The 144,179-nt window shown below is 42.7% G+C and overlaps 4 protein-coding genes across 9 annotated transcripts; all 4 read right to left on the reverse strand.

Annotated features, from left to right (window-relative positions):
- Positions 1 to 1,608: 1,608 nt before the first annotated feature.
- si:dkey-46i9.6 (E3 ubiquitin-protein ligase TRIM39) lies at positions 1,609 to 5,775 on the reverse strand. The gene is made up of 7 exons (XM_066659868.1): positions 5,524 to 5,775; positions 5,143 to 5,433; positions 4,582 to 4,677; positions 4,214 to 4,447; positions 3,707 to 3,854; positions 3,576 to 3,602; positions 1,609 to 2,290 (listed from the first exon to the last, which is right to left on the reverse strand). Exons 1-7 carry the CDS (start codon positions 5,773 to 5,775, stop codon positions 1,737 to 1,739), a joined length of 1,602 nt encoding a protein of 533 aa, XP_066515965.1. The 3' UTR covers positions 1,609 to 1,736.
- Positions 5,776 to 6,912: 1,137 nt separating this feature from the next.
- Positions 6,913 to 19,287, reverse strand: btr12 (bloodthirsty-related gene family, member 12). Its single transcript, XM_066659864.1, has 7 exons — positions 19,228 to 19,287; positions 16,762 to 17,411; positions 16,520 to 16,615; positions 10,949 to 11,182; positions 10,397 to 10,544; positions 9,967 to 9,993; positions 6,913 to 8,877 (listed from the first exon to the last, which is right to left on the reverse strand). The coding sequence occupies exons 1-7, from the start codon at positions 19,232 to 19,234 to the stop codon at positions 8,333 to 8,335; spliced, it is 1,707 nt and encodes a 568-aa protein (XP_066515961.1). The 5' UTR covers positions 19,235 to 19,287; the 3' UTR covers positions 6,913 to 8,332.
- Positions 19,288 to 56,434: 37,147 nt separating this feature from the next.
- On the reverse strand, positions 56,435 to 75,833 carry znf219 (zinc finger protein 219). Of its 5 annotated transcripts, none has more exons than XM_066659860.1 (6): positions 72,474 to 72,533; positions 71,330 to 71,435; positions 65,896 to 65,986; positions 63,728 to 65,798; positions 62,212 to 62,358; positions 56,435 to 61,800 (listed from the first exon to the last, which is right to left on the reverse strand). In XM_066659860.1, the coding sequence occupies exons 4-6, from the start codon at positions 65,793 to 65,795 to the stop codon at positions 60,626 to 60,628; spliced, it is 3,390 nt and encodes a 1,129-aa protein (XP_066515957.1). In that variant the 5' UTR covers positions 65,796 to 65,798; positions 65,896 to 65,986; positions 71,330 to 71,435; positions 72,474 to 72,533; the 3' UTR covers positions 56,435 to 60,625. The 5 variants fall into 5 exon arrangements, with proteins under 5 accessions (XP_066515957.1, XP_066515956.1, XP_066515959.1 ...); XM_066659859.1 differs by lacking the exon at positions 72,474 to 72,533 and adding an exon at positions 72,024 to 72,114; XM_066659862.1 differs by lacking the exons at positions 71,330 to 71,435; positions 72,474 to 72,533 and adding an exon at positions 75,762 to 75,833.
- Positions 75,834 to 79,900: 4,067 nt separating this feature from the next.
- arhgef40 (Rho guanine nucleotide exchange factor (GEF) 40) lies at positions 79,901 to 115,495 on the reverse strand. 2 transcript variants are annotated; one of them, XR_010800294.1, is made up of 28 exons: positions 115,324 to 115,495; positions 107,388 to 107,477; positions 106,515 to 106,622; positions 103,532 to 103,817; positions 101,931 to 103,290; positions 99,935 to 100,179; positions 99,656 to 99,865; positions 99,461 to 99,575; positions 98,351 to 98,444; positions 97,624 to 97,710; positions 96,666 to 96,782; positions 95,727 to 95,825; positions 95,366 to 95,517; positions 95,012 to 95,150; positions 94,366 to 94,485; positions 94,069 to 94,260; positions 93,396 to 93,911; positions 92,775 to 93,196; positions 92,115 to 92,364; positions 91,702 to 91,791; positions 89,759 to 89,959; positions 89,024 to 89,209; positions 88,704 to 88,884; positions 85,242 to 85,352; positions 84,680 to 84,789; positions 84,088 to 84,131; positions 83,848 to 83,945; positions 79,901 to 83,674 (listed from the first exon to the last, which is right to left on the reverse strand). XR_010800294.1 is itself a non-coding variant. In XM_066659858.1 (27 exons), the coding sequence occupies exons 1-26, from the start codon at positions 115,324 to 115,326 to the stop codon at positions 84,108 to 84,110; spliced, it is 5,508 nt and encodes a 1,835-aa protein (XP_066515955.1). In that variant the 5' UTR covers positions 115,327 to 115,495; the 3' UTR covers positions 79,901 to 83,945; positions 84,088 to 84,107. The 2 variants fall into 2 exon arrangements, 1 of the variants encoding a protein (XP_066515955.1); XM_066659858.1 differs by having other exon boundaries at positions 79,901 to 83,945.
- Positions 115,496 to 144,179: the final 28,684 nt, after the last annotated feature.

Here is a 144,179-nt window from a genome sequence, read left to right on the forward strand (position 1 = left end):
GTCACCCACATAATCAAACCTGTAGACAATTTCACACACTCATCCAGTCACCCACACACTCACCATACAGTCACCCACATAATCACACCTCTGGACATTTTCACACACTCACCCAGTCACCACACACTCACACCTGTGGACAATTTCACACACTCACCCAGTCACCTACACACTCACACATGTGGACAGTTTCACACACTCACCCAGTCACCCACACACTCACACCTGTGAACAATTTCACACACTCACACAGTCACCACACACTCACTCTGTCACCCACATAATCACACCTGTGGACAATTTCACACACTCACCCAGTCACCACACACTCACACCTGTGGACAATTTCACACACTCACCCAGTCACCTACACACTCACACATGTGGACAATTTCACACACTCACACATGTGGACAGTTTCACACACTCACCCAGTCACCCACACACTCACACCTGTGAACAATTTCACACACTCACACAGTCACCACACACTCACTCTGTCACCCACATAATCACACCTGTGGACAATTTCACACACTCACCCAGTCACCACACACTCACACCTGTGGACAATTTCACACACTCACCCAGTCACCTACACACTCACACATGTGGACAATTTCACACACTCACACATGTGGACAGTTTCACACACTCACCCAGTCACCCACACACTCACACCTGTGAACAATTTCACACACTCACACAGTCACCACACACTCACTCTGTCACCCACATAATCACACCTGTGGACAATTTCACACACTCACCCAGTCACCACACACTCACACCTGTGGACAATTTCACACACTCACCCAGTCACCTACACACTCACACATGTGGACAATTTCACACACTCACACATGTGGACAGTTTCACACACTCACCCAGTCACCCACACACTCACACCTGTGAACAATTTCACACACTCACACAGTCACCACACACTCACTCTGTCACCCACATAATCACACCTCTGGACAATTCCACACACTCACACAGTCACCACACACTCACCCCATCACCCACATAATCACACCTCTGGACAATTTCACACACTCACCCAGTCACCACACACTCACCCCGTCACCCACATAATCACACCTATGGACAATTTCACACACTCACCCAGTCACCACACACTCACACCTGTGGACAATTTCACACACTCACCCAGTCACCTACACACTCACACATGTGGACAATTTCACACACTCACCCAGTCACCACACACTCACACATGTGGACAGTTTCACACACTCACCCAGTCACCCACACAGTCACACCTGTGAACAATTTCACACACTCACACAGTCACCACACACTCACTCTGTCACCCACACACTCACACCTGTGGACAATTTCACACACTCACCCAGTCACCACACACTCACCCCGTCACCCACATAATCACACCTCTGGACAATTTCACACACTCACCCAGTCACCACACACTTACCCCATCACCCATATAATCACACCTGTGGACAATTTCACACACTAACCCAGTCACTCACACACACCAGTCCCCAAGATCCTGGGTACTACCTGTATTTATAAATGATAACTCAGTATAACCTCACCTCACTACAATTACTGTCACTGAAGGCCATCAAATCCTCACAGCAAAGCTCCAACACGTATAAAATGTCCTCAGAGCAGAGACTGCAAAATATGAATCTTGGCCAAGACTGAGGTAAAATAAGTCTTCCTTATGTTAGCGTCCTCTTCTCTTCTCAGCACTGTTTGTTATATGTTGAGTCCACTAGGGGGCAGATGCTGAGTGTGTCCGAGGCCTTGTCGCAGCAGTAGAGGTAGAAGAAGGGGTAGATCTTCTCTCCGAAGGTGTCCATAAAGGTGAATATGTGGCTCCTGCTGTCCACGTCGTAAAACGACACCTGTCCCGCCTCCATGTCCACGTACACTCCCACTCTGCTCAGTTTGGCCTCCACAGACAGTTGTAGGGGTGGCGAGGTGGACACTCTGTACTGCTGCCCCCTCTTCATTGCCAGAGCCCAGTAGCCCTGAGCCGTGCTGACCGCGATGCGCCCCTTCCTGTTAACGGACCCTCGAGCCACGCCCAGGTACCAGTCATCCTTCTTGCCCACCTGCACCTCCCAGTAGTGCCGTCCAGATGTGAAGCCCTCCCGGCCCAGGGTGATGACCACTGTGTTGAAGCGCTCCGGCAGGTCTGGCAAGTCCTGCCATGCCCCCAGGTGCCGTACCTGCCGACAGTCCTCAGACAGCTGCAGCCAGGGGTTGGCCGTATTAGGGTCCAAGGTCACATCCACTTTGGGGGGAAAGATACAGACTCAGATGGGAACGGAAAATACACATCAACATGCTAGTCACTCCACTCTCAGTATGTGTGTGACCACTCACTCTCACATATATGCCATTCACACGGACATTGTGAGTGTGTGTGTCTGTGTATGTGTGTGTGTTTCAGCCTAGAATGCTTCAGAAATGAGGCACACTACTGGACAGCCAATCAGAAAAGAGCTATATAACAAATATGTTACTGCTATTACCTAAAACTAGCCACTAGATGGAAGTAAATTACACCACAATTCCTGTACAAACAAGAAATGGGCAGTTTAGGTTTATTTGATTTTTCATTGTATTAACTGATGTCAGTTGATATTTTTAATCGATAATCAATTAAAAATACCCCAACACCCCCCTTGTAAATTCAAATTTGCAATGGCAAGGCTGTTTTATGTATTTATAAAATTAACCATTTGAAAAGGTGCAGTATCTTAAACCTAAACAACACAAATAAGGTAAACGTAACACTCTGACAGGAAGATATCTGAAACTGTGTTTTGCTAACTGTAGTCTTTTCTGTTTGGAGTAAATAACACCCACCAGTTACAATGCTGTGTGTCTGTTAAGACGTGTTGTTGACATGCTCCTGGTCAAGGCAAGAACAAAGCAGGTGAGAAAGATGTTACTAGCTGTAACATGGCTAGCTAGCATTAGCCAGTTATCTGTTCTTTGTTTAACAGATTAGAGCCTTTGTCAGGTCTTAAATGTTACTGTGCCCTCTGGTGGAGCACAGACTTCAGACATGTTTTGTGTTTCAGTGTTGTATTGGTAACAAAGCTAAATGGCATATCAATAAAATGCTGATAGTCAGTACTTTATCCATGCAAGATAAGAATATGTGCTATTCTAAATGTCCAAAAGTATTTAGACACTTATATTAACTGGTGAATTCTGGTATTTAAGATGTTCCCATTGCAGACAGTGTTGTGTGTGCACCGCTGGTATAATCTCCATAGAAAAACATTGAAAAATATATGCTGTGGAGCAACTGCTATTCTAAGGTCTAATGCTAAGAGGTGGCTAGAGGGGTGTAAAGTCCCCAGCACTGGGCTGTTTGTGTTTGCATTTTTTAAAACAGATTTATTTCTGTGTTAACTCTAGTTTGAGTCGCTCTGTGCTTGAGTCCAGTTGTACCTGGGTTCAAAAGTTGACAGTGAGCTATCACTATCTCAGCTGGACTGAAACCACAAGATGCAGCCCCATTTAAGTGTTCAGTATGATTTGAAGTGGAGGTAAACAAATCTTACCTGAGTATTTCTGAACCCTCTTCAGTTCTATTAGAAAGAAAATAATTAAATCATTAAAATTCATCCATATATAACTCAGACTACATTGCTTCTAAAAACTCCACATGCCCAATGTAGGATGGATCACACACCAGTTTCTGCAAGTTTCTGTATCTCCTCTGTGAGGGTCTCCTCCAGTTTGGACACAGCTCTCCTGATGGTCCCCACACTCTGATCTGTGTGGACATGGGTCCCAGACCAGTCTTTAGTTTGTGGGTGGGTGATTAGTGATGGGAAGTTCTGTAAATGTAGATATCATGAAATATTGGCATTCTTAAATCATGCCACTAGATGGCAGTAGAGCGTAACGTAATTCATGTACACACAGCCTTCGAGGGAAGTTAATGAACCACCAGATACATCCAGAGCATCCTGACACTTCTTTTAAGGAGTGTACTCATCTGCTTTAAGGTTCACACTTTATTGATAGGTGAATAACTGAATAAAGTCCATAGAAATGCATTGACAATAGAATGAGACGCTGCAAGTGCTAATCATCCAAACTGACCAGGAAACATGTCGTTTGTCACAGGGTGCAACAAATGATGTGCCTACCCTAGAAGGATAAAAATACTTAGAAATAAAACACAGACTCCCACCTGGAGGAAGTGAATGTGGTCTTCGGTGTGAGAAAGATGATCTATCTCACTGTTCCTCATCTTCAGCGCAGTGATCTCCTGTTCTAGCTCCTTGATGAGACTCTGAGCCCAGAGCTCTGTTTCCCTCTGTTTCTCTTCAATGGCCAAAATGAGCTGAGCCTGGGCTTTCTGGACAGCTCGGACCAGGTCTGAGAATACTTGCATACTGTCCTCAATCTCCCTCTGGGCGCTGCTCTGAAGGCAGCAAGACGAGAACAAAGAATCCAAATGAGTTATATCTCTGATACCACTTGAGTGTAGGGGGACATTTCACTGCTATATAACACTGTAAAGTGATTAGCATGCTTAGCATGTGTGCAAATTCCTACTTTATTGAGTTCCACACAGTGTCTGATGTCCTCCACCTTCTTCATCCGTTCCTGGATCATCTGCTGAACGTCTGCCTCTGTTTTCCTCAGTTGGACCTGTCAGTGGCCAAAAGTTATACAGTGTACGCTCATTAAAATGTCTCTACAGTATCAAATAAATGCACAGGAATCTCAGGAAATGTACACTCAGTGGTACAGAAGTGGAACTTAGGGTCCAGTTCCGAACCTTAAAGGTTGCTCTAGAACCAGGTCGTGTGAAGTAAATGAAACTTAAACTGTTGAGTTACATTACTGAAGGTATTGAAGAATTACCCTTGTACATACACTAAGGATGGTCATGCTACTCAGACCTAAAATAAACTAGGGTCCAAAGGGGTCATTAGCGGGTCCTGGACGGAGGCAGTACCACACCAGAAAGGTAACAGTACCATCCCAGTTACTAGAGGAGTATCAGCATCTAAGGAGGTACTACCCCAGTGATGTGATGGTACGGTAATCTGTGTTTTTACTGACTTTCCACACCATGCAAGATCAGCTACAAGTGTTTCCTCTTTCTCTTACCTTCTTCTCGGTCCATTCTCGCTCAACAGGCACAGTGTAGTGCGCCCTGTGGTCCATCTCAGTGCACAGCACACACACCATGATTTGGTCTTTCTTACAGAAGAGCTCCAGCAGTCTCTCGTGCTTCTTGCACATGCGGTCTTCTAGATTCGAGACAGGTTCAATGAGTTTGTGCTTGGTGAATCGAGCCGTGTGGGTCTTAAGATGCTCCTCACAGTATGAAGTGAGACACACCAGGCAAGCCTTCACCGCCTTTTGCTGAGGCCCAGTGCAGACATCGCAGGACACTTCCTGCATCCACGGTCCACTCGATGGGATCAGTTCTGGTATTTCTGTAGGGAGGTCTTCTGGAAGTTCTTCTGTCTCAAGGGCCTGTTGGACAGGTTTGGCCCGCATTTCTTTGAATTGCTCTGCGATCTCACGCAGCACGGTGTTGATGCTGATGTCCGGCTGCTTGAAGAAGGTCTTCTTGCACATGGGGCACATGAAGAAGGCACTGGTCTTCCAGTAGTTGCCGATGCAGGCCATGCAGAAGTTATGTCCGCAGGGGATGGACACCGGGTTGGTGAACACATCCAGGCAGATGGAACAGTGGACCTGCTCCTCCACTAACATGTTTGTAGGGGAAGCCATTCCTGAGGAGAAGGGGAAGGTCGATATTTGTAGTGAAAGGACATGTGAAAAGGACTGGTGAAAGTCATCTCAAACTTGTCACAGCAAATTCCCAGCCACTACCTACGTCTAAAGACATCACGCAGCACAAACAAGCTGAGAGAACGAAGCTTAGCTAGTGCTCAGAAGCATGAAAACAAGCCACTTCAGCTTTACAAAATGTTGCTAACACAATGTCACTGAACAGCTCAAAACACTTGGAGGAGAATGCTAAGTTGCAGGTCAGTAACAGATCCTTAAAAACCACAAATAAATGACCCCTTGGCACATAAATAGCTTAATGTCTTTGTCCTAATGACATGTATTGCACATATGGTATTTCCATATACATAGCTCTAGCATCAAACTTACACTTATGCTCGTGCAGTGGGGTTTGATTGATAATCCTGCTGTTGGGACTTTTGGCAAATGCTTTTAGCAGCATGTCACAGCTTAAAACTGAAGTCAGAGCAAAGAGGACTTGCAGAAACATGGAAGGCCTGGCTATTCATAGACCTCCAAGATTAACATAGCCCCAAAATATACCAGCCAAGGCAATGTCCTGCTTCACCTCACTTTTAACATAGCAAGTACATTCCTGTTTATATATTCTGCTATGAAAACTGTTGTATTCTAACTGGAGCAGCCAGGTTTTGTACTTGGTAGACGTTTGAAAGCATGAAAGACTAAATACGGCAAACAAACCAAAGTCGAATTTTAGTGGTTCTTTACCTGAGAGAACCCTGCATTTCTAACATTCATAATTCAAGGTAATAACATGCGTTAGTTGGGATGTTCTTTTAAAAACTCACCAGTGACGTGTAGCTGCAGAAAGACCCTTCATACAGTGACCGCTCTGGTCTGGACAGCAATGACACACCACAGCTGACGACCTCGAGAAAATATCACCCCCTCCTCCACCTCTTCCCCCTAGCCTAGTTTCAAGTTTACTCTTCCAGATTGGGGGTCTCTCTCTCTCTCTCTTGCTATGATCTCTAGCCAGGATGGAAGGTTTTAACCCTTCACATGCCACTGTTTTTGAATTGTGTAAAGTGTCATCAGGACTATTTTAGAAAGAGAGATAGAAAGAAAGAAAGCAGTGATATTCTTAATGTAGTTTATTGAAAAGTTTAGAAACTGTAGAAAATAGATTACATTCAGCACCCTGAACATTATAACATGTCAACAAAGACTAGCATTATTGCCCATAATGACACCTAAACTAAAAACTTAACAGTGCAGAAAATATAAAATGGTTTTTCACTGTAAAGCAGTCCTTTAACAACTTCGTTCACTTCTAAAATAAAGCATATTTCAGTCCAAGCCAAATTTGGTCCACATTCTTCTTAAACTGGTGCTAGCCCCAGACAAAGCATCTGTCAGCCTCTGAGAGAGGGCACTGAGTGTCTAAGTTAGACCTGTCTTCACTATGACAGCTTAGCTGGGGATTAAATTGCAAATAAAAAATTGTGCTAAATAATTTTATTGTGGTTTTGTCTATTTTCTGTAACTATAAGAGCGCAAGCAGGGAGTGTAGAAGCTAACAAAAAGTATACTGCTCACTTTTGATATTTAGTAGCCTTAAACTGATGGCAGAAATGAATTACGCTCAAGTAAACAAACATTACTCACTGCTGCCCTCTAAAGGTGTTATTAACAGACATGAAATAAACAAACATTACTCACTGCTGCCCTCTAAAGGTGTTATTAACAGACATGAAATTAACAAACATTACTCACTGCTGCCCTCTAAAGGTGTTATTAACAGACATGAAATTAACAAACATTACTCACTGCTGCCCTCTAAAGGTGTTATTAACAGACATGAAATTAACAAACATTACTCACTGCTGCCCTCTAAAGGTGTTATTATCAGACATGAAATAAACAAACATTACTCACTGCTGCCCTCTAAAGGTGTTATTAACAGACATGAAATTAACAAACATTACTCACTGCTGCCCTCTAAAGGTGTTATTAACAGACATGAAATTAACAAACATTACTCACTGCTGCCCTCTAAAGGTGTTATTAACAGACATGAAATTAACAAACATTACTCACTGCTGCCCTCTAAAGGTGTTATTAACAGACATGAAATAAACAAACATTACTCACTGCTGCCCTCTAAAGGTGTTATTAACAGACATGAAATAAACAAACATTACTCACAGCTTTTATGGCCACAATCAGAAGTCATACATTTTGTCATATTAGTAAGACCCCTCACACAATTCACATTTTAATTTTTGTGACCTAAACATACAATTGTGATAAACCAATTAGAGACAATTATATATGAACATAAAATAATTACAATCAATTATTAGCTACAGACCTAGTTATAATTAATTATCTGTTTAGAAAAAAAAAGCACAATTATTTTACATAATTGATCACAGAATTAAATGTTTCCCTTCTACCAATGATTAATATCGATACCTATTTTTTACAATATTTGGTCAAATATCTTAAGTCAGAAGATTAATAAAATGTTCATTGACCAAGGGTCTTTAAAGATACTGAGCACTGTCCATTCTTAGCTGTGTTTCACTGGAGTGATGACCAGTGCCGTTGTGTTCTTCCCATCCTGATGAACACATGGGCTAAAGATGGGGTAAACACTCTCTCCGAATGTGTCCATGAAGGTGTAGAGGTGGGATTGTGCCTTCACGTCATAGAAGGACACTTGTCCTGCCTCGTGATCCAAGAAAATGCCCACCTTCTGGGGCAGTGTGGGCATCTGGAGGGGGATCCTGCTGGAAGCCAGGGCTTTGACCTCTCCATTCTTCAGCCACATGCACCAGTAACCACCTTCTGGACTGAGCTTGATATCTCCTTTGCGACGGGCAGAACCCCGGGCAACTCCGAGGGTCCAGGCCGTCTTGCGACTGACCTCCACCTCCCAGTAGTGCCTGCCGGATGACAGACCCTCTCGGCCGAGCACAAACAGAGCCGGGCTGAAGCGCCGTGGATTGTCCGACAAGGATGAGGTTTTACGGCTTTCTTCATAAAACACCTGCCGGCCGTCATCTGAGACCACTAGGCTGCGCTGTGCAGTTGCAGGATCCATGTGTACCTCACCTAGAGGAGGTAGCATTAGGGAAACAGAATGAAAACATTGTTTGTGGCTATTAGTCACTCATTATAGAAAATTGATTGAACATTTATAGTATATTCAGAGTCTGTTGGGGGTTTACTATCCATCTAGATTCAGTCCTTAGCTGAAATTGCATCCATCCATCCATCCATCCATCCAGACAGGGTTAGGAGCTCAGACATCGGGGAAGGACTCGGAGTGGAGCTGCTGCTCCTCCACGTCGAGAGGAGCCAGTTGAGGTGGTTCGGGCGTCTGGTTCGGATGCCTCCTGGACGTCTTCCTGGTGAGGTGATCCGGGCATGTCCAACGGGGAGGAGGCCCCGGGGCAGACCAAGAACACGCTGGAGAGACTACATGTCTCAACTGGCCTGGGAACGCCTCAGTATACTCCCGGAGGAGCTGGACGCAGTGGCTGTGGAGAGGGAGGTCTGGGTTTCTTTACTCTGACTGCTTCCCCTGCGACCCAGACTCGGATAAGCGGTGGAAAATGGATAGATGGATGGATGGATGGGTAATGTGGCAAAGGAAGCATTAGGGAACTTATAGAACCATAGATTTTTGCCTCTTGCTGGTTTGTCTTTGTTTGTACAACATATACAAGTTCAATTATTTGATTTATTATTAAAATTTTGAATGAAACACAGTCAAGTTCCTCATTTAACTCAAGAATAACTTACATGTAATCACTTGTAATACGTACATAAGGTGATTTTTGTATGAAAAGTACTTGATATTTCGGTCTGAATCCAGGAATGATGCCCTTAAAGAAGCACTACACAATATTTTACCTTGAAAAATAGGGAGAATAGAGCCGTTGTTGCTACCATGGGCCCAGCACTGCAGAAACTGCCCTATGTAACTTTTATAGGCAGATAGAAAACCAACCCCCCTTCCTCCACTTCCCCACTGATTTCAGTACAGTGCTGTAAAAATGATTTACACCAAAGGGAGCCCCAGCAGCACAAAAATAAAAACAAACAAACAAAAACAACCTAGTGTTGTTTTAACACCTTAAACCTTTAAGTTCCTGCAGTGCTTTAGATTTCTTAGACCTGAGAATAAGTGACACTTACTTGCATAGTTCTGCATCCTTCTTAGCTCTGGAAAAAATAAAATTAAATAAACGTTATTGCTATCACTCAAAACATCAGCAGCAGGAAAACAGACTACAGTGAGAGATAATAATAATAATACATTTCATTTATACAGTGCTTTTCATAAACCCAGATGATTAGAGACATGTATCTGTCAGTCAGCTGTGCCTGTTACTGCCACATATTTCATTATTCTGATACATATCTTGTATTTGGTAAAACAATAGAACTTTCCGACTGGAAAATGGCAATAATAGAAGTCAATGGGCAGGTACTTTGTGATATGAATCAGTGGATATTCATCTCAATTCCATTGAATCGACTGGACCTTGGGTGGAAAATACCACTGTATTCCTTTTTTTTTTTTTTTTTTGGTCTGCTTCATTTGTTTATGAATGGACACGCTTACCTTTTCCATACAGGCGCTTCACCTCTTCCTGGAACTTTTCCACAAGCGTGCTGACCGATTTCCTGATGGTGCCCATATACAGATCTGTGTTGACGGACACCGTTGACCAGTCTGTAGGCTCAGGGGTAGGTACCAGAGTGCTGAGATGCTATGAGAGAGAGTCATTGTTTTAGGTACACATTAACTTATCCACTGACACATGCAGTATACAGTGCAATTCAAAAATGGGAATTCCTGCCATATAAATATGGTAAACAACAACATAGTAATCAACTGGGATACCGTAGCAATCAAATGTACCTTAACAGTAAGCGGGAACTGCTGAAACTGCTATGATAACACATAAGCAACACACTAGTGCCACCATACTGACTATCTGGGAAACCATAACAACCATCATATCCTAGCAACCATGTGGGATACCTAGCAACATCATAGCAACCACCCGGGATACTACAGCAACCACCCAACATTTCTCTGTTAATACAAGGGAGGGGCTGAATCTGTGCAGTGTTTTGTTTCTGTTTCTACACTTTTGAATGACGCCCACACCTGGAGGAAAAGGACTTTGTCCTGAGTGTGTGCGAGGGCGTCCAGTTCGCTGTTCCTGTTCTTCAGCAGGTTGAGCTCGTGCTCCAGGCGACCGGTCAGTTCTCTGGCCTGCTGCTCAGCGTGCTTCTGCCGGACAGAGATCTGCTCCACCAGCTGAGCCTGACTCTGTTCCAGCTGCTTCTGCAGCTCCGCATAAACCGCCCAGCTCTCCTCAATCTCCCGCTGACTGTTTGACTGCAATACACACACACACAGAGTTAGTATACACTGACCTTGTGAAAAATGCTGTGCTAAGGACATGTGGACCCACACTTATCTCATAACCTCATAAATAATACACATTAATCAATACTCCTCTAAAGGCAGTGAAAGCATAGCAATAAACATTAAATCCTATTTTTTTGTATTTGCTTTGTCTAAAATAAACGAATAAACATCAAGCAGTCACATATCAGCACCGACAATTACAAAACAATTATCCCAGAATATATAAAGATAAAAGAAACTTTCATTTTCACAGATTTCAGTTTTTAATGCAATGCTGTCTGAGGGTTTGAAGGTCACAGACATTCAGTGGTGGATTTTGGGCCTTCCCATTTTACACTGAAGATACTCTCTTCACTTCACAATATTATGAGGTTATTAGGTCACAAAAAGAATGAAATACCACAAATGTATCATTGAAAAACCTTGTTCTTAAACAACATGAATATTCTTTTATAACTAAATATATTTTTATGCTTCATACCAAAGAATAACCGCATCATGTGAGATTTTTATTTTAATTTGTATTTCACACACAGTCTCACCATGGAATTGAGGCTTAAGAGCATGTCTTTTTCAGGAATGCCCACACACACACACACACACACACACACCTATCCAGACACAAACAACAGTGCCTTCTCAGGTTTCCTCTGATCAGAGCTAAAATGAACAGTGCAGCCAGGCAGGCAAATGCACACACACACACGCACACACACACACACGCACACACACACACACACACACACAAACACAGCTGTCAATTTCCAACATTACTAGAGCTGCCTGCACTCAAGCTGCACTGTTCTTAAAAACAAAAACAAGCATCTACATCTGTATCTACATCTAGTCACATACACCCCACTATCAACTTAAACCCAGTTCAGATACTGACTGTGTAACAACATGCCCTTTCAGGCTGAATACAGATGTGCTGCTTATCTATGTTCCTAAACAACGCTTCTGTTACAGTATTGACGTTTGTCTTATCAGATTGTCTATTGATTTGGAAGGGAAAAAAGCCATAAATGACACATATTAGATACTAATTTAACATGGTGGTAGAGTTTGGCCTGAACATATCTCTTGTTCACCTCAAATTACAGCTTAGTTCACTTTCAGAGACCATTCCATTAATGAATAATACAAGAAATGAGGACAACACTTCATCCCAAGGGGGAACAATCAAAACACTTCCAAAATCATCATCATCATCATCATCATCACTGTATATGGAGTGGACACATGAACACGGCTTACTGAGAGCAAGAATGCAGCCAAGAACAACATATAACATTATACAAATAACTACCAGCATTTCTCCAGCTTTGGGTGAAGGGCGCCGTCATAAATGCTACAATAACACAGAGAGATCTCAAGCGTAATAAGGTTAGACAGTATTCCCTCTGTGTGCACATTCCACTACTGAGGATCTGCAGCTCAGGTTCAGTTTGTTCCTGTGCTGGGGTTTAAGACGGGGCAGAGTGTAACCTTGTGGTTATGGTTACTACTCTGTTTTGATGTAGCCCACTTTGAGGGAGGGGAGTAAATATCAGAGTTAAGCCTACCCTTTAATCTGTCATCTGTCACACTTCAACACAGCCCTGATACTGCTGCACTCTTAGTGTCTGGCTGTTCCCTCCTGTTCCCTACCTTCTTCCGTGTTTGTTTTGTAAATGTAAATGTACTGTATAGACCAGAGGTAAACAAAGTCCAGGTTCCAGGCCAGGATTTTACAATGGCCAGCTGGATATTCAGGTTCAATTGAAGTCTTACCAGTCGGCCATTTTAAAATCCCAGCCTAAAACCTAGAAACAAGGTTCTGATTGGTTGAGCTCAGGTATAGTGTGTAACAGAAACTGTGGAAGCGTTAAACACAAGTCAAAATTATTCTGTGGACGCCACTTTGGTCATCCCCCTGGCAGAGCAGTTATCATCTTTATTATAAGATTATAGACTCTCTGTATGTAATGTTGAGCCTCTACATTGAGCTGCTAGTGAGCAATGAGGAGTGAAACACCAGCAATTATTTGGAAATCAATATATGTCAAAAATACTGAAACTTCTACTTTAAATTCACCCATGCACATTCATGAGCGTACACAGTCAAATGTGTACTCTACTTTCTGGCATCCTGTTTTGCAGCTGTTTGAAAGTGTTTCTGATGTGTGGTTTGTGCGGGAGTAGACGGACCGGACTGACTGGTCTGACAACACTCTGGAGCTGTCTTCAATAAACATCCCTCACATAATCCTCACCCATCCTCCTCCAGCCAGGTACTCAATCAACCCCACAACACTATTACTCGCCTCCACGTAATCAGCTCTCTGTAATTTGGTGATTTTCCGCTGCCTAACTTTATATTTCACAGCACGTGTGTTCACTAGCGTGGGCTCAGCCACTGGGAGCATAATCAGTTTAATGGCACTGAAATTAGAAAACCATTTTTCACCCTCCAGTGGAATTACATTTCCGTTCTGGGGGGTACAGAAACGAGCCGGTGGCTTTTACATGAGGATTTGGGCAGAAAAGCAGACTGCAGGTGGTGTGGTGTGCATACATAGGCCCTGAAAATAAAGCTCTCTGAAGGCTTCATTGCTTGAATGCAATGTTGCCTGCCTTTAAATTGGTTAATTCTATGTTCAGTCCTTTCTAGGCACTCGGTGCATGGGTTCACAGGTATTCAGCTGCCCATACACAACTTGTAGAATTGATTCTCTGTAGAATCAATAGAAGGGGCAGTTGCACGAGTCTCAGGTCTCTACATCCAATGCCAAATGTCGGCTAGACGGGTATAACACCCCCTTGCCTTAGGTTTTGGAGCTGTGAACTGGAATGCGCTCTCTGGAGTGTTGGAACTCCACCTGACTTTGCTAATGCTAACACTATTGGACACTTCCACCTCATACTCATCCCAGAGGTACTGAATGGGTTTCCAGTACTAACAGACACATAGCACTGAGCATGATGACCTCAAACTTGTGTAGCTGCTTAATACTCTCATTTTGATTCACGGGTTTCTGTGGAGATATTAAATAAGTTAACCTTTAAGTAATAAGTTAACCTTTAAGTAGCTAAGCTAACCAGGAAGGGGTGTGCATCTAAGTGAATAACGTATGTCTCATCTTCAAATTCAAGGCCACTCTTTGCTTCACCACCATTCTAATGTTCTTCTAGCAATAAACAGAGCTGGAATGGCTGAAAATGGCTGTGTATTTACCCGGCACTACCTAACAATTAAAACTGTGATAATGTCTCTGTCCCTGTCCCCTGCTTTTTCCCCAAAAGGAGCGAGACAAAGATCCACCGCCATGTGTAACTTCATCCTCATTGTATTTTTAAACACTGCTCCAGCTGGGCTCTATTTCCAGCACATGATTTGGCCATGCCACTGGCCTGCAGCTGCAACACTAACCTCACGCTCACTCAGCATGATACTGACACCAAACCACATTAAATGTTTCCTCTGGGGGAATAAAAAGCCTGTTACTGGCTGCTGCAGACCTGACCTGAAGAGATTTGTTCAGAAAGGAACCCATCTAAATTGTTTACCAATGTATGTGTTGCCATTTACCATTGTATTCCATTTAAATGAAGCCCATTCATGTCATATTTGGCTAATACTGACTTTTCAGTTTCTATCAAGCCATTTTTGTCATAGAAGTCACCAATGGTTCTAATACAGACACTGCCCCATGGACTCTGGTGAGGGGAACTGATCTAACAATTCAGCAGAGAATATGAGGGAATATGGAGGCTGTTCATATACAGCCTCCTACTAGTGACTGTCTGTAGAGACATTTGAGTTCTGCAGGCTGTGAGACATTCCCTCACTTAACGGCAAGGCCTCCTAGGTCCTCCTCACAGGTTCCCACCTTTTGAGTTTCAGCATGTCTTTGCTTCTGCAGGGTGTCCCGGGGGTAGGTTTATGGCAGACCAGTTGTACCATGTGACAGATTAGGCGTTCTCCTGGAGTTGGACGTATTTAAGTTCCCATGACGTTCTCTTAGAGCTGGGTGTGTTAAAGCAGCCGAATATTTGCAGCAGTTCTACAGGTTTGGTGAGTCAGTGAAAGAATGCAGTCGTCTAGAGTCCAATAAAGAGGTTGTGGATAAGGATCATGAGGGGTTTTGAACTACAAACCAAACTTTAAAAGAGATAATGTGTGTGAAATGGTAATAAAAAATAAAAACAAAAAACACTTACTGATATCATTAGTAAACAATGGGTACTTCTGTAACACTTGACACTGGCTTTTAAACTTTACACATATACAGTATGCATTGGTAACTGTGAGGACACCGTTCATAATCACAAGGGAGTCAGCTCTCAAGCTGTGTCCCTCCGTCCATGCCACACATGAATGGATCACAGGCAATTACAGCATTTACCATACAGATAAAGTAAACACTTAAATAGCTCTTCAGAATCGTCCATTCTTGTTACACGATTGAGGGGCTCTCTGCTGGATGGATGTGTTAGGGCGGTTAATACGGCTAGTAGCAGCAGTCAAACATCTTTTTTCTAATAATATTTCAATGCGAGGTGGGGTCTGTCTGGAAAATGACCGATTTTATACGAATTGGACTAAAATGATCCGATGAGGGCTGAGTCTGCTGTTTTTTCAAGGGAGGAGGGGGAAAACACCAACATGGCGGATCCAACTGGAAATTAAATAAAGATTGTGAAACTGAGTTTACCCTGAGACCCCATGGGCATTTAATCTTATTCATATAGAGCTATTGTTGATATAATACTTCATGCCTAAGCTGTATTAATATTTGTGAACACTGTTTCCAAGCCAACCTAAAAATATATTGATTCTTAATGCAGTGACGTCTGCAGGATAAAGGGTTATGACCATTCTGTTTTGCTTTCTGAACTTGTCCTTTTAGCACTTTCTGGAGCTTTCCCAGACTCCCTGGAGTGTTTGATGATGAGTCTAACTTTGTTTTAAATCCTTGTAACTGTTCATTGAGGAATGTTATTCTTAAACACTTTAATAATTTGTTGATACAACTTTAGATTTAGATTTTGCGTTATCTTTGCTGATAAAAGACTTTAACTTTCCTGGATGTTTACTTCTAGTCTTAAGCTGCACCCATTTAAACTTTTTGGAATGAGTTGCTGGCATCCATTTTAATGAGTAAACATGTACAAAACACTGAAGCAGTGAAACATATCAAGTCCTTGTAGTGTTTTGACTGAAAGTCCAGCCATGGATTTTAGCTTTTTCTGTTCCTATTAAAGCTAATGTGAGTTGTGAAGATGGACCTTAATTTAAAAGGTCCATCAAAGAAGACTCACCTTGATGACTCTGATGGACTGTTTGAGCTCCTCCAGTTTCTTACTCCTCTCCTTGATCAGGTGCTTCACTTCTGATCTCTTCTTCCCCAGCAGACTCTGTGGAATTTGGAGTTTGGGTCATATTTGGAATTCAAAAACCACCGGCCATGTTAAAAACCCTGTACCCCACCCATGAAAATCTAAAGGTGGTCTTTAATAAAGTTCCTTCCCTGGTGCCCATAGAACATCTGAACATCACTCACCATCCTCTTCTTGTATTCCTTGTCAGCTGAGATGATTTCGTGGGTCTTGTGTGCCGTGTTTGCGCACTCCCTGCAGATGCAAACATGATCGTTGCAGCAGTATGCATCCAGGAGGCGCTCATGTTTCTTACACAGCTTCTCCTCCAATCGGTGGACAGGATCCACCAGCCTGTGTTTTGCCATGGTCTTGACTTTCTTGTGGTGCCGGAGGTGGGCTTCACAGAAGGAGCCTGGGCAGCTCAGACAAGACTTGATGGCCTTCATTTTCCTCCCGATGCAGGCGTCACAGGGAATGTCTCCAGGCTTGGCAAAGTCACCGCCATCCTCTTCTCTTTGCAGGGCCCCTGGAGATAGCCCCAGTGCAGCTGTGGCTCCGCTGTCTGCGCTCCCTCCAGCTGCGGCCACGGAGAGACCCTGGAACTGCTCGGATATTTCGGCCAGCACTCGGTTCACGCACAGCTCAGGCTTTTTGGAGAAGATCTTCTTGCACATGGGGCAGACCACCTTCTTGCTGTGGTTCCAGTAGCCCTGCAGGCAGGCCTTGCAGAAGCTGTGGCCACATGGGGTAGAGACAGGCTCCACAAAGACCTCCAAGCAAATGGAGCAGGAGAACTGATCCTCGGAGAGGGTGCGACCCTGAGGTCCCGGGCCTGAGAGGGTGAGCAAGAGAGAGAATGAGTGCCAAGATAGAACCCTTTGAGTCTATAGTCTTAGGGGGCTTCAGTCCTGCAGCTGCCTGGACTTAGTGCTGTTGGGCCTCCTGAAAATATCGTACATTAACCCCTTGTCTCAACAGGTTGGCGTAAGGATAAGATTAGACATGCTATATGCGTTAAACTGGGGATAGCTGGAATCAAAATGGGCATGTGCTCTGGGTGGGTGCCATAGAGTTTTGTATTCGTTTGTAGAGCATCCAGGCATGGGGGCAGTATTTAACCCATTGACAAAACCTGCCTGAAAGTGTAGCAGAGCACTAGTGTAGATTTACACAGCAGTTAGCTGTAATGTTAGCACAGAGCTAACTAGAAGATCTAGAGCTTTTGCTTAATATTCCAAATTTCAAAAGTGATTCTTATGGGAAACATTCACTGTCAATAATTAAGACAAAATACGTTTGCATTCCTAATGACCAGAATACGCAGTTCCCACAAGTGTGTCACACACTGCCACAGTGCTCTTCAGACAAGGGTATGGAATTTATCAGAGTTGGCCTCTTCCAAAACTGTCCACCTCATTATTTTCTACACTCGGGCGCAGCAGGAAGACCCATTACACAATAAACAGATTCAGCAATGGTGAGTCACTGTAAACATCGCAGTGATGTGGCCTTCCAAGAACAACACTCGGTCTCCACACCACTGCTCTGTGTGCACAGGTAAAGACAGAATTGAAAGATATTTTTCTGCTTTTCTTGATTTTTGATGTGGCCCAATCGCTTTTAAAAAACAAGTTTGTAATAAAACTGGGCCAATTATATCAAACTTTACGACACACTGTGACTTATGGCTCTGACCGTGTGAGGTAAAAGAAGCTAGTATTTCCTGTTGCCCATCACGTCGTCTAAGGAATGCAGCAGCACTGGATCTTAACAATACCACTGTTCTTACTTCAAATCAAAACAGAACCTCTCTCTCATTGGCTATTGGAGTCTGTTCGCCATGTTTAATATCATGATAAAACAGTAGAGTCATTTAGCCTCAGTAAGCCAGACCTCTTTAGTGAAGAGTTTTCAACAATAACCACCAAATCTGCTGTGTTTTAGCTTTTTAAACAGTTGTTGTTTCAATACTTGGTCAAAAGTTTTCAGCTGAACATTTTAGATGCTGCCCAGTAAACATTTAGCCGTTGATTCAACGTTGAAATAACGTAATGACTGCCGTCTAATCAACGTTCTCTTAAGGTTGAAAATGAAAGTTGAAAAGACGTCCAAACACAGACATTGAAAAGACGACTATTAGACGTGTTTTGGACGTCCACTGACGTTATCGATTGGTCACCACTTAACTAACTTATTAAGATGGAATTTGGACGTCCATTGACGTTTAAAATATGTCCTTGACAGACAGACTACTTTTAGACCTATTTTGAACGTCCAGGGCGTTCCTTGTTTACTGGGTGACTTGTTTTTATGCGATATTCATATTCTTACATTTACGGCAATTAGCAGAAACACTCATCCAGACCCACTTACTATTGTAGTCAGATATACAGATATAGGCAGCTGTAGGGTTAGGAGTCTTGCCTAAGGACTCTTGTTGGCGTAGTATGATCTGCTATCACAGACAGGGAGTTAAACCCTGGTCTACCATGTGTTACCCACTACACTACACTTCAACAACCACTAATACATCAAGATATCTGAACTGAAACTAAACTCCTGTGAAGTGTGAGAGTAAATATTATCTGTCTGTCAGTTCTCAGTGATCAGAAATAAAGCAGGTAAAGAAGGAAGCCTCTGAGTCTTACTCTGCATGGTGCTGGGTGACTCTGCGCTGTCTCAGTGCCTCGGTCGTGTGTCCAGGTCAAATGTGAGTCTTTCGAATAAGGAGACAGGCTTTAAACCTGTTTCTCTTCTTTCTCTGCATCCTGATTGGCAAACGTCCAAAAACATTAACACCACAAGAGTCCACCTCCTTTTGTATTTTGGGTGTGGTCAGAGAGACTGGGACCAAACCTAGAAACAAATTAAGCAGTAGGTCGTAGGTGCAGCCACACGGAGATGTTTGGATCGCCTCTGGCACTATTTTATGTTGATTATTTCATGCTAATTATAGACTGCAATTTGTAGTTGTTTCCTGGTTAAACACACTGGGGGAAATGTGTGTGTGTGTGTGTGTGTGTGTGTGTGTAAATAAACAAAACATGGGTTTCCATCTGAGTGCCCAAACTTTTGCATGACTGTAAGTTCTGTTGGAATCTGTTTTGTGCTGCAAAGAAAGGTGTAAAAGATTAAAGTAAATACTGAATACTTGAGTGAACGGCCACTTGACAAACCCCCAACCTTGAGCACCACACACACACATACACACGCACACACACACATACACACGCACACACACACACTATTTAAAACAACTGGTTAGTCAGTAACAAATGTTCAAACACATTTATCTAAAGGAAGTGGCCTTGCAGAAAGCTCTGTATGAGTTTGGAATTAAATCCAAGGAGAGAAACTCCACCAACTTTCCAAGTTTGGAGGGAGTGGCCAGTGCTAACAAACGCAAGCATCCAGCAGGGCCATAGAAACATGGTGAGGTCAGAGGAGGCCCTAATATGTATGTAAAGACCTCTTTCTGTTTATATTACACACATTTAATTGGTCTTTTACCATTTCTGAATGAATGATTATGAAACACCCTGCTGGTGTTTGTGATTTAACTGTATTAAATGTTTAAACTTATTAAATATGTTCTGAAGGTGACAGGGTTAATGTCGACTGATGGAGAAGACAAAGTTAGGTCACTATTCGGCAAGATCTGAGGTTTAAGTGTAGATAGATGTTGGTTCACTGTTTGGCAAACAACAGGTTACCATTGCCCTTTCTATCAATGTGTTATAACTGATTTTTAATGACTATTGAGGTTTTAACAACATAACTATTAATAAAAAGATTTTTGACCATTTATGAACCTCCATGGGGCCTGGAGATTGTGGGTACGAGCCCCGCTCCGGGTGACTGTCTGTGAGGAGTGTGGTGTGTTCTCCCTGTGTCTGCGTGGGTTTCCTCCGGGTGACTGTCTGTGAGGAGTGTGGTGTGTTCTCCCTGTGTCTGCGTGGGTTTCCTCCGGGTGACTGTCTGTGAGGAGTGTGGTGTGTTCTCTCTGTGTCTGCGTGGGTTTCCTCCGGGTGACTGTCTGTGAGGAGTGTGGTGTGTTCTCTCTGTGTCTGTGTGGGTTTCCTCCGGGTGACTGTCTGTGAGGAGTGTGGTGTGTTCTCCCTGTTTCTGCGTGGGTTTCCTCCGGGTGACTGTCTGTGAGGAGTGTGGTGTGTTCTCTCTGTGTCTGTGTGGGTTTCCTCCGGGTGACTGTCTGTGAGGAGTGTGGTGTGTTCTCCCTGTGTCTGTGTGGGTTTCCTCCGGGTGACTGTCTGTGAGGAGTGTGGTGTGTTCTCCCTGTTTCTGCGTGGGTTTCCTCCGGGTGACTGTCTGTGAAGAGTGTGGTGTGTTCTTCCTGTGTCTGCATGGGTTTCCTCCGGTTGCTCCGGTTTCCTCCCACAGTCCAAAAACACACGTTAGTAAGTGAATTGGCGACTCAAATGTGTCCATAGGTGTGAGTGTGTGATTGAATGTGTGAGTATGTGTGTTGCTTTGTGAAGGACTGGTGCCCCCTCCAGGGTGTATTCCCACCTTGCGCCCAATGATTCCAGGTAGGCTCTGGACCCACCGCGACCCTGAACTGGATAAGGGTTACAGACAATGAATGAATGAATGAATGAACCTCAATAAGCATAGTCTTAATCTGAAGTTGTACCTACAACATTTTATATGTTTTATACAGACACTGGACCTGGCCACTGCTCTGAAAGTCTCTTACATTTGATTGAGAACCTTTTTTTGATTTGCTTTAGTGCACGGTCTGCCACCCACCAGTTTACACACAGTGACCTGTTGAGGAGCTGCAGCCCACGTGCAGAAATGACAACCGCTGTCAGTGGAAGTGCTGATGATGCAAGGAGCTGTGCTCACATGCACTCTCACCCTATGAACACTAAATAACAATCTTAACCAAATGAAGCATGCGCTCAGCCCTGAGGACAGGAACTCAGCCGCTGATGTACTTCATCTCATTGTACTCTGCTTCTCATTTTCATAATTACAGGGGTCCAGACCGTGATCCAAATAAAGTGAGCAGTGAATGGAAATGCAGGTGGATCGTGAGGAAACAAGAGACCTGTGATATTTATGGTTAAGTGGTCAGTCAGTGATTTACAAGGTCTGTGTGTTCACAGTCATCAGTGAAGGTGGGGACTTTGTACCAAAGCGGTCAATTAGTGGAAGGACAGCTTAGGGGTTTCTAATAAAGTGGCCACTCAGTGGAGTTGTTCTAATAGTGTGGACATTGTGAGGTAATAAAGGCAGGGGAATGGCACTCCTGTGCTGACACATTTCTGTCCACTAGGGGTCAGGCGTGGGCCTGTTGCTGCTGTGGCTCGGGCAGTGCCGCAATCCTGTAAATGATCCTCTGCACAGAGGCTCTTCCCAACTGTCAGTCAGCAGCTCTGCGTTTCTGGGAGAAACAAAGCGTGTTATTGGAAAGAGTGATAATGTGGGCGCCAGGCGCTGGGAGCCGCTGGCCTTTGTGCAGGTCTGTAATGGGCGTTTTGTCCCCCTGCTGGAGCTGTGATTATGTAAACACCAGGGGTGAATGACAGGGGTGTCCATTAGACTGAAGCCCAGCTACACTGTGTGCTAATGCGTGGGGGTAATTGGAGAGCAGAGTGGATAACAATGACCCTGGTCTCTAGACGTGTGGAGAAGACAAAGGCACAGAGAGTGGAGACTTCAAAATGGATGCTATTATAATCTCGTAGAAGGCGCTTGAATATTAATCAAGTTCTGTTTGTGCCCAAAAATATCTGGACACGTTTGTGCATCTAAGGCACCGAATGACGACGTGTCCTTTTATGTTCAGAGGCTGCTGCTGGGCTCGGTGCGTTCATCCCTCTTTTATCCCTCTCTTCTTCTTTCATTTTACACCACTTCCACCCCCCCCCCCTCCTCCAATATGCTGTACCTCAATCACTGTTCTCTCTCTCTCTCTCTCTGTCTCCGATTTATTATTAGAAACACAACCCTCCTCCTCTTCTCCCTTTCATTCTCTCTCTCTCACTCCATATCTCACTTTGTCTCTCTCTTTCTTTCCACCCCCGCATAACAACACTTTGCACTGCCGCTACAAGCACACACACACACACACACACACACACACACACACACACACACACACACACACACACAAGGTGTTCTCTTTCAGGCGCTGGGCTCTAAGCACAGCGCTTACATCATCAGTAGGGGATATTCCTGATTCATGAAACTCCTTTCAGTTTGGGTTTTTAACGCCTTCCCTGATTGGTCGATCCAGGGGAGGCCCGCCCCCATTACATCATACTCAGTAGAAATGCAAGGACCTTGCAGTTTAAGTACTGCTTTATCCTTCTGTTGTGAAGTTATTCCTTTGGAGATACAAGGACGGCCAGAATGTCTTCTTGAGTTCTTGGAGCAATGGAACTGTGTTCTCTGGAGTGATGGAGCACTATTCATTACCTATAGGATGAGTGGGAGTGGTCTTCAGAGGTAATGGCGCTTTTCCACCGCATGGTACCTACTCTACTCAGCTGTGCCTGGTTTGCCACTACGACACCTCCGCCCACCAAAATGTAGCCAGGCATTGGAAACCACAACAACAGCAGCACTAACATTAAGCGTTGTTGACTCATGTATTGGCGTGTTGTTGTTGTTCTTGTTGTTGTTGCTGTTTGGCACTGAACACAGCTCTGTCATCAATTCAGACTGATTCAAGGAGTGTTTGAACCTCTTCAAAAACCTCTTCATTTTACGATCTGCCGTTGTGATCTCTGCTGTAGCTGGAGATTTTACAGATGGAGAGTTTGTGCTGGATGTCTGCACTGTAGAGCGACGACTCTCTCTGACCAATCGACGCTCTGCAAGGTTTCCACGTCTCGGTTGAGGCTCGCTCAGAACCCCAAGAGAACAGGGACTCAATAAGAACCAAGTTCTAGGTACCAGGGATCACATTTACCTAACGGCAAAGCAAAACAGCCGAGAAGAGCCGAGCAGAGTCGAGTATGCAGTGGAAAAGCACTTAGAGATGTCCATCTCCATTAGCTTACCTGGCTAGACCTTTTCAAGCAGGCCACAAACACTACCCTCACTCTTCACCTTCACAAAGAACACCTCTTAGAACAGCGCAGATCTTCCGAGGTCTGGTTATCTGATTGAATTTTGTTTTCTAGATTAGATCCCCTCTCTGGACAAGGCAGTGTCCTCTGTGTCCTGAGCTCACTCCAGTCTGGAGGCCAAAACCTTGTTAAGGAGCTTTTAAAAACACAGCCGCAGACGACACTGCCACTGAAGCTGCAGCGGCTTGTTTCTGAGAAACATATTTCAGCCTCTTCCCAGCGTGGAAACCTGCTCAGCTGCATTAGAGAGAGAGACGTGCTCATCCAGTTGAAACTGAACACCTTCCTTCGGGGAGCCTTTCTGCTCAATCCCTATCCCCGACATCGGGAGGAGGAACACTAAGTGCTTTGTCACCTCATTGTTCCTCGGAAGTGAAGACGGCAATTGTGGGATACTGTGTAAAGCTGTGCAGTGAAGCATGGGACTACCTGCTGAGTGAAGTGTTTCTTTCTCAGGTATTAAACCCAGTCATTTTCACTTTAGATCACAAGCGCTGGACTGCTGCGGGACTTGGTCTTGTTTTGTTGTGTTTGGTCATTCATAAAAAGAGGAACCCAGCTGAATCGGCTTGGGTTAGCAGTGATGTAGGAGTATAATGGGGACAAACACTGTCAAACACTCTGTACCCAGATGTTTGGAGTGTATCCAGCATCTCTTCTGAAACCACTGGAATTAATAGGCAAACACCACCTTTATCCCAGGAATAGCTTCTGCTTTCTGGATCTACAATGAACGGGCAGCAGGGTGCACTCATCAGGCTGTGTACTGGTGACATAAGGGTCTAACATTCCTCATACCCCATCACCCACCACCACCTCCAGTACTTACCTCACGCTCTACCCTCCCCTCCTTTAAATCTCAGTCCTCCCACACACGGTCCAGACTTCTCACACACGTCTCTCTTTTTGATGCTAAAACAGATTTTGTTATGGAACCTCAGTTCCAAGTGAGCTCGTCTTCCAGCTCACAGCTCACATTTCACTCCTTACAAACACAGGCCAGATGGTCTGATTCCGCTGCTACTGCAGCTCTGCGTAGGACCCTCTCCAGTATTTACTCTGTACACAGATGACTGCTGGAGATCAGATCCAATTCTCCAATAAGTCCAGGGCATATTTATCAGAGCCGTATCCAGTGACTGTGTGGAGATACAATACCATTCTTTCTGTTTTAATGTCAATGAAAGGAATAAGATCTCAAAAACCTATGAGCTCCCCTCCACTGGTGGCACTGTTTTACTGAAGAGGGAGATTATGGTTAGGATTGTGGTTATGATTATAGTTGTGATAAGGTTTAAGGCCATGTCACATGGTACGGTTATTTTGGTCACATCCATTAAGGGCAAAATTTTTTTTTGTTCATGGTGTAACTATAATTAGTACACACTGAATGAATACTCTGGGCGGCTCACAGCTCCACGGTCCTGGAGGTTGTGGGTTCGAGTCCCGCTCTGGGTGACTGTCTGTGAGGAGTGTGGTGTGTTCTCTCCTTGTCTGTGTGGGTTTCCTCCGGGTGACTGTCTGTGAGGAGTGTGGTGTGTTCTCCCTGTGTCTGCGTGGGTTTCCTCCGGGTGACTGTCTGTGAGGAGTGTGGTGTGTTCTCCCTGTGTCTGCGTGGGTTTCCTCCGGGTGACTGTCTGTGAGAAGTGTGGTGTGTTCTCCCTGTGTCTGCGTGGGTTTCCTCCGGGTGACTGTCTGTGAGGAGTGTGGTGTGTTCTCCCTGTGTCTGCGTGGGTTTCCTGTGTTCTCCCTGTGTCTGTGTGGGTTTCCTCCGGGTGACTGTCTGTGAGGAGTTTGGTGTGTTCTCTCTGTGCCTGTGTGGGTTTCCTCCGGGTGATTGTCTGTGAGGAGTGTGGTGTGTTCTCCCTGTGTCTGTGTGGGTTTCCTCCGGGTGACTATCTGTGAGGAGTTTGGTGTGTTCTCTCTGTGTCTGTGTGGGTTTCCTCCGGGTGATTGTCTGTGAGGAGTGTGGTGTGTTCTCCCTGTGTCTGTGTGGGTTTCCTCCGGGTGACTGTCTGTGAGGAGTGTGGTGTGTTCTCCCTGTGTCTGCGTGGGTTTCCTCCGGGTGACTGTCTGTGAGGAGTGTGGTGTGTTCTCCCTGTGTCTGTGTGGGTTTCCTCCGGGTGACTGTCTGTGAGGAGTTTGGTGTGTTCTCCCTGTGTCTGTGTGGGTTTCCTCCGGGTGACTATCTGTGAGGAGTGTGGTGTGTTCTCCCTGTGTCCGCATGGGTTTCCTCTGGGTGCTCCGGTTTCCTCCCACGGTCCAAAAACACACGCTGGTAGGTGGATTGGTGACTCAAAATTGTCCGTAGGTGTGAGTGTGTGAGTGAATGTGTGAGTGTGTGTGTGTCACCCTGTGAAGGACTGGCACCCCTTCCAGGGTGTATTCCCAGCCAGTGAATCTGGGTAGGCTCCGGACCCACTGCGACCCTGAAGTGGATAAGGGTTACAGATAATGAATGAAAAAATGAATGAATACTGCACTGTAAAAAAAGAAATACACAAAATGTACAGTAAAAAAAAATGGCTGGTGTGGTTGCCAAAATTTCACTGTAAATTATATGGTCAAAATGTATATGACATTACAGTATTATTTTTTGCAATAGTAGAGTTTACATTCAGAAAGTATCTTTAAAAAAACAGATGTACACTGTAAAATCCCCATAGTATTTACATAAAAAAACAAATAAACATTGTTTTGCCATAAAATTAATATTAAGTTGTAAATAATGTGACAAATGAGAGAATGGAGACTGAGATATAGCCAAACTGCTTATATGTGCAGTATCTGTGTGCCACACTCCAGCACTCAGAACACAGGCTGATGATGAACTTTCCTGACCATCACAAACACACAAGATAATTGCCCCAATGCAATCCAAAAATAAAAACGTTTCAAAGACAGAGAAGAACAAAGAAACTCTGAAAATCGCAAAAAGTATGGAGCAGCGAGGCATACTGGGAGCTCCCTAATGAGTCTCAGCTCCTCTCAGTCCTTGGACACTTGTAATACCTCTAATGGTTTGTGCATTTAACAATGAAATAATGCATTTTTCACATTAAAGAGATGTTTTGGCTGATAAATACATGTAGGGTATTTCACTGTTACAGGAACTGTTTCAACCTTTTTAGAGTTTACAGTCATTTACTGTTTTTCAACGTACAATTAACAGACATTTTTTTTACAGTGTGTGAATGTGTCAGGGTCACAGTGGGTCCAGAGCCTACCTAGAATCACTGGGCACAAGGTGGGAACACAGCCGGGACGGGGTGCCAGTCCATTGCAGGGTGACACACACACACCTTTGGACACTTTTGAGTCGCCATCCACCTACCAACATGGGTTTTTTCAACTCATACTGGACGAGGTACGTCACTTCCAGCTGACTGGTCGCGTGCTCAATTTGAAATTGTTTGCTGTTTGTCTCTGTTTAATTAGTCCTTTAGATGTTTATTTACAATCACTATTACATATGTTTTTGTCCACATTACATTTAACTCATTGTTTACTCTTTCTCTTCATGGCGCCTGCCGAGGAACAAGCCCTTTCTGAGCTCGGCGCAGAGCTGGAGCAGCCGGGTCGCTGGATTCAGCATCTCCTGTAGAAGCAGACGAACCTCCAGTGGGAGAAGAAGAGACATGAGGCAGCCCGCGACGCCTACAACGTGGCTGTCACTGCCGTGGGGGTGCCCATCTACACGCCTGCACCGGAATGGGAGCACCAGCGTGAGGGTGGAAAGCAGAGGTCACCTCCCCCCCCCTCCACCGCAGCCAGTCTTCACTTCTGCCAAACGGTTTGAGGTGCTCAGCTCCTGGCCTTCACCTGCACCGGCTCCAGCACCGAAGACTTATTATTGGAGATTCAATAGTTAGACAGTTGATCTGTCCAAGGTTTTATGTTAGTAGCAGCTTAAAAGATGAGTTGGTTGTTATCACATGTCTCAGAATCCAAATCTGTAGTGAACCTCTCTGAGGATTATCGCGAATCTCAGATCTACTGGGAGTAATGGAATCTAAAGGGCGGCTTTAATGTCTAGTTTAAGAAGAGGTCCCTGGACCTTAGCTCCCTCAGCCCACTGCTGCATAATAAACCCATGACCATGGACTGTAAATTGAAGTCATACGATGATGAAGGCCCTTTCCTACTCCCCTTTGCTGCAGTGACAATGTAATATACTTGTTTATGTCCAAAACAAACCTCAGGAAAGCTTGATAATTATTAAATCCCTTGTGTCTCGGGAAAACGTTGCTGAGACCCTCCAGCTCAGAACTGCAGGTCAGCCCCTTTTCAGAGTCCAGACAGTCCAACACACAACCCCTAAATGCAATTTTCAGCCTGAGCGGTGAACGTCACTGGAGCAGACAGCTCTGGAGCTCTTGCGCTGCCTGTACGAGCCGCCAGAACAGTTCAGCGTTATGTTTTTAACAGTCAAGAGCACTTCTGCTGCGCTCGGTTTGCTCACAGATTCATTTTATTTATAACACAGTACTCTCCAAAGCTGCTTCACACTGTTCTCTGAGGTCAGTTTACCTGAGGACTGGACCTCAGTGACTGGATGGTGGCCAGCATTAAAGTAGTTATATTGTGATTTATGCAGCCAATGTCTTTAAAGATACTGTAGACTGCTGTATATTGGTTTATATTTTGTATGAAACCACCCTAATCAATAAACCACTTTCATCCTGTTCTTCAGTAGTCGGGACCCTCACAGAGCCTGGTGGTTCATTCTCAGCGCTGCAGTGACACTGACGTGGTGGTGGTGTGTTAGTGTGTGTTGTGCTGGTGTAGAGTGGATCAGACACAGCAGTGCTGCTGGAGTTTTTAAACCCATTACAGTCACAGCTGGACTGAGAATAGTCCACCAAGCAAAAATCAGTGGACAGTGTCCTGTAGCCAATGATGAAGGACTAAAGGACGACCAACACACTGAGAAACAGCAGATGAGCTTCTGTATCTGACTTTACAAGGTGGACCAGTTTTTACAAACTCCAGCATCACTGCTGTGTCTGATCCGCTTGTACCATCACAACACATACTACCACAGTATGGTTCTCACCTAAAGATACTGGTACTTTTGAAAGTACAACCTCATCAATGAGAGGGATACCACCCTGGAGTTGAAGAATGCCATCTTTCCTGGGTTTATCATTTAACTCTTTGCCCATAGTGAATATTTACAGATGTTAAATCCTAGTGAATCCTTCAATGAAAACTTTAGAGCTGTACCATTTTTCACAGCTCTTACGTGAGCTTTCTAAACTAAGCCTGCAGTCCATTACTGCCCCTCAGAGCCAGACCTCCCTCCTTTGTTTCCACCTCCTTTGTTTAATGGAAACATAGCGTTCCTGTGCGACCTCGACTCATCTGACGCGCCTTGTTTACAGGTGCTACAACCCCCTGCCTCCCAGTGTGACACAGAGGGTCCGTTTCCATTCACAGCTCTTTCTTGTCCTCTGATTATGCACATGGAGAGTTTTTAGAGTCAGTGTATGGATAGTGAGTGAACCATGGGCTCAGGAGAGTCCTCGTGCTAATGAACCCTCAGTCACGGCTCATCAGCCCAGCGGCTGAACGGAGCGAGGCCCGGGAGAGGAAAGAGAGTCAGGATGCCAAACCCTCTGGGAACCAACCCACACTCGCTGTTATAGCAGCTGGTCTAGAAGCAGCTTGATGTCCCCTGGTGCAATGTTAATTATAGTCAGAGAACTGGTCTGGGATCATTAGCGGAAAGGACAGCATTTGCCGATACCCCTGTGCATCCAGGGATGACGCAAATGAGTCAGCGACCCACAGAGAGAACCGTGTCAAGCCACGGATTAATGAGGTCAGGCCCTCGACAGTGTACAAAAATCCTGTCAGAGACGGCAAAATGTCTGGCAGCTGGAGTCTGAGGCAGATTACCGCTGAGTTATGGCAGATAGCCACATGAAGTATTCTGAATATCAGTGTTTCCAGAAGCATACAGCTGTGTGTATGAATTACTAGAATGTTAAATCATTGCAACAGTTAATAACAAGAATGGGGATTGTTTTCAATGGCAACCCGACTGAGTCAAGATTTAGTACATATTTTACTAAAAGGATTTCTCCAGATATTCCTAACATTTCAAATTCACAGGTATTTTATGTCCAGTAAATGTGCTCCCATCCACTGGTGGCGCTGTTTCGCTAAATCCACTCCAACTCTCCAAGTACCTAAAGAAGAGCTCCAAAATCTGTTAGCGCTAGCATTGCACAAGCGCAACACACTGTTGTTTCTAATCTTTTGGAGGTCACATTTAGGTTTAGGGTTGTGATGATGATAGTTTTATGTTTTGGGTTAGCTTTAGCTTTAGGTGTTAGCGATAACATTAAATAAGTGCAAAGTGCTGTCGTTTCCAACATTTTTGGAGTTTAGTTTTGGGTTTAGGGTTATGGATATGTTTAGGTTTAAGAGTAGTATTAAGGCTGACTTTTCACAATGGGTTGTCTAGGGTGATCAGATCTGAGATGGTGAAAAAGAGGACACGTCTCGGGGGGGGGGGGGGCTGCCGTTTTGTGCTTAGCTGGACCTATGTGTGCTTTTAGGTTCTTTACACCTTTATTTGCTACACATGGGAATTTGTTTGTTAATTCACCCGAGAACTTACCTTTACGTTTCGGCACAGCTGCTCGAGATGAGGGTGGGTACATGAGCTTTGTCTGACGTAAACAAGGACTACTGACGTGCAGACTGACCAATTAAATGTTTACAGAGAAGGTTATCAACCAATAACGGTAGCTCTACAGTCAGACCGTCCAATCAGAAGATTTTAAGCTACTTCACCACTTATTTAAGAGTGGGAGTTATATTTTGTACATATGGCAGGAATTCTGGGAAAGGGCTGGTAGTAAAATATGTATGAATTCACTCTGAGAGAGCCCTGACTGGCCTACATTTCACGTTAAAGCAGTACTTACCTTCAGATATTTCTACAGTGCTTTACCTTAAAAGGTAAATATATATGTTGTGATTATAAATGTATGACATCTTTTACAGTGCACAGACAGGCCCTAAAATGGCACAGTGGATGGATGAATGGATGGATGGAATGGATGGATGAAAAAAATTACAAGATTGCATTAGGAGATTAGCTTGGGGATGTGGAGCTAACCAACACACAGACTGTGAAACAAGACAACCTGCTTTGTTCTGATTTTGTGCTGCATCTTATGTAGATGGCAGGCACTTCAGATTCACCCCCTCCCCCATCTTCCGAGCACTGATTAAATATGGAGTAAACAAGAAAGGAAAAAGAAGAATAAAAAGTGAAATTGGCAATAAAACAGTGTTTCTGCTCCTCACACCAGAATCGTTGTCAAGAGCTGAAAGCGGTCGTACTGAACAGGGCTGATTAGACAGTGCCAGAGAAGGGCTGTTTGATCACTTTATTATGAGCCCAGAGAACTGTGTTAAACTGTGGAAAAAAAGGGGTATAAGGTGCCTTTTAATTATTTACCAATGTGGTGCATCAAAACACAAAGAAATTTTAAACTTTAAGTTGGGACCAGATGGGGACATTTTAATGATTTTACATTTGATGGAGTTTATTACTGTTTGTAAAATGGTAACAGTTTTTGACAAAATAATAACATTTTAATATTTTTTATAACATGTGTAATACATGCTCCTCATTTGTCTTTTCAGACCATTTTACAAGTTCTGAGCTACTCACATTCTATGCTGGTATAATAGAATCATTTCCAATCAATGAGCAGCAAACTAACAAAAGCAGCAGCGAAATGTACTTGTACAGTTTCCTGCAACCTCCTCCAGTATAACAAGAAACTATGAGGTGTATGAAATCCACATGAATAGGAGGCCAAAATAAGGTAACGGTAATGAATGCAGTGTTCTGAAACTCCTTCTTCAGGTTGTCAGGTTGTGTTTTTAAGGCACACTCAACAATCACTGTGTTTAGACTATGAGTCCAAAAATGACAGGAGGCACTCGGACAGTTTTCTTAAGCAATCTGCAGCAAATTTTATTTGTGTGGATTTCACTGAAAGCAACACAGCAGGAATGTAGGAGTGCATACTCTCTGGATCACAGCTGGAAATGTCAAACACAAAACAGTGGGATCTGTGACAAGAATTTCCTCATTCCCTCTTAAAATGTAGCATGGAAAAACTGGGTTAGCTTCTACATCAGCCCATATAGTGGACACGTCCCAATCCGGAGCAGGACCCTTATCCCCCTCCCTGAAGGGTTGTATAATTACAGACCAGCAGCTTTGATCAATACGGCAAATTCCAAGCCAAGTCCAAAGAGAACCAGCATGGGCTGCTTGATCTTACTGATATTTGCGTAGCCCAATCAGGTCTTCCGCAGTGTCTCAGCGGGAGGGAGGTACGGGTTCCAGCTCTTGATCAGGCTCACAGCGATACACAACAGACATTGGTGGAACTCAGATGGAACTCAGTTCATTTCAAAAGGTCACCTGAAGTTGTGGAGGGACTGGGGATTCAGTTAAGGGTGGGTTCTGGCGGTAGTTCCTGATTTCGATGAGATCCCTGAAGAGGGCCTTGAGGTCAGCCTTCGTCTATAGCACTTTAGCCCTTCCACTCTGCTAGCTGTCCACCCCCTTAGCATCACTGCTATTACTGCAGGCCTCTCGGAAATATTTACGCAACTATTTCCTACGCTCTCTTCCCCTCCTTTTTAGCCTTGACACTGATCTGAACTATTTTGAGACATAAAAGCAACATGGCGCTAATCCTAGCAAGCTAAACGCATTGTAGAGTTCCATTTCTGCTAAGCCCACACTACTTTAATGCCTCAAGTTAGAAGAGTCATCTGGATTAGTGATTAGGAAAGAGGCAAAGGAGGAGAGGAGGACTGTGAGAGTATCAGGACGAGGCCGATTTGGAACACGTATCAGCAGGGTGAGACTGCATTATGATTTTTGCTGGAAATCCACCATTTATTTGTATATTAATTCATATGAGAGGGCATTGTTAGCATAACATACGTGGTGTGTATACAGTGCCGTGCTACCGGTTCAGATATACAGTACTTTATAAATACGTTTTCTAGTCTATTTTTCTCTTCTCGTAGTTTCAGATGAATCGCTAAGAGATCAGTGCAGACCCAAAGCTACATTTCATACATTTTGATTCATCTCATAGAACTCTAAACAGGCTTACACATCTTGAGCGTAGCTGGCATGCCATGTATGAGAGATCCAGGATTGAGATGCCTGGAGGCTCAGTGAAAAGAGGTCATGCATAAAATGGGCCGTAAAAAAGAATAACGACAGGGAGAAATGGATGAAGTCTGGTGGGTATTCAGGGAAGGAGGAATGTAGCCAGACGAAGAGAGAGAGAAAGGAAGAGAGGGAGTGAAATGGGCTCAAGCTGAATGAGTGACTTACTGCCAGAGGAAGATGGCATTCAGATAATGGAGGGAAATGGCTAAAGACCACTCTCGCTCCTGGGCAGCCTTGTCAAACTTGATCTATTGAACTTCATGTAAGTGTGAAGGCCAGCTGAAGACAGTCAACCTCTTTTCGCCGAGGGGGTCCAGTTTGTGAATGCTGGGAAAGAAAACGTGCAGGAGCTGTTCTGACGAGGCTGATCCGATGACAGCGAGGGAACGCGAGCCGGAAACCTGCCCCCAAGGCTGGAGTGATGCCTTGTGGGTATCTCACCATCTTCCCCAGCAGGAGCCCAGTGTCTTGACGGGTAATGAGGGAGATATGGATGCTCTAATTGTGCCTTTGTCCTTTAAATAGAAAAGGAGGTTGCGTTCTGATAATAGAGTATTAATTAGCTCGAGGTCTGACTTTCCAGAGCGGGTCAGTGTGTTAAATGCTTCGGAGAAGGGGGAGGGAGGGTTGCCTAGAGCCGGCATAGAGCCAGCAGGGAAATTTGGGCCTAGGAAAATGTGCATGTAAGTATGGGCGTAACAACACACATTTTATTATATCACAGCAGTATTTTCTTACAAGGAGGTTGGGTCACAGCGTTTTTACCAGAGTTCCTCAGTGATTTTAATCCTGTCTGAATCCGCAACTTCAAATTTTTTGTTGATTTTTTGCTGACTTTAATGAATGATAGAGCAGTGGAATTAATCCACATTAAATATGTATATCATAACACCCTTAGTGTGTACGTATGTGTGCTTATAAGTGGCAAGATTGTCAAGAATGTGCTTTCCTAATTATTATTAAAATACTTATTGACCAACCCTTTCAAATTGTGCCTATTGTAAATTCATGGTACAAAGAGGGACATAAACAAAGCCCTGGTAAAGCTCTTGTTAAGCTTATGAAGTCAGTAGCTGAGAAATTAGCTGGATGTTCATTACTTCTTCATTAAGCAATGACTAGATTACGTATTTGTGAAATTAACTTTATAACATTTAGCCCAGCATCTGTCCATTATTTTGTGCTACATATCCTTATGAAATCAACAGCTGGTCACTAACTTATCCAGCCAACCTCCTAATGCACTGCCTGTTTATTACTACTTTATTAGCAGTAATCACAGTGGATTATGTCTTTGATTTTGTGTATTATGATTTATATGTGTGTTATATGTCAATCGTGTTTTAGTTTTAGACTCATTAGTAGTAAACTCATTAGTACATGAATAATATATAACTTTTTTTTAGGAAGTGTGCACAAAAATTGTCTGATAGCGTCTCTTCAGATTGTCTTAGCAAATGATTAAGACAGTCTTCACATCAATAAATGATGCGCAAATATGAGCACTTATTGAATGCTTCTACTACTATGCAATAAGGTAGTAATAAAGCTTACCAAGGGCATTATAAGGGCATTGTAATGTTCCTTGTCACTGAAATGTTTATTGGTTTTCTTCTGTTTCTCCTCTACTCCCATCCTCCTAAACCTGCCTTTGGATGTTGGAAAGCTATAGTGAGTTCTCAAATTATTTCCAGTGGTTTTACTTTACCAATGTGATGCCGCACGTAATCCACACTTCTCAACTGACCAACAGGAAGTGAGCAGTTATTTCATTTCAGTGTTTCTCCAGCTGAAACCCAACACAGCTCATCCACTTTTACCACACATTGTCAGTGCAGACCTATTGTTACATAGCTATGTAAGCATCAGATTTGTTGTAATATATATTTAATGGGTGAAAGTGGAGGAGCTCTGAAAGGTCCCTGAGACAAAGTCCTCGTTCTTTCATTAGTTCCAGTCTTCGATTTTGAAAGTGGTTTCATTTGTTCTGTTTTCTCCTGCCTCTTCAGCTCCCTCTGAAACCATTTTTGCTGCTTTCCTCTTTGTTCCTTAATCAGCTGGGTGACCAAACATGTATCAATAATTCAGGTTGGCATGGAAACAGCACACCTAGGCAGGGTGAGGCTACGGTGACCACCACTGAACGTCAACCTGTGACCGCACGATGATTGCTATGACGCTATTGGGGAAGTCAGATCTGGCAATGTGATACCTGCTTTCTGTCAAGATTCTGCTGCAGAACCAGGAACAGAAGAACCCAAAACCACGAGACTGTGATCCAGACTGTCATCCAAACCAAAGGCAGAGAGGAGGAGAAGAAATGGAGGGAGAGAAATGAAGCAGCAGTATGGAAGGCGGAAGGCAGGAAGGAAGTGGAGAAATATGCAGCAGAAAACATTAATGTGCTCTTTGAATGGGCCATGTGCTCTTTTGTATCGAGTGGGGAACTGTGCTTACATCTGTGGGTAGAGAATTATTTCTTTTCTCACTTGGTGTGACTTCCTCATCCCTGCACAAACCACAGTCTGTGGGAAAAGCAATATTCTAGGTGCTGCCTTTTGTGGGATAGGTGGCACTAAGGTGATTTTTCACACTTCACAATGTACTATGTCCTTGGACACCAGAAAACTGGAGCTCAGTGTAGAACCAAGAGGTCCAGTTTTGTGGGTTTTGGTACATGTTCAAGACTGGAATCATCAGAACCTAACAGTAATCTGTCTTTGCAAAGACGTCCAGCTGAAGCCAATGAAAGTTCAGTGAATCCTTAACGGTTCCAGGTCAAGATAATGTCACTAAACACAAGAACAAAACCCACCAGAGCATCGAAGTGTGCACTACAGAGTTGTGTTGATGTGTCGATTGACATTTATAAAACGTTGTAAACCGTTCAGTTATAGTTGGGACATTAGCATTGATGCTAATATAGAGTCTGGAGAGCTCTGTTTGTATATGCTTTATTAGAACTCACATCGTGTGTGTGGTCAAAATCTGTCTACTTTATCCTGACTCATGAAATAGAAGCTGATTAGCAAAGTTAGAAGCAGTAGAGAGATATTAAGTGACCAATAAGTTATTATAATCAATCAAGCAGGTTAAAAAAATGGACTAGCCCTGATCTGCTCTGTACTGAAGGTTCTGTCGGTTCTCTATTAGATCAGTTTTTCTTTTTTAACATGCAGTATGTGAAGTTTCTTTTTGTAGTGCAGTATCTCAGGTCGATTCTAGTGATATTTAGGTGTCAGGCTAGAACTATAAGGAATTTCTGCTCATTCTGGAGTACATTTTGAGGATTATGAGGACTCTTATTTTGGAGTATCTGAGGTATTGTGAAGCCTTTTTAAGGAGTTGGTTTTTGCTTGTGCGTTTGTTTTAAGGGAAAAGCAAATGGCTGACTTTCATGCTAGATTATAACATCTTTTACTTGCTTTCCTACCTCTCTCTCTCTCTTTCTCTCTCTCTAATTCTATCTACATCACTCTTGGCCCAAAACGTCTCCCCAGAACACAGAAGAGATTTTGGTTGGTGTTTCTTATAAAAACTTCTACTATCCCCTTACTTTCTATGTCTTTTGTTCCTTTTTTTAATTTAAATTATTTGATTATTTTTGGGTCATGTCTTCGCAGGTCTACTTCTTTTTCTTTTGAAAGCGCCTGAACTGGTTCTGGATGGCGAGAGCTGCTTTCTCCGTCTCGGGTGCCTCCAGGTCGATATCGATCTCCTCCTCTTGCTCCGGCTTCCCCGCGGTGCCAGATGATGCCTTCCCTATAATGCAATCAACCGATCGATCAATCAAACAATCACCACAGAACTTTCAATAACACAATCTGCTGAATACCAACACAAACCTAAACTGATGCAGAAATAAAGCCCAAAGCAAATCACCAGACGCAGCAGAGCAGTAAGAGTCCTAGAGCAGAAAAGTCGAAAGAATGTGGTCTCCAACATTTGTTCAGAAGGCCAGGGTATCAGTTGAGAGTCCTACTCTTCTGGAAAGGACTTACACTAGATGTTGAAACCTTGCAGTGAGGATTTGATACCATTTAGCTACAATAACTTTAGTAAGGTCAGATGCTGATGGTGGCAGATTAGTTCTGGATGAGAAACCCCACAGGTATTGGATGGTTCTTCATGGCTCCAGAGAATGTTTTGGCCTTTGGGTATGGTGACCATAGGTTCACCTTAGCTTCTCCAGACATGTCTGATTCTGTTGGTTAATGCTGTTATATGGAGACTGTTCTTTGTGGTAACCGAACATTTGATAGTAATAGTGGCCCCATAAAATGGACCGAAAGGGTGTTTAAAATACGTGGCACTTCACCTATGTTTTACAATGCAAAGTAGAGTCAAGTGCCACTGAAGTCAACAGTCAAACAAGCCGAGCCAATGTGCACAGATTTGGGTTTTAAACTCTCAGAGGTCTGAACTCAAACAAAACAAAATATACCCTTCTCAGCACAGCTGCCAATCATCACATGGTTCAGATCTCAGATTTAGACTGAATTAGCTTTAGCAATTTGATCCCAACAACTCACAAACCATGCAGTACATTCAGGTGCCCGATAGTGAAATTACACCATCATTTTCAATGTAAACATACAGTAATGTCTATACATTTCCTTAGTTTAGCAATTTAAAACTGAAAACAGAAATTGTGGAGTTTGTTTACATACAACACACTTACACCGATCAGATACAAGGAGGTGATTTGAATGTTTTGGCTGATCGGTGTACTCACATACAAACAACATCGAAGCATGCTCAAAGAAAATGGGGCTATGGCTCTAAGCCCAGCAAGTCCTCAGTGCTAATGGTCTTCTGAGAAAGTGTTTAATCCCTTAAACTTTACAGACAAGGATTTGTATGTCTCAGGATTTTTCTTTCCATCTGTTTAACCTTAGAGACAGCTCAGCTCTTTTAATGACAAGGGCTTCAGGAGCTGAACAGTAGGCCTTACGCTTCAAATCAACTACCAACCATTAATAAAAAGTCCTGCACAGTGGTCAGAGGGATTTGAAGCCATTCTTCTTGCAGGATAGTGGCCAGGTCTCTACGTGATGCTGGTGGAGGAAAACGTTTCCTGACTCGCTCCTCCAAAACACCCCAAAGTGGCTCAATAATATTTAGATCTGGTGACTGTGCAGGCCATGGGAGATGTTCAACTTCACTTTCATGTTCATCAAACCAGTCTTTCACCAGTCTTGCTGTGTGTATTGGTGCATTGTCGTCCTGATACACGGCACCGCCTTCAGGACACAGTGTTTGAACCATTGGATGCACATGGTCTCACTGGTGCAGTGTGGAGTTAATGAAGATTGTCCACCAGGCTGCTCCAATTTAGCCCTGAAACCTCCCACACTACAATGACAGGTGTGTTTCAGCTTCATTGTCTAAACCCTGTAGATTTCCAATGAGTGGGACTGTTTTTGATGAACCATTTCTACTGGATAACAATTGGTTTTCAGTGAGTTGTAGACATTATATCTTCGGATAAAACAGTAATCTATTGACTATGTCTATGTATAAAAGGTATAATAGCAATAACACATTTTTGCCATCTATAGCTCCACATGAATGCCTAACTCCAGCCCTTCTTCCTTCCATTAATAGCGCCACCATTTTGTTCTGGGTTTTAGATGTCTTACAGCCTGAGGATGTAGAGGTCTGTTAAGTTTTACAGGGTTAATGGCAATACTCCACACAGAAGCAAAGGGACGAGCAGGGAGACATGCAGGTAGACATGCTGGAGGCTGAGAGACAGACCTTTGTTGTCTGAGGCGGGCGTTTGGCTGCTGTCGGGGTTCCCTGTGGGTGTATGCTGGAAGAGAAACAAGAGCGAGGTCAAACACCCAGTCTCACAGCAGCTGCTGATACACTCCTGCTATCTAACGTTACTACAGCACAACACTGGAACATCCCACATGTCAAGCTATTGATTCCGCTTCTGAAATCCAGGTCTTCCACTGAGAATACAACTTAGATGAAGTTTAGGGACCTTAAGGGAACATACACAATGACCCCAGTGGAGGGAACTGGTTCCACGTCCAAATCTAAGGGTTTTCGTTGACTACAGCCCTTAAAGGAGGAGTAGAAACGATAAAGGAACAAGGAGATCTTGTGAAGAGATCGATCATGAAGACAAGCTCTAAAACAAGAACATCCACAGAAATTTTCCATTTTAAGGGTCTGTTTTATTTTGTGATTTGATACTACGGCCAAAGTTAAGGGTTTCCATTGACAATGGAATTCCAGCCTCCATTTTGGAAAATATCCCCGTCCTGGTGAATGTGAAAACAGTTTAAATATTATTCCAGTCCAGTAGGGGGCCATCACACCTCTTGAAGAGAGACATCAAAACACCAGGAAGCATGAAAGAAACGGGTTTAATCCCAGGTCACTCCATACACCCTGAGTAGTGCACTACAATACCAGGAAATTACTAGATCATAATAGTGCATTATATATTTCTAATACAACATCATTTATATTTATTCATTGGTGGGAATCTTAAATCTAGCGCTATCATAGTTTTATGACTTATATATTTCACTATAAATGGAAAGAGCAGCTATTTGATTTTCAGCTGGAGATAGTGAGTGATGTCAGCGTTTTTGAAAAGCTGTGTTTGGACGAACCTTGCTTGGACATTTAAAAAAAAAAAAAAAACAGATCTGTGTGGACAGGACTTTAGAGATCTTGTACACCCTGTAGAGTGACCTTAAGAGTTGGCGAGCCAGAAGAGAAGTGGACAAAGAGGCTAGTATGTTCTCCCCTGAAGCCAACCACTGCTTATTTTCAAACTGCAGCTCAACATGCTTGGAGGAGAACACTTACTGCCCAGTTATAGTTGTCCATGTCAGCTAGCATTATTGTGATGGATGGCGAGGACGGAGGGCAATCCTGTCCACCCAAAGACAGCGAGGCCACTTGGGAGCCCTCAAGCTGGGTGAGTCTGGTAAAGTGGATGAGTGTAGTCAAGTGTAATAGAAAAGCTGCACTAAGAAAGAACTAACGTGTACAACACCCAACATTCCCAACTCATTAGAACGTCCCTTCGTTTGAGTCCTAGCTGCGCTCATGCATCAGGAACATGCCACTGAGCTCGCTGCAAGCTTGTGCTGTTCCCGGCAAATGAAATTATATCCTTTCACGCTTCCCCTAGGCACAAACGCGAACAGAATGGGGACGAGGGAAGAGGGACGGGGCATTACACCCGAGTTGGAACGGTGCCATGTGGCGAGAAACATCACGGCTCAGCGTGGCGCGGATCCACGGCGATTTAGCTGCGTCTCCGTGCCAAAGTTACGCTGCCACCGAGTTTATCTCGCTTCCCAGCAGGAGATCATCTCCCATTAACAGTGCATTATAAATCCCCCCTGCAGATTCCCCCGCTAAGCCTCACTGCTGTTGACCCTATATGCTCCATGCTTTTATGGGTTGCAGCCTTTGAGCACTTATGAGGGATGCCGTAGGAATAAATGGGTTCCATAAAGAACCTTCCAGTGGATGGAACTCTCCATCCACTCTTGTCCTCCTTTGGTTTTTGGTCTTCTTAGCTATACGAGCGTAGGACAGGTATTATAAGGCATTATGTTGTAAGCTCAGGTGAACAAGTGTGTAGTACCAGCCTCAGCCACTAGAGTATAGTAGTGTGCTTTTTTATCTATTTTTACTGAGTAAAAGAGGGAGAGCAGTCAACTTCAAACCCAATTCCCAATGGATCCTAAGTCTATACTTAGGAGACTTCAACAACATGCAGACTTAAAAGGGCAAAAGAGCTCAAGGTTACTTGCTTCAGACGTGTGCATTTGAGACAGATGTGCACTTTTTGATTATTTACACAGTGCCGAGATTTAAAAACTACATTAATACCTTTCTCATTGCTATGGGGGGGTTCAGACTGTTATAAACGAAGCTGTGTATTCTGATTGTTCCTCGTTGGCATCTTGAATTCTTAGTAGCAAGCCTTTTCTGAACAGGTAAGGGCAGGTAGAGGGCGCTTGTGAGCAACATTTTGATCAGCAAAATGAGAAATGGGCCACTTTATAGCCTAACATGCTAACGTGGACTGCCAGACAATGAGTGCCATTTCTTGCGTGTCCCATGCTGCTCATATCAGAGTCTGGAGTTGGGAAACTCAATGGCTGTGAAGGAAATGGCTCCCCTATCCCTCATTAGTATTGTGCTATATAGTCAGGCACTATTTAGTTCACTAAGTAGAGCTGGAAACACAAGTGAATTCAGACACTTCCACTGTGTGTTGCTTAGTAACAAAGACACTCACAATGCATTTTGGTCCTCGCTCAGCTCATGTAGTGAGCTCTGTTTACTATAAATTATGAGTGCATTGTGGGAGATTGTAGTGCCTTAAAAATCATGCTCAAATTCAACCTTATAATGTGGACACTCAGAGAAATAGTTGACGTACTCAATAGCGTTCAAAATGTGAATAGGTAGCCATTTCTGTCACAGCCAATGTAGCAAACAATGTACATATTTACCAGATGTACGGACGTGGAGGGTTGTTTAAAGCCTGTATAAAAGTAAAATACTCATAAGAAGTAACTGCCAAATCATTTTTATAGTGCTGAAATTATAATCTAATATTCTTATGAATAACTACGCTGTATGTATGCCATAGAATATAAGGCAAAGGAGTCAACAGAGGCCTAGCATTGAATATTCAGGGGATGGACCATGTTACATCTGGTGCCCTGACCCTGTTTCCAGGCCCAGAATGTGTTTGTTAAAGTGTGGAGTGTAACACCATGGTCTCCCACACAGCAGCCTGGAAATGTATTCTCTGTTCAGTCAAGAACACCACACTATACCAATAAAAATACTTGGGCATGACTCCCAGGGCGACACTCGCCCACATCTGCAACATAATCAAAGTTGTAATCTGCTCTGGATAAGAGCATCTGCCATTAATATTTGTGTAAGAGCAAGTCAGAAGATCTTATTTTGAAGAGTGGGCTCATATGGGCTTCTATAAGGACCACGGTGTCTCCCAGAGTTATTATCCAAGTCGACTCCAGAGACCAAACCTAATGGGTACACAGACCCTTCTCACAAACACACACTCACTCTCACACACACACACAGTCACAGATCCATCCAGAACACACACACACACGCACACACACACGCCACAAGAGTTACAGTGGCCGGCCAATTCCTGTGTGACAGCTGACCCAATTTTATCATCTCTTTTCTGTTCTATCTCCCACTTTATCGCTCTCTGCCTGTCTGCATTCTTCTCGTTCATTCACTTGCTTCTCTCTGTTTCTGACTGGTCTCCACGTCTTCCTCGTCGCCTCGGTCCATGTCTTTTTCTGTCTGTAATGTGCAGCAAATTGCATTACGAAGCGCATCTTCTTATGTGTGTATAGGCAATCATCCCATGAAGCATACAGCATGTATGTGTGTGTGTGTGTGTGTGTGTGTTAATATGCTTGTTTTCATGCATTTTCATGGCAAAAGTAGATGTAATTTGTCTCGATTCATGGCTGGCTTTTTTTTCAGGAGCTATTTGAAAATATATATATTTTAGACTGAAAATGGTGTTGAATGGAGCGCCATCGCTTCAAAAAACCTGATTTAATCTGCTCCACAGCCCATACCTGGGGAGGCTTTACACCCCTCTAGCCAATGCTTGGCATTGGGCATGGTGACATTAATTGTGGCAACTCCAAAGCAGCTCATTTGAATTCAGTTTTATCTGTGATGGTGTACAAGCGGTGGGTGCACAACTGGACTTTTGTTTCCACAAACACGCATTTTGGACATGTGTAACATACTTTGTACAGACAGAAGAACTGGGACACATTAAACCCACATGAGCTTTTAACACGTCCCATTCCAAATAAATGAGAAGGGGGTTAGTCCAAATACAGTTACCCATACACTGTATAAATGACTGGCAGTCCTGACAAGGTCTAAAAACAAGTGTTCATGTGTGCCGGGGTGCCTTACTTAACCCCCATTCCCACTGCTCTGTCAGATCTGTGGCTGAAGCAGCCCAAGCCTAAATAAACCCTATTAAAGCATGGCACTAAAAAAAACATGAGCAAGCTGGACATTTCTGTGTCCTTCCGCTGGACAAAAGTACACTGCCAATAAAGCACCTTATTCCCCTCATTCTCAGCCACTCAACAAACAGCTCTGCAGTGAAAAAGGAGGGGGGGGGGGTGCAGCACAGAGATCTGTGTAATACCACCATCACAGCTGCAATATTTTGAGCATTACTGGTTGTCATATTATCCTCAGTGTAGACTGAGAAATCCTTAGACATTGCCTCCAGGCAAAGGGTTTATAAACAAATATTACAAAAGCTTCCAGAAATACTGTCCACATTCTGTGATTATTACAACAACTCCGAGCATCGTGCAGAAGGAAGTGTGGCTCAGGAGAAAAAGCAGCCAACACTGCTGAAAATCACGGGGAACTCGTCTACACCTGCTCATTCATACGATTTTCCAATCAGCCAATCAAGTCACAGATGCATAAAATTATGCAGGCATGTGTCAAGAGCGCCGGCTGAAGTTCAGATCAAGTGCCAGAATGGAGAAAAGCATGTAGCCGTCTCTAAAGTTTATTCGAAATGGTGAAAGAAACAAACAGCCCCCTGAGAGATGTCAGAGGAGAATGGCTTCAGTCTGACAGGAAGGCCACAGTCACAGTAATAGGTTTTTTTTTTTTAAGACAGCATTCATACAGTGGTACAATTGGCACTCGTTAAAAAATGAAATATGTTTGTGGAGTGCCATGTGAATTTCTGGCAACCCAGGGTTGTAAAAAATACATTCCAGCCTTAAACCCTCGACTGAACCAAACCAAAGGTTTCCAAAAGATTAGACACCATTGGATTTTGCTAAATGCAAATTGCTAACACCTACCCTCCTTCAGATTTATATAGTGCAGTCTCTGCAGTGCTGAGCCTGGAGCAGAATAATGGAAACACCTAATATTTTTGTTCTATTGCTCAGAACATATACTAAGAAATGTGTAGAATGGAAAAAACTCCCTCCTTTATTCCTCTTTTTCCATGTGTCCATCTCTGCCACACACACACACACACACACACACACACACAGAGAAAGAGAGAGAGAGAGAGAGAGAGAGAGAGAGAAATCCACAGCAAGCCTCTAACTCCTCTACTGTCTGCAGAATATTCTCTCCCTCTATCACACACACGTTCGGTCCCTCTCCCACTTTCTTTCCCTCTCTCCCTCTCTCTGCCTGCAGGCAAAGGGTTTTCTCTTTTTCTGCTTGCATTAAAGAAACAGCATCTACAGAGGGGTATGAGAGAGAGAGAGAGAGAGAGAGGAAAAGCAGACATCTGTGTTTGGAGAGAGAGCGAGAGAAAGAAAGAGCGAGAGAGAGAGAGAGAGAGGACTGAAAGACGAGATGAATGAAAGAAGGAAACTCGGGGGAGGGAAAGAGCAAGGTCATGTAGAGAAAGAAGAACAGGAATGGGAAAAAAAGAGAGAAAAAACAGCCCACGCAATTAGCGCATTCACACCCTCTCTTAGGCCTCCAGCTTTATTTCTCTCTCTCTCTCTCTTCTCCCCAATGCTTCCACATCCCTCCCTGCTCTATCTCTCTATTCACTCGTGCCACCTCTCTCACCCTTGCTCTCTCTACATCCAAAGCTTTCACATTCCTCCCCATTCCATCCCGCTTTCAGTCTTTCACTTGTCAAATCCTCCCTCCCTCCCTCCCTCTATCCCCTCTTCATGTTTTCCATCCCTCTGATGGTTTCATTATAAAGATCTGTCTTGTTTCATTTCTGGACGCGCAGCTGCAGATGAACAGGTGAAGAGAGGTGAGCAAGAGCAGATAGGGACAGGCAGACAGGGGAAAAGAGAGAGAGAGAGAGAGGGAGAGAGAGAGAGAGAGAGAGAGAAAGTGGAGAGATGCCAGGGGTGAATAAAGTGAGAGAAAGAGAGAGGGAGAGCTTGTGAGACAGAGACAGATTGCAGTATTTAAGTGCCTACCCTGGGGAGCTGCTGTAGGTGATGGTTGGGGGTGGGGGGGGGGGGAGAGAAAGAGAGACAGAGAGAGAGAGAGAGAGAGAGAGAAATAGATTGACTAAAAGATAAAAAGGATAAAAGCAGGAGAAAAAGGAAAAAGACAAAGGAAGAGTGAGAGAGAGCAGGAGAGTGAAAAAGAAACAAAGAACAGAAAGTGAGTGTAAGAGGAAAAAGTCAAACGAGGGAGAGATAGATAGAGAGATAGAGAGGAGTTTAAGAGCTCCAGGGGGAAGACAACTTAAGTTAAATTAGCCAATGATGCGGACTGTAATTGTCTAACAATAGTTTATGTACATGCTCCAGCACACCCCTAATGTCTTCATCTTTCTCTCTCTCTCTCTCTCTCTCTCTCTCTCTCTCACTCTTCCCCTCGTCTTCTGTGCATTCACACACCTGCGTCTGCGTTGTCCTGCAACAGACAGATCTCTGCTTCCTGTCATCCGTCTATCTCTCTGTATCCATCATGCTCTGCACTTCCCTGAAGGCTGACATTGCTCTTCACTGCCTGCAAGTCTCTCTGCGGGGATTCTTCTGCTGCACACACAGCTCCATTTAAAGGTGAACCCATTAATACCGTTTAAATGCACTTATCTCCATAGAAACACACTGCCAGTCAAGTGGGAGGCTTCAAGTAAGTCTAAGGTCACTATGCTCAATGCCAAGTGTCAGCAAGAGGGGTATAAAACCTCCCAGTGTTGGGCTGTGGAGCAGCCTTCCAACACCTTTAGGGTGGAATCCAGAACTAATCACCCATCATCGCTACAGACCTTACTCTATTCTCATCCTCAAAGCAGTTTTGAAAAGACCTGCTCTAAAGACATCCAAGTAGAGAAGAGGCTGACACTGCAGCATTAAATGAACAGTACGTTCATGAACAGCTGCCCATCCAGCGCTACTTCTACGTGGAGGGCATTAACCACCTCTACTGCAGGAACATTTCTGGGAGGATGATGGATTAGTGAGGTCAGGGACCGATATTGGACGGTTCTAGACAAATAACAGCACTTTAACTTAGAGAGCTCCCTAGAATGTCATGTTTGGGTGGACATTTTGATTATTTGAGTGGACGCCAACAAAAAGAGTGATTTGAGTATGTTATAAATGTAAAAAAAATGTGTTGTTTAATTCACTAAGAATGCAGTTTTAATGGGAGTTTTCACTGGATGTGTTGATGATTCAATGACAAAAAGACCAAAAGCAAAAAAAAAAAAAAATCCTATCCCATATAACCCCAACTCTAAACTCCAAAAAGTAGAGCTGATATAATATTGCCTTTAAAGAACATATAGAAGTTTATACATTCATTCATTATCTGTAACCTTTATCCAGTTCAGGGTCGCGGTGGGTCCGGAGCCTACCCGGAATCACAGGGCACAAGGCAGGAATACAAACTGGAGGGGGCGCCAGTCCTTCGCATGTTGACATACACTCACATCTATGGACACTTTTTGAGTCGTCAATTCACCTACCAATGTGTGTTTTTGGACCGTGGGAGGAAACTGGAGCAAACCTGGAGGAAACCCACACGGACACAGGGAGAACACACCACACTCCTCACAGACAGTCACCCGGAGGAAACCCACGCAGACACAGGGAGAACACACCACACTCCTCACAGACAGTCACCCGGAGGAAACCCACGCAGACACAGGGAGAACACACCACACTCCTCACAGACAGTCACCCGGAGGAAACCCACACGGACACAGGGAGAACACACCACACTCCTCACAGACAGTCACTCAGACCGGGACTTGAACCCACAACCTCCTGGAGCTGTTTGACAGCAACACTACCTGCTGCGCCACCGTGCCGCCCCCAACATACAGAAGTGTTAAAAAAAATATTAAAGAATTTAAACATCTGCAGTGCTCCATTTCCACAATAACTAATTTACAGAGATGTGGTTGCCAGAAAATGCAGTTCCACTGCCCCCTAGCACATTGCTGGTGAGCATTAAACCCCTCCAGCCTGCCCTTAGACATTATTTTCTTGACCCACATTCTGATGGCTTTGTGAGTTTAATAATAAATGTGTGTTAATTTATTCATATATTAAAATGTACCCAACATTACACGTTGAATTTTATAGTAATAAGATAATTATGATATCTCACCCACCCCCACTTGGCACAGCACAATCACTTGGCTGCATATTAATATCCACAAACACAAAAACATACTCTCCACGTTTATTGTGTGTGTTTTAATGCAGGTGTCACAAGACGCCTGGCTCACTCAGCATCCCAAATATCCAAGGGTGGGCACTAAGGAAACACCCAACTATATATTAATACTTGACATCAGACAAGGACGAGTCCTTACTGGAATGCTCTCATACAAATATTGACTGGAACGGTCATAGAAAGCATTTCTCCTCGTGTTCTTGAAATCCCTACTCAGCAGGATACATTATCTTGGAAGACGGGAACATGATGCAGGACATTTTGTACCGTAGGGTAAAAAGCCTCACATTCCTTGACCATTATGCCATCATGCAATGCAGCACTAATGACTGCCAAGAGATGGTTGTCCACAGTAGCCTTAGGCTGTTTTCCAATTTGAATACATCTGGATGTAAAACATGGTGAAAGATGACCATGTATTATTTTTGTCATGGCTCAAGGGTCCAGCTCCTGTCCATCTTATGCAAGTTTATGACCATATCGACAGCGGATGCAAGCACAGCAACCAAAACGATAACACAATGCCATAAACTTTGAGGAGATATAGCAGTAGTTTTGCTTTACAATTGGTGAGGAATTTCACCATCTATCTACCCATTTTCCAGGTCAGTTACCAACCCAAACTCGTGATAATTCATACTGATTTTTTTGTTTTCATGGGGTACCACTACTCTGCTTGCACGAACACAGGCTAGATGTGAATTTGGATATTACTAGAAGAAACTGCGATTTTTATTTGAAGAGTTTGACATCTTCGGAAATGTGAAAACTGACAGTCAAGTGCTGGCAACCAAAGCCCAGCTGACACAAACTATTAATTACTATTCAACCTAACATGACTCATGTTGTGTAGTTGGCTTTAAACTTCGATATTTGAGTTCATTTTCCATATGGCATTTCCACCCCCACATATGTAGCACCTGTGCTGTGTAGACCGAGTCACTCAGGTAATCTCATACAGTGTTGGGCAGAACTCTAATTTAAAATAAATTTCTAGCTTCATTTTCAGTAATTTGTAAAACTAACATTGTTTTATTGTATTGGGTGTTCTTTAACAATCGGCATGTTATGGGATTAGATCCATTACTGGTATAATTAGGTAGATCTGATTACACATCCATTTTACAAAACATAATGAATCCTGAAAGAATACCTAGAATGTTGAATGAACACTGACTGTGATTAACTAATGTTTACAAAAGTATTTTACAGTAGATTTTTTAAAAAGTGGTTTTGTGAAACACTTTCTTCTAAAACATTATTTTAAAATCATGTCAGAAAAGTAAAAAAGTGAAAACAGTGTTTTAGATAGCAAATAAAATGGGTTAATGGCATTGTAGACACTGACAGGAACCTCTGCCTCCTATCAGCACAAGTGTAAAAAGAATAGGTGTTACTCTCCACTGAACAATTTAACTTCAAACTAATCAGAGTGACGTTATTTAAGCCTGAAGGTCTGAATGAGACAGAAATGTCGGAAAAGCGGTGGAATTCCCCTTTAACGCTAAGGTTCGCGCTGTTGCCAAGGAGAAATTAGAGATGGCGGGAAGAGCTGAGGGCGTTCTGAAGAAAATAAACAACACTGCAGCGACTAAAGGCGCCAGAAAATAACAAGAAAAGATAGTTATCCCTTTAATTTACAACTTGAAAATGCTTTTAAAAGAACTTTTCTTCAATTCTCGACTTTTTCTTTTCAAGCTAGACGTGTTTTACCACACAACAGTTCTTGTCTCCTCAGGACATGGCTTTCAACTCAGAAGAGTTATTTTAGATACATATAAACGTAGCAAATAAAAACAAAATAGTTAATAACGTGTTACAGTACAGATAATACTCATTTTATCTTAATAACCAAGCTTTATAAAAATTAAATTATGTCTAATCTGTGGTTTACATTTAAGACCAGACTTGGTGGTAAAAATGGTCAAAAACACTAACTTATTAATGGTTTGTTAAAACTCACTAAATACAAAAACGCAGTTCACACAGGTGTTATTAGAAATAAATTGGTAGTTAGTAACAGTAGTAACTGCAGCTAAGGTGAACTAGCGTGTGTTTTAGTTTATAAATGTGTGCGTGAAGGTAAATGCAGTCAAAACTGTCACAGCTGCAGTGGATTGTATAAGACTGAGTGTAAGCATTTTTTTTTCGGTTTCCACCCGTTATCCGCCCCCTGACTGTGATTGGCTGGCAGCCTCTCATTTTCTGCGTTAGAGCGAGCTGATTGGCTGTGAGTGAAAACCAGTAGTCATAATAGTAAACCCATTTTAAGACAAAGACCAAGTTCACCTGACCTGAAGTTTTATGTCTATTCAAACTTGACTTCAGAATAAATGAATGAGCAGGTGTCTACAAACTTTTGGACATACACTGTCTTTGAAGTTGGTATTATGACTGTTACAATCAGTCTGAACTGTGTACAGTGTCCAAAAATGTGTGGACGTCTCTTCTTATGAGTTATTTTCACTCTTTTCAGACCCAGATGTGTCGAGTGGGCAGTGCTCTAGTGGCAGAATACAGTGAAATCCTCACAGCTGTTGCTGTCTTTATTCTTCAGCTTTAAAATAATAATAATAATAATAAATATTAAAGGAAATTACTGAAGGATTCAAGCATACACAAAGCTGGACAAAATAATGAAAACACTGACCACTAAAAAAAAACTATAGCAGCCAATCCTAGCGCAAAGGGGGCGGGACTTGTCGGAATACGGGTGGGAAATAAAGGCAGCGTGTGTCCAGCGGTTTTATTCCCCCTCCCTTTCTGGACGCGGTGATGTCCGCATGCTACGGGGCCAGAGCCAAGCGCAAGGAAGATGGAGAGGCTCGGGATCTGACAGCTAGACTCCCTTCCTCCACCTCCTCTGCTACTGCACCTTGAATAAAAGAGGTGGGGGATGGAGAGGCACTTGAGGACGCGAAGTGGCATGCAGTAACATTGCATTTATTCCGGTCACAAAGTGCTCTAAGTTGCAGGTTCACTTACTGACTGCGAAACAAGTAGCAGTCAGTGCTGAATTCTAAACTACATCAACAAAAACAACAACGTTAGCCTCCATGTAGATGTGTGTGTTTCTGTGTGTGTGTTTGTGTGTGTGTGTGTTTCTGTGAGCAGTGCGGGCCGGTAATTTGACTGCGATTGAGATGAAAGTCCAGGTTTGTTGTTTTGGTAAAAAAAGGCTTGAATAATGGACGTAGCCCGAGTAACAGATCAGTGTCAGTTAGTTACGTGTACCTGTTATTTTGTTGTTGTTTTTTAATCTATATTTCACCGTGGTACTGTTAACACACCACTACTGTACCCCCCCCCCCCCCCCCCACACACACACACACACACAACTTACTAAAACATTGTATATTTAACCCTGACTAGTTCTTTTTCTGATTGAGACTTCAATCCAGAAACACGCTCCACACTCAACTGCGCCAAGAAAGCGTCAGAAGACGCTGCAGCATTTTTTTAATGGGGGGTGGGGGTGGGGGGTTGCTGCACGTTGCTGTCCGTAAACCCCGTTTCCTACTGCCGTCAGCGGCCGGTGACAGCGCTGTACACTCACCTCGCTCATCCTGGAAACGTGCCGGTCGACTTCTGCGGACTTTCTCTTCTTTGTCTCCTTTTCTTTTCCCTCTCTTTCTCACTCCTCCCTTCCACTGAGCAGCTGTTTCCCCGAAGCAGGAGCTGTTCGCGCGCAGGAGCAGGCTGAGAGAGTCGTACGGCGGAAAATGTGGAGCCGGTGCAGTGCTCGGTTAGCAGTGCGATGCCTGAGTGAATGCAACACCCCCCCAACTCACCCCCGCCCCCCTCCCCAACCCCTCCCCCTCCACCACTTCAAGTCCGTGGCTTTTCGGCGTTGTGCGCGTGCGGCAGGAAGCAGTGCGGCTGCGTGCAACAGCGCGACAGAATACAGAACCCCCCCCCCACCTCCCGCACCCTCCTCCCCCATCCTTTTCTGCGCCCCTCTTATCCATCGCCCACTCATGCGCACGCGCGCTAACACGCGCCCAGAAACATGTTGGACCCTCATTGTATTCGGATGCAGTCAGCGACTGTTTTCAAGGGGGGAATCCACAGTCGATGGAGACCTCCTTCAAAAGGATGAAATGAAGGGGTGTCGCTTTGGAGCTCAGTGCCCCGCGTCGGCTAGAGACAGTCCTCCAGCTTTAGAGATGTGTTCTCTGCTGAGAGGGAGGTCTGTTCCGTAACTCTCAGACGAGCTGGAGCTAATCAGCCAACATCAGCACCTCATTTTACTGAGTGACATCAAATGCATTCATTCATTTTCCCTAACCGATTCATACTGTTCATAGTCACAGTGGGTCCAGAGCCCAGCCAAAATCATTGGGCACAAGGCAGGAACACACCCTGGACAATCCATCACAGTCACTCACAACTGAGGACAATTGCTTATGCTCATCCAGTCACTCACACCTGAAAACTGTCCACATGTGTGATTGTGTGAAACTGTCCGCAGGTGTGAGTGACAGGGTGAGTGTGTGCAACTGTCCACAGGTGTGAGTGTGTGAAACTGTCCACAGGTGTGAGTGACAGGGTGGGTGTGTGAAACTGTCCACAGGTGTGAGTGGCAGGGTGGGTGTGTGAAACTGTCCACAGGTGTGAGTGGCAGGGTGGGTGTGTGAAACTGTCTACAGATATGAGTGACATGGTGAGTGTGTGAACATTTAAGCAGGTGTGAGTGACAGGGTGAGTGTGTGAAACTGTCCACAGTTGTGAGTGACATGGTGAGTGTGTGAAACTGTCCACAGATATGAGTGACAGGGTGGGTGTGTGAACATTTAAGCAGGTGTGAGTGACAGGGTGAGTGTTTGAAACTGTCCACAGGTGTGAGTGAAAGGATGAGTGTCTGAAAATGCATACAGGTGTGAGTGACAGGGTGAGTATGTGAAAACATCCACCAGTGAGAGTGTGTCTGGAACTGTCCACATGTGTGAGTGACAGGGTGAGTATGTAAATATGTAAGCAGGTGTGAGTGACAGGGTGAGTGTGTAAACATGTCCACAGGTTTGAAGAGTAGGGTGAGTGTGTGAAAATGTCCACAGGTGTGAGTGACAGGGTGAGTGTGTGAAACTGTCCACAGGTGTGAGTGACATGGTGAGTGTGTGAAACTATCCGCAGGTGTGTGAGACAGGGTGAGTGTGTGAAACTGTCCACAGGTGTGAGTGACAGGGTGAGTGTGTGAAACTGTCCACAGCTGTGAGTAACAGGGTGAGTGTGTGAAACTGTCCACAGGTGTGAGTGAGTGTGTGTGAAACTGTCCACAGGTGTGTGAGACAGGGTGAGTGTGTGAAACTGTCCACAGGTGTGAGTGAGTGTGTGTGAAACTGTCCACAGGTGTGTGAGACAGGGTGAGTGTGTGAAACTGTCCACAGGTGTGAGTGAGTGTGTGTGAAACTGTCCACAGGTGTGAGTGACATGGTGAGTGTGTGAAACTATCCGCAGGTGTGTGAGACAGGGTGAGTGTGTGAAACTGTCCACAGGTGTGAGTGACAGGGTGAGTGTGTGAAACTGTCCACAGGTGTGAGTAACAGGGTGAGTGTGTGAAACTGTCCACAGGTGTGAGTGAGTGTGTGTGAAACTGTCCACAGGTGTGTGAGACAGGGTGAGTGTGTGTGAAACTGTCCACAGGTGTGAGTGACAGGGTGAGTGTGTGATGGCCTGGTGCTCTGTCCAGGGTGTGTTCCTGCCTTGCCCCCAGTGATGAGTTGGCTCTGGATCCACAGTGACTCTGCGCAGATGAAATGGTTACGGAAAATCAATGTATGTTTTTTTTTTCCAGTAAATTAAACTCTCTAAAAATGTTTGTTGCTGATGCTCTTAAGTTTCCAGAAGCAGTGAAATGTTTACGGTAGTGTAGGTTATGTTAACTTATCTTTACTTTATAAAACCACTAAAATATATCATTACATATGTCCTAATCCTTCCATGTTACTGTAGATACATAAGGTTTAGAAAAATCCTCGAGGAGAAAACCCTAGAGTGTCTCAGTCCGCTGGACCTAGCCCTTATCACAATTAAAAAAACACAACAGCTTTGATTATGTTTGGATTACAGCGACTGTACTGAGCACGTGGGTAATTTACACATTACATTAATGCTGCTCTTCTCACCACGAGCGCCATCTACTGGTGAATAAACACTTGAAATAAGAACAATGTAATGCCCATAAGCTCCGAATAAAAAGGGCAACTTTAACTTTATGTAGAAAAAAACCCAACATATAACATTACGCAATAATTCTGAGATTCCTACAGGTAGATGAACCCTTATCGTATATGATACTGCTGCACTGTAAACACAAACTGAGCCAGCATATATAAAAATAATAATAATAAAAATAAAATACCCCACTGTAAACATCAGATATTAGCTATTGAAAACTCTAATAAAAATGTGAATATTAACAGTGTAAATGTGTGTATTTTATATCATGATGTTAAGCCCGCATCACCTTTATATCCTTTTCATTTCAGAGCTCTGTCACAGTTCAGCGGTTTTTAACTTTATGCAAATGAGTGCAGCTGCCACATTATATTTAACCAATCACGTGAAAGCAAACTTGGTTTCATTATAAACAAAGCATAACGTTATCTGAAGGGAAAAGGGCGACACTCTTTCTGTCAGTGACAGTCTGGAAACGGAATACCTGCTGTTACACAGACTTGTTGAGGTGAACACTTTTGGAAAGATGTTGGTTTGAAAGTAGTTTTATAAACATTTGAGCCTGAAGGTAAAATTTAAACCCTTCCAAGTCCCCCTGCAGTCATCAATAACACCCTTAAGAACTCCTGTGTTCATCAGTATTAAAGATACAAAAGTTATTTCCAACAGAAATTATCGTCTAATGACTTAAACAAGTGCTGCCCTATTCACTACATAGTGCACTACTTTGGGGTTCGACCATTTTGTAGTAGGGTCCAAAAACAATCCCACAATGCACCACAGTAGTTTAAAAACCATGTAGACTAACAGAGTGGATACTAGTGTGACCAGACGTCCTGTTTTACCCGGACATGTCCTATTTTTTAGACTTAAAAAATGTCCGGGATTTTGTTTTTCTAGATCTTACATAGAATTTCGAGACGTTTCGTTCACAAACGAGTCCCGCCCTCCCCTACTCCGATTGGTTCGCTTGAGTAAGAAGGGGGCGTGGTGAAGTAGCCTAAAATCTTCTGATTGGACGGTCTGACTGTGGAGCTACCGTTATTGGTCGATAACCTTCTCTGTAAACATTTAATTGGTCAGTCTGCACGTCAGTAGTCCTTGTTTACGTCAGGCACAGCTCATGTACCTACCCTCATCTTGAGAAGTTATGCCGAAACGTAAATGTAAGTTCTCGGGTGAATTAAAAAAGAAATTCCCATGTTTTGTGTAGCAAATAAAGGTGTAAAGGACCTAAAAGCACACACAGATTCAGCTAAGCATACAACGAAAGCGAGGGGCGAGAGCTCATCACCCTCAACTATGGCAATATCTGAGATCACAGCAGCTCCAGATCAAGTGGGAAGAATGATCACATACATCCAATGAGTTGGGGCTGATACTGAGCCACTACTTCTTGTATTTGAGTCAAACCCTCCAGGGAGGAAGTACAGAGCCGCAGATACGACCACAAAGCTCACTAAACCACAGCGGAGAGAATCATCTGCACGCCATACATTCCTAAAAGGCCCCAGACTGGGGCAAGGCCATCTCCGGCCACTAGGGGGAGACACAGATGCACCACCCTCGTTAAGCAGTAATCGGCAGCACCTGTAGAGCTCCCTGATGAACTGAAGTTCACACTGGCTATCCAAGGAGGCAAAACAGGTCATAACAGTGGTCACTGGAAATGTCTGAATTTACCACCTTCTGAACCAAGGAGAACCAGAACCAGGGGCCGCTCCAGTTAGACAAGCCATGGATAAAGATGAAATTAACAATTAATATAGAACATTAATGCATTAAAACATGGGCACTGCCCTCAGAAATGTCAGAATAACACTGGGCATGTGTGTAGTGGTCAGATTACATTAGTACATCCTTTACAATAAATCAGTTTATGAGGAGGGGAACCTGAACCCCTTCCTGTAACCAGTAAATGCCCAGCTACAAGTGTCCCAATGATTTTAACACAACAAAATATATGGAAATGTCTGCACATCTTTTGGATGTGTATTACTGCTATTTACAATAGATGGATCCACACTAATGATATATTTTGTTGATAACAGTGTGGACATACCCAGGGTAGACAAGTGTTCAATGAAACCCAACGCTCACACCGAGGCCTGATTTCATTTAACAGCCAAATATAGATGTAGCAGGGGGAAAAAAAGAAAGCTGAATGAAGGCTACTGGGCTAATCTCCTCATTAACATTTACTGGTAAATCTCTTCACTTACTCATTCTGATCCTGTGCTCTTCTTCCATGTTCAGTTTAAGGGATGATTAGACAGTAGAGCAGTGGCTGGAGAGATCTACCACACTGTTATCTGGGTATTTAGAGGTAAACTAGGAGTGTACTACTCTATAAATATGTCCTGGTTTTACTGGTTGGCTGAGATTGGAAATACTGATATATATTTATATAATGATAAAAATGTGTCCTAACTTTTAAACAGCCAACGTCTGAATGTTCTACTTCGAGACTGTTCTATAAATATATCTCGGTATTTTCCACTAGAGGACGGTAGAGTGAACTTTTAGTCCACAACCGCCTTAAATCTGAGCAGTTTGTCTGAACTGTCATAGGCACTACTTTGGTTCCAAAACAAACGGACAGCGTCTGATTTTAATGTTAATTTACGTTTTAACTGTGGCCCACTTTCACTCAGGTTTGTTACATCAGACATTCTAAAAAAAAACCAAGAGGAATTTATATTATTAAAACTTCCAGGAAATGACAAGATTAGTCATCCTCTGATTCGTGTTTCGTAACGTTCAGCGATGTTGTGAATACTGGCGGTTAATTAGACCGTTACATAAATCATTTGTCCGTTATTTAACCGTCACACTGACCTTTAAGTGAGATGTGAATGTGAGGTTGTATCTGAGAAAGTTCTGTGTGTTTCTGGATGCTCAAGTCCAGGTTTCCTTAGGGTTAATATAGAAGTATTTTTAAAATTAAACTGTATTCCTTTTATAAAAATGGGAAAATAAGGGCAATATCTGAACAATATCCGTGAATCACTCCACATGAAATGCTTCTAATATAAAATAAGAATTATTTATAATTCTTCCATCACAGCACACACATGCAAGTCATCACAGGAGAGGATCAGCACATTTTTCTTATATTTTATTGAATCTTGGCTACTATTTTTTTTTCTCAGTCCACAGTTTCATATTAGTCACTACTATGTTAGATCAGTTTCCCCTTCACTGCAATAGCAGTCAACTACTTGAGAGCTCAAACCCAGACCTCCTCTCCAACTCTCAAATACTGTATACCCCAAGAACACTGCATCAACACTTGAGTGACACACACCTGTTTGAAAACAACACTGTTTCTGGATCAGTTTTGAAGCCCATGTCATCACAGCTTTAAAGTGTTGTTCATTGGTGATTAGTTTCTTTTTTCTAATTGGCTACTGTAGTGATTAACATGTAGTCGACTAGGATTCAGTTTCCTGCTTAAATAAGTGAACTACACCAACAAGAGTCATCGGGCAAGACTCTGTGATCCGAAGTGACTTTTCAGTTGCAATCATGTTACAGATGGAGGCAAGTGTGCTTTAGGGAATCCTGCTAGAGGACTCTGATTGGTGTAGCATTGTGTGAAGTCAGCGGTACGCTAACCCTTGGTAGGTCAAACAAACACAAGGTTAACCTGCCTCTGTAACATGATTCAAACTGGAAGTCACTCTGAATGAGAGCGTCTGCCATAAACGTAAACCTCTCATGAATATCATAACTGCAGCTGGTTGTTGTTATGTCACAGATAAACATCATCCAGTGTTTGCCTTCTCTCTTAGCTTATTTATTATTTACAGAGGGGGGCTTAATGTGCCAAGAAACAATGCTCTGACATTCACACTGCCCTGATCTTTACAAACAAACACTGTCCGTACAGGCATGTTCCTTAGCGGGAGAGCTGGAGAGTCGGTACTGCTGTTAGACTTCTCAATAGAAACACAACATTTCTAGCTCTATCTGTACAGCAAACAGACACGGGTTCTCTTTTTTTTTTTTGTTCTCTTTTTTCATAATACCAAAAACGGACAAACAGAAGACAACAAAATAAATCATAATTATAAGAAGAGCTTGATCCCATCTCATTGGCAAAAATGAACGTCACAGAAATGAAAACAGAAACGTCTAAAAAAAGAAAAGGCCTCGATACTAGATAGTACGTCACCTTCCAGTGGTGTTGGTGAAGGAGGAAAGGGGGGGGGGGGTCGGGGCGAGGGGCGGCGTGGGGTTAATGCACAGAATAAATACTGACTTAAACAGTCATGGAACCAAACTCAACTCCATGTCTGACAAATAGAGCGAGAAAGAGAGTATAGAGATTTGGAGAGAGAAAGAGTATGGTGTGTGTGTGTGTGTGTGTGTGGTGGTGAGGGGGGGGGGGGTGGTAAAACAGATACAGCATGGGCTACTGTAGGTGCTTAAGGTGAGATTCCAAAGTACTCGAGGAAGTGCGCAGAAGGACAGAAGGCACAGTGGCTTGGTGTTAAATCTTTTTAAGGACCACCACGTCAGGGGCTACCAAACTCATAAGGTGCTCTACACACAACAAAAAGAACACGATATAATGCACATTTAGAAAGTAAGGCCAGCAGTCACAATCACTGGTACCCATCTCCGTCAACGAGTGGCACTAAGAGGCAGGGCTGAGGTACAGCTCGTCTAATCCTGCTGCGCAGTAAGGACTACGCACTTTTCACTTTTCTCTGTTAGGAATGGGACAGATTAGTAGCCTACGGAAGTTTGTGACTCGTATCATCACTGTCCAAAAACGCCAGCTTCTTTTCCAATGTGTCCTACATGTCCAAACCTTTGTTGAAACTAAGCTTAATTAAAAAAAAGCTCCTATTTGCGACACAGAAATTGAACAATGCACACAATTTCTAAACCTCCATTGCAAGGTGCTGCCAGTCGAATGGAACCAATGCCCGAAGCCAAGTATTATTCAGAGGGGTATAAATCCCCCTTGTGTTGGAGTGATGGAGCTACAGCCTTAAGGGTGAGCTGAAACGACATTCAGAACTGAAACACGCAACATCAGCCCCTGACTTCAATAATGCTCTTATGACTGGATGCGATCAAATTCTCACAGCAGTGTCCCACATCTAGTGTAAAGTCTTCCTAGAATAGCAGAGGCTGTGACCTCAGCAAAACAGCACTAACCCTTTGCAAATGCTGAATAAACAGATGCCTACAAAGGTTTGGACGTATACTACACATGAACATCTGGAGCATTCCTATTGGTTCATTCATCAGGAAATTCTCACCCACTGTAAAATGTTGATATGATGCTGAAAAACGACGCTGTTTTTTTGGACAGCGACAATGTGCTGGGGAAATTGGGAATAAAGACATGACACAAGTGCACGATGGAAAACCACATCCTTACAAACGCAAGCCAGTCAAACTGACACTGTGTGTTTGACACACTTTCATTAATAATTAACAATTAATAAATAAGTTATCAAATGCATGACGCTGCCAAGCACTTTTTTTTTAATGCTAGATTTTCTTTTGATTGTGTGTCTGATTAGTTCATTGATTGGTTAGTTGATTTCATCAACAACTTACTGATTGGTCGACCAATTTACAGTATGATTAGGAGCAGAGATTTGAGTCTGCAGCATTACTTCAAACGAAAGTGACTCCAGATCAACAATAAGCCGTAAACAAAAACGTCAGAAGTTTGGTCTAGATTTAAAGGCAAACAAAATCTCTACTTTGGGAAAACAACAAACTTCGCACAGTGTTTATAAGACATTGCAAAAACCATTCCTCTATCACAACCATAAGAACTCATTATTATTACTGATACTCATCACTTTAAGCTTTAAGACTCTTCTTGAAATGAAAAGAACGTGGAAAAAAACGTTTTGTTTGTTTTTTTTTATCATTAAAAAAGCTACACGTTTTCTACTGGGATGTCTATGAAATTGTTAGTGTTTTTTTTTATTATTAATAACATTTCTTTTCATTGCTTTAAAAAACAGCAAAGAAAAAAAAAACCTACTGAGCTAGAAGACGGCCGACTCCAGGTTTTCTTTTTTTAATTTTTTTTGTTTGTTTTTGTTTCCTTGGAGTTGTCCTGTGGATTACGAGACTCGTTTCTCCTTTCCTGCTCTCAGGTGGTTTGCAGGTGAGAGAAGGAAAAGAAAAATAGGGCCAAGTTACTGACCGAGCTTCCAGTCTCTAGGAGTTGAACTCAAACGTCGACGTGTTTCATTTCAAAATTGGAAACAAGATCCCGATCCTTGGCGATTGGAAAAAGGGAAAAAAATTAAAGTGGTATTTCTGATGTAAACACTGCCATATGGCCTTTCTCGGCTGGCCAGATGTTCTCATGTGTCGATTTCAGAGTGCTCTGGAAGGCTCCTTTCTTCCATCCACATTGATCACTCAGACTGCCACCACACTGTCCAGAACTCTCCAGTCTATAGCTATTAAACATATATTGTAATATATTTACTGTATATATTTTCCTGCGTTGTATGACTCCCTTAAAAAAGAAGAAGAAAAATGTATACGTCACCAGGCACTGAGACAAATAGCGTATAGAAGTTAGAAGAATTTCTGTTTCATATAATATCTGTGTGGATATGTGGGGAAAATAATCTTTGTCCTGCATTGTTTAATCGTGGTCACTATCAGTACCATTCAGTCATCACAGCATACTCTTCACAGCCTGGTAAATGTGTGGTAAGAAGTGTGACCACCCCTTTGGTTAACGGAAGAAGTGTTGTCTACATGTAGAATTCAGTCAAGTGGAAGTAGTACAATACATCTGGCCTCTGTGTTAAATTAGCCATTCCTCTGGGTATGATATTCCGGTCGAAGGAAAAAAAAGAATAAAAGAAAATATCTCGTTGTGCAGTTTAGTGTTTCTCATTTCTTTTCTCTTCTTTTTTTTTTTGCTTGTCCTGCACTGAAGTTTGACATTCCTGGATGATTTTGTGACAAGAGAAAACTCACAGTAGCAAGAAACTCGTGTAGAAATGCGACTTGGCAATCCTATCTTCACCAACACAAAAAAGACACAAAGAGAATGACAGTAGTCAAGAAGGCCTCAGGACTCTTGCACAGGCAGGCTAAGACTAGCATACAATACTGGATATAATTCTGTGTGCACATCTGTGATTGCGAGACAAAAACCTGACGTGTTACCAATAAGGAGAACTTCAAGTTTGAGAAGCGTAACTACTGACTCATGACATGGACACAATGGTCTTGTTTTGGAGAGAACATGACCAGCCTCTTCAGTTCTCTGTCTCTCTCTGCCTATACATCCTCCCCCTCAGCTCCATGTCCTGCTGAAACCATTCAGTTTCCCACCAGCTGCTCCTGCTCTAAGGGACCATCATCCTGCCTCATGTCTGGAGAAGCAGGCACGTCCATTCCTGTGTCCTGTTGATGAGAGTAGGCTTCAGGGCTGCTGGCTGCTTCCAGGCCATCCTCCACATCTTCAGACTCTTCCTCGTCTGTGTTTTCCTGGTCTTCCAGTTTAAGCCCTTGTTTCGTGGACTGGGTGTTGCTCAGGACTGATGGCATCTCTCTGGCTTGTTTTGGATACCTCTCCAGGGCCCCATCTTCTAAGGCAACCCCGTTCCCAGCCTTCGACCTGTATTTGATCCAGTCTTCCATAGCCATGACCCCGTCTCCTTCACTGAGGAACTTCCACAGGGCCAAAGGATCGCGGTTCAGGTCAGGCAGGTTCAATCTGGGGGAGCTGTTGTCAATAGTCACAGATGCTCCCCTTTTACGGCGGGACTTGCTGGTGTGGTTGACCTGTAGATGCATGGCCATCAGCTCAACAGAAGAGGTACGGAACGGACAGAACACACACTGATTCAGTGTGTCATCCCTTTCTCGCGTTCCCACTGACGGCGGAGTTCCCGAGCTACCTACTCCTCCTAAATCTTGCTCCACTGCACCCATTCCAGGCATAGGGCGACGCGAGAGGTCCAAAGGCTCGAATCCACACTCCTGCGAAGCACCGGGTGTCGTGCTGCTCTGATATCCGTTAGCCGGCACCATACGACTTGTAACAAGAGGCTTGCGTCTGGATATTTTAGGCATTTTTGGAGGCGGTGTCTCTCTTGCCCAGCCTCCTTCTAATCCACCCGTGTAGAGCTCCCCCATCATTCCAGAGAGAAAACGGTACTGGCTCTCCAAATCTCGTTCCTTCTGAGAGGATCTGGGTCTCTGGGGACTATCTTTTTGATCTAGAGGTCCAGGGACCAAAGTCTGACTGTTCTTGGATGCAGGCATTTCCGCTAGACCTCTCCCAAACGATCCATGGTTTATCGAGGGGGTTCGACGCTGTTTTGGGGTTCCCTCCCTTGATCCAGTCAGTGACGATGGGAGACTCGGAGAAGAAGAGCTAGGAGATGTTGCCATAGCGTTCCTCTCGCGATGATGCCGTTGTAGATGGTATTTTAGAGAACCAGACTGGGTTCCCGCATAGTCGCAGTGGGGACATTTGTAAGGTCTCTCACCTAGAAAAGAGTACACAGTGTCCAGTAAATTTCAATTTACCAAAGTGTAACACATCTGTTACTAATAGAATAATGTTCTAAAGGGAATAGAGAACCTAGGGAACATCAGAGGAAATATTAATGTAGAAACTGAAATGAAAGTGTGGCTTATGAATAACTGCCAATTCGCAGTTATGCTCAATAACAGCAGATGGCAGTGTTTGTCATCATTTGACCTCAGTTTTTGCAGGCGTCTGTCAGATCAGGACACAGAGTCCTTTTTCTGCAGAGTCTGGATTCATTTGTAGATTTTATAATGAAAAGATGGTCATGCAAAATCTGTTTCATCTCCCTGCCATGTGCCTGAAATATAACTTGTGCCTTGTACACACATATTATGACGACAGCTCCTAGTTCACGTGGTGGTCTCACCTGTGTGCACACGTAGGTGTACTTTAAGATGATGGGAGGAGCGGAAAGCTTTTCCACAGTAGGGACAGTCCTTCATCCCTGTACCCCGCACTCGCTCCCTTGGAGCTGTTGAAGGTGCCGATGATGATACCCTCAGCCCATTCTCCCCTGAAAGGAGTGAAATTATTTATTAGACAACAGGTCCAAGGCAGTTAATGAGACAATGGGTAAGACATGATACCATATCTTTACAGGAACAAACCAACATGCAGAGACAGTTAGTTGCCTTTAAAATAAGTAAACAACCTGTTAAAATCAGTGTCAGTTAAAGCTTTAAAGTGGTGCTGGGCGATTACGATTAACGTATAATTAATCTATATGTTTTCTTCCCTCATAGTTCAAGGCTTATACTGTAAATATGCTCAAGTGTTAGAGCTGGGATATTTTATTCTTATGTTGCCGGCAGCTTGTGATTCTCTTCTTTTGAGCCGTGCACTGTTCATATCCGGGGATGTGATTGTACTTCAAGTGTTGAAACAGATTTGTGGGATTAACTTTGGATGCTGAACCTGTTTTTTTTTTTTTTTTTGTCGTTTGTTTTGGTCAGTGTTTACATTTGACTTCTTTATTGCCTCTTTTCCACTGCAGGGCTGTACGTTTTTTAAGAGCGTTGCGTGATGTTGCCAGACTATTGGCCAAGATTTTTTCCCATGACTTAATTGGGAGCAGGACGTGCAGAGTGTCTCTTTATAATTATGTGTGTTAGCATGCTTAATAAATGGAGACCTATGAAATTTTGGATTGATTTCCATACTATTTTTTGTGTGTGTGTGCTATGCAGCGCAAATGATGGCAGCAAAAAGAAGGGGCTTACCCTCAGACGCTTGCAGTATATGTGGCCAATAAGAACCAATGATCAAGGTATGATGAACCCACTACTAATACTTCATATTTCACACTTTTAAAAAGAATATATATATATATATATATATATAAATAGGGAGAGACGGTAAAAAACAGTAGTCTGAGCAGCAACATTCTTACATCATTTAAACCTTCCCAAAGAATGGTTCTTTGGTCCTGAGTATGGTTAGCTAACCGTACAGTTTGTGAATGTTGCGTGCTGAACTGTATCTGTGTGGAAAAGCCACCGGAACGGTTACCCCTTGTGCTCAGAACCATTTGGCCCTGCAGGGGAAAAGAGGCCATTGTTCAGTGTCATCTTTACTAAAGTCAAGCTCGGTTGGACTCTGTGTTTAGGTTCTCCTCCATGTGGCACATTGGATGGGGCAGAATCATATGACTACAACGGGCTCATATGGTTTTAAAGGGGACAGTGCTTTACCAAACAATGGGGGGGGGCATTAACAGAATTAACAAAGAATTTTAAAAAATTATTAAAAGAATAAAAAAAAATGTTATATTCGATACAGGCGATTAGACGTTCTGAATGTCCATTTTGATTAACTGCCCAGCCCTACTTTAAATGTCTCATACATTCAACAAGTAGATTTGCTTTCTATTATGTGATCCTTACTAGAAAGATGTGTTATGACAGAATGGAAACTTCCAGCTGTTCCCACTGCTGACTGGTGCTGTTTGGCCTCATGTCTGAATTCATTTCCACTTCCACTTCCACGTCCCCCTCCACCTCCTCCTCCTCTTCCTTCTCCTGTTGCACGAGGTCCTACAGTCTTATGTGTACTGTTTTCTTCTTTCCCTGCACCCCCTCTTGCACTGGAATACTTCTGCTGTTTCTGAGCATGCACTCGAGCATGAGCCACTACCTGCTGCAGATTCTGAAAAAGCTTCCCACAGTCGGGACACTCCCAGGGGGCCCCAGATGCTTCTAGGTCCTCTTTGAAACCAAGGCCACCCAAGTAGGCACGCACCTGCTCAGCTTCCCCAGCGACGGTGCCCTGAGAGGAAGGGCGCTGGTGCTGTGCTTGAGGTCTTTGCTGCTGGTGCTGCTGTTGCTGGCTTTGCTGCGCTGCTGCCAGGCTGCGAGCGACCAGCTGCCACATGGCCGCCTGCTCTCCTCCATCCAGGGTCTCTCCTCCTCTCTCTCCTCCGTTACCCATCTCTGCAACCTGAGCCACTGCCTGAAGGCGTTCCATACAGCTGGCACCACCGGTGTCGTTCGGCAAGCCCAGGTAACCCCACATTGAAGACTTGCTGGAGCCCGCGCTGATTTCTGACCTCTCTGTCCGATTCCCGTTCCCGCCCCCTCTGCCTGCCATGCTACGTGCCAGGAGCAGGTTAGAGTACAAAGCCCCTAATGCCTGGTTTCCAGGACCTTTGGAGTGTTCAGACCCTGATGGTCCTAGGTTCCCTAGGCCAGCCTTTAGGCCCAGCTTGTTGAGGTGCACTTTCATGTGGTTCTTGAGGAACCAGGGCTCCTTGAAGCCACGACCACAGACCTGGCACTTATGGTCAAGGGAGTCCTTGTGCTTGCGCATATGGCCCTTCAGGAACCACGACTGGGTAAAGCGCTGGCCACAGGTCTCACAACGGAAGGCTGGAAGAGCAGGCGCTTGTGGCAAAGGCATTTGTGGTGGAGCTGTGGTAGGACGGGAAGGGAAGACAGGTGGGGGCGCAGGCTCTTCGGGTGGGTGGCTCTCTTGCAGGTGGGCAGCTAGACGTTCCTCCAGGTTTGCTGAAAAGGGGCACAGCGTGCACTTGTAAGGGTTGTGGAGGATTCGAACATGACGAGCTAGTTCAGAGGCAGTGCGAAATTTGCCCTTACAGGCATGGCACCGGAATGCAGATGCTGCACCTGGTGGAGTGGGGTCTTCACTAAGTCCAGGGCCTAAAGGAGAGAAGGTAGAAGAAGCAGGTGCTTCTTCTGTTAGAGGTGGAGTCAGGGCTGTGGTTCCGTCCATTAGGAACTGAGGGCTGCTGGCAGTTTGAAGAGGCTCCTCTAGAACGGCCTCTTCCCTTCGATTCTGGTGTAGCGACCTGGATATTGAATTCAGGTGGATCTCCCTGTTGGTGTGGTTCCGAATATCACTCACATGGTTCTGCTGGGGTTTAACTTGTATAGTTTTGTAGAGGGCAGAGGCCCGACGGTCCCTGTCCAAACTGTGAGCACGAGCATGGAGGGAGAGAATGCTCTGGAAACGGAACCTCTTCCCGCAAACGTGGCAAGGAAACCTGAGGGCAGGACCACTGTTAGGCCCTCCGGGGACAGTCACACTGTCGTTGTTGAAAAGCTGCAGGTCCAGCTCGTCACTGCAGGTGGCGGTAGCCCCAGATGAGAGAGCCTGCTCCAGCACTCCAAATGTTGGCAGTGGTGCCGATGGAGTGGCTGGAGGACTGCTCTCTGAAGTGGGACTACACAGCTGCTCTTCCCCTGGAAACAGTGCCACAGCCGGAGTGGGAGATGAAGGGGTGGACAGCTCTTCATCCTCCTCTTCATCATGTTGGCTGGCATCAATAAGGGCAAAGGGTGACAGGGGTGCATACGGGGTACTCAGAGGGCTGGAGGGGGCAGAATGAGGGCTTTGCGGTAAAGAGTGAGGGCTGAGATCTACAGAGGGCATTGAAGGAGGGGACAGGGGTGCCTCAGAGGAGACCGCAAGCATACACTCTGGCGGGGAATCCATACTCTGTGTCAGACAGACAATGAGAGAGGTCATAAAAGTGAACAATGTGCAGTGCATGCATATTATGGTGCATCTCTTGCTCAATCGTAACAGTACTCACTAGTAGAGTGTGTGTTCCATGATCCACTATGTTGGCTGAGAGAGGATCCACTTGGAAAACGGTGACCAGTGAGACCACCTCCTAAAAATACCTGCAAAACACAACATAAAATGTGAGTATGCACATACATCTCTGCTCATAGGACCAAGGGACACTTGCAGCAAAAAGAGTGATTGTGAATGCTTTCATTGACACCATTAGCGCTTTTGTAAGAAGGGTCAGAGGGCAGCCTATGAGATAAGTCACAGCACTCAGTGGAAGTTCCTGTGATTCAACAGGACACTTTTTTTTCCTGACTTGAGATGTTTATAACTTCAGAACTGTACTGAGACAACTGTTGTGATTGTTGTTGAAAAAAGAAAAAAATGCATAACCCCATAATTATCAATGATGTCTTATGCAAATGAGGCCCAAACCATGAATTCGATGACCTTACTGTGTGCATGCATATGTGTACATTTATGCATGAGCATGTGTGCACAGCCTAAGGGCACAGCGGGACGCAAACTGTCCCAAACAGGATGGGCGCGTGATATTTTGACTTCCCCACACACCCTTCCTGCACACACACACACACACACACACACAGTAGCGGCTTAAATCAGAATAAAATCATAATTTGTCACACACCCCCACATTCCAAGCAGAGGTAAACACATCACGTCTCACTCACACATGCAAAAAAAAAAAAATACCACCCCCCCACACACTCATAAGTGCATAAGCTTGGTGTGAGGACATGCCCAGGCATAGCATAAAAAAAAAAGCTGGAAGAAAATTGAGCTCATTGATGATTGCGGTAAAAAAAATCTGCTGAATAGAGGAACATCTGCGTGTGTGTCTCTGGGCCTGTTTGCGTGAGTCACTGTTTGTGACACTTTGCGTTTTCACAGTGGGTGATTGTATGTTTCTCTTCTGTAACCGGGTAAAAATATTGGTGCGGGAGAGAATTAGTACAGGTATTTCATCACTGTCCAATGAAAAACATCATTTGAACACAGCAGCTTTCCCTCGCACTGGCGGTTAAGGTTTTTCCCTTCTGTAAAGTTACTACTTTGGAGATACATGCTTTTCTTTAGACAGCGATGAGTTGTAGCTGCACTGTGTGAATACCATGAGTTTTACACCTTACGTTAGCGTGATCAAGATTCAATTCTCAAGACAGGTAAACACACCACTCTACACATGCAACAGTCCACTGGCAAGACTCCTTACACCAGATTAGCCTGCATCTGTAACATGATCAGTAAGTTGTGTTAAAAAAGGGCCTCTGCTAAATGTCATACACATAAAAGCCCAGGTTGTGTCTGGATATACTTAGGCCATGTTCTATTTACACCATAGTGTGGCCAGGTGGGATATGATTGGACTTTCCCTATGCAAGAACCATATCAACACATTCCCTTTACTTCCGTTAACTTTTTCCCTTGTATATTTAGATTGGACAAGCTTGGCTTGGACTCTTGCTGGCCTCGAGTTCAAAACACCACAACTCCTGCCTTGGGTGTCCGCCATCTTGTGTTTCTTTGTTTATCCTGTCATCTACTAGTCAGCACTTGGCAAATGCATTACATATGTAAATGGAGGCGGATGCAGACTGCACTGATTTTAGACTTGTGCGAAGGTGGTCAGGGTCTTCGACTGTAGTCCAATCCCAGTGTTGTTTACGGCTGGTTTATCGAGTGAGGCGGGAGTGATCCGATCACCACAAACACACGTTAGATGAATGGTGTAAACAGCCTGTTTTTATGTCTGTAGGTTTTGTCTGTCACATTTGACCAAGAGAGAAGTGGGCAGTTGACATTTCAGCTCGACCCTGTATCAGTCTCTCTCTCTCTCTCTGTAATCCACCATTATTCTTTCCTCTGTCTTCTTCCATCTTTTCACCTCTGTAGACTCTTTCTCCTCCCATCCCCCTCTCTCTTTTTCTCTCACTCCTCCTCCCTCTATTATTCACTAATTTTCTTTCATTCTCTCTCACCCTCTCTCCCTCTCCTGCAGTGGTGCCAATTGGCACTGTGCCAGGGAATGCTGCTATCAGCTGGTAGATTGGGGCCTGCCAACATGGCGAGGGGAGAAGAGAAAGAAGGGAACGAGACAGACGGAGGAAGTGAGAGAGAGAGAGAAGATGGACGGTTGGTTGGGGAGGTTAGAGGGGAGAGATACATGTGAATGAGCCATATTTGATTGGTAATTTTCTTCTGAAAAAGGGGGAGCGGAGGATGCTGCGACTGTCTTGGTCTGATGGCATTATTATCATATGAATATCGTTCGTGGCGATGCATTGTTCCGCTGTGACAGACACGTTCGTGTCCGACCGGGCCTGTCACGCCAATAAAGCTTTTTTCCAAATTTGGATAGATGGAAGGAGTGATAAGGTGCTAGACAGAGGGGGGAGGGGAAGGATGAAGGCAAGAGAGCGATAAAGCAGCACACACAAATAATACACACACACACACACACACACACACTTGCAATATGGCAGCAAGTCACCAGATGATTCATGCATGCTAAACACCTTTGTCTGAATGGCCACATGGTACACTCCCTAAGAACATCACATACACACACACACACTTTTTACCCATTTACAGTGTTAAAAACTAATCCCTAAAAATGACTGCCATCTTTTTCAAACTAAAGCTGAGACATCATGTTATTTTAAGGCGGATAGTATAAGTACCAAAGAGCGGAAAAACAACAGATGTATCCACTCTGTAATTTGAGATCGCAGTGTGCATTTTTGTTTCTCCTAGTGGTATGAGAAGTCTGAAACATAGCATTATGCTGACCGTCTCATGGACTCCTTTCACTCACAGCTCAGGTGGACTTTATCTAAAAAAAGATCTCAACTTACTGGACGCTATCTGCACAAATTAACCCCAAAACCATCAACAACAAGAATTTAATACAGGAGACTCATCCCCTTCTCTTCAATCAGGACGACAGATCTGCCGATCTCTTAATTACCCAACGAGTGTAATGACAGTGTGATTAAACAATAGTTACACTGCAACCTTTGAACCCACGAGCAAGATGATTTTCTAAATTAAATTACATGCAATTTGACCACTGACGGCCCTCTCTGTGTTTATATATATATACATACACATATGTGTGTGTCGTTACAGCAGAAGTTGCATTGTAAAACAATGCTGAATCTACCTTCGGAAATCTTGTCAAAATTAGCTGCTCTTCTTACTGAAACACTATCTGCAACAAGAAACACTGCTCAGTTTTTAGTTTTAAGCAAACATCCTCTGCTTTCCAAAATATTTATACAATTGATTCTTTTGTATAAAATCTATTCTAGTTTTGTTGTTTTTACTTTTTTGGCATAAATCTGCTTTTTTCCACAGTTTAGAATTTCAGAAGGAACAGAACAATTAGAAATATTCAGAAAGAATTTGCAACTAGGGCGGCACGGTGGCACAGCAGGTAGTGTCGGAGTCACACAGCTCCAGGGGCCTGGAGGTTGTGGGTTCAATTCCCGCTCCGGGTGACTGTCTGTGAGGAGTGTGGTGTGTTCTCTCTGTGTCTGCATGGGTTTCCTCCGGGTGACTGTCTGTGAGGAGTGTGGTGTGTTCTCTCTGTGTCTGTGTGGGTTTCCTCCGGGTAACTGTCTGTGAGGAGTGTGGTGTGTTCTCCCTGTGTCTGCGTGGGTTTCCTCCGGGTGACTGTCTGTGAGGAGTGTGGTGTGTTCTCCCTGTGTTTGCGTGGGTTTCCTCCGGGTGACTGTCTGTGAGGAGTGTGGTGTGTTCTCCCTGTGTCTGCGTGGGTTTCCTCCGGGTGACTGTCTGTGAGGAGTGTGGTGTGTTCTCCCTGTGTCTGCATGGGTTTCCTCCGGGTGACTGTCTGTGAGGAGTGTGGTGTGTTCTCCCTGTGTCTGCGTGGGTTTCCTCCGGGTGACTGTCTGTGAGGAGTGTGTTGTGTTCTCTCTGTGTCTGCGTGGGTTTCCTCCGGGTGACTGTCTGTGAGGAGTGTGGTGTGTTCTCTCTGTGTCTGCATGGGTTTCCTCCGGGTGACTGTCTGTGAGGAGTGTGGTGTGTTCTCCCTGTGTCCGCATGGGCTTCCTCCGGGTGCTCCGGTTTCCTCCCACAGTCCAAAAACACACGTTGGTAGGTGGATTGGCGACTCAAAAGTGTCCGTAGGTGTGAGTGTGTGAGTGAATGTGTGTGTGTGTGTGTTGCCCTGTGAAGGACTGGCGCCCCCTCCAGGGTGTATTCCCGCCATGCGCCCAATGATTCCAGGTAGGTTCTGGACCCACCGCGACCCTGAACTGAATAAGGGTTACAGATAATGAATGAATGAATTTGCAACTATGTTTAACCTGTGATTCTTTTCTAAACTTTAAACTGTGGTTGCAGTATCAGAGAACATGGGGGTTTGGCGGCTCCTTATTGTTCTAACACATCTACAGGCAGCTGAAGCACAGTAATGTGTTGAGGTTACATTTCCCATTTAAATGTAATAAACATTGCAGCTCCCATGACTTGAGAACTGGACTCTTCCAAAATGCAACTAAGAATAAAAATGATGACTCTTTCAGCCCTAAGGCAGGTGTGTAAGCTCATGTCAGCCTCAGCTAGACTACGATACAGGTTTTTTTGGCAACAAATCTGCAAGAAATTATTGACATTCTGCTTGTGTTATTCCAAGCTGCTTGCGACTGGCAGTGGTCCCATTGTAAGGTTTTAGACCAAAATGTTGGAAACTGCCAGAATTTTATCATAGGGTTCGGTGGGTTTTAACATTCAACACCACTGATTAAAATTCATAACCAAATAATACTGTGACAATTACCGAACCCTCTATACCGACCTGAACACAACAACAGGAGATGTTTCAATTCAGAATGCTGTGAAATTTTTTCATTTGAGGGAAGAAAAAATGCATTTCCAGTTTTTTCTGAATTTGTACTTGTCATAAACAAAATCCTAGAATTATTTCTCTCTCTTTAAATCATATTGCATGACCCTATAACCACTGGAACAGCCTTTTGTGTGTGTGTGTGTGTAAGTGGGACAGGATCTCAATGCCTTGTCTGTAGCCATGTAATGTACAACGATGAACAGACTTCCATTCATGAGACATAACAGATGCCCTTGAGAAAATGTACATGAACAGGTTTATCTATGTGTGCTTGTGCATGATTTGTGTGTGCGCTTACATTAAAGTCTTAGATACAAATTGTACCAGAGACATTTATTTGTGTGTGTGAGATTTTGACTGGTGGTGGCTTTTCGCCTGTGGTCACACGGCAACCTTCTCCACAGACGCAATTCATTTCCTGTTCTTAACCTAGGCCTGAACTTTTCTCTGCTTTCCATTCACTCTCTCACATCCAAGCCTAGGGGTCTCTCTCTTACACACACACACACACACACACACACACACACACCTAAACACATGCTCAACTGTCTCTTCCACTCACTTTCTAGGCCTCAACTGCTCCACTCCTGCAGAATGTCCCAGGATGCCTGTGTGTTGATTTTTGTCTCTTACGCTTCTGCCTGTCACATCCATAGGCTCCATTTCATCTAACAACAAACACATTAAAGAGCTGCTTCAGTTTTTTTCAGGAACCAGTTTTTCACTGAAGTTCTAGGTCAAGGTCAGGTGCACAGAAGCTGATGCACTTAGGAATGTGTGGAAGCTAGATGACATAATATATTCATATTCCAACGAAGGATATTTTCAGAGAAAGCCTGGTTTGTGCACCCTTTCATGTTATAGTTCTATAGCTTCTCTGATATCTGATCCAATTATTTTTTATAACCTAATTTTAAAAAGAGCAGCCTGACATCTCATCTGAATCTAGACAGCCTTTTCTGCAGTGGACCTGGGTTTGATTCCTTGCCCAAGTAATCCCAACATGCCACGCCAATGAGACCTTGGGCAAGACTTCTAACACAGCTAGTCGCATGATTACACACATGCACTGCTCTGGATGAGAGCGTCTACCAAATGTAGATTAGCAAAGAGCTGTATAGATTAAACAAGCCTTTTCACAGAGACCTCATTTTACAATCGCTTTAATAGCAGTATCAGGGATGTCAGACTCTACAATACTGATAACGTATACTGGTTTTAACTATATACTGCTTGGTGCTGTAACATGGATGTACCTTTGGGATGTCACTTTTTGGCTGTTCCTAGCTATTTTGGTTCACCTTCTGCCTGTCTGACACTTTCCTGCTGGTATTTGACAGGCATTATCCACTCTGTATTTTGCAAGCTTCTCTGAAGTGTCACAGACACAGTATTAATAATATCATTATTCATGACGTTCATGCTACTGAATCTCACGTGTCATTGATAGCTGTGAGGTAAAGCAGTGGACACATCCTAAAGATGGGTCCAGGGCAGCCTACAGAGTCTGTTTTCCATACCTAACTAAACTACAGACCGTATCAATTAATATTTTTAAATGCTGGGTCAGGTTCTGAATCCAATGCAACTTTGAACAGGACAAAATGGTTACAGACAATGAATGAATGAGTTAATGAATAGATTTGTTTCTACTGCATTAGTTAGTGATGAAATTTCACTTAAGACATCCCCCTGTACCCACTGACCTGTGTTTATTCTATCGACCGGCAATGTGAGGTATCCCAGTCCTTGAGTAGCCCTCGGTGCAGTCGTGAAACATTCTGTACCCTCGGTTTAATGTTAGCTTTATGTTTGCCATCTGTTAATGTTTACTGCACGAAAACAAAGCATAAAGTGACGCCAAAGTTCTTAAACCGAACGAGCCTACTCTATTACGTTTACTGCTATCCCAAACAAACTTCTCTGCCTAGAATACCGAGCCTGTGGCATTTTTCGAAGCACACAGCTCCAAGGATGCAAGGAGGGGAAGAGATGTAAAAGAGGTGGTGCTTTCTCTATGGGGGAGTAAGAGCAGATCTACCTCCAGCTGAGTGTTAATTGCCCAATTAAACCAATCAGAAGTTTCATTAGTAAAGTCTTGACTTCACAGTACCCACAGATGCCAAAATCTTCTGCATCTGGTTGCTGTTTTAAAAAAGAAACGGCTAAGATGTTGAGGCATATCAAACCAGTAAAGGCTGCAAAAAGTTGCTTTTTTCTTATTTCCATCACTTTCTAGGAGTCTTTTCAGCGTTCCTCGTGCTTTCTAGGGATCCGAGTCATGGCCTTTCTGTCTATTACACTTTCCTACTCTCTCAATACAGCTAGATTTTACAAGAGGAGGGAAGACTAAACATCTCATTCCACCACCACGTTTGGCATGAGGGGCATGGAAAAAAAAGGTGCCAGTGGGGGGGAAATAATAGCATTATTCCCTTTGTGCCCCAACAAGCCTGGAAAGATCTAACATCATATGAAGGGTTTCATCAGAATGCTGTCATTCTGGGGGAGGGATGAAATACTTTAATGTGTGTGTCCAGCACTGGTCACATCACATGTTTAGATTCATTTTGGGGTCCAAATATCTCCACCTTAAACTCACACAAGAAAGAAAATCCAAACATAAAGTGTGGCCTATGCAAAAGTTACAGTGCCTTTTATGAAATGATGTCCCACCCTGTGTAGGCTAAAGAACTGCAGAAAATGGCATATTTACGTAGTCTATTTTCTTTAACACAAAGGTGTTTTAAAAGTCTTTAAACCAGGGCTGTCCATTATTGTGTGTGTGTGTGTATGATTCTACCTCTCTCTCGTGAGGAATTTCCTCCAGTGTCATGCGCGTCAACAACGTGCAACCATTTTCACTCCCCTTCCCTCCGCGGCCATCTCAATTAAAAAAAAGCCACATTAATGAAATAAATAATGCCACCCCGAGTAGCAAACAAACGAGCTAGCGTCCAAAAAAACAACACATTTTCAGGAAAAAGCGCCCTTTTTCACTCAAATCTCTGAACGACCCACTGTTCACGTTCACAGTGTTGAATAAATAAATGACATAAATCAAATGTAGGGGCTTTTTTTTGGGGGGGGAGCTGTTTTCGCGGGCGACTGACGGGATGTCGTTGTTGTCATCCGCCGTACGTCCCGCTCCATTTTCTTCCTGATTTTCTTTCAGTACAAAAGATGAAGGGAGGGAGGGGGAAGCGAGAGAAAGAGAGAAAAGAGACGCGTGTACGGAGAGAGAGTATGTACGAGTGTGTGTGTGTGTGTGAGAGAGAGAGAGAGAGAGCAGCTGAAAAGTGCCATCATGGGGTTCATCTTGAATTTCGCTGCCAACCATCAGAACCACCATCACACACTCGCACACATATGAACACACGGAGATAGCCTCAAAAAAAGTCCAGTCCGACACCGCTACAAACCCCTGCAGCTCCACAGCGACTCTCACAACGGGCCCGCGCCACTTTTACAACTTTCTTTACTGGGCTTTTAAGGCTGCAAACCGTTTTTATAAAAGGGGGCATCGCGCTGCAATGATTAGCACTTCAGGCTACTTATTAGCACGGGGAGAGCAGCGAGGGGTTATGGAGGCAGGAGCCTGTAGCCTCGGCTCCTCTGAGGAGGTGACATTAGGACAAGTGGAGCAGCTGTAATGTAATGGGCTTGTAATTGTTGATAGCTCGGCGAAACCGCTTTAAAGACCTTTTTCTGTCAGAGAAGGACGGGACTGAACGCGAACGCAGCGATGAGTTCGCACTTTTATGAAACACAAACCCGTTACCACAGAGCTAGAGGGCTACCAACGAGTTTTTTTTTTTTTTTTTGCCACTACACATACGAACTCACCTCATTATAGGGTTCATATCATACTTTTAATAATAACAACAGTAAAGTCTAAGTATGGAGAACGTACTGAATGAGACCTAACGTACAAGAAATCAACCCGGGCATCGTGTATAGACATTTTGTGTCAGGTTACGGTCCTGGGTTTGCAGTTCACACACCACACGGCTGAACTACTTCCAGAGTTTTTTTTTAAACCCCAGCCCAAAGTCGTGTGAGGTGACTGATGTAGAAAGGAGTCCTCCACCTGAATGTAGGGACATGGACGTGTAGAGGCACGGCGGCTTTTTTTCCGACACGTCCGTGAGCAGCGAGTGCCCGAAAAACTCCAGCAGCAGCAAGGAGTCAGTCCCTACAGCTTTGGTATTTTTTTAAGAGCTAGAGAAATATACCTGGCAACCCGGGCACTCGAGTTGGGGGAGACACAGTTGTGCATTATTTGGACAAACTTTTTTTTTTAAACCCGTGCTATCATTCAGATGTCCACTCTCCGCCGCTCGAGGACACTTTCAGTTCCCAAAAGCACCCGCGGGTTCAGATGAGAAAAATAAACACTTCAGTTTAAACTAGAGCTCTGAAAAAAAAACAAAGTCAAAAGTAAAGTTGAAGCCCTTTACAACGGGACGCGTCTTTTTTCTTTCTTCTTCACGTAGCGCTTAACCCAAATCACCACACACCATCGCTCGCGCGCACACACACACACACACACACTCTCTCACACACCGGCAACATACATAGCCTACATGCACACTGAAGTGGGTGAGTGCGCCGTGCAGTTACCGTGAAGCACGCGCCCCTGGTGAAGGATGCACGACCCCCGCCGACCAGTCAGTCATCGGAGAGCACACAAATCCTAACGCAGTAAACAGTTTTTTTTAAAAAAAGCGCTCACGAGAGTTAGTGCGGGTTGCATTCCAGAGCCCACACCGACAGCTTTCCATTACCAACTGCCCCCCTCCAAAAAAGTCAAGCCGTCGTCGGATATTTCGCTTTTTTTCCCCGAAAAAGGCACAAAATCCACAAATCCACGAGTCCACGAACGGAGCGCGGACCACGCGTCCATTTAGAAACACGCGGCGAGCGCGAATTAATGGATTATGTTTTAAATGAATCGGATATTTTGTGTCGAAAGTAAGACTCGGTGTACTTACGGGAGAGGCGGCGAGGAGATTAATGACAAGACACGTCATGATTACGTTTCACTTGAATTAAATACATTACGAGTTAGAGGGGGGGAGAAAAAAATGGAAATCGGGGTAGTTGTATACAAGCATACGCCGTTTCCCCCTCCCTCCCTCTCTCTCTCTCTCTCTCCTCCCCTCTTCGCTGGCATTTTTTTTTCCAAATATCCATTTATTGTGCAGTCGTGAGTGAGTGAATGAGAGAGAGAGAGAGAGGAGGGGAGGGAGTGCTGATGAAGGGGAGGAGGTGCTGGTCGGTTGCAAAACGTAATTATAATCGGCTCCATTTTAAAATACACACACACACACACGCGCACGCGGGGCCAGCTGCGTTCCCGCGCTCTGCTCTGGAGATCCGTGTCGTTCACCCACTTCAGTTACACCGATATATTTCTTCCCAAATCAACTTTTCTGCCCATTATCTCCATCCCTGTGTTTTTTTAAAACTCCTCAGAACTCAGAGCTGAAAAAAAACACAACTATGACCAAAACTAATCTAAAAGTAAACTAAAGTGCGTGTAATATCGAATTTTCAAACTTTCTCCCACAATTTGGTACTAAATACACATCTTTTTGAATAAATTCTGGCTGGAAAGCGGTGTTCTGGAGTGCTGTTTTCATAGTGGAGTGTGTTCTGAGGGCGCCTCGTCGCCGTTGCCCGGGTGCCGCGGTCACGTGACGCCGCGCAGGTGCAGTAGGAGACGGAGCCCACTACTGGAGTCTCCCTTAGCCCCTTTAACTCTTAAACTTTATTACTTAATCCACATGAAACTCAACAAAACACACACGTAGTAATTCAAAGGCGTACTGACGCTCCCCAGAAGCAGCATCACATTTAAAAACTTGAATATTATGGTCGTTAATGAGCACATTAAGGGCATTTTACTGATGCACTGTACTAAATTACTTTATATCAATGAAGTGTTTTGCTGTCTCTGGTTTGGTAGTGCGACTGAATGTCCAGTGTTACCCTGTCTACCACGTGTTCATTGACGATAACATATTTACATTTGTTTCTTCTTTCCAGGATCTTCCAGGAATTCATATAACACAAATTCCTGTATGACGTGTGACTCCTGAGTGCTGCATGTTCCATAAACGTCATCGAAATGAAAATGTTCCAAAGAGGGTAACAGGAGCTAGTCAAGATTTGGGGACACAAATAAAGCCTTTTTTCAACCAGGAAAAATAGTGAATATTCATAAAAATGTGAGATTTGAGCTACTTTAATGGTAATATTTGAAAGTTTCGTTTATATTTGACATGGTCACTGCTTGTGAATGACACTTTGTTTTTTTCTCTTCACGTTACTCACATGTTAAAGTGCACAGCAATCGTGAAATTCCTCAGCCCCTTAAAATGCCTTGTAGTTCACAGAAAGGCAGAAAAAATATTGACTATATCCATTCATACTAGATTAGTGATTTTTTAAAATGACACAGTAGCATTTTAATCAGTAGCTAAGGTTTAGGTATACACACAAAATGAGCCGCCTTTTGGATAAAATTAGAATATATTTTCCCTCAGGGTTTGAGGCTTTGGCCGGTCTGTGGTGATGTGGAATTTGCGGTGATAAGCTTGACTGCTTCGCCACTGTCTTGTTGTTTTGTCACTGTGGGTTCATTTGATTCGGAGACACTTTTGCTGCGTGCCATTTTCCTCAGCCCTGCCTCACATTGCTTGACATGACATTCCAAAATGGCCACCTGATTAATAAGCCATTATTCAGTCTCAGACTGCAAAAGAGAGGAATAGGTCATAGGCAGCTCATATAGAGAGATGGGGAGGGAGAGAGTGAGGGGGGTATCAGCTGGCATAGATCCATTATCAGTCTTCCTGTTGAGGAGATGCTTTGTGTCTTATATTTATTCACTGAGCGCTTTTATTTTTTGGTGCGAATGTTGTTGTTGTTGTTGTTGCATGCTTGGTGTATCCGGTTGCAGTCTCTGAGCTTGTGTATTGTGCATGTGTGTATGGCTTGTGTCTGATACAGTAGCATCACCACCCACCCCTGACGCTTTGATTGTTTTTTTACGCCGCAGCAGAAATGCACCAATTAATATGCAGAGAGTGAGTGAGAGGGAGACAAACAAAAAAAAAAACATGCAGGGAGGAGGGGGGAGAGAGAGAGAGAGAGAGAGAGCGTGGGGGAGAGAGAGGGATAGAGAGATGGCATGGAGAGAAAGAGGGAGGGAAGTAAGGGGCAAGATGAAATGAGAGATGATGAAGAACAAGGGGGGAAAGAGATGGAGTGAGATATGGAAATGATGGAGGGTGGGAAGGTGGTAGGGTGGGGGAGCTTATGGAAAAGATGAAGTCTGATAAATGTGAGAGAAAAGAGAAATGGAAAGAAAGAGAGGGATGGAGAAAGTAGAGTGGGAAGGAGGGAGGGGGACCAACAGGAGGGGGATCAATATGTACATATTTAGTGAGGGATAGAGAGATGGAGGGATCGATTGGGAGGGGTAGAGGCAATGGAGGTGTGTGGCAGAGGATGAGGGAGAAAAAGAAAGAGGGATGAGTGGAGGGGTAGAGGGGTGGAGTGATGTGGCAGTGGCTGCTGTCTCTTTGTCGCAGTGTCAGGGTATTGATACTGTAGTATCGCCATGACAATAGCAGCAAGGCGACGGCCATGACGACGCTGGGGAGCACAATGCAGCCACAATACTGAGGGCACTGAGGCATCACATATAGCTGAGAGAGAGAGAGAGAGTGAGGTGGGGTGAAGAGAGTGAGGTTGGTGGGTGGGGGGGAGTAGCAGGTGCACGTCTGGAATTTGAGGGAAGGAGATACAATGCGTGTTAGACCCAGTGTCACTGAAAAAATTGAACAAAACAGAAATGGACACTATGATCCCGGAAATATGAAGTGTTTTGAACATTTGAACGCTCCCCACACCTCAGCTTTCTGCAGTAGTCTTTGGAAACTGTGCTGCGTTCACCAGCGCCTCTTGCTTCAATTCACCCTTTGGCTTCTTGAGAAGACAAACGCTTGCTTGTCAGCCTAGAAGTCAGTCGGATTGACCAGCCCCCCTTTTTCTCCCACTATGATCTATAGTTTGTCTCTGCCCTCCAACACCCCAACTCTCCCTCCCACCCTTGTGCCCCCCCCCCCCCTCCTTAATATGATGTAAAAAGCTAATCGCATGCAAATGTCTGTTGTCCCGGTAACGGGGCCGAAAAATCCCTTTGATGTTTCACCCAGCTCATTCTCTCCACGTTCCCTTTGTTCTCTAGAGTCTCACTGCTTTGTCAACATACCCTCTCTCTCTCTCTCTCTCTTCCTCTCCATCTCCCTCTACCCCTTTCTCTCACTCCCAAAACCCACCAGTCCCATTTTACTCACTCCATCTTCCTTTACACATCTCTATCACTCTCTAACCTGTCTCTCTCTCTCTCTCTCTCTCTCCCCCCATAACCTTTGCTCTCTTCCCATTCACTTTCTCTTTCTCACCCTCTCCCACTTTTGCTCACTCGCCCGCTCTTCAGCTTTCTCGGACAAAAAACTTCCCGGCTCTTGAGCATACCTCTTTTCTCTTTCTCCCTCTACCCACTTTCTCCTTGTCTGTTGCATCCCCCTCTTTCACTCCACACACACACACACACACACACACCCCTCCACCACTGTCGTCTCTCATTCTTTCACTCTTGTTCTCTGTCTCCCCTCTCTGTGCCTCTTCTGTCTGCGCCCTCTCGCTCCGTCATTACCCATCATCCTATCTACTGTCTTCTGCCCCCTCTCCCCTCACTCTCTCCTTCTTTCCTTTTTTCTCTCTCTCTCTCCCTCTCTATAAACCCCCTTCCTGTTTCTCACTGTGCTCTATAGATCCTCTTTTCCCTCTTTCCCTCCCTCCCTCTCTTTTTCTCTCTCTCTCTCTCTCAAATATGTGATCCCCTTCATTGGTCACTGAGCTGCTGCCATTTTCAGCGTGTCAGTAATGTTGTCAAGTGCGTATCCCATAATGCCCGGTGCTTTAGTGCAGCGATATATACGCTAAATGTCATTAGCCCGCTCACTCGTCAAAATGGCCGCAACAAAAAAACAAGGCTCTGTCCTTCTTCAGTTTTAATTCTCACAGGAAAAAACTGAACAAACAAAACATTACTCCAATGAAACAAGTACAAAAGTAGATTTAGTACAAAATGACATGCAACTATTCCTTCATTAATATGTGTAAGAGGTTCTGCATTACAATGAAACACATACACAAAACTGTAAACAGTATGATAAAGGCAACACTGAGAGGCTTTAAAGAGGCAACTTGGTTCTTTGGTAAATGCTTCTATTTACAATGTGATGGATAAATCATGCCAAGGTATTTATAGTTATGAAGAGTGAGCTGCTTCCAAAGAAAAAAGAAAAATGCTGAAACGCATGGATTTCCCACTGTGGAAAGTATGTTTGGATTGAGTTTGGTGTGGGTTTAAAGCCTTAGCTACATTCCTAATGTAGCTCTCTCTCACTCACCCACACACACACACACACACACACACACACCCTCTCTCTCACTCGCACACCACTCCTATAAAACACGATAAAGTCATGCTGAATATCTGCCAAACTACATAGTGCTGGCTTCTGACTGTTGACCAAACAAACTACAAAACGGGAGTTAAATCAGATCCTATATAGTGTTTCTCTTACAAAAGCAATGTGTAGGTCTGTTTTAAGATAAGTCAAGATTTTATTAATCCCAAAGGAAAAAGAACAATCAGTCATTGTGTCCAATCATTCCTAATGACCCAAATGTGTCAGAAATTCTGTACTAAACCTGATTTAAAAATGGCCATCCCCATGCGGGGGACCCACTCTACAGATCATAAACTGGTTCATACAGTCGCATTACATTTTCATCACATGTGAGCTGGAAATGATGCACACTGTTGATACGACTTATAGCTGGTAAAAAATACTTATTTCTTTTTCAAGACAAGAAAAAAAGTCCTCTTTTAAAAGAAGGAGCTGGCCGTAGCTCTCCCTGAAAACGGATTATGAGCGCTCCGACTCGTAGCTCGTGTCAGGTCTTTAACAAAGCTGAATTCAAACTCTGGAGGAGAGTGGCGGAATCCAGCGCTATGGTAGATTAAGGCCGCTCAAGGTCTAATAAGAGTATAATAGAATATGTAAGGGTGGGGTTCATCAATTACATAACTCGAGAGAGAAAAAAAAAAAAGAATAAAAGCAGATCGTCCCAGCATTTCCTCTTATGCAAACCATCTTTGGATTTGGCTGGCGGAGCTGCCATGACAATCAAAGCCAGCTGGATCCTAATGCGACTCATAGACGGAGCAAGGAAAAAAATCTCTTCTTTTCACACAAGAGAGGCAGAGAAGAGAGAGAGAGAGAGAGAGAGAGAGAGAGAGAGATGGTGGGTTGCTGAATTCATATGGCACTAACTCATAACAGTCAGATCTGTGTGGACAAATCTGCCCAACTCTAATTTAAAGTGTCTGAATATAAGCCATTGAATTCAAACGGATGCAGATTAGTGCAACACCTGAATGTTGCCGTAGAATCTGTTTTGTCCCGAGAGGAAAGTGCTCGAATAACACATACAGTATCACCATGAGGGAAGAATAATCCGCTGGCTTCAAAAACAAAAATACCATTTGGTCTTTAGCAACTTGAGCAGAGCTTTTTGGAAAATGACAGACTCATTGTCTATAACTTGCTTTTGCTGACTAGCACCACCTGCTGGGCAACTTGGAAAGGTCAGGGTATTTGGGTTTGCATAGACAACAAAGCACCTCAGAATTCTCAGTTCTCTCAGAATGATTATGTAAAAACAATAAATGGAAAATATATCCAAAACCTTTATATGTAATAATTTCACTGTCCCATTTTGCTTAAGTGTAGGGCAGAGTTCATAAGGCTGTACAACCCCTACACAACCCTCCATTACATCAGCAATCGCATGAAACATGTTCAAATCCCATATTACTGAAGGCAGCGTGGCACACACTGACATGACATGAGCACTGACAAAAGCAAGTTTAATAAGCCTTTATAGGCGTCTATTTATGATGTCATAACAGGCTTATGTAGGTGTTGTTTAGCCTTATCCATGTCCCCCTTAAGTGGAGTGAGAGTGGATATATGCAAAGGCCAAGGAGTCAATAACTACAATGATACACCACTCACACTGGGTGGTTTACTATTCAAAGATTATATGTGCTGTGACACTTTGGTTTTAAAGTGATGGTGGATGGCTAATGTTTTATTTTTTCTTACTAAAACCTGCACCAAAAACTTCAATCAACACGGCACTGGGCTTGCTGTCATTTCTGAGTTGGCACTGATATAGCCAGTGTGCGTGTGAAGAAACTCTAAAACTGCAGTCACAGCATACAGCAGGATAACATCAGGCCTATAATTAGGTGGTATAATGTCTACATGTCTTTGATTAAAAACAGGAAAAAACAAAAAATGAGGGGGGGCCAGGCTGGGCAACAGCTCACTGCCACCCATATTAACTTAAGGCACATTACAACATATACACATCGCTTTATAATGAGGATGTAAATTCAGCAAATATTCAGCTTGTATAATTTGAACAGAATAGTATAGCCAATACGTTGAGATTCTCTAGAGAAGCTGCACACAAGCCTAAGGTCACATGACCAGTGCTAAGCATAATTAGGTATAAAGCCCTTGCTAGCACTGGGTCTTGGAGCAGTGACGGAGCACCGTCCAGTACTTTTGGGATGATTTGCAGTGGTTTTTGTGATCTGGCAGTAATAATCTGATATCTGTACCTGACTTCACTAATGGCCCTGTGGGTGAGTTCGATCAAATGAACACGCCGCATTTCAGAACCGACATATATTTGGACATTATTTTAAGAAGCGAATCGACTGGAGCCAGCAGTGTAACAAAGTCTGAAATACTGCTGCATATGTCAGCTCCTGGAAATCAGAGCTGAGTTTCCACACTTTATTTACTGTCATTTACTCTTATGAGATATAAACAAAATGGAAATGTTGTGCTATTTATCAAGACCATGACAAACAGGCTCCTTTCCATCTCCTTTCCTGCTAGGTGGCCATTGTTGCACTTTGATTGCATGTTATGAATATGGAATATCGGACCATCAGAAGATTATTCCTCCTGGATCCTGCTCTGAATAACACTGGAGTCGGACGGTATATCTGAGTTACATTAGGACAGAGAAAGCTATTTAGCTCCCTGCGTTATAAGCCACCTACATTTGAAAATGAATATATAGCCCTTAGATCCAAGTTGCCATCTGATGTAATCAAATTCCTAATGATCCTTTCGTTGGTTTAATTTCTTTATCTGCCATGAGGCTATAATTACAAGACTTTTATTTTGATAGTAGTAGCAGGCACTTGCCAAGTTAAAGGTGTGCCATCTCTGTTGGTTTAGGTGTAAGCAGTTTGGAAGCATTGCTGCAAGACCCTGTTTGTCTATAGTTCTTTATTGCTCTATCACCATAACATGGGATTAACTTAGTGACTGTAAGACTGGATTAGTTTTGCCTGCTGCATGCCTGTTGGTCTGCACTGCTTTGCTGTTCTACCTGCCTGCTCAAGCATGATCACTGGCTTTCTGCTTACTCTACTGGATCCATTTGCTGCCGTGAGACATGGCTAGCAAACAAAGCACGTTATACTAAAAGAAAAAAGCGTCTTTGACCAATTAAATCCACACTGGGTAGTATATTTACCTTAAGATTACAGCTTCAAATATCATTGTGACACTCCACTGACCTGAAATAGGAGAATAGAGCCTCTGATGTTGCTACTCTGGGCTCAGCACTGTAGAAACTGCACTATGTAACTTCTGAGGAGGGTAAGAAACCACTCCTCCTCCCTCTTCCTTGATTTCAGAACAGTGCTGTTAAAGTTGTTTACACTCTGCAACTGCAAATATAAATATTATTTGGTGTTCAGGTTTCTACTGAAGATGATGCTTTGTGACCAGCAGCTGTCAGAAAATAAACAGCTAATGGAAGATGTCCTAGATTTAAAATCTTGGGGAAAAAAGGGAATCCAGAAGATGGCCTTTGGTGTGGAACATGTCATGGCTTCCGAACCTTGGTACACTGTAGCTCAGCCGTCATCCAGTCTCGTTCAGTTTAGCTTTGTCCAGTTGTCTCTAAATCCAGTGACGGTCCATTGAACTATCTGGATTCTATTCAAAGAGATCAGAGACAAAAGGAAGACACTGCTTCAAATATGGTTTTGAAACAGGGCTATAAAGAATTAAGTAGAAAATGAAGGTAAAACAAATGGCTGATATCTACAGGGTTTGGAACATGAGGAAAGGGACTAACATTAATGGTTGAGATGATGTTCACACGGAGGTGGATGGTGTGTTCTGAACAAATACAAAAGAACATTCGAGTGAACAAAGAAATTTCTGCTTGATAGTGCATGAAAAACAGAGAAAGAGAAAATGAAGAGACAGAAATAGCAGCAGAACTCTCTACTCATCAATGTACATTGTATTACCAAAGGTCTTTAGACACCTCTAATTTAAGATGCACTCGTATATAAAGCAGGTGGTAATCTTTATAAAAACCATGGATCATCATAGGTCACCATGTCCAATACAAAGTGTCAGCAAGAGGAGTAAAAAAACTCCCAGAACTGGGTTGTGGAGCAGTTGGACTGTGCTCTATGGAATGAGTTAAGAGTGGCATGTCATCCAGAACTGCTCCTCCAACATCAGAACCTGACCTCACTCATGTCCTTATGGCTATATACCATCAAATCCTTGCAGCAATGTCCCTAGTATGAAACATTCTAAGAGGCTGTTACTGCAGTGAAGTAAAGAGACAAAACCCTCACTGATGCCGTTTCAGAAGAATACAGGATGAACAGGTGTCTAAAAACTTTTAGTGTGTGTGTGATTTCATCCCCCACCTGTGTGTGGCAACTCTGCACTGAGTTTGTCTTTGGGTCTCTAGCCACAGCTGGAGAGCCTCCTTCTTTCTGACTACCCACTGAGGAAGAGTCCGAACAGCTACTCTGAACTGAGAGAGAGAGAGAGAGAGAGAGGGAGGGAGCGAGGGGTAGATTAAAAAAAAAGAGTTAATCTATTTTTGCTGGAGGGAAATAATCTTATGTCAAGTCCATATGGAAAACCCTGATCCAAATTCCTTAACAGCCACAAGATTAAATCAGCGGAGACACCCAGTGGACAACAGGCAGACTGCCCACCAAAAGTTTGGGTACTATCATTTCAAATGACAGAGGTTAAAGCTGGATGTGTCAGAGATGCGGCGCTTAAAGCTGTTAAATGTTTGGACGTGGCAAACCCCTTCTGGCGTGACCTGCTCTACGGAGCATAAAGTGGTTCATTCAGGGTAATTTGTTAATTATCTCATGTGAAAAACATAAAATATATTAAAAGATCACTTTGATAAATACAGTCTTACATTTGTGTATGCTTAAAAACCGTGTGTGTAACTGCTTATATATTTACCTCTATCATTAAGACTGGAACTTGAGTCCAGCTCAGTCGTCTGAGCTCCCGTCACGTCCAGCAGCAGCTTACTGGACACTCCCATACACAGAGATTCCTTCAGACACAACTCTATACACACACACACACACACACACACACACACACACACACACACACGTTACTACAGCAGTTTTCAAAACCAAACATCTGTCCTGAATAACCTATGCCCTTACTGTCCACATATTCAACGTGTGTCAGCATACAGTTGTTTAGCCCTTAATTAAGGGTTAAGTTATGAGGAGTGTTGAAGTCTGGACTGTGTTTTAAATGAGGCACAATGTAGGGCAGCCATTTACAATGGAGGTCATTTGAATACATCAGTCTAAAAAGCACGGTAACAAAAAAAAGCATTTTTAATTCTCTGTTTTTGTGGTAAGGGCTTCAAAGAGGTTGGAAAATGGATGGTGAAAGTTTTCACGTCATAAAATTAAACAAATATTTTAGACGGACCTCAGGGAAAAATACAACATGAGACAAGTAGGAAATGAGCCCTTTAAATAGACTTGTGATTTCTAACACTGTGTGACATACTGTATATCTATAAAAACGGACTCAAGTGCGTCACATGAAGTTTGATTCCTTGTAATGCCACCTCCTCCTTTCCCAATTAGGCCACAAGAACTATAACTGGCACAGGATTAGGTGGCTGTCTCGAATTCCCAGTGATCTATTCAGGGTGCCCATCACACAGACAGAAACTTGCTGCTCATTTGATGGCCTCGCGTTGTGTGGGCGGCAGCAGGGGAGTCTAGTCAATTTGGCTATGATTTTGGTAAACAGATAAAAAACTCCTAGTCTTATCCAAGTAAAGACCAAATTAAAGGACCCTGTGTAAATTTAAACACAGCCAAAAACTGGAAAGGGTTATACATTTCTTGCCCATGCTTGGCATTGAGCTTTGTGACGAGAGTGTGTCCATTTTTATGCTTTTCCTATGGAGTTTATGGAAGCTGCACCTCTGAACATCTGTGTCCACATCTAGAGCCTTGAGTTACTTTTACCTCCATGAAGTAGCAAAATTATTTTTGTTTAGTTGAAGAACCAAGATATTTTTTATAGAGGTAATTATTTAATTTGGTTACATTCATTCATTCATTCATTATCTGTTACTCTTATCCAGTTCAGGGTCGCGGTGGGTCCAGAGCCTACCTGGAATCATTGGGCGCAAGGCGGGAATACACCCTGGAGGGGGCGCCAGTCCTTCACAGGGCAACACAGACACACACACATTCACTCACACACTCACACCTACGGACACTTTTGAGTCTCCAATCCACCTACCAACGTGTGTTTTTTTTGACTGTGGGAGGAAACCGGAGCACCCGGAGGAAACCCACACAGACACAGGGAGAACACACCACACTTCTCACAGACAGTCAACCAGAGGAAACCCACGCGGACACGGGGAGAACACACCACACTCCTCACAGACAGTCACCCAGAGGAAACCCACGCAGACACAGGGAGAACACACCACACTCCTTACAGACAGTCACCCGGAGGAAACCCACGCAGACACAGGGAGAACACACCACACTCCTCACAGACAGTCACCCGGAGGAAACCCACGCAGACACAGAGAGAACACACCGCACTCCTCACAGACAGTCACCCGGAGGAAACCCACACGGACACAGAGAGAACACACCACACTCCTCACAGACAGTCACCCGGAGGAAACCCACGCAGACACAGGGAGAACACACCACACTCCTCACAGACAGTCACCCGGAGGAAACCCACGCAAACACAGGGAGAACACACCACACTCCTCACAGACAGTCACCCGGAGGAAACCCACACAGACACAGAGAGAACACACCACACTCCTCACAGACAGTCACCCGGAGCGGGAATCGAACCCACAACCTCCAGGCCCCTGAAGCTGTGTGCCTGCGACACTACCTGGGTTGACATGTTTTAAATACGTGTAGTGCAGGATCTCTGGTGTATCCTGACTTTTTTTTGAGAAATTAAGAGGTCCTTTTGAAATAGCTGAATTAAGAGTACAGATGGTCAGCACAGATATTTGTGCAACAATGAAACATATTCAGCACCTCTGGTATAAAAATAAATGTAAGACAAGAACTATTCCTAGTGTCAGTGAAGTAATGCCCCTCACTGTAAATGATGATCCAAGCAGATGTTTCAGATTCTCACCAAAAAAAACCCAACAAACACCTCTCAGTGACGGTCTCCATGCAACAGCTTCACACCCGCAGTGTACAGAGGATATAATTAATCTTATTTCTACTGCTTTTAATTACATATATATAACTAGGTCAATAAAGGCAGACCATTATTATTTAATTCCTCATTAATGAGGAGGATCTTTCTTCCATAATTAACTAAGACTTGAGGTGGTCCCTTAATTAATGAGCCTAATATTATGGCAATTTTGAAAGGAGCAGTCAGTATTTATTTTAACCCTAAAAAGTACTAAACAGGGAGGCACGGTGGTGCAGCAGGTAGGTGTCGCAATCACACAGCTCCAGGGGCCTGGAGGCTGTGGGTTCGATTCCCGCTCCAGGTGACTGTCTGTGAGGAGTGTGGTGTGTTCTCTCAGTGTCTGTGTGGGTTTCCTCCGGGTGACTGTCTGTGAGGAGTGTGGTGTGTTCTCCCTGTGTCTGTGTGGGTTTCCTCCGGGTGACTGTCTGTGAGGAGTGTGGTGTGTTCTTCCTGTGTCCGCGTGGGTTTCCTCCAGGTGACTGTCTGTGAGGAATGTGGTGTGTTCTTCCTGTGTCCGCGTGGGTTTCCTCCAGGTGCTCCGGTTTCCTCCCACAGTCCAAAAACACACGTTGGTAGGTGGATTGGCGACTCAAAAAAGTGTCCGTAGGTGTGAGTGTGTGAGTGAATGTGTGTGTGTGTGTTGCCCTGTGAAGGACTGGCGCCCCCTCCAGGGTGTGTTCCCGCCTTGCACCCATTGATTCCAGGTCGGCTCTGGACCCACCGTGACCCTGAACTGGATAAGGGTTACAGACAATGAATGAATGAAAGTACTAAACAATATTTATAGTTATTTTTTTTTTACATTTTCTAAGTGCAACTCACAGGGGACTAGTTTAATCTCCATGGAGAGGGTCTTCCCACTAAATTTATGCATCACGTTTCTCATATATCTGCCGCTTTCTGTCTAAAAAAGATTACCTCCATCCATCCACACCGAGGTTATAGTTATAATTGTTTCAGTCTGTGCTTTTTTATCATGAGGTAGAACTTCAGGCAGCCAATCAGAACAGAGGATATTTACATATAAATCTGTCTAATTGAGACAATGACAAATACACCCAAAGCTTGTGTGGGAAATAGTGGTATTAAAAAACTGAAATACAAGGTTTAAGGAACAGGTGAAACTACTGTGGGTTAAAGGCACTCTCTGGCTTTAAGTCGGAGGATAATGTAAGATGAGTTAGCCCCTGCCTGTGTTATGGATGGCATGCGTCCACAGGAGCTGGGCGATATCATGGGTCCAGGCTTCTCTCTCCTCTGGGCAGGTGGCCTGGAGGGTGAGGCAGTCTTTGATGCGAGACGTCTGTCTCACCCACAACTCGAACCTGAGGCCTTCTTCTCCAACATTTTGAGTCAGACCCATCTCTCCTGTCTGGGATGGAGATAGCGAAAGGGTGTGTTACTTCACTGTGTTTTTAACTACAACTACAAAAAACCCAATGTACGAAAAAAAAAGCAAAAAATAATACAAATTTTAATTTGTGTTTGTAGTGTACTGCATGTGTATATACCTTTATGCAGTGTTTAAAGCTATACACACTGCGTCCGGGGCTGGGAGTTTTGTGTTTGGTGAAGATGATGTAATGCTGGTAAAGGAACACATTTCTCATTCCAGTCTTCTTCCTCCGGCCGCCTGCACATACACACACACACAGATCTCCATGCCGTACTAACTCTCCACGCTCTGCCACTGGTACCTGACACACACAAACACACACACACAAACACATTTCATATTTATGAATACACAATCAATCACCTTTTAGAGTTAATGGTTCCTGCGGTAAATCTTTAGTATCCTAGCACCTAGTGGCCTAGATTTATTAGAGATTCTACACTATACCAACTTGAAACATGGCTGCTCATGTGGTAGGGACCCTCTCTTTGAAACATAAACTAGTCAGTTCAGTGACAACTTTAATTACTATTATTCTTCTTTAACTTTCAGCTGAAGTTAATGTAGAAAAGTAGTGTTGGAGAGTTTCTATTGGTCCATTCTGCACCAACTCATGACACAGTGTAGAGGGCAGCTGGAAAATTCTAAGCGATGAAAAACAGGCAAAATAGAAATCCAAGTTAAAGCAAAACTATACCCTACTATAGAGGACTGCAGCCAAATCTGAAACTGCCTTGACAATCGTCTGACCGCTAGGGGGCAGCAGTGTTACACAATAAGTCTATCATTCCGCTCACATACACTCAATCTCACAAATCCTATAATCATCCATCCTCATTTGCGTACTCACTGGACAGCCCGTGATGAGGTCGCTGGCCCGCAGGTTCTCTCCGTAGCGATGGGCGTGTCTGAGAATGGAGAGGGCGGAGTCAGGGGCGGGGTTAACACCTCCCAGCTCTTCAAGGATCTCACAATAGTGCTGCAGCCTCTGAATTGGGGCCGAGAGACACTGAGGAAAAGAAACGGAAGAGAGAGTGGAAGATAGCTTCGCCTGGGAGAGAGAGAGAGAGAGAGAGAGAGAGAGAGAGAGAGAGAGAGAGAGAGAGAGAGAGAGAGAGAGAGAGAGTGGCATTATTGAAATAAACAGGCCATTTTCACAGTCCTAAATTAGGTTAAGGTTGAAGGTCAAAATATGTCTAGAAAATCTGGTGGCAGTGGTCTTTCTTTGTTTTTTCATTAAAATACACAAGGTCCAGTTTTATAAAAAGCATCTTTTACTAATTGTTAGAGAAAAGTTTTAGTGCGAAACTCGTTCTATCGTTTCAAAATGAGAAATGTTATGAGAAAAAACTCCAGAATAGAAATTCTGTCCAAAATTGTCATGACAACTTCCCTCTGCCGCAACACAGAGACTGGCCAAATTATTGTTCTTAAAGGCTAAGCAGCAGCTCTATGAAAGTGTCAAACAAATAAATACAGTGGAGTTTCAGTTCCTAACTTGTGTTTATTGATAGTCAGAAAACATGTTATTTCTTACTAATTGAAGGAATAAGGTTTAAAAGACCGTTGGTGTTGGGAAACTCTAATAGGCGTCTTGCCTGTGACGTAGATGGTGGACAACACTCTAGAAGCTGCACTTAATTTAATGCAAAATGAGGAAAAGGTGTGTTGTTTTTGGCTGCAATCATTCAATGTACAGTGGGACATCTGTGAACAATCCGCTCACTCCGTTATCTGTTGCTCATTTCACTGGCGCTTTTCCAACAATATGGGCATGTAAGGACACCAACGAAAGGTGTTCAAGAGCCTCTGTAACATGGAGGTAAACAGGGTGAGGACACTCACTTCGCCTGTTTTAGTTGGTGTTAGTTAACGTTAGCTTGACTCGCTAAACTCGGTGGCTCAGATTATACTCGGCTACGTAGCTGCATTACGGAGGTTTATAGTGTCGGATGAATTCGAGTTCGACTTCGATCACATTTACAAGAATAACGGTACCTCTACATTTGAGTTTAGCTTATTGCTAGGCTATTGTCATGAATAATGTTGGTTATTTAGCTAGATACCATCATAACAGTCAGTCATAACGGTGTTTTACCGCGGCGTTGTTCAGCTGTTGTCCACCAGTGACGTCACGGTCGCGTTCGAGAATTTCCGTAGCGAGCTCGGGTTTTTCCGTCAATTTAATAAAATGGTCAGTTTTAAAGCAAATTAAGCTGCTATTTTCATTTTAATTCATACTTATATCTGTCAGTGACTACAATAATGTGGAATATTCATGGAGGTCCATTAAGTGGTGCTTAGCCTTTAAGGAAGAGAGGAGTTTATTGCTATGAAAAACATACAATACAAAATGTACAATCACATTTTTTACTAATTCTACAGACTATTCTAAATTTCCTAACACATCCCCAATGACATTATTCATTCACAAAACAATGTAAACAATTACAATGTTGCTGCATTTAGAGATGAGGTCATCCTAAGAGCTAAGTGGTAATGTGTTGAAAAAACTGCTGAAAAAAAAAGATTACTGGAATAAATAACTTGATCCACTTTGTATGTGCTTACGTAAAGCTGTTCTGTTAAACCCCTAGTGGATACAACTGGAAATACTGCAGCAGGAGCTTCCAAACTTAGCCAAGAATCCCTAGTGACCATCCAGTCCATTAAACCCATTATCAAACACATGGCAGCATTAAGACCCACATTTAGATCTACAGCCTTTTTTTTACAATTACACAGGTGTATAATCACTACTTTAAAACAGGTGCGTTAAGTCAGGTGCATCACCTTGAAGAAGTCAGCAGCTTGGCTGACCAGCAGGGAGTCCGGCTCGGGCTTCATTCGGATGTAGTGGGAGTACTGCAGGAACTGATCTCTCTGTTTGTTGAAACATGGTAAGAACGACAAATATAAATCACATAAACATCCCAGACCCAATACTAATACAAATATAACTGTATTTCATATGCCCTCATATTTTACTGCAAAAAAAACCCTTGTGAATAAGAATCTTCATTTTAATTTAATTCATTTAAATAATTTCCTTGCATCGTGCTGATTTATATTGCCTCAACTTTAAGAACTCTTTCTGAACATGATTTAATGTCTTCTCCAAGTCCACTATACAGCTAAATGTTTTTGGACATGTGTTCATTCAATTGAAACATTGCTGCGAAGATTTGATTGCCATAGCTACTCACATATTTGCTGAAGCAGTCAGTTTGCTGTAGCGTCTGGGAAAGTGCGACCTCCATGGCAGGGAGGAGTAACTGTGAGTGAAAGTTGGCAAGACTGCTCCAGTTGGAGAAGAGAGACTCAGCCTTTCCTCTCAGAGAGGTTGGAGCATCTGAGGTGTCCAGCAGAGGGAGGTAGTTCTCTTCCACGGCCTTCAGAACAGCCACATACTGCCTCTCAGAACTCACCAAGCGGCACCACTGCAGGTACAACTTACTAAAAGGAAAGTATACAAGAGTCATAAATATTCTGTCTTAAACGAAGCACAACTTAGCTATTCCCTTACCCCCAATTAAAACATGATGATATTTTCTGTGTTGAATCTATGAGTCTAATGTTGTTGATTAGAACCTGCTTGGAAGCTTATATTATATTAATGCTAAGCAAAATGCACGGCCAAAAGTAATGACAATTCTCCTCCAACCACACAGGTAATCTCTAATAGACTGCTTTCAAGTTGAAGGCTAGAACATGCTCCCTCAGACATTAGACAACTTAACACACCAAGGATCAAGCTCACAATCTCCCGATGACGGGAACAATGCTTACACAGATGTGCGGCTGAAAATTAACTATTGCTTTAGAGCAACACTTTATTAGAAGCCCACCCTCTGTAACCCACCTACCTCTGTGCAGTAGTACCAGGTCTCTCTCCACCCATCTCTCTCTCTGTCCGGCTAAGAAGCACATGTTGCCTGGTCAGTCCTGTATGATCAGCCACCTCCTTACTGCTCACCTCCACTCCCCGGATCAACACCCCACCTACTCCTCCTCCTCCTGCTGCTCCTCCCCCTCCTCCTCCTCCTCCTCCTCCTCCAGTATCCCTCCATCCAGGCACAGCTGCTGCTATTCCTGCAGTGAGGATGGGATCAGCTACAGCTTTCCTGCCCAGCCAGGATAATGGTGAAGCACGACTTGCAGCGGTCAGTGGAGTCTCTGCTGGTTTGGTCACCGTTGCAGCTGCTCGCCGTGGTGCTAGAAGGGCCTGAAGATCAAAGCTGGGGTGACGCTTGCGGGGGGGTTTGGGGGGGAGAGGAGCCTCTGTGGGCTAAAAGACAGGGAAGAGAGCTTGGTATGGTAGCTGTAGTAGATGACACCTCCTTGCAAATAATGTCTGAACAAGCATTGCTGCACCGTAGAATGGTGCACCACCCCCCGTTTGGCAGTATTACATCCTGCATGTATATCATTTACAGCATCAGGAAACACAACTAACGGCCATTGCAGAAAATGCAGAAAATACTCACACTCTTCTTGCTTGGGTTCAGCAGGTTCTGCAGAAACTTCCCTCCCCCTGCTGTTGTCCCCCCTGCTCCCTCCTTCTTCTTGTCCTCCCCAATCTTCAGTGTGGAACAGTTCTGTGGCCGAAATAGAGAAGCCAGCGACCCCCATGCCTGCAGACCACCCTCCCCGCTGTTGCCCCATTCTCCCTCTGCTTCCCCTTCCAGTTCCCACAGACTGGCAGCACCAGAAACAGGGGTGCGGGGGCTCTTGGCTGTGCCTGAACTGGGCTCCTGGCCTTGTAGAGCAGAGGGAGGGCTCCGCTCAGCCTGCAGGACTCGGGTCTTAAAGTGGGCAAGAGTCCGTTGGTAGCGCTCTAGGGTCTGAGCCCAGAGCTCAAGCAGAGGCCCGCCCCCCAGCTCCATGGCCAGAGCTCTGGCGTCCTGGAAACGGGACGGGGGGATGGGAGGTAGGGAGGAGAGAGGTGAGGAAGCGGAGGAGAGTGGCGAAGTTGAGGAGACCACGTCGCACCACTGGGACGCCTGCAGAGAGAGCGAACAATTCATGGTAACTAATAAACATGACAAAATTTAAATTCTTATGGACGTAACGTGTATTCCACTAATGTTGTAACCCTCCTCTATGACTTGTGCTCCTGTAGTAACCACGTGTACATGGGCATGAGTATGTGTGCATTACCTCAGTAAGTGTGGACAGCAGTCTCTGTGTGTTGTCCAGTTGTGTCCAGCAATCCGACAGGCAGTGAGACATGTTTCTAACCTTCTCTCTGATAGGTGGGAGCCGATTAAGGACCGCCCCCAGGCCTGACCAGTCCAGCTCAGACCAGTTCTCAACCTCTCCCAGCACCACTATAGTTTCACTGTGAAGTTCCTACACACACACACACATACACACACACACAGTGTGTGTAATTAACTTAATAAGTAATAATTAAATAACATAGTGTTATCCTCATTCTCATCGCCGCACACTCACCATGGCAGACTCCCTAAAGCTCTTGAACTTCTGTTGTTTGAGAGAAAGGCGGCTGAGAGAGAGAGGAGGATGTTTATATTCATCCAGTTGCTCCTGTACACGGTCTATCTCCATCTCACACTGAGAGAGAGAGAGAGAGAGATGCTAAATAAGACTGTGAACAGGTGAGGGAATGAGAATTATCGAGTCAGGCTGTGAGTTGCTGCAAAGTATTTAACTGTATAGTGAAAATGATGCATATATTTTTAATTATTAATAAACTAACAAAATACTGTTCATTACTGTAGTGGCTGACGCTGCTGCCCTCCTCATGACAGACTAGGGTTCGATTTCAACCTCAGAAAGTAACACCAAGAAACACCAGATAATAAATCTGAAACATTTATTGTTCCATAAAATTTAGTCTTTCCAACGTTAATCTTATTGTCATTCTTCTTCTGTAACTGCTTGACTGGGCACGAGGCAGATACACACCTTGTATGGGCCTGTCCATCAGAAAGACAGTCTTCCCAATGTTATGAATGTAAATGTAGAAGTATTACAGTCTTTCAGTTTACTTGCTGGTGTTATTCATTTTATTCAGTAGAACTAAGTATATTTAATGTCCAGTACAAACAAACATACTATTTTTTTCCCTATTAATCACCTTGTCCAATTTGCCCACCAGAGCGGCCAGTCTACCGAGGGCTTCCAAGTCGTGACCTCTCTGGTTGGAAACACGCACCAGTCGATGAAGCGCATCATCAACACTGTCGTAGAGGCTGGAAGTTGTTGCCAGGGCAGCCCTAAAACAAACGACATGTCTAATGTACAAATTAAATAATAATTCCAATCCAAATAATGACCTCTCTTTCAAAGCGAGGTTTCCATAAGCAAGAGTAAGCCCAGCACAGGCCACTTATTTTTTCCGGGATCTATGATTCATTCTGAAAATAGATGGAAAACTGTCTCGGATGAACTCCAATGTGTTTTCATTCATTTACTCAGTTGCTATAGCTACCTGCAGTCTGGTGACCTCTGAGCCAATCCGGAGGTTCCATTAGCAAGTCCCGCCAGCCAAGCCCCGCCCCTCCGCTGGAGCTCCGTCAACCGTTCGTCGGCTAAGACGTCGGACATTAGTTGTCTGTGTTTGTCAACACTGAGTGGTACAGACTGGAGCAGAAAGACAACAGAGCGCTCTGATTGGCCAAATATTGCACGAAATACACAACTTACAATCCATACACAATATAATTTGGTCTGATATTTGGTTTTATATTGACGTATCATATAAATCCCTGTTGTCAAACATAACTAGGACATTTCCGCAAAAATATATTATTATTATTCTTATTTTTAGGCTTCATCATTAAACTACCAACCATAATACACTCAGGCAGTGGTTGGATTTCCATAGAGTGCAGTGCATCATCCAAAAGAGAGAGGGCGCTCTGGCAACGTTCAGTCAGCTGCTCCAGGCTCTGTAGAGAAAAGATCAAGGAAAATTTATGATGTGCTGCAGCTGCTGGGTTGGACTTAAGTGTGGGTGCAGGTCTATTTAAGTTTACTGGATGTTTTTATAGAAGTCGTTTCTAAATGTGTAGCATCTCTTGTTGTGGCAAAACCCTCAAAACAATGTGCTAAGTTTACACAAAGACAGTATAAAGACAGTACAAAGAGCGACAGACTACATAAGAAGTTACAAGCAATTTATAAGAGCACTTTTATTAGTCTGACATTGGCAGATTAGTAGTAATAGTGGACTGTGACTTTTAAAGCTTCAAATATTAAACTCCACATCCTTTTTTTCAGCCTCATGCATCATGAGCTCTGACCTGTTTTCATTTTCCCTCTAAAAATGTCTTTAAAAATATTATTTAATAATATACACTCCGTCAAACTGCAATTTCCCAAATAAAAACAATCTGACGTCTGATCCGGAGTTTTTGATCACAGAAGGCACTGCAGCTTATCTCAGAGTTTCATCACTCCGGAAAAACGCAGTTCCATTGCTATAGCCCATAGTGCCGCGGAGCTTCATATGCCTTCAACTGACACTCGGGACTAAGCCTCGTGACCGATGCGCAGCGGCTCCAGTTCCATTTTGCTTCATGCTTTGTTACGGAGGTCACACAAGCTGAACATAGCACATCTGAGCTCACTCATTATAAAGTGCTTTCTACAATAATTTGGATACAGATACAGAGAATTTCACTGATCCAGGACAAAACTGCAGAAGCCCAAGGGAAATTGCACATATTCTACATTCAGTCTTGAATTAATGAAATGTCCTTCAACAGTAAATATGCAAAAATTCTCACAAGTCTGAACGTCAGCCAGTCAGCATGTGAGTGCTCAAAGTCCCCATCCAGCTCTTTGGTCAGCTGCTGCCGGTCCACATACTGCTGCAGGACTCCAGTACCTCTCACTAAATGGGCCTGAGGGAGACAGAGAGAGAGTCTATGTATAATCACTGTATGTATTTATTATTTGCTCCACTCTTAACTCTGTTTAGCTTAAATTAATGATGATTTAGGGCGGCACGGTGGCGCAGCAGGTAGTGTCGCAGTCACACAGCTCCAGGGACCTGGAGGTTGTGGGTTCGATTCCCGCTCCGGGTGACTGTCTGTGAGGAGTTGGTGTGTTGTCCGCGTGGGTTTCTTCCGGGTGCTCCGGTTACCTCCCACAGTCCAAAAACACACTTTGGTAGGTGGATTAGCGACTCAAAAGTGTGAGTGTGTGTCTGTGTTGCCCTGTGAAGGACTGGCGCCCCCTCCAGGGTGTATTCCTGCCTTGAACCCAATGATTCCAGGTAGACCCTGAACTGGATAAGTGCTTACAGATAATGAATGAATAATGATGTTTTACTACATTAGTCACATTGTGAGATTGATTATGTAGGTGGTTACTGTCAAGACCAATTGAAGTCCTAATGAACGTAAGATAAAATCAAGATCAAGACAATCTTGTTCTTTTTTCAGCTGATTTTTTAAGTAGCAAAAATATTTTAAAAATTATCTATTGAGCATTTTTACATTTTGCAACTAACATGAGATTTGCAGTGCCTGAATATATCAGTTTATGCTCCATTAAGTGAGTCCCTCTCATGATGGCCACGATTTATGACATGTTTAGAAAAGAATCTAGGTGTCTGTATAATGTCTGTTTCATGACACAAAGAAGAATTGTTGTCGAAAAAATATCTAAATATAACTAAAGAAAATAAATTACTCTTATCTTAATAAATACATAATTTATCTCTTAAATAGTGTTATTAACCTCTATTCCATCCAGGCTGGGCAAGGCTGACTCCTGCTCTTCCTTTGTAAGAATGAGGACTGAGCCCAGGGCTGCTGGTACCTGAGCCTGTATCAAATACACACACACAGAGAGAGAGAGAGAGAGAGAGAGAGAGAGAGAGAAAGAGAGGGAGAGAGAGAGAGAGAGAGAGAGAGAGAGAGAGAGAGAGAGAGTGAGGGGTAGATAAAAAAAAAGAGAGAGAGAGAGACGAAAATCTGGATCTCAGTAGCCCCCGAAAATATGTAAACATTTGAAAAAAATAACTACTGGTTAAATCTTTATAACATAAATATTTCTTCATAGAGCATTTGATTATGTCCAAATATAGTTTAATAATATAATATTGGTAACACTTTTGGCACAACATCAGACTAATATCAGACTGTGTTTGGAAAAATACTTCAAACCAAATCAAAGGTCAAGGTAAAGCACAGGGTTTTTTCTGTTTTTTTTTTGTTTTTTTTTTAACATCTGTAACTGTAAGCTAGTGTTCATTGTGAACTCAAATGTGCAGAAGTACACAATGAAACTACTCAAGACATTTAGAAATAGCCTGTTTTTCAAGTAGCCTGTTTTTCTAAAACTATAACCTACAACAAATATCACTTGGATATTTGTCTACAATAAACCTAATACATTTGGCCCACCAAGACTATTTGCACAGTTATCTAATTGCAAACACACACACACACACAAAATGTCTCACCTTGAATGTTTTCAAGGCAGAGAAGCAGAGATCAGTGGGCGGAGCCTGTCTGCTGTCCACCAGCACGGTCAAGCCCTTCTCTTTGGCCGCAGGCCTGTGATTCAAAAACAACAAGCAGAAATAAGGCTGCATTATGAAAGTCAGCTCAATGGTAAGGGTCATGGCATAATGCCCAGTGGTGGACAAATTTAATTCAGCCTTCAGGAACTGCCCTTACATGGTGATCTTTAAGAATGCTGTTTTGAATGCATACTGTACAAGAATGCACTGCAGTAATTAATTGCTATTTGTGTATAAAAAAAAATGGGGACCTGTTTATATAATAAGGTAATGTATGTAATTACGGGGAACAGTAGGTATGCTGTGATTTCTGTAATGCATAATAGCTTTTATTCATTAACAGCATGCTGGTTGACATAAGGATGTTATTAGGAGAGGACTGCAACACTGACACAGCCTGTAAGTCACACTGGATAAGGATGTCTTGTAAATGCTATAAATGTACATGCACATAACCTACATAAGCTCTTCATGACATCTTACATAGACCTGCATTCCAAAGAAAAACATCTGCATTTTTGTGTATTTTTAGTTTACTACACAATCTGAACAGAGCAGCTGTCCTTTACATTGTGTGAGTATATCATGAATGGACCAATAGAAATGCTCCAAAACACTTGGAATAATATCTTTTTCCATTGACATCCATTGAAACATAAGAAGGAATTTACTGTCTTCTAAACAGTTATTAATTTAGAGATACATATTTTTCTCTGGACACTGACCATCTAATGGACCTCATCAGTTTTCAGGTATCAGCTTTACAGTACACTTATAACTCACAATGTCTCAGGAAAACACTGACAGACTGCAGTCAGTAGCTCAGGGTACGTCACTGCTGCACAGTACACTCATGATTAGGTGAAGCGCACTTAGGTGAAGCGCCATATAATTTCACCCTAAAGTAGTGTCATGACTATCCAATGTTGGGGAAAAAACAACATCAGCTGACCCAGGCTTCAAGTCAGTTTGAGATCCAAAGGAGGCTTTGTTAAAGGTATCTCCTGGAGTAAGCCTTTAAAAAGGTGTAGGTCTGTGTCACTGAAGTACCTGGTAATGTTGTAATAACAACACAACAGTTGTACAATGTCATCGACAGGGTGACCCTCCTCAGGAACGTGCGTTTCTGTAATAACCAGTCCTCTTCCAAGTCTGTCCACAGTACCTTTAGAATAATACACAGTCAAGAGTTTACAAGACAGCCATCAGAGACTACAACTACATAAAAAGGTAAAGTATATTTACCTGTTAATATGAACTTTCCTGACTGAATGAGATCCACATCCACATCCCGAAGTAGAGGGGGAGCTTTAGAAGGTTGTCCGTTTGACTGATCAGTAGTTGCTGAGGTTCCCTCTTCTTCTGGAGGATGGTCAGGTAAAGATGTGCTCATTTCAGGCTCAGAATCTTTTAAACATTCTGCATGGCTTTCCAGTTTTTCTGCTGAGAAATAAACTAAAGGTGACACACCACACTCCTACAGCTTGTAGCCAACTTGAAGGTATCTGTGAAGTTTTGACAAACCTCTGTTTCCGTCAGCAGACTGAGGGTCTGCATCGTTGCTATTAGTATACACGCAGTCTTTCTCCAGTTTATTGGCCTCCTCTGAATGGGAATCCTTACAGGAAGGTTCCATTTTTGAGTCTGATTTGTCGGCCGCTTGGCTGGTTTTGTTCTGGCCTTTTGATGGACTAGAGTCTCCCTTTATTTTATGGTTCACACGACCACCAGACTTGCCCTTCCCTTTTCCTTTGGCCTTCCTCTTCCTCCTATTAGTGAAAAGTTAGATATCATTGGCTAATTCTCCAGGGCTACATTGCAGAAAGTACTGACAAAAATTATACAATCTAAAGTACAACATTTCTTATCTATTGTAGTATTAAGATTTACCAAAAGCCCGATCTTATACACACAAGATAAACTCGATTTATGAGGTGCAAGAAGGGAGGTTTCTGACTTAAGTAATAGCTTCAGTTTTAGGAACTTGGGTGGCGCAGCAGGTAGTGTCACAGTCACACAGCTCCAGGGGCCTGGAGGTTGTGGGTTCGATTCCCGCTCCGGGTGACTGTCTGTGAGGAGTGTGGTGTGTTCTCCCTGTGTCTGCGTGGGTTTCTTCCAGGTGACTGTCTGTGAGGAGTGTGGTGTGTTCTACCCGTGTCCGCGTGGGTTTCCTCCGGGTGCTCCGGTTTCCTCCCACACTCCAAAAACACACGTTGGTAGGTGGATTGGTGACTCAAAAGTGTCCGTAGGTGTGAGTGTGTGCTGCTCTGTGAAGGACTGGCGCCCCCTCCAGGGTGTATTCCCGCCTTGCGCCCAATGATTCCAGGTAAGCTCTGGACCCACCGTGACCCTGAACTGGATAAGCGGTTATAGATAATGAATGAATGAATGAGTTTTAGGAATTTTTAGAACTTTCCTATTCAGATCCGCCACCATACTTGTCTTGGGGAATTGTTCCCAACATTCCCTTTTTCATTATATCCAAACAGAACCAGGATCCAAAGAGATTAACACTGAGTGGGTTTACCTACGCTTAATCTGATAAATGCACAAAATCAGATCATGTGAGTAATCCAATCAGCGCGTATACATGCACTTGGGAAAACTGGGAAAACTCTGAATTTACATGAGTCCTGATTTCCGCTTTGCAACAGCCAATAATATCACAGAAAGACATGAACGTCCTACTGTGATTTTGGCAAACATGGACTAATATGAATCTATTTTTTATGATTTCTAATTTTACACAGAGCTGCTCTTCTCACAGATTTCTCCACACTGCACGTGTGTTCACAATAAGAACTGCTCAGAGCACGTGGTACTTAGTGAATGATCAGACAGGATGGTGATATAACTTCAGAATATGTGTCTGAGACACTTTAGAATGTGTCTGGTTAAGTTTGCGTGCCTGCGAAGACTGAGAAATCCGAATGAAATGCACTGAGAAACCCACTTACTAAGCTAAAATCCAGCTCTCTTAAACTAATTTCTTAATCTGATTTCCAGACCTTACTTTGATCTCAGAAACCGTTGTGTATGCTGTTTACGTGAACAGATAACTGCAGAAATAAGATTAAGAATGTTAAGTACATGTAAAAGCACTCACTGATGCTTATTAAACCCAAAGTCCTTAGGTCACTCATTGTGCATTGTAAGATTAAATATAACAAAGACGTATTTCATAACCTCATCTTTAACACTGAGCAATAACCTTAACTCTCCAGGAAACTGTACACAGCCACAATGACACAGCAATATCTCAAGGGAAAATGTATAATATCATAAGTAAAATAAAATAGCCAAAATAAGTAAAAATAACTTAGCATCTGTCAAAAAAAAACATTAAAGAAACACTGTTTTTTTACAACAGTTCTGAAATCAAGAGGGTTTCCTAACCTCTTCCAAGAGTTACACAGTGTAGTTTCAGTGCTGAGCCTGAATTCTAATTCTAAGGTAACAATACTACCTAATGTTCCTTTAATCATTTTGAACTGAGATCTGCTCATCTCTGATGTTTTACCTGGGTGCTCGAAAGCCTCCTACTTTGACTTCCTTTCCCCTGGGACACACACGGGATTCCTCTGACTTCCCAGCATGCCTTTCATCATTGGCATTGTCCGTACCTGGCTGAGAAAGATTTCTTTCTGGCTTCCTGTGTTCATTGCGTCCTGCTTCAGCTTTGGAGTTTGCCAACTCTTTGGTCCCCCTACTCCGTGGAGAATCTTTAAGTGGCTTTAGCTTTGTTTCAGATCCATTAGTCAACGGTCTCCTAGGATTTAAAGCTGCCTTGTCAGTCAAGTGAGTCCCTGCTTTGGTATGTTCTGCAATAGCAGTATCTCCAGTATCTAAAGTGCCAGCCAAAGTCTTATCCTCCTTAAAAACAGAGTCCGAGCAGGGTCTCTGATCTTGATCTGATTGGTCCACTCCTATATTTCCTGGTGAGTGAATATTTTTATTAATATCTTCCACTTCAGAGCTCCTCCTATTATCGGAGACCATTCCCTTGTGACTCTCCTCCCAGGGCAAAGTGCTTCCAGCTGCCTCTCTTTCTTTACCCACACCAGGCCTTCTCTCCTTGACTGGACCCTTCAAATAAAGGCCCCTGCTTTCCAGACCTACTGGATCAGAACCAAATCCATCTGAGGTCTCAGGAGGGCAAGTCTCCCTCCCCCGAGCCAAATCAATGACTTGAGGCAGGGGTCTAGAACTGACCCAGTTCCTACGAGTACCCCCACATTCCTTTCCACTGTTGTTGCTGTCCCTCCGGCCCAAACTTCCAGTCCGTCCCACACTGTTGTTGCTGTCCCTCCTGCCCAAGCTTCCAGTCCACTTCCCACTGTTGTTGCTATCCCTCCTGCCCAAGCTTCCAGTCCTACCCCCAGTATCAACCCTGCTGTAACCCCAGGCCTTCCCCTTCCGCACCCGGATGGCCTTACTCCTCCTGCACAATGGCAATGTTTTGGTCTTGCAGATCCCATGCATCTCTAGGTATCGCTGCTTGGGATCAGTGCCACCGTCTGGACCCCCTCTGGGCTCCAGGAGCTCCACGTAATCCCCAGAGCCATCAGCAGGAAATTGACCCTGCCGCAAGCACTCCAAAGCAGACTCAATCTGTGCCTCGTCCCCATCTGGGGGCAAGTCGTCCTCTTCGTCCCATGACCAGGAGTCAGCCTCTACAGAGGAAGAGCCCCAGCCGAGCCCCAGGCCTCCTGTGGTTGGGGAGAGGTAGTCAGAGGCAGAGGAGTCAGCAGAGGGATGCTCCAGGCTTGACAAAGGGTCTGAAGGGTTGTGGAGCAATTTTGGATACACTACTTCATCCCAAGGGATGCGTACCACGCCGTCACAGGTGCTCACCAGGCAAGTGTCTAAACAGCCTCCTCCTGGGGTGATAGAGGAAAAGACACCAGGGTGATGAGAAGATGGCAAGAGAAATATGAACTTGAAAGCCATAAGTACAGAATGGCACATGCATCTCAACTGTTTGTTAAACGCACTATTCTTATCTCGATTTTTAACCCCCCGGCTTATATCCTTACCTCTTAAGATCCTTACAAAGCATTTTCACAGATTCTATTAATCTTTTATCACTTCCACTTTTGCCCAGTTTTCTCATTTGCTCACCTTCCCTCTTGCAGCCCCGCTCCTTGTTGATGCAGTGCAGCCACTCAGCGGTAAAGATTAGAGGGTGCTGAGATTCAGGCACCAGGACCTCCTGAACGTTGCGGCCACCTGCAGCCAGGCACTTAAGGGCCAGGCGAGGACAACGTGTGGAGAACGGCACCACTTGCAGGTAGAAGTCAGTACTGTGCAAGATCCTCCAGTCAAGAGTAGACAGTTGTACCACCACCTTCTCCCCCAAGCACAGCGGCCAACCAGAATGCAGGAACAGGCAGCCCAAATACTGGGACTACAAGACAGAGAAACAGAAACCACACTGAAGCAAAATCTTTGAACTTTAAAGATTTATTTTATACAGAAAAGAACTCTCTACAGTCGATCAGGTAATGCTTTTACTTGTTTACAACAGTGATGTAGCGTGTGACGGCACAAAACCCGATCTGAAACAGGAACCGCAGCCTTTGGAAACTATAATAATGGCAGTGGTAAAATTAAGCTTTATTTTTACTCATTGTGTATTTGCGTGTTCTTGTTGTTTGGGACTGAACACAGCTTTAAACGTCTGTTCAGACAGATCAGTAGAGTAGTCTTGTTCTCATAGTGTGCAGCTCACATTGGTTTCTTTCGCCGGCACTGATCCAAGGAGCGTTTGAATCTTTTCAAAAGACCCAAGGCGTAATTTTACGAGCTGCCGTTGTGATCTCTGCTGCAGCTGGAGATTTTACAGATAGCAAGTTTATACTGGATGTCTGCATTTCGTCGTGATTGACAAGTCTCTCTAGCCAATCAGGATTCTGAAATGTTTACATGTCACATGGGTAGGGTAGGTATTAAAAGTATGAGATTCCAGTGACCACATTTGCCTAATGCAAATCTAAAATGTCAAGCCGAGCTGAGTGGAGTCGAGTAGGGACCGTGCACTGGAAAAGCGCCATTAGTGAATCTGCTTTGACTAACTTCAGAAAGGACAAGTAACTTACTCAGTAGCTAAACATCAGAAATGTGGCTTGGGATTGAACCCTATTTATCATCCTGCACTCTCCATGTCTAAATCATTACACATGTGCACCAGTCCTAGTGGATTATGTAATCTTAAACAGTCTTGCTGCTGTGGGTTCTAAAACAGCCCAAATTCAGATGATACAACTGTTTTGTTTACGTGACACACATCTGTCTATCCCAGTGTCCGAAACCACAGACAAGTCTATTTGTGATTACTCAACAACTCACCATCTGATTCGAGGGTGATGACTCAGGTATGACATTAGCTTGAAGCTAATGGGTGAGGAGAAAGCTTCCATTAGCCTTATAGATCCAGTGTAAAACTGCAAGGGCAGCACTACTCCGTTATTAACAGTAAATTACCGTTCCTACTATGTTTGCCTCCTGTGAGACTTTTTCCTTACCTTACAGTTTTATTCTGAGTGCCTCAAAAGTCAAATTTTCCAATGAGATGTTTCCACTTTTTCTCCTTCTCTGTACAAACTCCAGAAGCTCATGAGACCTAATTCTATTACCTACACAGTGCTACTTTCATTCTAATTCTTTCTCTTTCTTTTTTGTCTCTCTCTGTATATCTCTCTCTCCCCTACACACTGTCATTTAGAGCCATGTTGTGAAACACAAAAATATCTTGCAATTAAACCTTCCACTTCTGTAATCGTTTTATTGCACTGTGTCTATTAAACCTCCCTCTGTCTTGTCACAGAGACCCTCCCACGTTTCCTCCGTCCCGCTCTCCATCTGCCACAGCCTCTGTTCTTCTTTCTCAATGTGGCCTAGTCTTCTGTTACTTTATTCCTCCCTCTCTTTCTCAATCTAAAACCACAGATCTCTCTCTTTTTCCCACTCCCCTTCTCCCTTTCTTGCCTTCTTTCTCCCATGACTTTGGCCAAGACCCCAACTGTCCTCTCCTCTCCTCTCCACCCTCTCTCTTTCTCTCTCTCTCTCTCTCTCTCTCTCTCTCTCCCTCTCTCTCTCTCTCTTTCTCTCTCTCTCTCTCTCTCTCTCTCTCACACACACACACACACACACATATGGTAAGAATTATAGTTATGACTCACAGTGCAGTCCCAGCCAGCTCCTCACAGCAACAATGAAAACAGAGTCAACTGAGTGTGTGTGTGCGTGTGTGTGTGTGTGTGTGTGTGTGTTTATATAATACAGAATGTGTTAGAGAGAGCTGTAGTGTAGGAATGAATGAAAAACACAGAATGGCATTGTAAATGTAAGGACAGTAGTGGCTGTGTGTTCTGTACGAAGGCATGTGGTACAACATGTGTATTCTGTCACTGCTGGGACACGGTATTGTATCACCCTGCCTTGCATTTTTAAATTTTAATTCATTTGAAAACACCAGACTCCCTTAATATTGTGTGATTATTTCAAAAGGAAAGAGCAATGAAAATGCTTCAAAACGGCATGAACTCTAATAGTTTTACAGAAACTTTTCAATGAAATGTATAAACAATCTTTCTCCTGAAGAGGTGCCATTAAATATATAAACGTCTCAGTAAAAATGAGGAATCTGAATAATTTTATTATTTTAACACTACGAAGGGAAGTGGTAGTTCATGTTAAAATTCATACTTTATTTAGTGTATTTAATTATTGATTAAGTACATAAGTAATTTTGCAGAATAGTTTCACTGGTTTAGTTTAACAAGCTTTTTCTTTCAACTCCTCACAGACAGTCACCCGGAGCTTGAATCGAACCCACAACCTCCAGGTCCCTGGAGCTGTGTGACTGTGACACCTACCTGCTGCACCACTGTGCTGACCTTGGTTGAATTTTATTTTTGTTTTATTTTATTTTAAATATAGGCTGGGACTTGTAGCCTGACACTGTGGTGCACGTTTGTTAAATTTAGGGCTTAAAGGGTAAAACACGGTCATCACTGGTTGTAGAGTTAATGACTAAATGATCACACAATATGGGTGAGTAAACCTGTGAAAAATGCTTGATAAAGTGTGTGTGAGTGCTTACACAGGCATGTTGCTGGAGTCTGTGCAGAAGGTGTTTGGCCGGGATGAAGAAATCCAAGAGATACCGCAAACTGTCATGCTGGTAGGTGGATTCCAGGACAGAGAAGACCTGGATAAAGACAGAGGAATTTGATTCTTACTCTGTATACACAGGCCAACATGTACATTTATTTACAGAATACATATTAGTTATGTAGTTATTCCTGTATAATTATTTACCACTTTATTAATCATGGAATTTAGACTTTTATCTTGAACACTACATAATCTGACAACAGCTAGATTCACATGAAACACTTTCAGCCTACCCTCCTCTGAAATGTACAGAGTTAAGTTTCTGCAGTGCAGAGCCCAGAGTAGCAAAGACTGAGACTCTGTTCTCTCTATTACACGTCAGTGAACCATTACAATCATTTAGAAGTTGTAATTTTAAGGTAAAATATTATTTAGTGTTCCTTTAAATGAATAATAACTGGGAAATAATTAAACTTATAATGTGAATGTAGAATATATGGCCAAAAGTGTTTAGTATAGCTTTGCCTAGATCAGGTTGAGTTAGCTTAGAACTGACTCAGATCCAACATTAACCTTATAGCAAGTGTGAACACATGAAGCAGCCTGTAATTTAGAAAGGCTTTACATTAGATGTTGGAACAGTCCTGTTAGATTTTGCTGCCTTATGCCATATTGCGGCTTGACTCCCAGTTTGGGCAGGAACACTGTGCTACACCAATAAAAGTCCTTGGAAAAGTCTACTAATGCTTCACCAGCCTACATCTGTCACTATGGATATGAACATCTCCAAAATGCCATAACTCTACATGTAAACACTGGAAAGATAAAAATTCTAGGCAAGCGACAGAAATATTTTCACCTGGGATAGGAGAGGGGGAGCCGTGCTCTCAAATGGGGGATAGAGGGAGGACAGTGCCCCCTGGACACAGTCCTCCACTGCCTCCGAACCCTGAGAGAGAGAGAGAGAGAGAGAGAGAGAGAGAGAGAGAGAGAGAGAGAGTGTTTAGATCAGAAAAATAAATATTTTACTAATGAAGAAAGTTCACACAGGGGATGTGTGTGTCTCCCTCTCTCTCTTTCTCACACAAACACACACACACACACACACACACAAAGAATTTCCTGTTGTGCGTTCCAGGGACTGTCAAAAACTTCCTGCAGACCAAACAGTTGTTCCGACCTTTTCAGCAAATACACTGACCTGTAAACTCTCTATATACAACATGATACATATGTCCTGCTTTATACATATTTAAGCACGTACAGGTAATAAAAAATATTTGCCATATAGATAATACACTGATAAACCAATTTCATTATCAAATCATCAAACCATCACAGGTATGTGCAGGTGTGATCCTGACGTAATCATCACACACACCACACACACACACACACACACACACATATGTGTGTGTGTGTGTGTGTGTATTCTCTATGTATATGTGGAAAGATGTGGGAAAAATGGCAGTGTACTTCATATATACTCACACACACACAAAACACTCACTCATTCACTCTCATTGTTTATTTTAACTGCTAGAGTGTTGTCATAGCAACCAGCCACTTTTGTTCCCTTTTCCTTTTCTATTTTCAATATTTCTGCTTTTGACCAGGACTCTCTCTCTCTCTCTGTTCTTCCCTTAGTATCATCTGACAACAATTACAGTAAGACATTTCTCTCCAGAAGTATGTTCGGTGGGTTGGTCCTGAGAACAGCAGGGAAAAGAGGAGAAGGGAAAAGTGAGTGATGACTGGGGAACATGGGCCAGGAACAGGGTTTTTATGAAAGGCCAAAAAACGAGTGGGAAGAAAGGAACGAGAGGAAAGAAAAACAAACTCACACAGGAAAGTGGTTGGGAAGGAGAGTATAAAAGAGGGACGGGGAAGAAATGGAGATGCAGGAAGAGTATGAAGAAGTGTGAAATTTGAGAAAAAAGAGGACAGAGCACTTTCTAAAGAAATTCGGTTGCCATTTTTTCAAATCACCCATTCCATAGGCTCCAACAGACAGAGGGCCGTCCCCTTGAAAATTGAAAATAATAATCTAACAACTAAAAGAATTATTACAAAAAATATGTGCCAAATAAATGTATTTGACATATATCAAAAATGACAACAGGAACATAAAAATTAAGCTTCTGATTCTGAACTTCTGTTCCACACTGAATACAGCTACTGCCCACTGACTTCTGTTGTGAATTTTGAATAAAGAGGTCTGTGGTTCAGCTGGACTCAAATATTGTGTGCAAAATATAGTTCAAACGTTTCTGAAAAATAAGCCTTAATGCTGCACCTAAGCCTAACTCTGAGTCTAAATATAACCGTAAGCCTTGACGTAAGCCTAAATCTAAACTCCAGATAGTCAGAAGTGCCACCTGTTGCCATCCTCCGGTATGACGTTCTGTCATGACGGTTTACAGCACTGTTTCTGCCATTTATCTTTAGGTACATAACAGGCAATGGTTTTAGTGAAACAGAACCATCAGCTAATTGGAGCTTTCTTAATAGGAATCAGAACAAACTAATGTTATGAATAGCTGAGGTGTTTCTTTTGCACTTTGTGACGTTGTTGTCCACAATATATGATAATGATATGATATGATAATTGTCACAATACAACAACTGCTTTTAAATGAAAAGGATACAGTTGATTCTAGAAAGAGAAAATCTGAATGAAGTCTTTAGAGATAAAAAAGTACAATCTATCCTTGGTATTAAAACCAGAATAGTATCCAAAACGTGTATTCATGGGAAAATAAGCAGATTAGCCTTCACACACTTGAATGAATATAATTTTTACACTGAAACCGGATTTTGTCAATGGTGGCCAAAAAGAGGTAGGAATACCGCTCAGAGTTGAGACTTCCCAGGATTTGTCAGGATTTGCCAATACATGATGAGCATTTAGATAGTGATCTGCAGTGTGAAGCTTGGCTTGGGTCTGATCTGTCTTTGGTCTTTATAAAGCACTTGATAACTCAGTCACAACACAAAGGCGTTCTTGTATGTGGGCGAACAGCAAGCAGAAATGTGGCAGTCAAAACAAGTGAGTAATACATTCAACCATACAGCTCTAAAGAAAACCCAACACCGTAAAACTGGTTTCCTCGGATTAGTGCTGTCTTTGAATGGGACATTTGGCCGGTGTCTGATTTTCTTTGGCTGCTGAACCATTGAAAATCAAGGAGGTGGAAGACAGCGTGAGGTGGCATTAGACAACAAAGACTGAAAATAGAATACATCCTTATAATTAGTGAATTCACCTACTTTAAGGAATATTCAGTGTGGACACCCGCATTTGGATTAATTTAGCTGTAATCTTTACAGAAAAGCACTGACAACTGAGTCAGACACTCTGAAGCTGATGTCCAACACCTAGCATTGGCTTGAGTGCTATAGGAGGGTAGGATCCCCACCACCCCAGCACTAGGGGAAGATCCAGGAGCAAAAAAAAGAAAATCTTATAGTGTTCAAAGTTAAAATCATTTTTCTATTATTTTCTTCAATCCTTTGTCCATATCATTCAGAAATCTGCTCTACATAAACAGCATAACTTCAAACAAAATTGTCTACCATCACAAGATAGTTCAGGTTTTATTTAGTATGTGTTTTTTGCCTCGATTTTACTTGACCTGCCTCTGGTTTCTACTGCTAACACAAAAAACCTGTGCTAGACACTGCCCGTTTCCTGCATTCTGCACTGAGCTCTGGCCTCTGGCACAATGGAAATGATCTTTGTGCTGGAAACATCTCTTCTGTTTGAGGTGTGAAGCGCACCGTGCTTTGGTGTTGACGCCGAATGCTAAACAGCCATTTGTGCACTGAGCTGGACATTGTGCTGTGACATGTGGTCTTAGTCACAATGCATTTGCATGGGTTCAAACAACTAGGCTAATTGTTTCATAGCCCTAATGCAGGGGAATATAGGGCACAGCTGTCCAGATGTCCTCTTATCTTGGGACGTTTTGCGTGACCAAGCTTATTCAGAACAACTTAGAATTTTAAATCTGATACAGATGGAGGCTAAAGAAGGGTTAGGAGTCTTGCCCATGCACCACTTATTAGAACAGCCTGATATTCCTGAACTAGAGACTAAACTCTACTCTGTCAAGTTAGGAACAGTGGTAATATCTAGGATCAGATGTGAACCCAGGGCAATTTATATAATTAATTTAAATAAGAAAATGACTTTAATGAACTATTCACTAACTTGTTTTATCCCAATAAAGTTGATGAAAGCATCTAGCTTTAACCAGTGTTTAAGTTGGAAAGACTTCACAGTTTAGAGATGATTCTGAGTTTCTGCCAGAGTTTGGGCAGGAGAATGATTTGCAGAACATTAAGTGGGTAATGGGCACAATCAGACCAGGAAATCCTTCCCAGTTTGGAATGTGCCCCAATAAAGTCTCAGGGCAATCAGGATTCATCATGCATGACGGTCTGATGTCTTTCTTTGCTCATATAATATTGCTTGTCTGGAGACGAATTATACAGTGCAAGGTGATCTCTATGTGTGCGTATGTATGTGTGTGTGGTACAGTGTCCAGCAGGGTGTGCAAGCAAAGGGGGTTTCTTCAGGGGCCGTGGGTATGTGGCACTTCCGTTACACTTCCTCTCTTTCTCTCCAGCCTGAAAACCATCAGACTGAAGGAAGAGTCTGGAGGCTCCCTCCAAACAGAGGGCACAGAAGAGAAGACAGAGATAGAGGGACAGTCCTGAGAGAGAGAATAGGAAAGGAAGGATAGCAAAGAACAGAGAGAAAGCAAATGCATTTGAGAGAAAAAAGCCAAACCACACACTGAACGATTACATACAAACCCAACCGACCTTTGATCCAGTCACAACTGCGGTTTTTCATTGAAATGTTGTAGCTGGAAGTGGGATGTTCAAAAAATTTTACAAAAAAATGCCATTAACTGATAATGGGGTCTGTTTTTATCTTTATTAAACTTAAATGTGAAGCTCACGATTGTAGTAAAAAAAACTCTTTATAAAATTCAGAAGATTTCCTTATCTCTAGCTAGCTCTCCAGTCTGTGTGCTCCAAACCGGTCTAATGTGTTTACACTGTGTTATTCGTACAGTGAATAAAAACTTACAGCTAAGTTAAACTTCATCTACATAAAAACAACAGTTGTTATTTTCCTTAAAACATACTGTTTCACCTTAAAAGACATGGAACTTAGACCTGCATTTCCCCACAATCGTAGAAATGCTCTTTAACCATTTAATATATATATATATAAAGCTTGGAGTCAGTACAAGGTTTATAGAGTGAAAAAAAAAATGAAAAAGAACATGTCGTATGCATTTTCTATAATTAAAGACACTGATGACCCTTGAGAGAGTCACCACAATGACAAGGAGGAGCCATTTTCTAATACAAACGCTATTAAATGCTATAAAACTCTATAAAAATGCTGGTAATAGGTCAATGTCATTCACTCTGATCATTTAGGTCCGTCTTTCTGGTAAGAACCAGGGGAATCAAAATTGAGCAATGCCTACATCTATTACATGTCTTAATAGCATTTAAAGGCTAAGCAGCAGCTCTATGAAAGTGTCAGACAAATAAATACAGTGGAATTTGAGTTCCTAACTTGTGTTTATTGATAGTCAGAAAACATGTTATTTCTTAAAAGGTGTGTTGTTTTTGGCTGCAATCATTCAATGTACAGTGGGACATCTGTGAACAAATGGCCCAAAGATCCCAAAATATCCAGAAAATGGACTAAATTTGTCCACTTTAAACGGACACTTTGGAAAGGACCCTCCGCTCACTCCGTTATCTGTAGCTCATTTCACTGGCGCTTTTCCAACAATATGTGCATGTAAGGACACCAACGAAAGGTGTTCAAGAGCCTCTGTAACATGGAGGTAAACAGGGTAAGGACACTCACTTCGCCTGTTTTAGTTGGTGTTAGTTAACGTTAGCTTGACTCGCTAAACTCGGTGTCTCAGATTATACTCGGCTACGTAGCTGCATTACGGAGGTTTATAGTGTCGGATGAATTCGAGTTCGACTTCGATCACATTTACAAGAATAACGGTACCTCTACATTTGAGTTTAGCTTATTGCTAGGCTATTGTCATGAATAATGTTGGTTATTTAGCTAGATACCATCATAACAGTCAGTCATAATGGTGTTTTACCGCGGCGTTGTTCGGCTGTTGTCCACCAGTGACGTCACGGTCGCGTTCGAGAATTTCCGTAGAGAGCTCGGGTTTTTCCGTCAATTTAATAAAATTGTCAGTTTTAAAGTAAATTAAGCAGCTATTTTCATTTTAATTCATACTTATATCTGTCAGTCACTACAATAATGTGGAATATTCACGGAGGTCCATTAAGTGGTGCTTAGCCTTTAAGGAGAAATGAAGGGTTTTTGTTTGTTTGTTTTATTGTGTGTGTTAATTCAATAATTGTGTGTGGGCTTTTTGTATGACATGTCTAGATTTGCCCAGGAAAAATTTTCTCTGGAGGGACAACAAAATAAATCTTTATCTTAATATTACTGCTTACAGCTTTCACCACAGTGAATACCCAGACTCTGTGCCAACTGGGACGTGCTGATGTACTATGTGTTCAGATGCGTGCACATGACCTGACGTCCAGACACCTATTGTCTTTGTTTGGGGATATGGAGGGGGGGTTTCCATCCCTCTCTCCTCTCCTAACTGAAAGTGAATCATTGCTCTCACTCGCTCTCCATTTTCCTTCCCTCCCTCCTCTCGTTCTTCACTTCCAATGTGGAAAATGCAGCATCACCCAAACCACCACCATGGCTCTCCAAGTCCCTCAAAATAAAGCAGGCCTCTCTCTCCCTCTCTCTGTCGCTCTCTCCCTTTGCCAAACTGCTCCACCCTGTCCCACACACACACACACACAGTCACACCAAACACTGGCCTCTCCATTATAAAGAGCTTATTTTGTCTGTGTTGACGCAATAGTCAGCAATCTCTTTCGCTTCATTTTCAGACTTTCCTTCTGAGCTTCAGTGGTAACGATTAAAAGTGCACCCTGCGTCGGGATGAATAGTGAATAGAGGTTTGTTTTCCTCTGCCTCCTTTTTGCCTTCTGAAGTCACTTGCACAAACTTCCAGTCTGCCACGGTCAGCTCAGTGTCTTTCATTTTTATCTGATTTCTCCTCACTGCCAGTTCCACCCCATTGCTAGTTTTCCCCAGAATCCTGCGACGTGACCAAGCTGTGAGGGTGAAGCCTAGCACATGCTTCCACAGATACATGTGAAGTGCCACAGATTCTTTTCATCTGCTGCTGACACCATGACACCGCACGGTTGAAAGCAACTTGAAAACAACACTTGCTCCACAATTCTTTTGTAAACTAACAACACCCACATCAACAATCATTGTGCAGAGTCATGAGGGAAAAGTGAAGGCCAATCTGCTGAGCCAGAGAGTGCAAAACCAATTGTGCAACTTCAAATATCTTGGAATCCCAGCCTCTGATGGCTGAGGCATCACCAGAGACTGAACTTGTGATCCTACGATGATCGGAGCTACAGTCGAGCCAGACTGCACTTTCTTAAAGGTTCCCATCCATTTAAGGCACATTGGGTATAATTAATAGGGTTTATTGGGTAGGTAGAAAGGCATCTAACTCCCCACATTACTCACCATGCATGCTTGATGCTAGCCGACATGGACATCTCTTATGTAACATGACAAAATTGGACCGTTCAAAATTTTGCATAACCTGATTAAGGGGATAAGAAGCTGATTATAAAATGTTGCATAGCACTCTGCATCCTTAGAAGTAAAGAAAGACAATGCAGACTTCAGTATTTGTGCCTGAGAATCCCTACAAATGAAGGATGCTTAAATATAATAAACGCATCATTGCAATCATTCCTGCAAGTGTTGTGTCTTTGCTACAATTTGGAGTAGTTTTCAGATGCACTTATTCTAGATTCTAGACACCACTTCTAATGGGTGAATCTGGATACGTTAAGGCACACCGAGCTGTGCGTGCAGTTTGTATAATCTCCAAATGAAAAGCATGGAACAAAATAAGCGCGAGGGGTATAATAATACGTTAATAAGTATAAAAGGTATAAAAGGCCCTGGGCTGTGGAGCAGTGTGCCTGGCCTTTGGCATGACGGGATGAGTTGGAGTAGCATTTGTGATCCAGAACGGATTATCCAACATCAGAATCTAAACTTGTTCATATCGTGGCTGAATGGCTTTAAATCCCACATTCTGCACAGCTTTTTACCCCAAATTTACTGAAGCAAAATACATAAAAAAGACAAAAACACATCTCAATTCACTAAACCACCTATAAACACAAACTTTTTGCATTTTCTACTGCCTCTTTGTAAACACTACAATCTGAAGAATTAAAAATGAATCTGTTTTGAGGTCATCATCTCTTAATAAATACTACTTCTCCTTTTCTGTGTCCTGTGTTTGCAGCACAGGCTTTTTATGAATCCTCTTCGGTGTTAAGGGGAATCCCCAAGTCCAACCTTCCCCTAGAAACCACTTTCAAGTTTTTACAAGACATTTCTGAAATAAGAAAGGGAAGCATATTCAAGGCAGGCTCTCAGATACCTTCAACACAGGGTCACCAGTCTGCCCCCAAGCCAACAAAGAGCTGATTTTCCCTGAAAATGGCCGTATGAACCAAGTTCTGTGCAAAACTGAGAAAACAGTGAGTGTGGAGAATTCACAAACGGGAAAAGATAGGACTGAAAAAATAAGTTAAAGTCATTTCCAGCGAAAGTTGAGACAGGAAAGCCCTACCCTCGGAGACATGCTGAGGAAACTTACCATTACTCTGCTCGGGCGTCCAGACTCGCCTACATGGCCGTTATTTTTCTGTCCTTTCGGCCATGTACTCGAATATCCGGCGTTTGGTGCAGTCAGAAGTGCACACTTCTCCTACACCGCCCGTTTCAACAGCGGTTAGTTAGAAGAAGAACAAAAAAGCGGCAGTTCTGAGGAGACTGGACGATATTACATCGGGATTCCTCTCTTCCCTCTGCCTCGGGAACCGCTAAGAATGACTTCTCCAGGTTTTTAACTCCACCCGTTTTCCGACAAGCCCCGCCTTCCTGCGCTCGGATTGGCTAAAAGTTCAAGAGACGTTCATTCTCGTCAAATCATGTACAGGAACGCGACCTTCTGCCTCTTTTAATGCACAATTATCCTTAATTTTCTTATAATGCCATAATTTATGTTTTCTGTTTCAAACCAGGGCAATACATCTCTGCAGGGTTAAGCATGGGTTGGCAGAGCTCAACATGGGCATGGGCTTTGTGTGAATTTGTACATGGGCTATGAGTAGGAACCAGGTTGGCTGTTTATTTTGGATAAATGTGGGCTGCCCAGCTCTCTGTTTATGGGGTTCACTAGGAAACACAAAAGGTTGTTTGTTGTAATTTATGGAGAGTTTGTGTTGTCAGGTGGGCTGCCCATATGGACCCTGTGTTTAACGCATCCTGGTCCAATTACTGACCCTGGAGGGCATCTATGTTTCAAGCAATATTTAACCCTTACACAGAACTTGCTGATACCCAGGTGGCATATTGGCATATGGGCAGGGGCGGAGCCAGGGGGTGAATTAATCTTCAGCCACCTCCCTGGCAGTAAATGAGTGAGTAATCAAGAAACACTACTAGATCCATAGCAACTTCATATAGAAAAAAATAAGGATTTCCGTGCCACCCCTGTGTGAGTAATGGTCTCAGTCTTGCTCCACCACTGCATATGGGCCTGTGGTTTGGGCAGCAGTGTGTTCTAGATAATTACACACACTTTAAACCCATATTGTTGACGGTTGAGTTGTGCTCTGAGCGCTGTGGATGTTTCACCAGACCTGAATCAAGAGTGGAGAGAGTTTTGGTGGCATATCTGGTCATATGTTGTTGTAAGAGTTTCAGGTTCTTTATACATAGATTATTTTTGTATCTTAGCTTTAATCCAATAAATAATTCGTAATTAACCTTTTACTGGAAATGGATGAACTTGGTCTTAGTACTGTAAAATTATAATGTCCTTTAGATCTTTCAAAAGGAAAATAAATTAGTTTAGAAAGGACGATTTAAAATGTTTATTTATGGATCTAACATTTGGGAGAAAGAAGTGATTTCTCTTTAGGAAAATAACCATATCAGACATTATTTTTATTTTATTTGAAAGGTATATAACAAGAGGATGTCTACAGGAGAGTTAAATATCGCGGTTTTTCATTGGCTAAGCGCCCACACTCACGAGGACTCTGTGGATCTCAGCCAATAAGAGAGCGAGGGCGGGTTTCTTGACGGAAAACGGGTGAGGGAAAAATAACGGTCTTTTCCCTCTTTGCTCTGGACAAAGCCACGCCCCTTTATTCAAGTTAGGAACAGGGGCCGCAGTCAATTCAGTGACCGCTGCTCCGCCCACCTCTCACCTCCGAGTGTGCCCACAGACACAGAGGGCTCTACTACTTACTGCGGAGAGTCTTTCCAGGGACTTCTCATCCAGTAAAACTTAGTGGAGCCCAGTGGGCTTTAGCAGGGTTCAAAACACATGGGACATAAGTGGGACCCAGGGGGCTGTCTGTATTGTGTGTGGGCAGCATAGTAACTTTGTTTATATGGGTCTCACATTGTCGTAATTAGAGAATCTGTGTTTTTGGGTGGGCTGCCCCTATGTGGAACTCACCTTGGTCCAATCACAGATCCTAGAAGGCATCGATATCTGTGGCCATATTAAACCTAAAAGGTAAACCTGTATTTATATATTTATGGAACATTGTTTTCTCAATATGTTAAACTCAGTTTTGGGTAAAACACCTGGATGCTGGGTTAAGTAGTTTTTCTTCTCTTGAGCTGGCAGCAAGCATTTCTGTCCAAGCTCTACTGCTAAAGCTACCACTTGTGTTCATCTAGCACTCAGCCCTCCAAAGGCCCATCACACAAAATTCACTCTGTCTAATAAAGCAATGGATTGGCCCCTAGTGGAAGTGCCACACTCACACAGGCACAAAAAAACCTGAACAGGAACTGGCAAACAGCTGGAGAGAGTTAAAAAATGACTCTACCATTCCTCATGCCATACCTCTCTGCAAACTCTAAGAAATTCTACTCCTGCAAACCACTTCTCTGTTTGACGTAGTGTTTTCCACATTATAACGCGTCACCCGAGCATTGGCGCTGGTTAATCAGTTCACTTCTTGGGACAGGTGTGTTAGAAACATTTGGTCATTCTAAAATCTGCAAAACTGTGGCTCAGCTCCTAAACCAGGACTGAAGAATCCACTGCCTTTAACAGAAGAATGAGACTAAGATTTGTGAAATGGCGACATCTAGTGTTCATATATTATATGCTTCTTCGCCACTTTTTAGAGAGGACACTTTATTTGATTAATATGGAGACCAGGAGCTCCAACCAAGCCATGATTTATTTTGAAATAAAACATCCCAGACAGTTTGTGTTCTGTTTATATCTGAAAACATGGGATAAAAAAACGTCACTGTCCAAAGAAACACATATCCCTCCAAAATAGTAACTTTCTTGGTGAAGGTAAAAATATCTTCTTAACTTTCAATGGAAATTTATTCCAAACAATTGTGGTGGATTTCTATTGGTCTATTCGTCAATGGAGATATTTCTTGTTGTTGTTTTTGTTTTTTTTTTGGACATCAACAAAACAAAAACAGTGCAGAGAAATAAGAGCAGTGATAGAAATTTATTGTAAACTAAGAGTTCACATGCATTTTTTGATGGCATCAACTACTGATGTGTCCGAGCCATTTTTTTCTAAGGCTTGTCATTCAACCAATCAGAGAACAAGCAAACTCCACCCCTCCAACCCTCCGAGCTGAGACACTTGGTTTTCCTGAATCCCAATCCGCCTTCCAAAAAATAGTAGAAGAAAATGTTAAATCAGTTAAATGTTTGTTGACAGTTGTGGTTGTTTTAATCACTACCGTTGAATGCTGCTGTTTTGCACTTTGCAGAGTGTTTGTTTATTTTATTACCCAGAAATGGATGATTATTTAATTTAATAAACTATTTTGTAATACCTACCTTTTGGGTTCCATTGGCTGTACTTCAGAATTTACAAGTGATTTTTTATTAAGGTGTTTAAATAAAAATCCAGCTATTTATACAATGCAATCAGTGAGTTATTACAAGACAGCCATAAAAACAATTGGCCATTGCAACACTATTATTTTTAATATTGAACAATAATATTTTGTCCATATAGTGATGTAAAATGTAGGTAATATTGTTCTGTACCAGTGGAAATAAGTGGTAAAACAAAGAGCCATTTAGGAGCCAAAAGAGCCGGCTCCCCAAAAAGAGCCGAAATTCCCATCACTAGCATCAACTGGAACCAATCAGTCTGATTACATTTATGTGTTGTTCAAGTGCTCTCATCCACGGTAGAGAGTATCTTCTGTATTAAACCTTATTAATAATTAAGGTGCACTTACAGTTTTCTTGGCAGTGAAGTGTGAACAACAGGAGGTAGTGTTTTTTGTTTAGAAGCAGGTGAAGTGTAAGCCTGTAAAGCCCTCTGCTGTAGGACACTGAGAAACAATCGTTCCACTAAAGACTGTGCTTCAGGATCTTTGGTATTCAGGACTTAGATTAAAAAAACAGCAGGTTCTACTATGGGACTCTGTGTAGTTTCGTGGCCATCCACTAGAGGGAAGCAAACTACGTAATGACACATACCGCCACAATGGAAAAGCCCGTTAAAGTTCGTGTATTCACTTCACCTCAGTAAGGACTTGCAAACAATTTTCTGAGGTAGAGCTGAGAGGAACCAGACGTCCACAGGTCTGCAACACCAACACATTTCATTTGCCTTCCACCAGTAGCACAGGAATAGCCGCAACTTCTTAGTTTCATAGCCTATGGAGAGTTTATGTGGGTAAAATGGGGATAACTCCAAATAAAAGCTTTCTTTGTGGAATATTTTAACAGTCTGAGAATAAAGACACATTATTCCAATATGTAAAACTAGTATTTGTCAGTGAATCAGATACTGTATCACTGTTCACTGTATCAGGTTCCACCATTTTGTAGTAGTGTCCAAAATTATATTCTACGTTTGACAACAATCCCACAATGCACCGCAATAAGTCGTGTACAACCAGTATACCCTAGTGGAAAGTAGATAGCCATAATACACTGTATTGTTTGGTTTAAAAAATCATATTAAATGTGAAAAATCATTAACTATCCTCCTGAATACTTTCCCACAAAAATAGTGCAGTGTATAGTGAGTAATGTAGGGAATTGTGAGTATGGGGGCCACTTCAAACACAGTTAATGTTTCTGACACGTTCCCATGACATGGGGCGTGGACAGCTGAGCTGGACAAGTGAGACATCTTTAATGATTTAATTGCAGTTTTGATTTTATTTGGACTTTTTTGGTGTTTACTGTTGTTTACTTTGTTTATTTGTGTTTACAGCTGTGTGTACTCTTGTTTATGACTGTTCACTTCAGTGACTGAATTCTCCAGCAGGAAACATGGGGTCATTCTCTGGGAATGGGGTTTACACAGTTCTTATTCTTCAGGATGCGTTGATGTGAAATATGTTTTTATTTTAACTATACCACAGTCATTCATAGATTTTTTTATTGTGTCTCTGCACTGATGTAATTAATAAGCACAGTGTAATCTTCTTCAGCAGCTGTTTTTGAGGTTCAGTGTGAATTTACTCAGTTTTAAATGTATTTTCATCAGTTTGAATGCATTTTATTGTGTGTTCTTTTTTAGGTTGAGACTGATGATGATGATGATGACGATGGTAATGATGACTACATTTCTATATGTCTAAAAAACACAAACCTAAAGAAGAAATAAACTTTTTTTTAAAGCATGAAGCCTAAAACATGATTGCCACATTGATAGCTAAATATTTTTGTTCAGTTAAAGATCTACGCAATAGTACGCACAGAATGCAACCTCAAGCATATTTCAACACACACACGCTTATCACTCACTGCCATGACCACTACCGATGTTATCAGTTCAATCACGTTTCAAAAGAGCTGAGTAGCTCTGAGTTTCATGCCCGGTCCCTGAATGCTGTTTATGTCAATTCATGCTTTGTTAGCTGGAAAAAAATAACAATAGTTTGAATACTGCCTCATGTCTGTTTAACAAAGCCACAAACAGTCAAGCAATTATTACTCGCTTTTTTGATTTCCTGTATAAGTGACTCTGAATGAAATCAGACCTTGATACTAAGCCTATCAAGAAAAACACACACACACACACGCACACAAAACTGAACCTGAACTTAATGCAAAGCGTCCAGATGTTCTGTCTGAGTACACGACTGTGAAGCGGATTATTGAACATTTTGTAAAGAATTACACTGTCAGGCAGGAGTCTGAAGTTTTAAAAAGAGACTTTAGTGACCTCTTGAACACAGCTGCACAGTTGAACACTGAGGACGACCTGAGGGAGCAGCAGACACTGGTATCTGGACTCGAGAGCCCTTAAATCTAAAGAACTGGCTCACAACCTTGGTGTATTAATGGATTCAGATCTCAGTTTTAGTCTCATGTTAAAGCGGTTACTAGATCAGCGTTTTACCATCTTAAGAACATCAGTAAGAATAGAGATTTTCTGACTAAACCAGAGCTGGAGAAACTTATCCATGCCTTTATTTCTAGCATTGATTACTGTAACGGTCTCTTAACTGAACTTCCACAAAAGACCATTAAACAGCTTCAGCTGATTCAAAATGCAGCTGCCAGAGTCTCACTCAGAGCAAAAGAAGAGATCACATCACCCCCACACCCTTCATCCTCAAATCCTTACACTGGAGACCAGTCTGTTACAGAATAGACTTTAAGGTGTTATTACTGGTCTATAAATGTCTAAATGGGGTAGGACCAGTGTATTTATCAGATCTGCTACAGAGATATGAGCCGAGCAGAGCTCTCAGAGCTTTAGGATCTAGTCAGTTAGTCCTGCCTCAGGTCAAAACTAAACATGGAGAAGCAGCATTTAGCTCCAGCACTGCTCTTCACTACTAAAATATAAATTAATTAATGCTCCGGGAGCATTAACTACTAAAAGATAAACTAAACAAATGACTGTGTCTGAGTCCCAAACATGTTTTGGAAGATCATTCCAGAGTTGGGGGGCTTTATAAGAAAAAGGGGCCTTCTGAATTCTGGGAACTATTAAAAGTCCAGTATTCTGTGATCTGAGTGAACGTGGGGGCTCATAATAGGAAATTGTATCTTGAAGATATTCAGGAGCAAGCCCATGTAGAGCTTTATATGTTAATAACAGAATTTTGTAGTCAATGCGGAATTTAACAGGCAGCCAATGAAGTGATGATAAAACTGGGCTGATATGTTCAAATTTTCTAGTTTTAGTGAGGACCCTAGCTGCAGCATTTTGAACTAGTTGAAGTTTTCTTAAATGTCTGCTGGTGCATCCTGACAGTAGTGCGTTACAGTAGTCAAGCCTTGAAGTAATAAAGGCATGTACTAATGCTTCTGTGTCCTGCAGTGGTAAGGCATTTCTAATCTTGGCGATGTTGCGAAGATGTAAAAAAGCTGTCCTAGTGATTACTGCCTATGTGTTGATCAAATGATAAATCCGGGTCAATTATGACACCAAGATTGTTTGCTGCTGAACCAGGTTTAAAGTAATTCATTCATTATCTGTAACCCTTATCCAATTCAGGGTCACGGTGTGGTCCAGAGCCTACCTGGAATCACTGGGCGCAAGGCGGGAATACACCCTGGAGGGGGCGCCAGTCCTTCACAGGGCAACACAGACACACACACACATTCACACACATTCACTTTTGAGTCACCAATCCACCTACCAACGTGTGTTTTTGGACTGTGGGAGGAAACAAAAGCACCCGGAGGAAACCCACGCAGACACAGGGAGAACACACCACACTCCTCACAGACAGTCACTCGGAGCGGGAATCGAACCAACAACCTCCAGGCCCCTGGAGCTGTGTGACTGCAACACTACCTGCTGCACCACCATGCCGCCCACTGGAAAGACAGCAAGATTTAAAATTAAATCTGATAATTTATCAGAAATTATTTAAAATGCTCTGCACTTTTTATTCTGCAATGGTACTTTAGTTTTCTTTTATTGTAGCATTTTAAATTGTTTTAATCATTTTTATCACATTTTCATTTACTCTTTTTATATTATTATTATTATTATTATTATTATTTATATTTATAGCTCTATTTTAATTGTTTTAATGGACTTTTATGATATTTATTCTTGCTTTTGAACTGTTTTTTTCTTTAAAGCACTTTGAACTGCTCTTGTCTGAAAGGTGCTCTATAAATAACCTTGCTTTGCCTAAACTATAATTTCATTAGATCAGGTTCTGTAACATTAATAGTTGCTCTACTGATTAGGACCAACTTTAGCAGCAACAACTGCTTCTTGGAGCTGGACACCAGTCATTCACATCACAGCAGAGACCTACGCTTCTTTGAATATTGATTCCTGCCACATTTCTGGGCTTTTTGAGCATGAATTGCTTGTGAAAATCTATATTCACTATTTCACATTATTTGGTAAACACATTTATTTAGAAATAAATATAATTTTCCTTAAAAGAATCTTACAATGAAGGGTAAAGAACTATTCTAATGAAGTCAGAGGTGGAGCAAAACTTGCTATAAAAACTGGCCCTTCTCTCTTTCAGATCAAACATATTTTTCAGCTTCAGAGACTAGACCCAGGGGTTAAAGTGACATTTTAAGGTAAATCCCAAAATTGAATTTAATTCATTATCATCTCAAAGAACTGATATTATACTGTAATGTATTATTATTAAAAATGCTGCTAAGAGTCTTGTGATACATTTGGACTTGAGTTTTATTCTAATGCAAGTAGAACTAATATAATAGTCCATTCACAAGAGAAGCATAATTGTATCAGACTGAATGGGAAACTTTTCTCAGCACATAAAGCAAAATCACTGAGGAGTATTGGTTGCCACGTGTTAAGTTACATAGGTAAAATAAAGTATATATCGTCCTCTGTAAATAATATAGTAAAGTTCACAGAGCAGTGTTGATTTGAAATGTTTCTGACTTTTTAACAGATGTGTATCTTTTCTACATTTACCTCTTTTGGGTTGAACAGAACCAATTCAGTTGCTTTACTGAGCTGATGTAACAGTCTAGAACTGAAGTAACTCTTATGCTTTTTTGAAGATTTTTAAAATTGCAATTACTTACGTATTTACATTGAAAACATCAGTGTGTCCACGGACTTTTATTTCAGGGTTTTGCTGGATGCTGGAGAGAAGATGGGTGTATGTGAAAGCAAAGACAATTTCGGAAACACTGGGATTATCGACGTCTTAATCCAGGGAGGCCGCACAAGTGGGAACCTCATTGGCATATCAACAGGAGGTATCTCAATAAATCTGCACAGTACACCTAGCAGTGGAAAGAGCACTGTGGCCAATGCGACAGGAAGAAAACTGAGAATTTTCTACCTAAAAAAGGAGATGAAGCTTGAAGACATCTTGACGACAGAGGCGACCACCAAGAGGGTCTTCAAACCTGAAGCAGGGATTCCCTTCATCGACCTTCCACCAAAAGAGTTTCTAGAATGTCCCAATTTGGTGGAAGGCTTTGCCAGCATTTTCGTTGCAGACGGCGATGTGTGTGTTGAAACCATCTCTCTGAATTTTCCAGTACCCCATGGCGCCTGCACCATTGTGTCCGCCAGCAACCAGATCAAATTCCGAAAGAGTGATGGAGGGGTTTGGATCGATGAGGATGGCCAAAATCACTGCACTTGGTGATCCAGAGCTTGGATCCTGGACAGTTGAGAGAATTGTCTTTAACATTTTCTGTACTTGTGTATGAATTTGTATTTCATTTACTTCAGTGTACACACAGATTTGAATCTGTTGTAGAGTCAGTTATTTGTATTTTTCGATTGTTCTCAGTTGCTGGATGTTTAGTGAATACACAATCAACTTAAAATGAAAGATTTTCTTTCCTTAAATAAATAAAAAAAGGATTAATCAAGATATTTTCCTTGTATTACTGTTTTGTTTTATTTTACCCGTGTCTTTACATATTACTGAAGATAATACAGTACATCTGTGGAGTAGGTCCTCCATCATCAGTGCGTGCAACATGCTTCTCAGGTTCTAAGAGGTCAGAACAGTTTGGATTTGAAATCGCAGATGTTCTAAGCATAACATTAATTTGTAGGAGCTCTAAAATCCCAAGAATGTAGATCAGCTCTTTCTCCTTCAGTTCCCTCACTTTACCACTGTCATTGTAATCGGGGATAATGTAAACAGACACTTCATTAATACAGTGTCTCTTAGTAATTAAATTATTGGTGAATGTATATACACCCTTTAGTAATTCTTTTGTTCTGTTTTGTTTTTATATTGTATGTCCACTTTAGTTAATTATCATAGTCACAACACCTTCATTTATACATATTTCCATATAAATGAGGGGCACAGTGGCAGAGAATGAAACATGCTGCCAACTAAAATGTTAGATAATATAATATAAAATAATATAATATAATATAATACGGGCGGCACGGTGGCGCAGCAGGTAGTATCGCAGTCACACAGCTCCAGGGACCTGGAGGTTGTGGGTTCGATTCCCGCTCTGGGTGACTGTCTGTGAGAAGTGTGGTGTGTTCTCCCTGTGTCTGCGTGGGTTTCCTCCGGGTGCTCCGGTTTCCTCCCACAGTCCAAAAACGCATGTTGGTAGGTGGATTGGCGACTCAAAAGTGTCCGTAGGTGTGAATGTGTGTGTGTCTGTGTTGCCCTGTGAAGGACTGGCGCCCCCTCCAGGGTGTATTCCCGCCTTGCGCCCAATGATTCCAGGTAGGCTCTGAACCCACCGTGCCCCTGAACTGGATAAGGGTTACAGATAATGAATGAATGAATAATATAATATAATATACTAGCTAATTTAGCTAACCAATAAACGCTCTAAAACATCAGGAAAAGCATCAATACAGCAGCATGCTCCAAAGCAGTTTCACAAGTGGCTTAACAGTGTCTTTGGAAACATCAGTTCCTCTTAAAGCATGAGTTAATTTTAGTGTCATGGAGCAGTTATTTATCTCAGTGTTACTTTGCTGTTTGAAGATTGACCAAGCTGACAATTCCTCAGCAGTGCGCATGGCAAGGGGTGTTTTGTTGATTTTGTAAACTGTATATTACAAATCATCCACTTTCATCAGATTTTCAGTACACTCCCTTAAAAACAAAGAGGCAAGACGACCTATGGCATGTACTGCAACAAAAATGGCTTTCACGCCTTTCATGGGCTTAGGGTGAATTCTTGCCTTGGAAGGCATGCTCCCCCCTCTTTCCTCAAATACTCCAACACCATCTTTAAAGATGTTGGATTTCTGTCAATTTATAGTATGAGTGTGTGTGTGTGTGTGTGTACGTACATGTGTAAGACAAGTGAAAACTGACAGCAGCTCTAGTAGTGTCTGCATCAGATTTATCAATTCATATTCACAACAAAAATCCATTGCATCAATTTCTGTTTTATTTTTATTCATATTTACAATCAACAACTGATTTTACTGCAACACTGATAATTATATTATGCATCTTTGATTTCACTGTGAGAGATTAAAATCTGAAGCGCAGTCATAGCCTGAAGAATCAAAGGGAGTTAAGGTGATCATTCACACAGCTCTCCAACACGTCATCTTTCATCTCTGGATCATTCAGCATAAGACTCTTTGTTGTCCTTGCTGGAGCTTGACTCTTTCTGACTTGTCTGGGGCTCTTCCTGACGAGGTTTAGGCTATTTCTGGCTCGTCTTAGGCCCTACTGGACAAGCCTTAGGCTCCTCTGGACAAGGCTTAGGCTCCTCAGGACAAGGCTTAGGCTCCTCAGGACAAGGCTTAGGCTCCTCAGGACAAGGCTTAGGAACTCCTGGAGAGGGCTTATGCTCCTCAGGCCTCTCCTTACTTATGAACTTCACCTCTTTGTTCTTCACCACAATACCAATGGCATCATGGGGGATTGGAGAATTCAGAGAGATGGTCTTGGCATAAACATTACCTTTTACAACAAAGATGCTGGCAAAGCCTTGCATCAAGATGGACCCTTCCACATGGCCGTCTTCAGGCAGTTCAATGAAACCTAACCCTGTTCTAGGTTTGAAAACCATCTTTGTTTTCCCTGCTTCTGGTTTTTCCAGCAAGTCATCCAGTCTAATCTTGTCTTTGTGGAAATAAATTCTGAAATTCTTTTGCCTTGGACTGGCTACAGTGCCCGCTCCAGCTCCAGGAAATGTGATGCTTCCTGTTGTACCCGTGATACTTCCTGTTGTACCAGTGATACTTCCTGCTGTACCCGTGATACTTCCTCGTGGTGTGTCTCCTGCGGTATGGACACCAGTGTTCACCCAGTTGGTTCCCATTTTACTCATCTTGTCGTACTGCACCCAACAAGTGCCTGTTAAAGAGGGACTGGTTTTCAGTGAAGACACATTGATGTTTTGATAATTATATCATAGTAAATTCCACAACTATACGGTATTTCAAAATTTCACTATTTTAACAGCGCACTATAACACCATTACTCATGCACAGCAGGACATTCCCAATTGCTTAAATTTTGTGTAAACAATGAAACAAAACTGATTTCAAGCTAGTCTATCAGTTTAGCTTGACCAAACTTCACCTAGGATTTATATATCATTAATATTTGCCAACATTAAACATATGATACGAAAACAGAAGGTGACATTAAAATAACATGAAAAACCAACGATGAATGTAAATAACTACAATTTTACATTTTATTGTTGGAAATTCCGTTTAACTAGAGGAGTGTAAGAGCACCCATAGAAACATAAAACAGTCCGTTACACAATGCTCTATATTAAGAAATGTAAGAAGATAAGCAGTTAAAAATATTAAATTAAATGTTAAAAATTACCTTTTGTTTTAAGATTTAAATGTCTCTACCCGTGTCTGATCTCTGAAGTTGAGAGTATGTTGCTCTGGGTGCAAGAGCAGTTTATATAGCACTCCACCTCTAGACTTCCTTGGAATATTTATTCTACCCAGTACAACATTATTTGGAAACTGATTCAGCAACTATAAATACAGAAGAATGACAAAGCCATCAACAATTTTATGAAGCCTCAAATCAAAGTGTCAAATTTTACAACAACAGCTACCAAACCTAGCATCAGAGCCCATACTCTGCAGTATTCCACATTTCTTAGGCTCCCACAATAATATTAGCACCAGTCGCTCAACAATCCTGCTGAGGGATGCCATACTAATGTCAGAAAGAATGGAATTTTGAACACCACAGATGCTTTTATATCCAGCAACATTGTGTGCAAAACATCTTGTCTGAGGCTGTGATATGGGTCCGTGTACTTGGAGGAAAGTAACAAAATACATTTACTCACGTTACTGTAATTCAGTACTTTTTTTGTGTACTTGTATTTTAAGTATTTTTTTAAAGTTATAACTTTAACTCTACTAAAGTACATTTTGCTTGAAGTATTGCACTTCACTACATTTAAAATCATATCTGTTACTGAGTAAAAAGGTAAATAAAAATGCAAAAAAAAAATTGCATATCCGAAACAACAGAGTGAATAATGGGCTGCAATCTACCACTAAAATCACAAGAAACATGGAGATGGACAAGTCCTTCACTGGTGCAGACCCAGCTGAGTGTGAAACCCTATCTCAGTTACTATGGAATTAAATGAACACCTGACCATATTTAAGAAACCACAAAATCTTTCTAATGCAGTATAAGCTGTGTTTGCTGAGAGTATTAGCAGCTTATAAAAACTCAACCTTTAACCTGCGCATGTAGAGCATGTACAGGTAGGTTAAATAATATAATAATTTCCTATTTTAGTAAGAGGCTCAAATTAGCAAAAAAATTGAACTGTTACCTCTATTGGCCTATGTGTTATGACTCGATCTGCCAATGAATTTTATTTATCTCCCATACTTTCAGATTCTATGTGTGTATTAACATACTTCACTGAACCTTTTGCAAATTTCTCTATTTGAGGTGTTATAGCTCTGTATTTAAAAGCACTTGGTGTTTAAATATATAATTACAGTTGTTTTGAAGTGGGTCTGTATGAAGTGCATATGATAAGTAGATGTATTACTCATAGTAGACACTCAGCAGTCTTCCAGGAAGAAATTTGAATGCTCTCTACTGTGCTTAACACTGACTAGGCAGAAGTACCTCATACACACCCCATTTCAAAACAACAGAAATATCCCTTTAATACGAACATGACGTTGAATAGACGTAACTTCGACTATTTTAATATGTTTAGTCATGTTCATATCTTCAGGCCTATGAACTAATGTACTCTGAATACATTTCAAATGCACTACTTTTTACTTTTATTGTGTGCATTTTTAGACTGGTATTTTTTACTTGAACCTGAGTAAAATTTCCTCAATGTAACAGTACATTTACCTGAGTAAAGACGTGGAATGAAGTAGTTTGGCTTTTAATCCGTTTGTATGTTTAGTAAAATAGCAGCTGACCTCAAGAAAGTCATGCAGTTATAACTGCTGAATATATTTTATCATACAAAGTTGTAGTGAGTAAAAATATCCAGTAAAGAGGTCTAGAGGTGGAGCGTCACTTGCTATTTAAACTGCTCCTGGACCCAGAGCAACACACTCTCAACTTCTGAGACCAGACATGGTTTTAAGTGACATTTAAAGCCTTTTACAAGGTAAATTCCAAAATTGAATCAGTCTGATCACTATCAATTGTTCCCCCTAAGGGTCTAACACAAGTTTATTAATGCAGAGAGGGTGAATCTATAGAGAGTTCTTGATTCTTTGAGTGCTTAGACTTTATTTTTTTATGCTGCCTTGAAAACTGCTTTGAAAATATTTATCATTAGATTCTCATCCTAATGGAGTAATGGAGTGTGTTCTGCAGAGAATCCTGATTTGATCCTGGTTGTGTACACATTATTTCTCAGAACAAATGTCAAATTCACTCACACTTCTTCTTTAATCACAATTTCTGCTTACAGCTCGTAAAAATATAATAATCATTAAGTGAACAGATGGAACTATATGTTAAGTGCATGGTTAATTGTATGAAGCTAAACATTCTGCATCAGTTACATATCATTTAAATCATCTTTGAATGAAACAAAGCAAACCAATATATATGAGGTGGATAACTGAAACCAAATTTAGAAATATATGTGTAATATTCTGTAAATATATGATGGAGAACTAATTAAAATTTTAACTGAATTAACTTCTGTTCATATAAAATTTTGATTAGTTTTCTTTCAAGTTGCTTTAATTTGATCACTCTGAGAATCATGTTACCTCATGAAGAAAATTTGAAATAATTTCAATTGAACTGACTGAGTGTAGTTGTTTGAGACAAGATGAACACTAGAAGCCACAACTGGGGGAACACTGGTATCTATACCGGTGGAGGCTGCTCAGGGGGAAGCATCAGTGGTAGAACAGGAAACATCACATTCTGCAGCGCTCCTGGTGGTCGGAAGAGCACTGTGGCCAATGCAACAAGAAAAAACATCAAGATTATCTTCCACAGTAAGGAGATTAAGCTTGAAGATGTGCTGGGAAAAGCAGAATCTGGGACCATGAGGGTCTTCAAACCTGAGGATGGCACAGGCTTCATCAACCTGACACCAAGCGGTCAAATTGAAGGTCCCAGCTTCAAGGAAGGCCTGGCCAGCATCTTTGTCGCAGACGGCGAGGTGTACGTCGAGACCATCTCTCTGAATTTCCAAGTGCCCTTCGGTGCCTGCTTGATTGTGACAGCCAACAAAGAGATCAAGTTCAAGAAGTGTGATGGAGGGACCTGGGTCGACGAAGACGGCCACGACCACAGCCCTAAATGATCCAGTTTAGAAGATTACACCCTGAAGAACTGAGAGAATGATTGCCTTAACTCTGTTTGATAGATTAGGATTTAGCTGTTGAGCAGTATTTGTATGCAGTCATCATCAGTACTTCAGTTCATCAATTATTGATCATGGAAGCTCATATAAAATCAGACTGATCATTACTGATGCCATGGATCATTGTTTTCTTTCAAATAAATCAATATAATTCTGCATCTCATAATGTTGTACATCCATTGTTCCCCCGAATACTAATTTGGTCTCGTGTACACAGTGAAAGCACTGGTAAAACACACTCACACAAGTGTGTAAAGAATGGGGCTATGTAGTAGGATGTAAGTGTAGAGGAACTTTACTAGAAGCAAGCAGTCATCATCATAACAGCAGGCAGGGGTCAAAACACACGCAGGCAGAGAAGCAAGAGGAATCTAGAATAAGAAAAAAACAACTATGATCCAATAAACACAGTCAGGATCAGCAACATAGAAAATACAGAACTGAAAAAAAGAAAGGCTCATGTCTTGTTGACAGAACAGAACAGATGCAAACCCTGCAAAAACTTGCAGTGTAAAAAGCTGTCCTTAATTGGCAATCTATCTGCGATCAAGTAGTAAAAACAAATATATGTAAATATATAAATAACTCAGAACATCGACAACAGTTAAGACAAGTCTAGATCAAAACCACAAAAACACACAGGAAAAACCTACAAACAAACATCTACTCAGACCAAAACACGACTCATTTGGCAAGTAATGAAAATCAGAATATCAAACGCAGAGGCATTTAAAAGTGGACTACTGAGTCCTGAATCAACTACAGAGGTGTGGGCTTAGTATCAATCACAGCCAGGGAGGAGCTGGAGCTGGAATGAACCAGTCAAACATGGTAGATATAGCTGAAAGTCCCCCTGAGTAAATACAACACTGACAGAAGGGAACACTTTATTACTCTAGATATTAGTAGAAGGATCATCATTGCCACACTCCATGAAACATCACATTCAATAACAGATAATGCAAGTCTAAACTTATTTGTGAGCTACATATGTTTTGTCTTTAAACTGTTCTCTTGTGGACTGTACACTTCAATACACACTGCAGGTTCAGCTGAGTGTGTTATTTAGAGCCTGATAGCAGTGCAAAGTTCATGCACTGCATTTTATATGAAACATCACATTCAATGACAGATAATACAGGTCTAAGCTTATCTGTGGGCTACATATTGTTTTTGTTTTTCTGCTGTTCTCAAACATTTGTAGTTGTGTGATATTCAAGGGTTATGTACACAATATCAGGTCTTTTGGTGGAGGGAGTCTGTTCAGTTCCAATTAAATTGCAAGGCTTCCACTGCAGTGAATAAGCCTCTCAACTCATAACTCATAACTAATAAAATAAATGTTTTCTCCACAGTATGTATTACTGGAGTTTGACTTGTTCTTGTGAGGTGGAGAAACCAAAACCAAGTGATCACTGAGTAAAACTTCAGGTTCTGTGTCAGGCTGAATTTCTTCATTTAACCCAAGAAGATGTTTACAGTTCATACATCGTAGTCTCATCCTCAAACTTTGAGAGCTTCACGCTTCACTCATAGTTCATTGGACATGTCTCTTTTGAAACAAAGACTAAGGAGAAGGGAAAAGAGCATGTAAATATGTACAACTACTGTCTACCTTTTGTTAGGAAATCCAAGATCTACTGGACAGCAGAATTTTAATCATTGATCATCACTTGTCACACCATTGTTCAGAAGCCTATTGATCAAGTTAAATCAAGGCTACAAATAAGAGAAAAGCATACCTAGGTCGGCAGGGAAAGCTGAATTCAGGGAAAGCTATTTCACATGTGGCGAGGGTCAGAGTTAGAAATTCTTCTTGTCATGCTGTTTGTCAGTGTTTCTATTTCCTGTTGCCCCTCCTAGGTTGGTCCTTGAAGAAGTATATACGATGACATCAACAGATGTTAAGCCATGTCATGTATCTTCAGCAACAGGTGATCCTCTTTTTAGATCATTGCTTTTATATGAATAAAAAAATATGGATTTCCCTTGGATCGATCACAGCAGGCTGGTCTGGCAAGTTCCCAAGTCAAATATGATGTTGAATATGATGCTGTGACAATTTATGTCTTGACGTGCCTATACAGTATTCCTAAAACCCCAGTTTGAGATTAAATAAAATATAGGATTTGGAGAGAAGTATCAATATTCAGTTCACATAAAACTTTATACATATAATATATTTGGAGAAATACCTTTTGAAAAGAATGTTTCTGAATACAGAAAGAAGACTCACTATGGCTTTCCTAGGCTGGACAACATCAATTGGCGAACCTCAGATGGATTTGGACAAAGTGATGGTTCTATTTGGATTCAGTGTGTAATAAATTAATGTGAATAAATCAATCAATCAAATTTTATTTATATAGCGCTTTTCACAACAAAAAGTTGTCACAAAGCAGCGTGTTCACAGTGATCCAGGTCCAAGCCTCCTATGAGCAAGCCAGGGGCAACAGTGGCAAGGAAAAACTCCCTCAGCACAATAAATAATGAATAATAACATTTCTCAGTACTTCCTTATTAGTGTATGTTTGTACCATCTTTTATAAAATGTTTTTTTATATATGTAATTTTGTGCATGGCTTTACTAATGGACTGTCTCTAATCAGGAACTGAATTAACTACTTCTTTTCAAACACTACAGTTTCAGTTAAAGTGTGAGTTGACATAAATTACTGTGAAGGGCCAAATATCTGCATCAGTGTTTAATTTAAAAAAAAAATAAATTTTTTTCAGGAACGATTAAATTGATACATTTCTGAGTAGAAAGCTTAGCCTTTACTGAATTCATACATGCATTTGTTGGCCTGATGTTTCATACACGTAATTAAACATAGGCACTGCCTAGAAAGTCATAATACCATCATATTCCTATTAGAACCTGGAAAAACATTTATTTATTTTTATTTTTATTTTTATTTGTATGTTAGCATTATGAGTTTAGCAAATCTGAGACAATATTTATTACAAACAAATGACAAAATAAACCCTTTGTAACTGTATGAACTTTTTTGAGGGTCTCTTGGTCCATTAACAGAAAAAGTATCCCACTTTCAGTAAGTTCATTAAAGCAGTCCTAACTTACTACTGTTTTATTTACTGATGTAATTAGGTCATAGCTAATTAAAAATAGCATATTTAATTACAAACACCCAGAAGAGCTGGGATGCCATGCAAATGTAAATGAAAACTGAATGCATTTGTGTGCAAAGTTTTAATCTCTATATTAAGTTGAAAATTACACAAAGACTTTTGTAACTGAAAAATTTTATTGTGATGTTAAAACTATATTTTCATTTTTACATTGATTCCAGCAACTCATTAAAAAGAGTTTGGATATACGCGCGTTTACCACTGTGTTGCATTACATCTCTGTAACTGTAACTAACTTTGTAAATGTGTGGGATCTGAGAAGGAATTGGGAATTTTTCATTTGTGCTTTATACAAAATTTCAGCAGCCCATCAATTTACATCTCTGTTAAAATATTTTTAATTATAAAATGCACTAATAGTTTTCACTGGGTCTGCAGTACTTTAACACCTTCCGTTTACTGCGGGATGATGCTGTGGTGATGTGTGCAGAATGTGGATTTGCACTGATATTTATAAACCCAATCTTATCACTGACCTTTGGCAGATTAACCTCATTCATTTATTTATATAATATTACACAACTATAATAGATGTTCATCATTGTTGTGTAACATGTTTCTGGTCCCAAATTCAAAGGCTATATTAAAAAAAAAAAAAATAAATAATCAATGACAATAGCGCCTTCAGTTTCGTGTCATATACTTTCATAGACACGTCTTTACTGTTTGAATCAACCTGAATGTCTCAATTATGTGATTTCACTTCAGGAGTTCAGAAAATATGAATACATTCGACATGAAAGGAAGCAAACGTTTCTTTAACAGCACTTCTTGCACATTTGCAGCTCATTCTGATGTGTGTGAGCTGCCGGGTGACTGACTGTTGTGCCACGCAGAGGTAGCTGTGTCTCGCACTGTTGCGTCTCTGGGAGTAGAGGTTCCGCGTAGGGAGAGCATTTTCTCCTGCAGCTCCATCCCTGGAAAAGAGGAGCTCTGTAGCGGGAGACGTCTCTCGCAGCTCCATTTCTGGGTGCAGAATTACTGTGGGGAGAGAGCTGTCTCTCCCGCACACTATCAGTCCTAGTGTTTCATGTAGTTGTGCTATAGGTATATCAAGGAAGCCATTACTATACCGCTGATGGAGCAAGACACGTACAGTTGATCTAAAGCACTGGGGAATGATCCACCAATAAGAACTGACATGACTTGATATGACTCTTACTGAACACATTATTTGTATTTTATTCTATATTATTATTACTTCTACTAATACCACTAATACATAAAGTCTGCACACAGGATTATGGGTGAACAGATGATCATAAGACCTCAAAATCACCACTATATTTTGCAGTGTTTCTCTTCCAGGAGAGGACAGTTTAAAGAATGTGTCAATAACTATTCTCTGATTTAAAACATTATATTTATGAATGTAAGGTTTGATAGTGTGAGAGCTACGAGTCTAGTGCTAACAGCATGTATGCTAGTGAACAGCTGCTAGAGAAAGAGTTCATATTTCCACAAGAAAAAAGAATATGTTTTAATTAAATTTTAGATCAATGTGGACATTTCTAATCATGATTAGAGAAAACTTCCTAGAGTCTGACTAATGTCTTAATCAAAGTATGAAACACACAGCTGCAACTGGAGTCCAGTACAATGCTGATGCATTCCCCAGTACAGAGAAGATTATGAACTTGATCTAACGTCAGAAGCACTCAGATAAGAAATTGGCTCATCTTGTTAATTCATGCGCACTCATGCTTCAGCTGTAAATGTGTGACCCTAGACCTTGAGTAAAGTTAAACCTGCACTGACCATCACATTTTAATAGTGTTTTTATTACCTGCTAAGGTGTTCTTATCACCTGCTTCAGTCCATCGCTGCTTCCACAATCCCTCAGGCAGGACAGATGCTTGTCTCAGGAACTCAGCAAAAGAGGGAAACATTTTGATTGTACTTAAACCTTATGGATGAAAATGTTTTGAATTGTGTTTTATGAACCCTTCAACACTTTTAAAAATGTTTTCCCTTCCTTTCCTCTTTTGTCTTCAAATGCACATTGTTGAAGTTTTTACTGAACTGTACTGAAATTCAGAAACCTTTACAAACAAATGACTATGTGTAAACAACACAGTGATGAGGTTCTTTCTAGAGGGTAGCTTTGTATGTTTCATCAGGCTAACAATTGTATGAACAAATGATCAAAGTGATAATGCTTTAAAAGAGCTTAGCAACACTGAGATAAATCATTGCTCCATCACGTTTATGTGAACTCACATATGTTTTGCAACTCTGTTTTCCAAGAAGCTGTTAGTTTAACTTCTCCTTAAAAGAGCTTTTCTCAAAGTATGGGGCACATAGCTATGGCAGGTGGGGCACAAGGGATCTGAAGAAACGAGCGTTTCTTTATTAATGAGTCTTTCTTTATTAATGCCAAAAGCGCTCTAAACATGCAGCAATTAAACAATAGTCTCCGGCCATGTCCCAGTCTGCACACTGCTGCACTGAATAGTATGAAAAAAAAAAAAAAAAAAAAAAAAAAAAAAATATATATATATATATATATATATATATACAGTGCCTTGCGAAAGTATTTGGCCCCCTTGAACTTTTCAACCTTTCAGGCTTTAAGATATACAATTTTAATTTTTTGTGAAGAATCAACAATAAGTGGGACACAATCGTGAAGTGGAATGAAAATTATTGGATGTGTCAAAGTTTTCTAACAAATAAAAAACTGAAAAGTGGGGCGTGCAGTATTATTCGGCCCCTTTACTTTCAGTGCAGCAAACTCACTCCAGAAGTTCAGTGAGGATCTATGAATGATCCAATGTCCCAAATGACTGATGATGATAAATAGAATCCACCTGTATGCTATCAAGTCTCCAGATTAATTCACCTGCTCTGTGATAGTCTCAGGGTTCTGTTCAAAGCGCAGAGAGCATCATGAAGACAGAGGAACACACCAGGCAGGTCCGAGATACTGTTGTGGAGAAGTTTAAAGCCGGATTTGGATACAAAAAGCTTTACACATCCCAAGGAGCACTGTGCAAGCAATCATATTGAGATGGAAGGAGTATCAGACCACTGCAAATCTACCAAGACCTGGCCATCCCTCTAAACTTTCATCTCAAACAAGGAGAAGACTGATCAGAGATGCAGCCAAGAGGCCCATGATCACTCTGAATGAACTGCAAAGGTGGGAGAGTCTGTCCATAGGACAACAATCAGTCATACACTGCACAAAAATGGCCTTTATGGAAGAGTGGCAATGAAGAAAGCCATTTGTCAAAGATATCCATAAAAAGTCTCGTTTAAAGTTTGCCACAAGCCACCTGGGAGATACACCAAACATGTGGAAGAAGGTGCTCTGGTCAGATGAAACCAAAATTGAGCTGTTTGGCCACAATGCAAAATGATATGTTTGGCGTAAAAGCAACACAGCTCATCACCCTGAACACACCATCCCCACTGTCAAACATGGTGGTGGCAGCATCATGATTTGGGCCTGCTTTTCGTCAGCAGGGACAGGGAAGATGGTCAAAATGATCCAAAACGTGAAGCCAAATCTACAATGGAATGGTTCACAAATAAACGTATCCAGGTGTTGGAATGGCCAAGTCAAAGTCCAGACCTGAATCCAATCGAGAATCTGTGGAAAGAGCTGAAGACTGCTGTTCACAAACGCTCTCCATCCAACTTCACTGAGCTCGAGCTGTTTTTCAAGGAAGAATGGGCAAGAATTTCAATCTCTCGATGTGCAAAACTGATAGAGACATATCCCAATTGACTTGCAGCTGTAATTGCAGCAAAAGGTGGCGCTACAAAGTATTAAAGTGAAGGGGCAGAATAATATTGCATGCCTCACTTTTCAGTTTTTTATTTGTTAAAAAACTTTGACACATCCAATAAATTTCATTCCACTTCACGATTGTGTCCCACTTGTTGTTTTTGTATTTTATATCTTTGTTTGAAGCCTGAAATGTGGCAAAAGGTTGAAAAGTTCAAGGGGGCCGAATACTTTCACAAGGCACTGTGTGTGTGTATATATATATATATATATATCACATAAAACTCACTCCTACACCCTTGCACCTGCCTTTGCTCATTTTTCTCAACTGAAAAGTGAGAAACTGGGGCACAGTTTAAATATTAGGCCAATCTTCTGAATTGTTGAACATTGATGTTAAACTTGTATCTGGTGTAATAATGTTAAGCTACTGATTTAAATATAGAGGTTGATGTTACTTCCATAAATAAGAAAATTGTAAACTTCCACCTGTATTTTATTACAATTTTTAGGGGGCAATATGGTACAGGTGGGGTGCGGAAATTCCCCTTTGTCTGAGGTGAGGAATCATATAAAAATTTGACAACCTTTGCCTTAAAGCTTACCAAGGTGCATGTTTACAACAGTGTGTGCTGATTTATTAAACAGTGAATATTGTAATACCCCAGAACTGTGACGGGGTTGTCATTCTTACTTGCAGATTAGCAAGATGCTAATTTTCAGGCAAACAACACTCTACTGCTGCAAAAATCCCAGTGGATGAGGAGAGCTGCACCCTAAACATTTCTGTGTTGGAGGTGGTCAGATCGTTCAATGCAGTTAACCCACACAAGGCACCTGGTTCTGATGATGTAAAGTATAATGTATAATGTGGTAAGCTGGCTACCAATGTAGCTACACTGAAAAAAAAATTCCTCCTTCAAAGGTCCTCCCTGCTTGAGACAAGATGAACAGAAGCCACAACTGGGGGAACACTGGTATCTATACTGGTGGACTCAGCTCAGGGGGAGGCATCTTTGGTACAACAGGATTCATCACATTCTGCAGCGCCCCTGGTGGTGGGAAGAGCACTGTGGCCAATGCAACAGAAAAAAACATCAAGATTATCTTCCACAGTAAGGAGATTAAGCTTGAAGATGTGCTGGGAAAAGCAGAAGCTGGGACCAAGAGGGTCTTCAAACCTGAGGATGGCACAGGCTTCATCAACCTGACACCAAATGGTCAATTTGAAGGTCCCAGCTTCAAGGAAGGCCTGGCCAGCATCTTTGTCGCAGACTGCGAGGTGTACGTCGAGACAATCTCTCTGAATTTCCAAGTGCCCTTGGTGCCTGCTGGATTGTGACAGCCAACAAAGAGATCAAATTCAAGAAGTGTGATGGAGTGACCTGGGTCAACGAAGACGGTCACGACCACAGCCCCAAATGATCCAGTTTATAAGAAAAGACCCTGAAGAACTGAGAGAATGATTGCCTTAACTCTGTTTGATAGATTAGGATTTAGCTGTTGAGCAGTATTTGTATGCAGTCATCATCAGTACTTCAGTTCATCAATTATTGATCATGGAAGCTCTTTTAAAATCAGATTGATCATTACTGATGCAATGGATAAAATACTTTAATGCATCTCATATAGTTGTACTTTTCTTTTTTCCCCTGGATGCTTTCCTGATTTTGCGTGTATATTATGAAAGCATGAGTCTTTTTGCATATAATGAAAACCAGAATATCAAACACAGAGGCATTTAAAGGTGGGTTACTGAGTCCTGAATCAACTACAGTGGTGTGGTTAATCACAGCCAGGGAGGAGCTGGAGCTGGAATGAACCAGTCAAAGATGGTAGATATAGCTGAAAGACCCTTGAGTAAATACAACACTGACAGAAGGGAACACTTTATTACTCCAGATATTAGTAGAAGGATCATCATTGCCACCCTCCATGAAACATCACATTCAATAACTGATAATGCAAGTCTAAGCTTATTTGTGAGCTACATATTTTTGTCTTTACACTGTTCTCTTGTGGACTGTACACTTCAACACACACTGCAGGTTCAGCTGAGTGTTTTATTTAGAGGCTGATAGCAGTGTGTCATAGGGCCACTGCAAAGTGAAAGCCATTGCAAAATGATTCTGTATTCTCTCCTAAAGGCACTGCATTTTATGGTTTGCTTCTTTCAAAAGCCTTTTGGTGGAGGGAGTGTATTCAGTTCCAATTAAAGTGCATGGTTTCCACTGCAGTGAATAAGCCCCACAACTCTGCTGTTTGAATGTCAGGCTGTGCATCCATTTATGAATCTGAACGTTTGACCAGGTGGAACATGTTGGAAGAGGTGAAGTCCAGAAAGAGGAGAGTCTGCTATGATGTTACCTTACTTTTGACGATGACCGGAAGCACCAACATACAGCATCCATTGATCTCCACAGCCCGTATTAATCACTGAGTAAAACTAGAACATCAGATACTCTGGCAGGCTTAATTACTATTATAAAACAGTTATGAGGCTATATAGTGTAGTGTCATCTGCAAACTTTGTGCACTTCACTGATAGTTTTGGATGTTCAGTTGTTGAAACAGAAACGAATAAGAAGAGGCAAGAGCACACCCACTGTCTGCTTTTTGTTAGGAAATTTACTGGACAGCGTCATTTTAATAACTGACCATCATTTGCCACAAATCTATATTGTGGGTAGGTCACCCATGTGACCCCCACTACTCAAGTGTCATCTACAAACTTATTAGTAAAGTTGGAACTATGCCCAGGCAGGTGGTGAACAGGGAAAGTAGAGGGCTCAGCATATGGAACACCAGTGTTCAAAGGCAAATTGTTCAATTGCACAGGGTCACTGAACTTGGTTCCGAAATAACAGTGAAACATCTGGATGAATAGCATTTTCATGTAGAAGCTTCTGCTTTAGAGGTGACTATGGCATTCTTTTTCAATCTGATTTGCGGTTGCTGTTGAGTGCTTCATAAGCTGTTTCTCAAAGCATTTCACTCAGTCGTTTTTGGTTGCAACTGTGCAGGATACAGGGAAAACGCATCTTTTGTAATAAACTACTTCTTGCCACTGTCAAAGCAAGGCTAGAAATTATTGAAGGTGAAAAGCATAACTAGGTCAGAAGGGAAAGCTGAATTATAACCTGTGACTCTTGGAAGCTATTTCACATGTGGCAAGGGTCAGAGTTAAAAGTTCTCCTTGTCATGCTGTTTGTCAGTGTTTCTATTTCCTGTTGCCCCTCCTAGGTTGGTCCTAGAAGAAGTATATATGACAAAATCGACAGTGCCTTCAGCAAGAAGTGATCCTCTTTAGAGATTATTGCTTTTATTGGAATAGGAAATTGATTTTCCATGGATCGATGCACGTTAAGCTGTTCTGGCAAGTTGTAGTTGATGACATATGCTGAATTATTCATGAAATCATGACATTTGGTGGTTTTTATTGTATGAACAGGGCAGGTCGGGCAGGTTTTTATGTTTTTATTTAGACCCATCTATGAGAGACGCTGCCTATTGCGGAGCCTCTGACAGATATCTCCTATCCCTAAAACCCAATGTTGAGATTTAATAGAACATAAGATTTGGAGTAAGATGAGTGAAGTATCAATATTCAGTCCACACTAATACAGTACATTTAGCATAAATTTAGTGATTTCATCTTTAATGCTTTTTGGAAAGAAGGTGTCTGAATACAGAAAGAAGTCTCACTATGGTTTTCCTAGGTTGGAAAAAATCAATTGATGAACCTCAACTGGATCTGGAACAAGTGATGGTTCTATCTGTATTCAATGTGTAATAAGTGAATTTATGTAATAACATAATTTTGGGAGTAGGACCACGCCCGAACTCCTCCTCTCAGCCCTATATATACCCTGCAAATTCACTTCAATTCATTTCCGCGTCGGACAAACTCGCCTCATTTAGTTCAGGAGATGGATCTCGACTCGACTGCTTTATGATGTCAACTTGCTCCTCCGCGCTGGGTCATTCATGCTGATCCCCATATTCGGAGCCGTGTTTGGCCTTTATCAAGCCCACTGAGCCTCCATATCTGCCTCCGTATCTGAAGTTGCAACCGCTTCAACTGTTCTATGCTCTGCTGTCTTACCCGCTCCGGATCGGTGCTCTGTTCTCCTGCTTCTCCTCCTGCTGTATTTGGCCTCCCGAGTGACCCCCGCATCTGCCTCCGACGCTGGCGCAAGGGGTGGTGCCTTAGAGGGCTGTTTTGATAATAATATAATTATCTGAGCTGAATTGGATAATGACTTAGAATCTGCAATGTTTATGCACATCTCCAGGGCAGTAGTTTACCTACACTGCTTGCCAAGATGGTCCTATCTGAAATGTTGGCAAAGAAAGCAGGCAGCATGTTTAAGCCTCCATTCCAAATCGGCTCCTCTTTCCATCTGAACACTGCCTTGATTGACAGCATTGCACCCATTTAGACACAGCCCTCCAAGTTCGTTTCATTCTCTCTTATCCTCTCTATGCATCATCCCACCCCTCCCTTTATCATCCCACCCGTCTCTTTCTCTTCCTCTACATCTGTCTCTACGCATCATCCCACCCCTCCCTTTATCATCTCACCCCTCCCTTTCTCTTCCTCTACATCTGTCTCTACGCATCATCCCACCCCTCCCTTTCTCTTCCTCTACATCTGTCTCTACACATCATCCCACCCCTCCCTTTCTCTTCCTCTACATTTGTCTCTATGCATCATCCCACCCCTCCCCTTTTCATCCCACCCCTCCCTTCATTATCCCACCTCTTCCCCGTTGCAGCCGCAGCTGCATGCCTCAGACCTTCTAGCTCGCACCCCTCTATAGGTGCTGCGGTGGGCCTGTCTCCTGTCCAGCGCTCTGAGCACTCGACCTGGTCTACTCTTCGTAGGTCTACTCTACGCATCATCCCACCACCCCCCTTATCACCCCACCCCTCCCTTCATCATCCCACTTCTTCCCCCATTCCAGCTGCAGCTGCATGCCTCAGACCTTCTAGCCTACACCCCTCTATAGGTGCCGCGGCGACCTGTCTCCTGTCCAGCGCTCTGGGCACTCGACGCGGTCTATTCTACGATCTACTCTATGCATCATCCCACCCCTCTCTTCATCATCCCACCTCTTCCCCCATTTCAGCCGCAGCTGCATGCCTCAGACCTTCCAGCCTGTTCCCCTCTATAGGTGCTGCGGCAGGCCTGTCTCCTGTCCAGCGCTCTGGGCACTCGATGCGGTCTTCTCACTGCATGGCTTCCTCATTGCTGATTCATTTTCTTTCCACCCTCTACCCCTGCTGCTGCTCTATGTCTCACACTTTCCAGCTCGCATCCCCTCTACAGGTTGCTGTTGTGGGCCTGCCTTCTGCCTGGCGCTCTGGGCATTCTATGCAGTCTCCTTGCTGCACAGCTTCCTTACCCTAGATTCCCTCTCATCCGATCGTCTCATTCTCCCAGCCTCTACATCAGCAGCTTGCATACTTCATGGACGCTCATCCCAACCACTTCAATTTGCGGACGCACCATACCCTGCCTCTAACATTACAATTCTCCATTTTTCTATTTAGGTGCTGCTGCAGACCCTCATACTGACTCCTCTGCTGATGTGCTTCTCCCACCCTCCGGCTTCCAGTTTATACTCTCTTTTCAGATGCTGCTGTGGACTATCGTACCGGATCCTCCTCTGTGCTGCCTTGCTGCTCACACTCTACAGCTTCTAGCTCCTGCTCTGTTTTCAGGTGCTTCGGTGGACCTTCATCCCCCACTTCTTGCTGCTGCACTATTCCAAGTCTCTGACTTTCCAGCTCATTGTCTTCCTGAGTGCCGTTACGGGCCATGTCCTAATCCTCTCCTTTGTGGCTGTCCTGCACCCCACCTCTTCCTTTACAGCACACCCTCTCACCTGATGTGGACCTTCATCCTAATCCCCTTCCCCTCGTGGTTTTGCTGCATCCTGCCTCTTCCTTTACAGCCCTCCTCTCTCATGCCACAGACCTTTGTCTCAACCCCATAGCTTTTGCGTCCACTGTACGGCTTGCACTCTGTCCTGCTGGATTTTACCTTCTGCTTCTGCTTGCAGCTAAGCTTTTCCTAGTAACTGCACCTCGCACTGCCTCTTATGGTACTGTTCGTACTAATTCTTCCAGCAGCTGTGGGCTTTCAACCTGACCTCTCCTCTTCGCAATCATGCTGCTCCGAGCCCCTAAGTTCCAGCTTATGCTCTCTTCTCAGGCGTGGCCTTGGACCAGCCTCCCTACGCAGCACTCAGGCCCTTGACGCCACCTCAAATTCAATTCACCCTCTCACATGCAGCCTCGTCACTCTCAGCTTCTAACTTTCCAGCTCGTGCCAGCGAGGACCTTAATCTTTTATCTCTCAGCTAGCAACAGCACCTCACCCTGCCTCCTATGGTACTGTTCGCACTGATTCCTCCAGGCGCTGTGGACCTTCAACCTGTCCTCCTATCTTCACAACCACGCTGCTATCTAGCCCCTAAGTTCCAGCTTATGCTCTCTCCCCAGGTTACCTTGGACCAGCACTCAGGCACTTGACGCCACCTCTGGCACCTGTTTTTCATCACCCTCTAGGCATCTTGGTTATCTTGTAGTCAACTTTCTACCTTGCCTCCTTGCTTGAGCTCCTCAGCATCTTTTGGATTTTTCTCTTTTAGCGTTTTCTCCCGTGTGACAAACTGCCTTCTCTCTATCTTGCCTTTCCTGACCTTTTTGGGCTTCTGAACTGGCCTCATCTATCTCTAGATCACCATTCCGTTCTCAATTCCCTCTATGCCATTGAAAAGGCACCACCAGGGCACACCTGCCAACAAAG

The sequence above is a fragment of the Hoplias malabaricus genome, chromosome 2, assembly GCF_029633855.1.
Source record: "Hoplias malabaricus isolate fHopMal1 chromosome 2, fHopMal1.hap1, whole genome shotgun sequence".
Taxonomy (NCBI): Eukaryota; Metazoa; Chordata; class Actinopteri; order Characiformes; family Erythrinidae; genus Hoplias; species Hoplias malabaricus.

Excerpts from the sequence above, each read along its gene's own strand:
- si:dkey-46i9.6 (XM_066659868.1), bottom strand. The coding sequence starts at position 5,775 with ATGGCTTCCCCTACAAACATGTTAGTGGAGGAGCAGGTCCACTGTTCC. Across the intron at positions 5,434-5,523 it reads AAGAAATGCGGGCCAAACCT|GAAGTGTCCTGCGATGTCTG; the intron begins GTCCAACAGGCC and ends CCGTGGATGCAG. Across the intron at positions 2,291-3,575 it reads GAGGGTTCAGAAATACTCAG|TGGATGTGACCTTGGACCCT; the intron begins GTAAGATTTGTT and ends TTCCCCCCAAAG.
- btr12 (XM_066659864.1), bottom strand. Across the intron at positions 11,183-16,519 it reads AGTCCATCAGAGTCATCAAG|TCAAACAGTCAGCGGGAGAT; the intron begins GTGAGTCTTCTT and ends TGTGTATTGCAG. Across the intron at positions 10,545-10,948 it reads ACAAAGTCCTTTTCCTCCAG|CATCTCAGCACTCTGGTACC; the intron begins GTGTGGGCGTCA and ends TCTCTCTCATAG.
- znf219 (XM_066659862.1), bottom strand. The coding sequence starts at position 65,795 with ATGGATTCCCCGCCAGAGTGTATGCTTGCGGTCTCCTCTGAGGCACCC. Across the intron at positions 62,359-63,727 it reads TGTCATAACACATCTTTCTA|GGGAGAATGGGCTGAGGGTA; the intron begins GTAAGGATCACA and ends CACTCCTTTCAG. Across the intron at positions 61,801-62,211 it reads ACACCTACGTGTGCACACAG|GTGAGAGACCTTACAAATGT; the intron begins GTGAGACCACCA and ends ACTCTTTTCTAG.
- arhgef40 (XM_066659858.1), bottom strand. Across the intron at positions 99,866-99,934 it reads GTCTGCTGACGGAAACAGAG|TTTATTTCTCAGCAGAAAAA; the intron begins GTTTGTCAAAAC and ends TGTCACCTTTAG. Across the intron at positions 94,261-94,365 it reads GCTTTAGGGAGTCTGCCATG|GAACTTCACAGTGAAACTAT; the intron begins GTGAGTGTGCGG and ends GTGTGTGTGTAG.